Here is a 121,100-nt window from a genome sequence, read left to right on the forward strand (position 1 = left end):
AGCTGCTTGATTTAATCGGGTATGGAAATTAAAAGTAGGTGCACAGCTGCTTGTCATACTGTAATTCCCCAGGTCAATGAACTGTCTCTGTCTCTTTACTGGACTGTCTGTGGGTGGGTGTATGCACAAAGAAGTCCCTACTAGTTTGTTTATATGCTGAATCAGAGCATTTGCTTAAATAGCTCAACTTTCACAAGGAAAGAATTGATGAAGAGTTAAGCTGGGATGTGGTTGGTACAAAAAAACTCCATCATTTTCCAAAAGGCACAATGAATGGCTTAATTGTTACTGCTAATGATTGTTAGGTGTTATATTTGCTATACACAAAGTATAAGCCAACTCAGAGAAATACAGTGACAGAAGAGTATCTTTTACCACATCTTGTCCACCAGGAGTTCCTGAAGGCCCTTTCTGGCACAATCTTGTATTTAAATTTCAGTGCAGTTCTAACATCTCTAGAGGACTTCACAGAATATCAGTGTTTTTCTTTTTTGGATTGAAGTTCTTACCTGAATGGGATTTCTGTTTTATATGTTAACATGCTATCAATCTCCTCTTCCTATCTGGATGACTATTCTGCCTAACTTAAATATAATTGCATCAATCCAAACAATTACTTAATTTTAGCAATCATCAGTGACTCTTAATGTGAGGTCTCTTTCTGTTTGAGTTGGTAAGCCACTAAGTGCAAACAATAATCAATTCAAAGCACGACTCATCCTTTAAATACGCCACATGGCTGATCTTGACAAACATGCAGAAAAGCACAAGTAAATATGGAAAAATTCTCAACGGCCTGCTGTTCGTCAAGACTAGGCAATATTGCCTCAGTACAGATTTTGTTCCTTGCATGCAAATAGACTGCAGTGTGCAAGCTATAATCTAATCCATGTCATAGACAGAGACAACATGAAGGTCCTGGCGGACTGCTGGTCTGCAGTCAGCTCTAACAGCTGACTAACAGCTTTAAGAGGAATCAGGGAGTCCATGTTCAAGGAATTAAACAGAACATTCATTACTTGTAGAACAAGGTGACCAAATATTGAAAGAAGTACTTTTTTTTTTTTTTCTTTTAATAGTGGTAGTTAAAATAGAACTAAAAGCAGATTGAGGTCAAAGTGATTTTGTATTACTATAAAATTATAATGATGCTGGATCTCTGTTATAGAGATGTCAGTTTTTTCTCACTCTGCATATCTTCAGAAACCCTTTACTAACTTTGATAGCATTGGTATTGCTTTTGCATGAACATTTTTCTTTATTTAGTTGCTAAAGATAGAACACACAGTATCCCCAACCTACTTTGCTGGTCAGCTAATATTTAAAAATACTTAAAAATACTCTATGTTCCCTTCCCCAAACATTAGCAAGAAATCTATGTAGGTATACCTGTTTGCAAATAAAAAGCTATTTAGTTTATTTTAGAATCATGCTGAATAAAAAGTTAATTATCATCATGTTTAATTCTCAGTCATGTTCTTTTTACTTCCATATTAATTACAAGTATGTTCCTATGTGGATTTTTCCCTCTAACTTACAGTTACTCTATCTAGATGCATTCTCATACAACCATTTTCTTATGGACAGCATTTTAAATTCTCACAGAACTCTAACAAAATATGTATTTCTAGAACATTATATCATTCTATGCATTTCACTTCTTGTGAAATCAGTGAGACTATATGAAACAGAACTATGTTCTTTCAGTATGCATTATTTCAGTAGTTTTGGTTGAATTTTTCAACTATATAGGAATTTTTTATAGCATTGGTGCTTTTTGTTCCGCAGTTATCCATTTTTCTATAAACTTTTTTTTGTTATGCTTGTCTTTAATAAGAACCTTTGTGTACTCAGTCTGCTAATATTGTCTGTTATCCATTTTCACCACGGTTCTTACATGTCTGATTGACAGAACTCTCTGGGAGAATTCTGACATCCACTTCTTTCTTATTAGGCTACTGTATAATTAATACAGTATAATTAAATCCAGATGTACAGTTTCATCATGATTGCATGAACACGTTAGCCATATGCTACTTGGATCAGGGACTTCTATGTTTTAATTGAATTCTCCTGCATGGCTGAAGTATAGAATGTCTCCTGATATTAAGCTCTTCCACGCTCCTGCTTTCAAACCCCTTATAACAGAGGTTTGCTTGCAAACTAGTGTGGCTCTGTTTTTATAAGGAACAGGTTAATTACAAGGAGTTTGACTTGAAAACACCTGGAAGTCATCAAAAATTCCCTCTTATGTATCCAGTTATATGAGGATGCTGTTGTGTTTGCTTAGTCTTCTGTAAGTGTAAACCACCACCTTTGAAAGCTATCTTTAAAAGCATTTGTTCATTCATATGGATGATTCTGACTTTTGTTGTGCCTCTGCAGGTCTATTTCAAGTACTTAATTATTTAAGTGTTTCCACATGCTACGTAACTAACAAATTCTCTAGGTTTGCTAGGTAGAAAAGTAATGCAGATGTAAACTGGGTATGGTATTTTCTAGGTATCCCCCTCACTCTAATTTGGCACCTAGACAGCTTGTATAAAACAGATGGGTAGTGCCATTCAAGGGGAGGTAAACTGATATGGTGATATGAAGTCATACTGCTGATGAGGAGGACAGGTCACATCCGCACTGTGAGGTGCAGACCACTCTGGCCATTATTTAGAGTGTGCATGCGTGTGTGAGGGGAGTTAATTCCTTTTAGTTCCTGGCTAATTCCCTTACTGACCTCATTGACGTGAGAGTAGAATCAGCAGGAGTTCTTATATGCTTGAAAGGAAGGCACATATTAAAGTGCTTCCTTTGAAACAAGGTCACTGTATTGCTAATTGAGCATTTTTCCTGTAATGGGCAAGTACCTCCTTTTCTCTGCACGTCCTTTGGTCTTTTTTGCAAAGGTTTGGTCCTGTGCCAAACAAGTAAGTGGGATATTTATGGCTAAGTTTACGATGAATAGGGTTTATAATAGAAGCAAGAGACACTGCTATCTTGAAAGGAGTCTTATAATTTTTCATATTTTTTAATGTTTTTTACTAGCAAAGTCTTCACAAAGAGTGCTTTTGAATATTTTTCCCTGAGTTTTACTGTGCAAGCAGGGACATCTCTACCCAGAAAAGTGTGAGGATAAAGTTCACATTACAGAGGCCTTACCTAGTGAGGGAAATGGTATGTTTTTCCATATCACTTTTTCTGTTCCAAAGATACTGCTTGAAATGTTTATCCTGTTATCTGGAAAAGCATTCCTTGGAGATGAATTTTCTTGTGTCATTTTTAAAAATCCCATTAGAAGTAGATGTATTACCCCTGGACAAGAGTGGAATTTTAATGTTGTCCCTAGATTAATTCAGAGAATTTAACAGAGAAATGGCTGTAGTGTAGTACAGTATGGCTCAAAGGAGTTTATAGCCAGCTGGGATATAGGTTCATTTAGGGCAGCATGGTCTCTGGCACAGGCTAATTTGCTTTGCATGTATAGTGTCATCAATAGCAGACAGCTATTTTAGAACTCGTTTTGGTATTTCTTGCTATTCTTGTCACAGTGCAGTATAGACATGCCTTGAGGCTAAAAAACTCACTACCAGGTGAGGTGGGAACCAGAGGACCATATCCTGCAAGTAGGATAGAGCACATCGGAATGGCAAATGGAAGGCCGGCACAAAGAGTAGTTTGTATTCAAAATGCCTTCTCCAGCTCTGTGAACCAAATCTTGAACTCAATGAAAACAGGGAGAGAACTTGAAGATTTACTGTGCTCTGTGACCCCAAAGTTAATCATTATCCTCAGTGCATGTATTTTTGGAGGCACCTCTCCTTTTATTTGTGTTATGATTGGAATGAGTGACCTTTAGAACTGCCAGGAAAGTTGAAACTAAACTTACAGAAAAAATGCATCAATCAAACTGGATAGAGAAAAAAATCCTGGTTTACTCTCTCGTTTTCTTTCTCTGCACTTTGATGTTACACAACAGTATTTACTTGGCACTCCAATCAATCAGAGTCCACCTTAAAAGTCTTAAATCACCCAGCCAACTCCTTCTGGAAATAAAACCTTGCCAATGTAGTTGCCTGTGTTTAGCAGCTCTGCAAGATGACTTTCCTAAATCAATAATGGAAACAATAACAGTTTGTATGTCCAAAATACCTTAATGAGAGTTTCAAAGCACTGTAAATGTATCTACAAAGTAGTTTCACAAAATAGGTAAGACGTAATATTGCCACTTTACATAGGGGTATAAAAATTAGATCACTAGTCCACATCTTGCTAGAACACTGGTGATAGACAAACAGGATAGAAGTGATCTGCCAGCTGTTGGACTTGTTTCTCTCCACACAGCTTGTTATTGTAGTTTTTTAACATTATAATTTTACAGTACTATGCTGCATTTTTGCTACTGTAATGGAGATAAGCAAGGCTCTGTGTGCAATGTGCCACTGTTTCCACTATTAAGTTCCACTTGGTTATCTCTAATTTGATCTGATCCTTGGTGTAGCATTACAGATGAGCTTGGAGGATGTATCACAAGTCTTGAAGAGATACAGACTCTGAATGGGGAGCTGGCAGAAGACGGGACATCCCAGCAACAATTTGGTAGTGTAGGAAGAAGTAGTTACAAGTCTGATCTTTCTGGGTAGGGAGTCATGAAGAGAGAAGAGCTGACAGCAGTTGTTTCATCAAACCATTTACAGCACAGGGATATGTACAGGGATTCTGTAGTCAAATGCTGCCTCGAGGGGCTGGACAGATCCTGAGCATCCTTTCTGGTATTTGCTTGACTTCACAAGGCACCACAAAAGGGTTAAATAGCTCCACAGTTTGTCCCTTGCTCTCTGATTAGAAAATGGTCCAAGAGCTCAAAGTTCAAAATGCACACTGTTTGTGTTGGGACTAAACCCAAGTTCCCATTGATTGCAACCTTGTGTGTTAGTATGCTGCATTTGCACACAATCTCTTCCCCTTGCAATTTCTACAATTTCTTTTCCTTTTTTTAAAGAAAAATGGAACAGTTCAGGTACAGTTTCACTTCTGTCACTATCTAAAGTCATCTGTTGCTTGAGCTTGTGTGCTTTCTGAGAATAGCTTGTTGACCCACTTTATAATTGAAACCAGGCCAGTAAAACATGACAAAAATCTCTCTCTGCTCTGTAGTGTCTGTGGCTACAGCTGGGTAAACTGGAGAGGTCTGTTCCTGGAGGAGGCATACAAACGAGCAAGGCTGAGCCTCAGAGGATCTGAAGTTCCTGGCTCCCAGGTGGTGAAAGGGACAGGCAAAATGATGTCCAGCTGGGACGGTGTTTGGAGAAGAAAGGATGGAGAGTGAGACTAGGTTGTGGCCGCAAACAGAGAGAGTGAAATAAAAGTTTTATCAAGCAAAGAATACATGGTAGAAGCCAGATGCAAGCATAGCAGGAGGGAAGGTGACAAAATCAAAATGTTACTCCACAGAAGCTTGTAACACAAGGAGTGCGCAAAGTTTGGTTCTGATGATTCATAATCCAAATGATTTGCTTTCAAATGCAGAAAACCTAAATGTTTTCCCTTTTTTGCCTATCAAAAGCTATCCATTTCTTTTCCTAGAAAATCAAATTTGTTTTGTATGTTTTCAGAAACTTGCATTTAATTAAAATAGAATTTCTATTTGAAAACATTTTATTAAAAGATTTGAGTGCTTGATAGAGGACAAGCAGGGATTCTCAAGCTTTGGAATCTTGTGTTTAAGAGTGCCATGATTTTGGGGCTTCTAGTTTTAGGTCCCACCCCAAAGTGTTGGGTGGTTTCTGGGGATGATAGCCAGGTTTCTGCTAATAGAAAATGGAGACTCCATCTCCAGCTCTTTACCTCTCCTGCTTCCAGCTACACAATCATTTCTTTCATTTGCTGGATCTTGTGCTGTTTGATGAGGCAGGGAGATGAGTCAGATCACTAACCTGTCAGAAAAATATATCCAGCAAGCAGAATTGGTTCTGTGAGCTGTCACACCACTCCTGGACAAGTGTGTGAGGGAGGGGAAAGGCCTGTGCAGCTGGGAATTGTGATGGGGAGAGGGGCAGGATGACCTCTTTGGTAAAAGCAAGCTATTAAATGGGCTTGGCTGCCTCCAGAAGCCTCAGTCTTAGCTGGCACTTAGGTTTGCACCCTTGGCAGTGCTGGTAACAATTTTCCTGTGTCATACAAGGCTTAAGGACAAAAAGGCAGCTTCGTCCTTGGCATAATTATATGAGTGGATTGACAGGAGTTATACCCAGAGTGACTTTGTTTAAAGTGTGCCTTTTCAACAAAGTCCACTAAATCAGCTCATTCTTGTTGTCTCTTGTTTCTTTATTTGTGGCTACACTGAATTAGCATCTTAAATAAATTGCCATGGGAATCAGAGATGCAATAGCTAGCTTTCTTTCTCTTGTGCATCTACAAACAGCCTTTCATAGTGGTCTTTTCACAATCTCGTGTACTCTGTTTGAGCTCTTGATCTATATACATCAAGGACTTTTGGTACTCATTCTCTCCATTAAAAATCAAGTAGCAAAAGATATGTAAAATACGCCATAGACTTGACTGAAAATTTCTAGCACCTATAATTTACATGTACTGATGGAACATCTTTCTGAAGTGACATGTAAAATATTTATTGCTCCTGAAAGTCATTCTGAAACATATTTCTATGTTCTGTGACTGTGGATTGTAGAAAAGAAAGGGGAACAGATACCTTGGTCTGACCAAGCAAGACGTTCTCTGCACAGAAGACAAGGTTAAAAAAAAAAAGAAAACTTTGTAGGAAGGGAAAAGGTTGAAAAGGCAGGGCTTGTGATGAAGGAACCAGTGGGAGTGGGTCAGTAAGAAAGGAGAAATACTGAAAAGGCCTTAAAGCTCTGGACAAGAAAGCCTTTCTTTCATGGAGTTGTAGGCAGTGTGGCTGGGGTGTGAAACAAAAGATGACCTCAGATGTTGAATATTCTAGGGACAACAGTGCAGGTGCACTGGGAACTAGATCCCATCCCAGTAAACAACTAAAGTAATTGAGCATTGTGATCGCTCATTGGATCTGGGCAGAGATTTATGTACTAAAAATGTTAGAATAAAAGAGCTCTAGTAAAATAATACTGTCAGTGTGGATAGCTTAGGTTTAACCTAGCAGTGGATCTGGCTAAAAGTATAGGCACTGTAGATTACATGCATGTGTGAGAGCTGATGGAGCCATGCACTAGAATCTCAGATACCATCGAGGAACAGGCCTCACTGTGAAAAACTTGCAAATGTGTCCCAAGCATGTTGTGATGTGGCAGAACTCACCATGGCCTGTCAGCAGGAGCCTGAGAGCTGCAATATGTCTGCCCATCCAAACAAGGTGCTAACTTCAGCATCTGCTTTTGCATGGGCTCAGCTCCTTGACCAAATTAAAGGGGGGAGGGAAATTACTATAAAGACAGAAAGGAACATAAAAGCCTGAGTTAATTTGCTCCCTGAAAAGAAAATTAAAATTAGGAGCTGTTAAGGTTTTTATTACAGAATACACAGAGTAAAGACCAGATAGAAGCAGAAAGTTGAAAAACAGAATTGCACGCTTAACAATGGCTGTTATAAAAGTGAATGGGAGCCTGCACAGGTAAATGGTAAAAGCTCGATAAAAAAATAACAAGTAGTAGCCTGCCTTGAGAGCGTGAGAGAGGAATTAGTCAGAAAGGTCAGAGAGAAAACAGTGAAAGCCAAGAAAGTGACATGTTATTTAAGAAGGATTTTAATTATTTTCACAGCAGGAAAACTGCCCAAAGGGACCATGGCTGAAACGCAAAGCATGATATTTATCCAGGGAGCTATTACAAGAGAGCTGATGAGACTGATTTTAGTGGCAAACAAGACTCACAGCCAAATTACAGGCATAAGAAAGTAGGACAGGGCAGGGATGAAACAAGATCAGCAGCTGTAAGCAGGGTATTCAATTAAATAGGAACAATTCAAGCAACAAAGGAGATAGGAGCTGGGAGAGACAGGTGGCTTCATAAATGGCTGTGGGAAGATCAGAAGGAGGTTATGTTTCAGAGTGCTTGCTTCATGCAGTAGCTCTTCTGTCTAAGTTCACTAAACTGACACAGAAAAAACTGCTTTTGTGCTGCCTTACCTTCCTTGAAATGACAGTGGGAGCATGAAGAAAAAGGAGACAGTAAGTTGCTAGATCAGCTTAATTGTTTCACAGAACTGCATGCTAAGGTGCTGAGACTGTGACTGTAGGCAGAACAGGACTGAAGACCCAGCAGGTAAGATGGAGAGGAGAAGAGCAATCACAGGCGACATCGGCAAGGGCTGGGAGGTGAGATCAAGAGGGTCAGAGTAAGACACTTGTGACAAACAATTGAAAAAATGACAGCATCAGTAAACTGTGTGTGTAGGAAGGGGTAAGAATATGAAAAGGATGGAAAAATGAAAAATCGAGGACTTTGCAAGTTAAATTTCTCTATAGTGAATGTGGGTTGGACTTAATTCACAAGGTGTGTTTGCTTGATTGATCTAAAAGAAACAATGCATGGGGGATCCTTGTGGATTACTTATAGACAGTTGTATAAATACACAGCAAATACGTGTTTTCCCTGAAATTCTTTTTCCTTCTGCCTTAAGAATTTGATTGCCTGGCAGTAAGCTGTCAAGCACTAATCCTTCCTAGCAGCCCCTTTTGCTCCTCTGCTTATGAATGAAACACAGTATCTTGAACGCCCAGAGTGTGAAGAAGCTAATCGTTGGCTCGCATTGCGGCCGGCAGGGCAGGCCCGCCTCTTTGGCTTGTGCTGACAAGCTGTTTATGTTTGTGCAAGGCCACCCTTCAACACAGCTGCCCCATGGCTGCAATGGGACCGGCCGTCTGAATGCTGCAGGGAGCTAAATCTTCTGATCAGAGCAGGGTGCATTTCAGCCTCCTCTGCTCCTGTCAGGGCTCTATGGACCTGCAGTAAGTAGCCTTCTGACTCACTGAGGCTTTTCTCATAGGATTTTCTCAGAGGACAGATGTTTTAGCAAGGCAGGTAGGTACTGTCATGCACAGAGACAGCTATTAAAATATTTTCTCCTGTCTGAAGAATAACTGCTTTGTATGCAGTGTCTTGACTACAAGGGCTACACTATTATCAATCTCAAAGGAGACATTCCTGGGAGGCAAGAGGGAAAGTCAATAAGGATACAAACAATTCAAACTTGACAGTTTTATATATACTGTATAAAGTATATATATACTTGATTTTTTTATCAACTTGTTCTTCTTTTTAGCAGTGTTTCTAGTACTTAATTATCCACCTTTGTCTCAAAGAGTAGCAGTTTTTGCGAGGTCATAACTGACACTGTAAGAAGGGTCTAGATATGAGATACAGTAAAATGAACATTGTCTATAATGATGATAGGTGCTGTCGTATTCTAAGATATATGCCTTACTGTAGAAAAAGCAAAGTCCCATTCAGAGATTTCAGTCCACTTCATTGGTTGCTATAATGAAAAGACCACAGGTCTATAGAGCATAAGACTGCAGGGGAGGAATGAGCTTGACTTTTCTGTCTTTAGTGCCATTTTTGATGTTCAAAATCTTACATATAATAATCTGTTTGGATAGTATGCTTCAACTTAATCCTGCATATCAAATACTGATATGTGTATATATACTGTGATGTTTCAGACTTTCTCATCCTTTCCACCTGCAAAGAAAATAATGTCTTTATCAGAGCTGGGTACCACACAAAATCTCAGACCTTCTCTGCTCCTTTGATCAGTCTGTATAAATTTCATGTGTTAGCTGCAGAGCTCATCTTTAAATCTCCTTTTATTAATGAAGACAATTGAAATGTGACAGATTAAGTGACTTCGTTATGACAATAGAGCATAGTAAATGTCATCACTCAGCAGTTTGAGGCTGCTGGACTACGTTGTTTCTCTTCATTTATTTTACAAAATCCTTCTGGACAGTGCTAATGGTAATTTCTAGGGATGTCTCTATGTACCTCCTGGCATTCAGATTGGCTAAGAGAAATGAATACCTTGTGTTTTGGCTACTTATCCGAACTGCTCTGAGCTTGAAACTGAGTGGGAAATCATCAAACAGACCAGGTTGTAACAATATTGTTGGTCATTCTTCCTTTTTCTGGCATTGCCTGGAAATGCCCCATATGGCACAATAGCAACTCAATATTGCCTCCTTTCTTGAGGACTGTCTTAGCAATTGAATTGCTATTGTGGTCTATTTCTTTAGCTCCCTCCTGAACTAGAGGTGCTGAAATCTGTTGTGGTCAGGCTTTGTGTTCGAGATACTGAAGGGAAGAAAAAAGAAGCTGTCACTGTGTGTTCACTACACCTGTTTTTAAAGTCAAAGAAAAAATCTAAATTTCAATCAGATTCTGCTTAGGCTTGGGTTATGACCAAAAAATACCAAAGCAAGCAAAAACCGAGGAGAGGTATGATGCCACATTCTTTCTACCTTGTCTACATTGCCTTCTGTGGATGGGACTCAAAAGAAGGATTCCCTAAGAGCTGTCTATGTCCTGCTGCTCAATCTTGGGGCTGTGCGCTATGTCTGACAGCACAAATACAGTTGTAGACCCTTGGATCAACTCTCATACTCTCCACGATGCTTCTAAGGACTGCTTCATTTAGTGAGTCCTGAATCACAGAGGGCCAGTCAAACAATTTTATCTGCATGAAATCTGTAAATAAAACTGGCCAAGCTATGGTCAGCTATTGTACTTAGTACATTTTAACTAGAAGGGTTTTGATACTCACTGAAATTGTTTTATTGTTAAAACACTAAAAAGAATGGTTCAACTCTGAGATTAGGACCCCTCTAACACAGTGTGTGAACAAAATCTAACTACAGAAATGAGCAGCTTCTGTACAAGATTGTGAATAGAGGCTGGAGGTTTTCAGTCACTCTCACTAAGCAGCAGATAGATTCTAAGATTCAAGTACGAAAAACGAAAATGAAATTGCTTTTTATCTAGAGATTAAGAAACCCAGATCTCAGTACTTAAATAAAAAGGAAAGCAATTAGATAAATGTCAGGCATAAATGTACACCTAAGAGATTTTGCTGTGCTTTCACAGTACATGGGAATAATCAATATGCTTGCCACATTGTCTTTTGACTAGAGGAAGAACTCCCTTGTGCATCACAAGCTCATCACAACACTGCTTGCTCTGTAGAGACAGACTGTGCCTGTTTGATTTACATTGGAGTAAACAGGCAGCAGATTAAAATTGATTTGTCTTCTTTTTCAAAATGTATTCACAGGAGTTGATAAAAGAGGACATTAAATCAACATCCTTTCTGAAAAACCAGACTACTGTGAACAGTGTATACAATAATTGTGCTTTCTGAATCTAAGGTGGTAGGCAGTTTGTGAAAACAAAATGATTTATTAATACTTATTAACTCAGCTTCAGATAGCCTGGGAAGCGGATTAGCATATCATCCTCAATTTACAAAAGAGTGAAATGAAGTCTGCAGGAAAGCTGGAAGTAGAACTAAGATTTGCTTCCCAGGACTGCATTTTTACTGCAATTCCTTTTCTTCCTCTGTTTTTTTTTTAAGTGTGCTGCATGCATGTTGACTGTAGGATCCCTTACCAACATTGCCCTGAGGCATAGACTTCATTTTATAGTGACATTTACAATATAGCTGAAGTCGTGTTGTCATTCAGCAATACAGCAGCTGATGGAGGCTATTAATTTGGGGTTGACCAAAACCCTGACCTCTTACTAATAATTGACAAATGTACTTTTGGTTACCAGGTTACAAAGCCCACAGAGTTGAATATGGTCTTCTGGATTTCCCCGTCTTTGCCCTTGACAATGTCAGCTGAGCTTCTGAAACTGATGAATCTCCTGGGAAAGAGCAGCTACCTAGATTAAAAGAAGTTTTGAGTTGTGATTTATGACACTGAGCATTCATGTTCTTAGTGAAAACAGGAGGCTTTAAGGGTGTTTTTCCTCTGAGGGATTCAGCTTATTAACAGTGGATCCTATATGCTTGATGTTTATCAGTTAAAGTTAGAATAAGAGACAGTCATCAGCAGTTTGAGTCTGAACAGAAAACTAAACTGTCAGGTGAGAGAAAAAAGCAGTGACAGCCTTCTGCAGGTATGGGTAGATTACCTAGTGAAATCCCTCACCATCAGTACTTGGGTATCTCTATCCAATGGAATAGAGGCAGAGATTTGCAAACAGTCCCTTTTCAGCTTCCGTGAATAGGCTGTCCTCTCTCTTAAATCTGAACCCTCTGACTAATATTCTCCATGTTAACACGGAGGATATTAGCAGCCCTGAGGAGGTGGGGGTGTGGATTGGGGAAAGACTCAACATTGAGCTGGCAAAGTCGGCTTGCAGTTCAGAAGGCCAACTACATCCTGGGCTGAATCAAGAGGATTGTGACCAGCAGGTTAAGGGAAGTGATTCTGCCCCTCTCCTCTGCTCCTGTGAGACCCCACCTGGAGTGCTGCATCCAATTCTGGGGCCCCCAACACAAGATGGACACAGATATGTGGGAGTGGGTCCAGAGGAGGGCCACAAGATGATGAGAGGGCTAGAGCACCTCCCCTACAAGTACAGACTGAGAGAGCTGGGCCTCTTTGGCCTAGAGAAGAAAAGGTTCTTGGGGGGACCTCATAGCGGTCTTTTAGTACCTGAAGGGGGGCCTACAGGAAAGCTGGGGAGGGACTTTTTACAAAGGCATGTAGCAATGTGATAAAGGGAAATGGCTTTGAACTGGAAGAGGGTAGATTCAGACTATATATTAGGAAGAAATTCTTCACTGTGAGGGTGATGAGACACTGGAACAGGCAGCCCAGCAAGATTGTGGATGCCCCTCCCTGGAAGCATTCAAGGCCAGTCTGGATGGGGCAACGTGGTCTAGAGAGAGGTGTCCCTACCTATAGCAGGGGGCTTGGAACTAGGTGATCTTGAAAAGGTCTCTTCCAACCCATATGATTCTACGATTCCATGAATATTCGAAACCTTCACCCACACCTGCAAAAGCTTTTAACATCTTTAATTGTAATTTTTTTTTTCAAGTATGTTTTCCTAGGTATTGGATTCACTTCTAGATAAGGAATATTGTTGCTGCTAAAGTGCACTTTGTTATATGAAATGAGAACTATGGCAGACATGCAGGCTTTTATATTTAAAATAAGAAAAAATAGAACAATTGTTATAGTCAGATCTCCCTTAAACATCACAAGAAGAGGAGGTCCTGCTGGCAGAGATTTTTTTGTTGTTTTAGGTTGTTTTTGGTTTTTTTTGGTGGCGTTACTCAAATAAAGCACTGCATTTAGGACAGAAAACAATTGTGAGGCAGGTTTTAGGTTCAAAATTCACCCCAAAGGAAGAGCAGATGTTTTTCACCCAGGAAGTTTCTACAAGGCCAGTCCTGTAGCGTGGCCTGCCTAAAATATAGTGGGAATTACAGGTTAAGCCAAAAAGAAAAGGGACCATTGTCTACCTTCCTTGTATGTGGCAGAGGGAGTTATGATGGCTAAGCAGTCTTCAGGCCTACACTACTTTAAATCTGGGTTTAACGGGGTCTACTGGTCTCTCTGACTTCTCTTCCTATATAGAAGTGGTATAAAATGAATCACAGCCACCGGATGGCCCACCCAGATTCCTCTCTTTAGTTTACCTCTCTCAAACTTAGAAAACTGACTGCGTCTCAGTATGTGCTCCAGTAGGCAGGAAATAATGTAGATGCCACTGCACCTTCATCAACAAAGGAACTTTTAAATAATTCAGTTTCCTTCCTTTTTGCCCATGTAGTTGGGTCACAGGTTTGAGAAAGCAGCAATTTGAGCTTGTAGAATAAGAAGACCTCAATTGAGTGGGCAGCATGCTGCATTCTGTCCTGGTTGCTGCTGTCTAAAAGAAAGTATCATGACTGTTGTCAGCCTTTCCCTTTTATCACTGGTTGTTCACAGCATGTGAATCTGAGTAGCATAGTACCCATTAAGCTGCAAGGCTGGCACTGCAGTTTCCCTCATCAGTTCCTACTGGGGCTTACTTTCTTCCTGATCTCATTCTCCTTGCACAGTGTCTTCAGTAGACAATTTACCTAATGCTCCCTAAGATACAGTATATCCTAATCTATAGTAGATTAGATTATAGTAGTAGTCTATAGTATGCCTTAATCTACTCTAATTCACATGCTAATATTTGCTGTAGCCATATCATGGCATGGAATTCTTCAGGTCTTACTCTGGCAAAACTCCTGCTAATTTTATGATTCTGCAATGGCAGCAGTTGGCTTAGTTACCTAAGGGCTGAAAATGGACTGTGAGAATTACAGTATTTTTTGGTGTGTGTGGTTTCATTTCTGCTTTTAATTGGGGTACTTAGTACTCCAGCAATACCTTTGGCCTTCTTTTCAATTAGTTTTTGAATGCATAAAAGCAAGTTGATAGCTATTTGATATGGTTAATATTAATTCCAGCATTGCAGTGTCTGAACTTCCAGTATACAATAGTTTTTAGACATTATGATCTTGAGACTTGGTGTCTAAAGAAATTTTCTTCCTGATTCCCTCTCTTAGTCTCTTTGAAACCTATGGTTGACTCTCATAAACATTTTGGGATCCAGGGCTACACAAGAACAAGTGTCAGGTCCTCCATTTTCGTCATGGCAACCCTACAGGCTTGGGGAGGACTGGCTGAAAAGCTGCCTGATTAAAGGTACCTTAGTGTGCTGATGAACAGTAGGCTGAATATGAGCCAGCAGTGTGCCCAGGTGGCCAAGAAGAACAATGGCATCCTGGCTTGTGTCAGGAATTGTGTGGTAAACAGGACTAGCAAGTAATCCTGCTCATGTGGTAAGCCATGGTAAGGCCCACCTCAATTACTGTGTACAGTTTTGAGCACCTCAATACAGTACGGACACTGAGGTGCTGCAGCAGGTCCAAAGAAGGGCAACAAGACTTGTGAAGGGCCTGGAGAATATGCTCTATGAGGAGTGATTGAAGGAACTGGGGCTGTTTAGTCTGGGGAAGAGGAGGCTGAGGGGAGACCTTACTGCTCTCTTCAAATACCTGAAAGGTAATTGCAGTGAAAGCGGGGTTGGTCTCTTCTCACTGGTGACAGGACACGGGGAAATAGCATCAAGTTGTGCCAGGGGAGGTTTAGATTTGATATAAGGAAAACCTTTTTTTACAGAAAGGGTTGTTAAGCACTGGAATAGGCTCCCCAGGGAGGTGGTTGAGTCACCATCCCTGAATGTGTTCAAAATCCATATGGATGTGGTGCTCGGGAATATGTTTTAGCAGTGGGTTGTTAGAGTTAGGGTAGTATGGTTTGGTTGTGGTTGGACTTGATGGTCGTGAAGGTCTTTTCCAACCTGAACAATTCTATGATTCTATTTTCTTGGTTCCCAATAGCTATAGAAAATGTAATGCTTTTATATTCCAATACCTGGTGTAGGGAACCTACTTTGGCAGGGGGGTTGGACTCAATGATCTCTTGAGGTCCCTTCCAACCCCTATGATTCTATGAATACACAGGTTGGAGTATGTGAGCCAGAATTACTGCGGCTCTGGCAGTAAGAGTAGGAAGACTTGACTGTGTGGGTAGGAAGATCCGGGAAACATTCTCAAATACATGCTCAAGTAAATAAGTACCTCATTTAGGCTATCCACAGCTGAGATTCCTTCTATTTACACCTGTTTCAAAGCCCTTAACTCCCTGCAGGGCTTTCGCTTTTGACTTTAGTGTTTCCTAGCCTAAGTCCCCTCACTGTTTGCCCCAGTTTCCAGCTCATTCCAGTACAAAGCAGCTAGATCCTTGCTTTCCTCAGCCCATGCCCCCTTACATCAACCACATAGTTCACAATCTCTCCAGCTTTTTGCCACAGCTCCCCTCTTCCCACTAAAGAGACCAATTCCCACCAGTTTTTCCTAGGCATCCCAGATCCTTTCCTCCTGCCTCTCTTCACTCCATGCCAGCTGAAATTTTGCTTGCCTCACAGCCCTTGAAAGCTCCTCCGAAGCCTTTTGCTCCCTAATGTAGTCTCCTGTCCGCAGTCTTTCCCACTACATTCCGGTGCTGCTGGAGAAACAGGAGGCTGTTTCTTCTCCCCTAGAGTTACAAGTTTCTCAGTGCAGGGATCTTAGCATACTTCCCTTTTCATCTTTCTCCTTGTACTTGAAGGCAGAAAAGCAGGGTAAGTTAGGCATATACTAACTTTTTGTATGCTGTAAGAATGGATGGCTCCAGGCAAGGTTTGGAGGGAGGCTAAGCCAAGAAATACTTAAGCACGGTATGTTTTTTAGCAAATGTAGCCCTTTTTATTTCTCTTGACAAATAAGCTGTCCAGTATTCAACACATATCTTGTGAAGCAACTTCAGCCCCCCAGGGGCTTTTAAACTGTTTGGTGTGGTTCTCCATGTGCTCATTTCTTTGTACCACTGGTCACATGTTAATGATTCTAATTCTTGGATGAACAGTGTTTTCAAACAAAAAGGATTTTGGCGCATTACTTTTGGTTCAAAACTTTTTATGAATGCAGCCATATGAAAAAAAGTATTACATGAGTGTTTCCTAGACACTTGGTTTTGAAAGAAAGCTTACTTATGTAAATGAAAGCTTGTGAAAAACAGTAATACTGAGAGGACATGGTTCAGTAGGAGCCTGAACTGATGATGTGCCCTGGGCAGACCCAGATCCCTGCAGTAACATGCTTGTGAGAGTCGATGTGAAGAAGTGGCTTAGTGCTGTGCTTCTACTCTCTTTTCCCTGGGGACAGCCAGGGGCTGCTGCAGCCTGTAGTGAAAATATCACCAGCCTTGGGGATTCTCTGACTATGACATTCAAGTTGTAATGTATTATTTTTGTCTGAGCTGTTTATTTGCTTGATGTGGAACAGAAGTGATACTGCATTTAAAGCAAAATACCAACAGCACTGAAGCAGCCTACTCCTGATCTATCACTAGGAGCAGGCTGTAAAGGATTACCATAGCATATTCTCTTTTCAGATTATCAACTTACAATTTGGTGCCTTTCTAGAGGGGATCAGGCTTTTGCCGAACTCAAGTCTCTGGGCAGCAAGCAGAAATGCTAAAATGAAATACACTTTAAGTGAGGTCATTATAAATAAATACCAACTCAGCACCTGAACCTGGATACAAGATATTTCATGTGCTGGTTTTAAAATGCTGGTGGTAATACAATTTACAATATAACATATAAGTCTTCTTTGGTTATTGACAGTGTCAAAATCTACATTATTATAGTTCATCAACAGTAAGTGAATTGAAGCTCCACCTTAAACTTTTCCAAGGGTGGCTCTGTTTCAGTTTTGCTGACTTAGGGCTTTTCTGTCTGTACAAAGCATGCCAGCTTGTTTGTGTCAGAAGACTCATCTAGAACTTTAACTCTGACTGATTTGAAGTCTATGTAAAGTGCTACACCAAGTAGTCTACAGTTAAAATGAAAGGTCAGCACACAGCTGTGGTGCATCCCTGGCTTGTTAATCTGCCATCCTGAGTTCCCATCATGTTGACAGTTGCATAGATTAAAATTTCATGTAAGGTGCTTCCTCCACTGAACCTAGACCTTTTGTGTATCACTTTTTTTGGTATTTAAAGTTCAAAACAACGAGATATAGAATAAATTGCTTTCATCTATGCCCTTACAATACATAAATTCCAGCACAGCCTCACTGTGGACTCTATGGGAGCAGAATCCAAGCTGAGAAACATTTCTCTACCCTGGTAATGCATCATAACCTGTCTCTGACTGAGGAGGGTCAGTTTTCCTTGCTTTAAGAAGCATACAGTGCAGTTTAAAAAAAAATCTTTCAAAACTTTAAACACAGAGCTGCCTCACATCAATTATCAGTTTACTCAAAATCTAATCTGCATCCTTCTTATTTTGAGAAAGCAGGTATATTGAAGGGTACCCACGAGGAGTGTAAATTGTCTTTATTCCTTTGGAAAAGAAAATGCTGTTTGCACCAGCAGCACAAACTGACATCCAGTCCACCTGGATAACATCAAGTCCTTTGATTTCATGGAAAATGTCAGTCCTGATAAAAACAAGTAGTTGGTTCACTTCACTTGATTACTAGGTGAGAGAAAAATAGCTCATCTGTTAACAAACGCCATTTACTGATTTATCAAAAAAGATACCTTTGCTTTAGCTGATGTCTCTGCATTTCAAGTGTTTCACTGCTAGCAGTGGGGGAGCAGAATAACAAAAAACAAACAAACAAAAAATGCTAGAATGCAGGCCAAAGATGTTGTGGTAGCATTTGAGTAGGACACATGAAATCTGTTCTCATGTACTTTTTGTGTGTCTAATATGACTGAGCTCATGTGTAGCCTTTTACACTGGATCACAAGATTGTACTTCACTGATCTTGGAGGGCTGCCTGTTTTCACAAAAGCTGTGGGAACATAATATCTTTGAGAGCTCTGGCCCTCTGAGATTTGATTGAAACTATTCAATGACGTCTACAGCTATTGAGAAGAATTGTGACAGCACAAGCAAAATACATGTAAAGAAAATTATTCATAGTTTTCTCCTATTAATAGTTATTTTTTTAAGTATCAACCCAAGCTAGTCACATCAATACTGGATCCAGGCAAAGATGAGAAATGGAGCAAGTGACAAGACTCGAGATTTTGAGGCAGATTGTTTACAATGGTGTTTTTATTCTGTTAATTTCTCACTGTCCTGATTCATGCTTTAATAAAAGCTGCCTCTCTTAGAGATTCTCACTGTTTAACTGAGATTATTCCCAGTATAAAAGCTTGCAAAACTCTGGTGAAACTAAAGACTAAATAAAAAAAGTGTATGAACCCTCAAGTCTCTGGCACTTGAATTTAATCAGGGCAGTGGAATAGCTGAAAATAGGGTGTGAAAGTGGCTTTAGGAGCTTCAAGTCACCAGCTTTCCCCTGGTGCTTTTAGAGATTTTGTTTGTGACGCTTTTGATTAAAATGCTAGTTGTTATAATGAACAGAGCTTTCCATCAGGCTGAGATTTACCTGAGAGGAAAATACAGCAACAAACCAAGAAACCAGCAGTATATTTACTTCCCACCTGGTAAAGCATGTGAGTCAGCATTCTGTTTGCTGTTAACAAAACCCAGGTTGTTCTACACGACTTGCTGAACTGTTTTAAGCAATGCATCATTTATCTGTCTCTTTTTATTCGATGGTTTTTTGTTTGGTTGGTTGGTTTTTTTTTTTTTTTTTTTTTTTTTTTTTTTTTTTTGGGGGGGGGGGAGTGTTATTTATTTATTTATTATGTATGTCTTTTAAATTTCCTTTCTGGAAAGGCTGTTCGTGCTGGGAGGAAAGCTGCAGGCACGCTTTGTTTCGCTGGAGGCGTGCGCTGCCCCGACACCTCCCACGGCAGTGTGCTGCTGGGGGTTGGTGGGGGCTGGTTAGCCAACCGCCTCCGTGCAAGAGAGCGGACCGGTGTGGAGCTGACTGTTTTATTTTCAAAGCCTTTGTACGTCAGGTTACTTGTAAGGCTGGTGCCTGGGGAGCTGTGCTAAAACCGGGCTGCGTACGTTCCCTGCTTTGCTTGTAATTTGCAATTTATGAAAACCAGATGGATGAGTCTGTGCTCTGCAAGTTAGTGCAGGGATGGGAGCTTCTGACATAAGAGCAGCTTTTTACAGAAAACACTGAGTTAAGAAGATTCAGGCTCAAGCTAGATTGCTTCTTCCCTTCCCCCCCCCCCCCCCCCCCCCTTTGTCTATTTTTACTGCATCATTGGTACGTGTCCAAGGAGAGTCGGCCATATCACTCGGAAATACGTGGGGATAAACTTTTGGCTGTTGGATTTCTTCAGACTGAGCGACTCCAGAGTAAATGAACAGAGAGAGAATTAAAAAGAGAGATTCCTTTAGGTGTTTTTGACTGTCTTCTCTGCTAACATCAGTGTAAAATACTGAAGAAACCACAGCGGTCCTTTCCCAGTGTTTCTCAGAACGATGTAAGTTACCCTTTCGCACTGTTCGGAGTAGCGAGTGCTTTGTCTTCTCTTCCTGCACGCGGGGTAACAGCGGTGGAGGCTGAGTGCCTTGACACCTTTCCTTGGCAGTCGTACTAGCTCGACTTGCGGTGGCTGTCAGAACCTTTAAACCTTTTCAGAGCGCTTGCAGAAATTCGTTTGTGGTTGACAAATGCAATAGCAAATGTTTTGATTGAACTGTGTGTTGAGCTTGCTAGAAGTGCCAGCGTTTCAAAGGGGGCTGTGTGATGCTGTGTAAGGAGGACGGGATGTGACAGGGGAAAACAAATGTTTCCTGCTCTTTAATATTTAGAAGAAATAATTGAAACAAAACCAAGCAGCTTGCCTAGGAAATAAATAGTGATGTTTATTCGAAGCAAAATAATGACTCTATTAAGCGGAGAGGATAGTGTCGAGCTATAATTAGGAGGGAGAGTTTTACTTCTCATAGGTGTTGGGTTTTATGAAGTTGGCAGCTGACTTTAAAGCTGCCATACTGGGCATTTGTGAAGAACAAGTTAAGCTATTACCCGATGCTTAACTCCCCTGCTAAGCATCCCTCCCCTCCCTCCCCATGCCACTTTTATTTTACTATTTTCAAAATGCATTCTGGGCAGGCTGTCAGGAAGATTGATGGGCTTAAGTAAGAGCAAAAAATTACAATTCACCAACACACGTTAATGTACAAAGAATAAGGCAATAATCACCCTGAAGTCAAATATTCGTCAGGGCAAAGCAATTACATCAATGTTCATTTGCATGTGTGTAACAAAACTATGGCAAAAGCACGGTGACTAAGTATGCATTCATTAAGGACATGGTATGAGAGAAGCTGCCTCCTGTCGTACCCTGAGACCGTTTGCCTTAGAGGGTGATGGATTTATTACCTGGATAACAGTTCTGTGGCCAACTATTCTGATGTACTCATCAGAAGTCCTTTCCTTAAAATTCTGCACTTCTGCTCATGCAGGAGCTGACCAGTGATGGCAATGAGAGCTTTGGGACATATATCACATACACATTATGTTTAATACCTTTATTGTGTCAGGTGTGTGGGTTGGGACTTAACTCTTTGTCATCTTTTTGGAAGTTATTTCCTAATAGGAGTTCAGTGGAATCTTGTTTTTGAGGCAAGGTATGAGGCAAGCAATGTCCATGGCATGACAGCATGCATGAACACTGAATTCTGCTATGTCCAGCAGTATGCACAGTGTTTGGGAAGTTAGGTCTTACTTGAACAAAGGTGGCAGTGCAGCTGGGGGATTTCCCAAAGTCATGGTAGTAGTCTTTTTTCTATCAATCTCACCTTGAAGGTCAGGTTGTTTCCTGGAAAATCACAGATAATCGGTGCTTGAAGCCATCTCAAAAACATGTTGGGTCTGTCTTTGCCTGATAGAAATTCATTAATTCATAACAGAACTAGGATTTGGACACCTTACATAAATGCAGTGATCCTCCTGATTCCTTCAAGGAAAATGAGAGAATTAAATGAAGTGGAAAGATCTGGGTGTTCTTATTCAGAGAACAAGGTGTTGCACATTACTGTAGTAAAGCTGAAATTAAATTGTCTGCATAAAATATTGAATATGTGGTTTTAGAGAAATGTAATACCATGTCTAGACACATCAATTTATACAAAAACAAAGGCACGATGTATGGTATACTGGGAGGGGTCCTAGAGCCAAATGTGAAAAAATTGGATTTGATCAGCTGGCAAGCATATCGTCTCATTAAAATTAAATGTGCCTCAGGATACAAGTACAGCTGAACTACCTGTTTAGCAGCAAACACATCTTTACTCCAAACAGTAAATTCCAGCTCTTAATGATAAATACAATTGTGCTGTAGAAAAGAAGAATTCTTAACATTTATTGTTTTAAGGACACTGCAGTGTTCTGTGTTATAAAATCCATTAATTCTGAATCTACAAACTCTTGAGGTTGTTTTTTTTTGTTTGTTTTTTGTTTTTCTCCATAGCCCTAAAACCCTAAAAACTTTCTTCTGGACATCTAGCCACCCATAATTTGCATGATAGCATATATGAACTTGCTTTTTTAGTCGGGTTTCAGTGACTATGTTGAAGAAATCCCATGACTGTTAGAATAGAATGCACAGTCACTGAGGCTATGTTTAGCTGACACCTTCAACCAGAATTAGGTATGCTATTTCTGGAGATTGTAGGTTGTAGTTTAAGGAAAAAAAAATAAAAAATAAAAAACAGCTGATCATGTATCACGAACAAAACAAAAGTCTCTAAAACAAGTAAATAGTAATTATTTATTAAAGTATCTAATTATTGGCAGGAGAAGAACAGGGCCTATCATTCATATAAATAAGTTTCCATCTCTTTGTGTCTCCATGTTTGATAGCTTATTATTTTAAGATGTGCTACTTCTGTTTGGGCCTGCTCTTGTGTTTAAATGACCCAGTGAGAGTGGACTGCTGATGTGCTGTAAGGTGACTGGTGTCTACAGTAGTAGGAGCTGCTTGGCTGCAAATGTCAGTCAAATGCAAATTGGAAGGATTCTTGTTTAGTGAGAAATGGAGTCCCTTGTTTTTTGAACAACTCAAATGAAGTCCAGCTCACACAGAGCAGAATTCACGTTGACATTTGGAGAAATGCAAATGGCATTTATCAACCTTTCTGAACCATTTTATTGCTATGAGAACCAGGTTTCATTTATGTGATTTAAATAACTAAATATTTCTACTCTAAAGTATAATACTAAAGTGACTTGTCTACAACTTTCTACCATTTTTTCTAATGTTTTCTCCATCCTTGGGGATTTTCAAGAAAAGGGTAGGCTGCACACTGAGTGACATGGGTTAGCAGGGATAGTGGTGATAGGCTGACAGTTGTAGTAGATGATCTTAGTGATTTCTTCCAAACTTAATGATTCTGTGATTCTGTGATAAAGTTTGTGAACCTTTTCTGTCACAGAATCTGTAGACATATTCCGACATTGCATGTCACTTCTCTTAACAGTTTTGTTTTTTTGTTTTGTTTTTGCTCTGTTTGGATTAGGAGTTGCTTATTTTAAAAAATGGAAGTAGAAATTTAGTTTGTAACTGGAACAGTGTGAAATGAAATAAGTGACATAGCATGCCATTCTAATGGGGAAAGCAGGGGATTGAATCAGCTGAGAGGTCTGCTGGCCACCAGGCAGCCTTCCTGCTTACCAGCTAGGCTTTGAGGCACAAATTCAAAGGCGAATCATGTTCAAAAGGAGGAATTGAAATAACAATTGGGATATACTTCTTGAGGCTGTGAACAGCTAGTGTGGCAGGTAGATGTTAGCTGACTGCATCTGCCTTGCTGCTAGTTAGCTATGGTGAGGCTAAAAACAGTGTGGCTAAATTAAGAAGGTTGCTAATCATGGATATGTGCAAAATGTTTACAGCATGTGTTCTGGCACCTCTTATGTTACATGGAAATCTGGTTGACATAAAAAAATATTCTATATATACTACTGCTGCAGTAGTTTACAAACTGCTGCAGAAATGGCTATGTTGCTTTACTCTTAGGTGTTAAATCCAAGCTTTAAGACTATGCCTTGCACCCTGGAGAGGGCAAAGGATACAAAAATGTGTTTTAATTATCTACAGCCTAAAAGGATCCCTGGAAGTACTTTGACAACTCTGCTTTTTCTGGACAGCACTTCTGTTCAGATGTAACAGTGTTACTTATTCTCTTTCACTTCAATAGTGCTGAATGTTTTCAGTCTGGGATGCAGGTTGGTAGTCGTTAATTAGATGCATCTAAGGGCTTCACGTCAGGAGGAATGCTTTCTGCAAAAGAGACGCCAAGATTGGAGTAGATGCAATTTCAATTTTAAACCATTCTAAATGCTTTAAATGCATGAGATGAAATGTTCAGCAATATGCCTGATCCTAATCCAGTATAGATTTATTTGTTTTAGTGCTACTAGTCTGCCTAAACATGTGTATGATTGGTTTATTTCTGGATGACTTTCCATATTTTGTCATGTAAAGCTACTCTGACTGTTTGGGTTTTTTTCTTTCCATTATTTTCCATTCCCCTATTTTATTTATTTATTTTTTAATAAGTGTTGAATGCTAGCTGTCCCTTCATTTAACTTGTCATGTGAAAAGTTATAATGTGGAGTGATGGCTTAAAGGAAAAATGTAGACTTCAGTCTCTGTGAAAGTTTATTCTGTACCTGCCTCAACCAATGTCAAAGTTTAGTTGATTTGGAATATTTTGAGCTTGGAGGTATGTGCTATCTACCAGTAAGTTTTGTGAAGTGCTTAGAGTTTATTTAACATGGAAAGAGCCATGGTTGGGTTATCCTGAACTGCGTAACTCCTGCTAATAGGAAGGTGCTCCTGCCACTTCTGCAGAAGAATAAACCCTCAAAAAAAGTGGTAGAATGTTAAAGAAAAAAATGCACTTGATGCTGTTACTTACAGACCCGTTCCAGGTGGAAAATTCAATAAAATAAAAAAGATTGCATTTGGAAGATTTTGCTGAACTTGGAAATACTCTTGCAAAGATTCCAACAATTATGACTTTGTGTGCCTCCAAATGCCTTAAATTCTACAGTGGTCCTTGGAGAAACCTAGTATGTGTACCATGTTTGACCCATGGTCTCTATTATTGGAGAATTTGCCTTCTCTTTAAGAAGCACAGTTTCCAAAAGAAAAGATGTTCTTTTTTCTCTAGTTCTTTGGAGAACAGTTTTATGTTGTACTTACTGTAAAAAGATGCTTAGAAGTTCCTCAGGAACTAAAATGACTGCTAGGGATAAGATTATGCCTTTGCAGTGCACACAAACTGGAGGAAAAGAAAAAAGAGAAATAGTGAACACAGTTTGTGTGTATTTACACCATGGGTTTTTTTTTTTTCCTCTCTTCCAATGGAGAAACAGTATTCATGAAATACCCTGTTAAACTTTCTCTTCTCTAATACCCATGTTTGTAGAAGTGATAGTATAAACATTCAGGGATTAACACTCACAAGTGTCTGTAGGTGTTTCTTGTTATATTTAGAGCTTAAGTAATTGGAGTCTGTAAGAGCTGGAAAACCTAGGACCCAAGAAATCAGGTAGGACCACAATCTAATTTCATGCCATCTGGGTTCTTTTGTCCTGAGTGTTACTGAGACAATACTATGATATGAGTTAGCATGTGATCTTCCCAATGTATTTGGATGGGAAAAAAGAAAAAAGGAAAAAAAATATTTTTACAAATAATTTCCTGTGTTTGTTTTCATAAGAAGATGTGTGTTGTACAGTCTTTATTCCAGGTAAGAATAGTAGGAAGGCTTCTTCCCATATTGAGCTTCTGGGATGCACATCTGAGTTGTTGAATGGTTGCCTTCACCCTATGAGCAACTATCATTGTTTTACCCTGGTATGTGTACTTGTAGAAGGCATGCCCGGAGGGTGTTACCCTCTGGAGGGGACTTATGTTGGGAGAAGTGGTCAGCTTTGAAATGAGAATCAGGGCAGCAATAAAGGCCTAATTTCCTCAAGCTCAATTGTGTTGTATTTAGAATAATCATAGAACCACAACAAGATAGTTCAGTCCAACCATCCACCAATTCCCATTGCTACCACAAGCTACTAAACCATATCTTGTAGCTCCTCATCCAAATGCCTGTTGAACACTGGCCAGGGATGGTGACTCCATGTCCAGGCCATTCCAGTGCCTGACCGCTCTCTGAGAAAGTTTTTCCTTGTGTCCAGTCTAAACCTTCTCTGGTACAACTTGTGGCCATTTCCTTGGGTCCTGTTTATTGCCTGGAAGAAGAGGTCAATTCCCCTCCTCATCACAGCTTCCCTTCACGACGTTGTAGAGTACAGTGAGGTCTCCCCTGAGCCTCCTCCAGACTGAACAGTCCCAGCTCCCTCAGTTGCTCCTCATAAGACTTGTGCTCCAGACCCCTCACCAGTTTTGTTGCCCTTCTCTGGACACGTTCCAGGGCCTCAATGTCCTTCTTGTAGTGAGGGGCCCAAAACTGAATGCAGTACTCGAAGCATGGCCTCACTAGTGCTGAGTACAGGGGGATGATTACCTCCTTTCTCCTGTTGGCCACGCTATTTCTGATGCAGGCCAGGATGCCATTCATCCTCTTGGCCACCTGAGCACAGTGTCAGCTCATGTTCAGCCGAGCATCAACCAGCACCCCTTTCCTCTTCAGTCATCCCCAAGCCTATAGCGCTGCATGGGGTTATTGCGGCCAAAGTGCAGGACCTGTTGCTTGACCTTGCTGAACCTCAGCTCAGTGATCCAGCTTGTCCAGATCCCTCTGGAGGGCCTCCCTATCCTCAGGCAGATTGATTCCACCTCCCAACTTTCTGTCATCTGCAAACTTACCGAGGGTACACTCAGTGCCCTCATCCAGGTCATCAGTAAAGATATTAAACAAGATGGGCCCCAATACCGACCCCCTGAGGGACACCACCACTTGTAATGGGTCACCAGCTGGGCTTAACTCCATTAACCACTCCCACTGGGCATGGCTCTCTAGCCAGTTCCTTACTCAAAGAAGGGTATACCTGTCCAGGCCGCAGGCAGCCAGTTTCTGCAGTAGAATACTGTGAGAGACAGTGTCAAAGGCTTTGCTGAAGTCAGGGTAGACTACATCAACAGCCTTTCCCTCATCTACCAGACTGGTCACCCAGTTGTAGGAGATAAGGTTGGTCAAGCATGGCCTGCCTTTCACGAACCCATGCTAGCTGGGCCTGATCCCTCAGATATCACACATGTGCCGTGTGATCTCACCCAAGACGATTTGCTCAATTACTTTCCCTGGTACCGAAGTCAGGCTGATAGGCCTGTAGTTCCCCGGATCCTCCTTACAGTGCTTCTTGTGGATGGGAGTCACATTGGCATAATAATAATAATAGAGTACTTGTGCAAGAAAGTGGAACAAATGTCAAGAAATACCATTCAGGAAATACCATTCAAGGTTTTTGTCTCTTTATTTTTCTTAAGGATGAACTGTTTTTGAAAAGAAAGGATGAGGCGAGGAGAAATGCTGGGTTATAAAAATTTATAAAATGTATTTACTATAAATATTTTCTGTCTTTGTGGTGATGGCCAGTCAATCTCTATTGTTGTGTGTCTTGTTCATATGATTTAGAACCTTGCTACAGATGCGCTGTGACCTTCAGTGACATTCTTCATACAGAAGTAGTATATTAAGGCAGCTGTCCAATGGATTTGTTTTCACCTGATATGAAATGGCAGGGCTCTGCTAAGCAATAACAGCCCTGTAGCCGCTATTATTATTCGTAAGCTCTGGCAAAAGGGAGTGGCTGCTATGGCAGCTCCTATGATGTCTACACCAAGTATTTTGAAGCTATGACTGGGTCAAATCAGACATAAATTTAGCTCAGCCTTGTAATTTGAATGGTGGCTGATGGTAGATGACTGCAGAAGAGCATAAGAACAAATAATGGTAGTCCTCAGAGTGTTCTTTCATATTCAGTGATTTGTGCTTCCAGCTCTGCTTCTGGTAGAGGTGGTTTCTCTATAGTTAAAGATCTTTAATCCCAGAATGAGTGCAATATATTCAAAGCTGTATCATTCTGCTACAGTAAGTTTCGTAGATCACAGGATGGAGTATCCAGCACCTTACTGGTAGCCTTAAAGGAGCTTCTCTTCTATGGCCAGTGAGAAAAAAAGAAAAACGTGCAACAGATATTGATTGCGAATAAGAAATAAATTGTGAATAAAATGTAACTCAGCATTCCAAGAATATTCATTTGAAATGTATCATATAGCCTGCTTACTGTGGTACTTGAGCTGGAAAAGAAGTTGAGCACCTGAAATAGTGCAGTTTGTATGCTGTATTTGTATCTGGTTTCCCACAAGGATTTTTTTCTATTACTTCTGATAGCAGTGCCTACAACTGGTTACTTCACATACTCCTCTAAGGATGCCAGTGTTTTGATGATACTGGGTATCAGCTGTATATATGAATTCATATATGCTTCATGTATATACTGTGCATCCTGCTTCAGCTTGAGAGTCTTAAAAGCAATGTCATATGACTGGTTCCACTTTCCTCATATTTTGCTATTACTTTGTAAATAAGGATGCCACTCTTAAGAGACTGTTATTAATGCAGGAAGGTGTGTATGAGGGTCTCCTGAGAAGGCAATTTTTGCAGAAGGCTGGCTGAGAATTTCCTTTTGTTCAGCCTTCCAGTGCCCCTGTGGGAGCCTTGGACATGGTAACATCTTACTGTGGCTGTAGTGAAATTGCCATGGTAATGCACACTGGGAAGTGGTGCATTTCTGCAGATAAGGCACAAGATCTGAGGAATGCCTCATCTTTGCTGTAGAAAAAGTTCCAGCTTTTCCCCATAACAGCAGGTCTTTAAATAGGAGCACAGAAGTGGTGTCAGCAAACCAGTGTCCTTGCTGCAGACTGGAAAGGCGTGCTCACTTGGTGAAGTTTAGCCATTGGGTGTTCCCAAGTCTTGAAGTGCTGGAGCTTACTAAGGCTAAGTCATGTGGAGTAACCTGTGAGTGTGGAAGAGGAGACAGCAGCTGACGGGCTTGGATTCTGCATGCTTGGAGCTCTCCGGGGCAGCCATCAATTGCTTTCTGTTACTGTAGTTTGGTTGGTTTCACTTCTGTGCCTGCAGCCGTTATAACCATGGAGCTTCTCTTCCCAAGGTTATTCTGACACTGCTGCACTGTAACCGGTGCTGCCAGAATGGCTGGTGTGTGCAACAGTGTGTTTACCTAGTGCTGGGAAAGTTCAGTTGTGTTATTACCGGCATAAGGAGCCTGCCTGGGTAAACCTCTGCCTGCCCCTTAACTCTTGACTGAGGGCTTCTCTGAACCCATGCACAGTACGTATGCTTAGACATACCTCTGTGTTTGAAAGACGTTTTGGTTCAGAAGACTTAGACATAGAAGGTAACATCTCTGTTGGGCTCTGAACAAGAAAATGAGGTGGACATTGTGCAAAAGCTCAGGTAAATACGAAGATGCAGGCTGCAATATTTTATCACTTAAACAGTGTGAGTACTGGAGGGTATGTGAACCTTAATTCAGCCTGTGTAGGGACTGGAGAGGGGCTCTCCCCCCCCCCTCCAATCCTTCCTAGTCCCTCTCCTGTACTTGCTTTTGGCAGAAACACTATCTGCTCAGGCACCTTATTTACCCAGACTGTGCTATGGAGATTCCTGTGCTTTCTGCCTGTTGTTTGCTTTTTGAATGTTTATATTCCATTTGCTGTTTCTTGCTGTGAAGCATCTAATTTTTCTCTGAGTTTATTTTCCACACACTATTTCTGCTGAGCTGTGGTGTTTTGAAGGTTGCAAAAGAAAAACAACATTAAAAAAAAAAAGAAAGAAAAACATGGAACAAAAGGGCTGTCAGTCTCTGTGTTAATTTGGTGTAGAAGTTGTGTGGCACACGGTGAGAGCTGGGTGTTGTCCTGACCCTTGCTGACTTGAACTTTGTGCTAATTCACAAGAATCCAACAAAGGTAAATGGAAATGGAAGCAGAGGAGATGTCAGCAGGGAATATGTGACTGAACTCGGGTATCTGTTGTGTGTCATCTCTCTTGGATGAGAGAAGCTCACAACTGTGCTATTAAGGAGAGATGCAACATGGGGTAGGTCCAGAGCAGTGCTTTAGGAGAGATTGGAGGGGGTGGTCTCTGAGGAGTTCAGCCTTCATTGCTCAGGTACCAAAGGGATCAAGAATTTGCAGCTACCTTTTACTTTTCTGGACATTACTCAGCAGCTCTGAAGAAAATGCTTATTTTTCAGTGTATGTTATATCTAACAGCATGTAGAAAAGGCCAAGGATTTCTTCCCAAAGAGATCCCAGCTCTGCCTCTTACTTCTTGTTTGTACTGCCTGATGTCCTGTGCCTGGAGGGGTTAACAGTGATTAATATAGAGACTTCATACAACAATTTTATTTCAAGTAGTGTTTCAGAACAGATGTTTATAGAAGCTGCAGTGATTTTGAGAAATAGTTTTTTGTCTCAGCTCAGCTTTTTTTTTTTTTTTGTTTTGTTTTGGATTTTTTTTGAGCTTGCATATCTATAAAGGCTCAACACAGCTCTGTCTGTGAAATAGGTAAAAAATGTAAAAAAATGTACAATTGTATGAGCCACATTAATGGCACTTAGAAAATTAATCAGGGTAGAAATTGTGTTGGCATAGATGCTCTGACTATCTGCTCTGGGTTCCAAGAGTAGAATTTAAAATCTTTTTACTTACACCATCAGAACATTTAGCTCCTAAAATAATTACTTCAAGCTGTTTCCCTGTGGATTTTTATTTTTAAAAATAGCTCACCTGAGAATATGTTGTTTTAAAACCCTTACTATGTTTAGTAAACAAAATATCTGAGGTTGATATTTGATCTGATATATTATAGTATAATCCTGTTGTGTTCCTTGGGTTGCATTTTTTTCCCTTCATTTCTTGTCTCTTCTCTCTCAAATCTTCTTTGGAATAACTGGTCATTTAGTTCAGGACTCCTGGACTTACACTCCGTGCACTCAGATTGTCCTTGCAGGCATAGTAAACCCTGGTGAACTCCAGTGCTGTTGGAATAATTGTGCTAGGCCCTATCCCCAATGAGGTCCAGAAAACCTCTGTCAAATGGCCTTGAAGTAAGTACCAAATCTCAGCTGTGTGATTATCATGTGATGATGTGACTCTTAAGTTGCCAGTCTTGTTCCTTGACATGTGCAGAGCAGCCACCAGAAAGTCTCCTCTTAGGTCATCTGAGTTTGGGGTAGTGGGAACCCAGGGTCTGTAGGGATTGAAGCAGAACCACCAAAGAGTTAAGAGGTATTGCAGAAGGAGGCAGAGGTTCTGCGGAGGGGGAGACAAAAGGAAAGGGGTTTTTTAATGCCAGCTGTTACTCTTTCCTCTTCTACACAGCAGGATATAGAGCATTAGTATGTTGGAGTCATAGGAGGCCTACTCAGTTATTTCAGGCATGCACCCTATTACAGGCTTTGATTACAAACTCAGGAAAGTAAGGAGGAAAAAGCATTAGAAAAGTAAAACTGTTAAGCTTTAATTTACAGCCATGGCTTCTATTCTCATTATTCTGGTCTTTAGCAGCTCTGAGCTTTTTTTTTTTTTTTTTTAAAGAAATTTAATTAATGGCATGGACTTGTGATGGTAGTACCGAAGGTAAACCCATTGCCGTGCCTGGCCCTGCCATCTCAATGGCAAATACCCAGAAGGGGAAAGAGAATAACACAAAGCAGAGAAAAGCAGTTTGTGCTTAGTGCAGCTTTTCTTGTGACATCAATGCCAGAAACAGGCAGGGAGTGCTGTTGTGTGAGTCAAGCTAGCATTGGCAGAGAAGGGAAGCCACTGCTCTGAGCTGTCTGCAAGCCTTGGCAAGCTGAGCTGTGTGTGAGCAGAAGGAAACAGAATAAGGTGGCAGAGGCAGTGGAAGACATACACTGGGGACTGTGAGGTCTGTGAATGTCTCCAGTAACCCAGCATTACATCCCTGGCAAACCTTTCAAGTTCTTTTCCTCCCCATTTGTGACAAGCCACGTGCTGGGTCACAAGCTTTGAGGAAGAGCATCTGGTGGGCTGGATCACAGACTGGACTGGTGGAGCATGTGAGTTCAGGCTGCAGGCTGTGCTTGCTCTGTGGGAACTGCTGGGTCTGTGTGGATGCACAGCTTCAAGAAAGGTGAAGGTTGATTGCACTGCCACTGCCCCATCAAGGTGACTAAGGCCCTGTGATTCCTGGTGTGGGCACAATCCCACAATGACAGAGCTTGGTTGTTTCACCCCACCTGCTTTCCTGGCGCCAGGGTCAAATCAACAGTGCGGAGCCAGGTGATGGTTGGAGCAGCCCACCCTTTCCTACATTTGTGTTCCCAAGCTATGCCCTGTTCCTAGTGGATGACCTTGTGTAATTGATTTCTGGTCTGTCCCACCTCATATTTTCCAGTCAGCCTTACTTCATAGAACTGTATCATTTTGCCATTTAGTCTGGGCTAACCCAATAATTTTTCTTTTTTTTTCTGCTGACCTTAAAATCTGTACAACAGATTGACTGCTCTTCCCTCAGTAAATAAAGTAGAGACTACAGTTCAGACCATTAATCTTACCCTAAAATGTTTGGATTACTTATTTAATATTAGGGGGAGCATACAGCAATCTATAGCTGTGGTCTGAAAATTGCTGTGTTGGATTTGGTGTTGTTTTTTTTTTCTCTCCTTCTCCCTCTCTCTCCCTCCTTTCCTCCCTTCCTCTCATTTCTCTCCCTCTCTCTTTTACCCCTCCCTTTTCTCTCTTTCAAAATAAATAAATAAATAAATAAAATAATAGTGACCCCCCAATCCCTTCCCCCACCTCAAAACACACATACAATAAACCTGTTTGAAACAGGCTGATGATAACTGTTGTGGGGTAAAGTGCAAGATTGTTCACTGAGCCACAAATCCATTTCCTCTTCACAAGGGAGAAGAAATCCACATGTCAACATTAAACATGCAAGAATAAAAATCTCGAGGGAAATGAGATCTTGTTTTTCATTTTTTGGTTGTCTCATTTTCCCTGCCACAGTCCCATGGTTTTGTTTTGTTGAAGAAGCAGAATAATTTCCAGAATATAAGATCAGTGTCAGCAGGCAGCTTCCTTGGAGATAATTATATAAGAATTGCACTTTGAAGCAATCTGTCATTTGGAGCTGTATCTCCCCGTGAGAGTGGCTGTAGCTCTGTCTCCTGCAGTCTTCTTTGGCCATGAGGTGCACTATGGGATCGGCTCTGATTTGACAGGTATGTAGTCCTTGACTGTAAAGAGAAATAGTAGTTTGAGCTTTAGTGTTTGTAAATGGAATGATAGAAATAGCAAGGAAAAGCAAGCAGCAGAGTGATGTTGATAACGCTTCTAAGAGTCTTCCACCTCAGGTCTGGGAGTTGCAAATTGTTCTCGATTTTTGTTTAAAATGTGGCGTTGTTCAGATGGCAGGAACAAAAGACCTTGGATCTCTGGGCTGTGGAAGTTTAAAAAAAAAATCTTGTTCTTTGGACTGGGATTCTCTAGACAGTTTAAAAGGGAAAACAAAACAAAACAAAACAACAAAACAACAACAGCAACAACAACAACAACAACAACAAACACAGAAAGAAACGACAGTAAAACCCCATGCCCTCCTCTCAAAAGATGTGCCTGAAATCCTCTGGCCTTTTTATAAACTGTGAATCCTGCTGTGCTGATTCCCGCTTCTTTCAGTCTGCTTAACATGGAGCTAAAATGAAGCACTCTGCATTCTCGATGACAGAGTTCAGCACTTGTCAGAGGAATGAGAGGAGCAGTATTTTGGCACAAGTCCCCCAAATCCTAGCACACACATGCGTGCTGCCTGGTGTTTCATTTCAGGTTATAAACTGGATTACAGCATGCTTTTGCTTTGTGGGCATTACTCAGGGAAACCAGGCCGGATCTGTGTGATGTATGAACTGATCTGGTGAAAGGACTGCCCAATGGGAAATGAGTGATGTGTAGGGATTCTGTATTTTTAACGAGTAGTTTAAATTTCATTTGTGATAAATGACTACCAGTACTATTTACCTCGGCAGTCAGTCAGTCCAAGAAAGCAGGAAGTACGTTCAAGAACTTGCATTTTTGGAGTGTTGAACAACATTTTTAACTGTGATTTTTAAAATAACTATATCTGTTCTAAGAGTAACACAGACCAACGTTAAAACCAGCGTTTGTTTATTCCTGATGCAAATGGACTTTTGTGCCCTTTTATTTGTGGGAAGCTTTGTTGGTCTTACAGAGCTGAAATACTTGCATATGATTTGTGTTTTTTTGTTTTTCAAAAGAAAAGATTCACTGTATTTAGAGATGCAAATAGTACCTTGTCTGCAAAACCCACCAGCTGTAATACTGGAGGACAAAGCTAATTCTATGTTGCTTAGCTTCTGTATTGTCTGTGTGTTCAAGATTGCATAGCTGAGAATAAGCACTGACACAAGGATCTGTTTATTTCCTTCGGTAACAATCTGGTAAAATCTGAATCGATCTCTGATTTCTTTATTACACTCAGTGAATAGAGGAAAGGAATGCAGCTCTGCATTAACACTCGTAGGAGCGCTCAGCAGGTGGCTGGCTTGGTGCCTCTCGATCCTTCAGTATGAGCTCACCGGTTGTGCCATGAAGTCTTGAGTCGGGCCAGGTCAATTAAACAATTAGATGTGAAGCACTGCTGCTGGTTTGTGTGTCAGGAGCACGGCTTTCTGCGCGGCTTCCTCGGCTCTGCTTGAAACGTGCAGGGACAAAGGTGGGGTCTGTTGCTGCTGCTGGAAGTTGCAGCTGGGAAGCGCTGTGAATCCTGGAAAAATCAGAAGGCGCTCATTAAGTGCTGGGCTTTATCCGCCTCTCTCAGTGAAAGTGCTTTCGTTTGTCTGTGGTCGCCGTTCCCGTAGCGCGGCTGTGTAAGAGCCGCTCTCCCCGTGGGAGTTAAATCCCTCTTCCGATTTGAGAGTAATATTTGTGCGCGTATTTCTCAGCTGCATTGCCATGCCAGATGCACAGTGGTGGCTGTCTCTGCTGGCTAATCCTGTAACAACATTCTGGTGACTGAATTCAGTGGCTCTGCACAGAGCCTCGGAACAGCTGATTGCTGAGTAGGGAGGGAAAAAAAATCACCCAGCGAATCTCGTTGCAGCTCTCTGCTGCATCCCTATCCCACAATCCCTTGCACGATTTGCTGCAGTCTTTCCACACGGGCCGAGTGAGAAAAAGATGTGCTAAATAAAGATTGATTGGTTTGAATCCTGAAGGGGTCTCTCACTTGTAAATGACCCGGGGGAAAAAAAAATTCATGACGGCTTCACTGGGCTTCCTCTCATTCTTCCATTTTCCTTTCCACCTGTCCTCTTCGTGGGATGGAGCGTCGTTCCTCAGGGCACAAAATACGCTGTGCCTCTCGTACTGACTGTGCTGTGATAGGGATCCTTTACCGGTTTTACGCGTGACCCTTGAAATATTGACAGATGATGTTGTATTCGTTTGGACTACTGCGGAACTGCAGCTCCATCCCTTCAAGGATTTTGTCCTCAGCACTGCATTGATTGAGCAGTTTTTCTACAAAGATGGGTAGGTTTAAAATGCTCAGGTTTGCTCAGTGTTGTTCCTGGTGGCTGCTTCTGGGTTGCTCCTTCTGTTTTGGCTCCGGTCGTTCATTATGTTTCTGCATGCTGTAACAGTGAAGAGGGTTATTGTGTTTTAAACAAGGCACCGAACTGATGGCAAGAGTGGGAGAGAAACGAATGCAAATGCAGTTTATCAAGCCACAGTGGGCTGTGCACCGATTCTGATTATTAATTTACATGGTGTGTTCTGTATCGGCTGATTTTGGGGTGCTGCTATAAATCCTCAGATCTGTCCTTTATTCCACAAAAGTGTGGGCAGGCGTTGTGTCTGTTTTTAAGGAGTTTTAAATCCCAGCACCCCCAGCGTTTGAAGAGAGATTGTTGAGGTTCCCCACCCTTTCTTACAGCTCCCAGGCCTAACTGTTCCTTTGCAAGCGTTGCCATTGGAAACCTATTCATTCATAATACATGAATAGACCCTCTGGGTTGTGAATGCCATTGATAAGAGGAGGATGAACAGGCTGCAAGCAGTTTGTTCTCCTCAGGCTAGGTTTTCAGGCTTGTTGCAGTTCTGGCTGGGTGGAGTTCAGTGATAGCAGTGTATCAGCAACAGAGGGTTCTGCTCTTTTAGAAATAAATCCTGGGAAATGGTCAGTTACAAGTTTTCCAGTTGTCTCTTTGCTGGACCACGAAAACTGGTAGAAAATTCGGTAACGGTTGCAGAATTGTAGAGCTAATTTAAAGAGAGTTGTAGGTGAGGGGCACTTCTGTTACATGACTCGATTAATCTGAAGCAGCTCTTCTGGAACTGTGGCTGTACCGAACATTTCTTCCCCTTTTCTCGTATTATAGTGGAACTTCTTTCACAAATGCCTGGGGCCACACCCTGGCTGGCTCCTGAAGGCATGCATGCGTTAGCAGGGCCGGGATTTATGCTAGCTTAGAGAGCCATTGTTTCCTCCTTTCTTTGCTGTATAGTTTATTTTGAATGGAAATTAACAGTGAAGGGAAAAAGAATAATGTCAATTTTGAAGTGGCTGGAAAGATAACGATCCTAGAGCCTCAACCCAGTGTCAGAGGGTACGCTTTTCCCAACCCCTTTTTGCACTAGATTTGGCAAACCTGTTGTGGGTTTCCAGTGCGTGCTTCTTATAGATAAATGGGTGGGGTTTTATGTCTTGTGTGGTGCAAGGTTTCAAAACCCTTTAGCTTTCCATTTTAAATTCTGAAGTGCAAATATACAGAAAAGTGATTCTCAGAGTTAATTTCAAGAGTCGTGTTTTGGCTGCTATTTATTAGATGTGAGGCAAATGAACCTCTGAAAAATCAGCTGTGGCAAGTTCCAAGTCCAGAATATGCTACTAAAGAAGTATAATGTTTTTCCTCTTAAAAGAGCAGTCATGTTTGACAAAATTTCCCACTGTCAATACATCTGAGACTTAGTTCTATTTTTGAGGCACTGCACTTAATTAGAATAAATGCTGCCTTTGTCTAAATTCAAGTGGATTGTATGAAACGTGTAACATTTCCTCCAAGAGTCTTTGGTTATACAATAGTTTTCACTGAATTGTATAGTCCAGAACTGCATCACATTTAGCAAAACTGCATCAAAGGTGAAGTTGGCTCAGGGAGGCTCCAGCATCAGATGTTCAATCTTGGCAATAACATACTTGAGAAACTTAGTGTAAAAAGTTATTGTACCATATAAAGGCCACAGCTTGAAATGTGCTGGTGAAATTCTGTTTTGAGGTGCATGACTGAAGCCTTGTTCATGTGAGCACAGGGGGAAAATGACAATCATGGCCTGCTGTGATCCAGACAAAATAACAAATAATAAAAACACTTATTTCTGAACTTTCACTAATGCTCTCACACTAGAAGTGTGAACATCTGAAAATAAAAGTGACTGGGATAAGGCTTATGGATAAAATGCCAAGAGTCACCTGCAGTGAGATTGGGGGAATTTAGAAAATGAGGATGAAGATCAGATTGAATGGGCATGAAATTTTTCAAGCAACAGTGAGTTTTCCTTGTATAAATATTGTTTCCTGGGGTAGCTGTACTTGACGGCTGAAAAATGAATGACATTATTCATAATAGAGAACTTATATTAAATGACAGGCAGCTATATGGAAGACCTTTCGTATCTTAGGTACATTTTTTTAGTAGTCTGTGGTTAATGTATAACAAGGAAAAAGTTGTGCTGTTCGTTACTTACAGCTGTTCAGTTTGGAAACTGTGCTTTTGATAAGAAGTCCTCCTGATTCTGATTATCTTGCCTGTACTGTTAGTGTTCTCACCCCCCTCCCTCTTGGTAGGGAATGTAGAGGCAAATGCAGCTGTGCTGATAGTAAAAATGTTTGTATTTAGAAACACATTGCTGAAGAGCTGCATGTGATACAGCTGAATGCAGTAATGCATATTGAATAGTGTCCTTCCTACTCCCATACGTGAAGTTGAGCATTTTCGTTTCTCCTCTTGTAAAGCTTTTTTTAACTCTAGCTTTTAAAAAGTAATGTGGGTTAGTAACTGACACCTCAAGGTTTAGCATGTCTGATTTATGGCATTTAGATAGCAAAATTAGTTTATGTTTATATAATATTCACGTTGTTATCTTACTGTGGGAAAAGAAATGGAAGAAAGGGAAACAAAGGATTTATTCTGAAATAGCATGTTTTTGGGTCATGAACAAACATTGCATTGCACGAATATTGTAGCATTTGTTAGCCTTACAGTTTCCCCTTTTCCAGGGAAAAAAAAAAAAATGGAAACAAAAGGACCTCCCATCAGTTTTGTGCACGGAGTACACACAGTTACTGCTCTGTGGCTGTGATTAACTTTGTGCTGCTAGCAGAGAGGTAGATCTCCAGGGCTCTGTTGCCAGGAGGTCAGTTCAGTCTCTTCCTTGGTCACTGCTGTAATCCTAGAAATAGCCACTGGTGCGCTGCAATAAGTAAGCCATACCTGCATGACTCAATACACAGCTCAGGGAGAGCAGCTTAGCCCTGGCAGAGCAGCATGTTGTGTATTCAGCACAGGAAGATCACGTGTCACTGCTGATAAATGTCATGGGCTGCAGAAACCTATGCAGAATCAAGTGACCTTTAAATGAGCGTGATCAGCACCTGCAGCAGAGGGCTTGTCACTTCTGTCTTGGAAAGCCTGAGCTGCCTAGAGGCCAAGGATTGACTTGATCCTCCTTGAATCCAAACCTGTCCTATCTTTGGCACAACAAGCTCTGATGAGGTGGAAAAGTGTTAGGTGAACCATTTTTAAACTATCTGTGATGCAGCCATTTGGCTGGTGCAGTTCCAGTTAAAGCATTTAGCCAGAAGTACTGTAGATGTAAGATCCAGTGTTATTCAGCACTGGCTTTGCCTTCTGGCACAAAAACATTTTTGTCATGAGTTGTCTTAAAAACCAGACAGTTCTGTAACTCTCACAGTTCAGAGGTAACATGTGCTCCCAGAATGCCTGCTAAGACAGAGGTGTTATGTATGGTGGTATAGGCTGTTTCCCAGGCTCTCATGAGCAATAAGATATTTTAGAAGTTTAATTCTAATTTGTCTTATATGAAAATATGAAAATAAGGATGAAATATGGGTGGATTTGTTGTTGATTACCTTATTTCATGGAGAATATAAGACATCTTTCTTCTTTTCTTCTCCTGCTGCCAACTCCAGCAGTGTGCAGGGTAGAAGGGAACAGGACCCATATGTCAGTGGTCTAGGATGGCCAGTGAAGGCTCCAGCATCCCAAGTCCTGTGGTCCGTCAGATTGACAAGCAGTTTCTGATTTGTAGCATATGCTTGGACCGTTACAAGAACCCCAAAGTACTGCCCTGTCTGCACACTTTTTGTGAGAGGTAAGTCCCTTCTTCATGCTTCTAAATAGACATTTGTCTTGCAGGGGGGACAGTGACTTTTTACTTTTAAACACGTTGTCAAGGGAATATAAAGTCTGGAGAGGCTGGAGAAGCAGGGATGTAGAAACTGATATTTGCATTGGGCAGGACAAAGAGGCAGCAATAATATTGGATTATATTCCCTTTATACTAGAGTAAATAGAAAGTAAATGTCATGAAAGTTGCACCAGTAGGTGTGAGGTGGTGGTGGTCAGAATTTGGATCTCAAATTAATTTATACTGCTTAATACTTAATTAGAAACAATAAAAGCCTTTCTTTGTTGATTTATAAGTAGAGAAAAAACTATCCCATGCTTTAATGTCCAAGGGTTCGACACGATATATACATTATTAATAACTGGTGATTAAGTGTCCTCATTACTCTGCAAGCTTGGTTGACTGAAGTGGAAAACCTCTCTGAAAAGTGATGGGGGAGAAACTGTAGTCTGTTTTCTACTGTATTCTGCTGAATGACATGAACATGTCTGGTGATATTTTAATATCCATTCAAACTGTGGAGAGAATATAAGCATCTGCAAGAATTGTTGATTAGAGGTCTTGATCTGATGGTGGGATGCAGCTGTTTGGGTTATATGTTGAATGGTAGGAAAATTATAGTAAATAATGCTTTGTGTAACCACTTAGAATACCTCTTTCTTATAATCACAGTGGGCATATGGAATTTTATAGGATGCAAGAACAATTGTGAGTTTCTGAGTGTGTAAGACAAGACGGTCTTTTGTAGAAGGAGACTGATTATAAAATGGAACTATAATGGAAGTCAGCAGTGAAACTCTTGCTGAAGTCAGGATTTTTCACCATCATGTCTTAAGTTTCTTGGCTTCAGTTCATGTGTAAATCCTAAGGTCAGCTTCTGGTTTTCACTATAATCCTCTTATGCTGACCTGGTTATGGAGAGAGTTTGGAAGAACTCCTCCAGTATACAGCTGATCCACAAAGCCTAAGCTCTCCTTTCACAGAGTCCTCCCTGAGAGGTTAGAAGAAGGGCTGCCAAGGGAGGGTGAAGAGTGGTGCAAGCAAAGCCCTTGGAAGTGGATGAGAGTCACACAGCTCTGCAAGGCTGTGCTTTATTGGTTGGCATCTTGTGAAGAATGTGGTGTAGTGCTGCTTGCCTTTCAGACTGCCCAAGTACTGCTTTCAGAAAGCTTCCTATCCTCACAAGACTATTGAACTGCCAGTTGCAGTCAAATGCTGCATGATGCACAGTTGTTTTCCCATCCAAGAGTAGCAGAAACTGCCACATTTTGTGGCTTGCAGAATTTTTGTGTCAAGTTTCTATTCTGTAAAAATCAGTCTTCCCAAAATGAAGAGGACAATTAAAAAAACAAACCCAAAAATTCTCTCAAACTTCCCTTAACATGAACTGTGATAACTTAAGGCGTGCTTCTCTATGTAGTAAAGAACAAAGCAGAATGAGGTCTGTTGATGCTGGCTAACTGCCAAATGACATTCCCAATTGAAACAAATGGAAAATTTTCCATTGGCTTCATTGGGACCAGGTTTTAAGTCTGAAACACTAAACCCACGGATAAAAGCTAATGAAGGAGATTCTATTGGGAAGACAAAGGTCAGCCATCGGTTGATGCAATAACTTCTTGTCTGTCAAATTTTATCGTTTAGTTTATCATTTTTACTATCTTAAGAGTAGGAAGCAGCACACATCTCTAAGAACGGATCCACTCAGCATGAATGTCTCAGAGAAAGCACACAACTCTTACAGTGATCTCGGCTTATTGAACCTTTTTATGTGGCAGAGAAAAAAGATTTAAAGGTTAAAAAAAATCCCTGTAATACTAAAGTATTCTGAAGCCAAGAACTCTATTTCTTTTATAAGTAGAGGCAGTGCTTTTCAAATCATTTCTTAAATGAAGGGAGGGTGTTTTCCTCTTTGATGACTGCTTCCCTCTCTCTTTCTCCCCTTCCACCTCTCTTCCCCATAGGTGCTTACAGAATTACATTCCAGCCCATAGCTTAACCCTTTCTTGCCCAGTGTGCCGCCAGACTTCCATTCTGCCAGAGAAAGGGGTTTCTGCACTCCAGAACAACTTCTTTATCACCAACCTGATGGATGTCCTCCAGCGAACACCGGAGAACAGCATTGAAGAGTCCTCCATCTTGGAGACTGTCACTGCTGTTGCTGCAGGCAAACCGCTCTCCTGCCCCAATCATGATGGAAATGTAAGTGAGACAAACTCCTGTGAGATGCACAGGTACTGATGTGTACTGACTGGTCCAGTTTGCCATAGGTGTTTTATTTTAAATTAGAGGTAGGGGGAGAAGATTGAAATGAAGTGAGTTCTTTGACATTTACAGTATTTCAGTAAAGACGGGTGGCTTCTTAAAATTAGCAGGACTCGGATACATTTAGTGGAGCATCTTAAAGAAGTCAGGATATTATTTTTTTTTATCATTCATCTTGGATGAATCTGTCTTCTAGCACATTTGGTCAAAATGGCTTCCCTACAAGCACCGAGCCTTGTGCTTTTGCATCTTTGGAGTGGGTTTCCATAGCTCTCTGACTTGCAGACTCAGATATTGCTGTGGGAACCTGTGGGTTTGTTTTGGCAGTATGAAGCAAGCACCTTATAAGCAAAACTGATCTGCATATTGGCCCAGGAAGGTCTGGGACAGTCCTAAAAAGGTATGCGAGTGTGTTAACACAGCACAAAGTAAAAGGGCACTCCAGCTTAGGATGCTCTAGGTCAGCAGACTCAAAACAAAATGCTTCTGTTTCACTGCAGTGCTTTACGCATCTCATGTATCGGTCCTGCTTTGCTTTGTTTCTTTCCTCCACCTTTGTTATTTGCCTAGCATCCCCTCACATACACCATCAAGCAGTATCTATTTCATTGGCAAGAACCCCCAAATAGAGTAAGTGCTCCCATATTGTAGTAGCAAGAACAGTTCCAACTCTGCAGCTTACATCAGCATTTTCAACATTAACCTGTATGGCTTCATGGTAAGCATATCAGCTCCTGTCTCACAGCCAGGCTTATGCAAGTGTGTAAGTAGACCACGCTACAAGGCTGAGCCATGCTGTGTTTCAAACTGCTGTGCAAGCAAAAAAAACGTATGCCAGTATTTGAAGACAGCTTCCTCAGAATTGTTTCACTTGAAACTCAGTTTAGGCCTATAGATCATATAGGAATAATTCAGTTGTTAGTATTGGTTGCTCTCACAGGAACAGCTTGTTTCCCTCTCCTTTGCTAACCTGCTGCAATTAGGTTGACTTATAGAACAGATACACCGTACAACCTGATTTGTGTGTAAGTAGTGTAACTTTTTTAATGTGTGGTTTCTCATTAATACATTTCTAGTTTTCATTTGTATTTTCTAAATTGCCTTTAAGGGCAATGATCATTGATGAATCACAGTTCTTTACTGATGTTGTGGTTGTAATAGGAGCCATTTGATCATTTGATTGTGAAATGCATGAAAACATCAGAACAAAGATCCTGCTTGTTTTGCATTTTGCATTATCAGCTGGTAATTCTTTGGCTGTACTTAGAAAATAAAAAAGCTTGTCTGCAATGAAAATTGGGCCACCTTATACCTCTCTGAAATCTCCTTTCTAGGAAACATTTGTAAGTTTCTAAGTCCTCTTAAGTCAGTTTACTGTGCTTGCCTTGAAACATAGCATGCCTCTTCCAATGCTAGTGTGATGGGAGTATCTTCTCGCTCCAGTATTTGGGAGGGAGCTGAGGGGAGTCTGAAGACAACTCCAGTTAAAAGCCTTTGCTAGGCGATTGAGAGCTAACTTGCCTACATTCCTCCTTGTGATAGGAGGAGCTGAGATATATTTGTAGAACTGATAGAGTTTGGGGACCCTCATCATGACTGAGGCCATAGACTTTTGCTGGCTTTCTAGATACATAGCATGAGGCCACTGTGTGACAAAGAGCAGATGCCTGGCTGCTAGCAACTTTGCAGGGGGCCTTGGAGGTTGAATGAAGGAAACTTAGATGGTAGCTGGATGAGAATGCCTGCAAAGAAGAGACAGCCATTCTGCACTGACACCTCTCGTCATTCATTTTTTTCAAATTGTTTTGGGTATAATTATACTTGGGGTCAGATCCATTGTTATTTCTACTACCAAGGGAAAATTTTGCAACTGTATTTTATTTAAATACTGCCAGATTTTCTTTGCATTAGTTTAGAAATAAGTTTGTGTTTAAACAAGCTTTTTTGGTATCTCCAGCCATGCTGGCTCTGTGATTAAAATCATATGGGAACTGATGCTCAGTTATTTTCATGTTGACTTTCCTGTCTTTTTCTATCGTGGTCTTGCTCAGGCCCTGTAGATTAGGTACTTTCCTTTCCATCTGGTCTCCTTGACACTGCTGTTTTCCATACTTGTGTGCATATCCTAGTCGTTTTGCACACATCCACTCACCCTCTGTTGTGTCATCTTTGCATATGTGCTTTTGACAAATGAAACTCAGCTTGTACTACCTTAACATAATAGATTCACTCTGCTTGAACTATCAACTACTATTTCCTCCTTCACCCAGCAAAGAGCACAAAAGCATGTCTTTGTGAAATTGGGATAGTAGGGCACATGCACAATGGAACTTCTGAACCTAAGAGAAGATTCTTACCTTCTGTCTACACATGGAAGTAATATTGGCTTTATTCTCAGTTGCTAAACACCTATAGCTGCCGTTGTTTGTTTGTTTTTTATTTTTCCTTCTCTTACCCTAATTTGTAGTGAAAGACAGCTTAGATCCTAAGATCTACACTTTTACGAATGCAGTTTATTTTCTGTCTGTAGACTACAACAAGAGAGCATATCCAATACTGTTAAATACCTTCTAACAAAAGTCTCTCATCTCTTGACTAGCTTTTTTTCTTGAAATATCTTATAATAGCTTGATGTATTGACATAATTTTGTTGCTTACTACCTGTGTACTACTGCTAGAAAAGTAAGGAATCACCTATCCTTCATATTCTGAAGTCATTTCAGAAGATACCTTTTAAACCTTTTTTTTCCCTTGCTTCTATACTTCTTAATATCTCACTTACTTGTGACATTCAGGTGTAGTGTATTTATTTATTTATTTATTTTGTACTCTGCAAACAATATTCAGTGTGTCTTTGGGGTTAAATGAAAGGTCAGAATGTCAAAGCTTACCTTTATTGAGCATTAATGCTGGCAAAATATTGTTCTCCCTTAATAGAAACACATATCACAGTTAGGAAGCAGTAGTGTGACTGATATAATCATATTTGATTAAATTGAGAAGTTGTGCAAGGGATTTGGGGTGATTTACTTGAATGTAAACATGTTACTTAAGTCATGACAGTTTTGCAGAACTTTTATTTTAAACCTGCTTAAAGCTTTCAGTTTACTAACCAGGTAGGCAAAAGTGAAGACTTAGAACCTGGGCTTCTGATCCTCTAAATTTTACCAGATAGGAGTATAAAAGCCCAAACATAACATACAAATTTAACATACATACTAGCCCTGGGAGATCAGAACTGAGCGTAGGTGAGAGATGAGGAAGAAGGCTGACAAAGAGCAAATGTCTCCTTTTCCTCTGCTACTATTTTAATTTCAAACAAATCCAAAGCAGTAGGTGAACAATGTGATTATTCAAACGTGATTTTGGATAAGTGAGGCTTAGGATTGCTGAGAGTCTTTTTCTTGAAACCTGAACTTTGAAGGGCTGGAATTAATATGCTTTGGCTTTGTGAAATCCATTTTGGAAGTATATGCAACCTTGATTATGCAAATGAAAATAAAATCTATAAATTCAGTTAAATTACAGTGGTGAAGACATGCATGGGTCTCTAATTAGATCTTTTTGCTAAAATATCCTGGTCTGGTTTAACATGTAGTCAAGTGGATGGGATTTCAGAACACAGTGGGTATTAACTTGTGTTTCATTACATCTAGTGGGAGCATTTTCATTGACAGATTTTGTGACTCCAGTGGAAATACACTGTAAACTAGTGTTGAACACCATGCCTACCCTAGAGCTCCCATCCACTTGGACAAGAGGAGTTCAGGCAAATGTTTTTCTTTTCTGAGCTGTTCCGTGAAACAAATCTGTTACCATGAAAAACTTGCTGGGAATGTCGCAAAATAGGAGGCTCATGTTGGGCATGGAGGGAATGGGAGAGAAAAAAAGTCAGTAGTACGTGTCTGTCTGTACTTAGGAATTATGAAAAAAGAATCTTTGTTGATTAAGAAATATCAATATCATAGGGAATCAACTTATCCAACAATGTCAAGCCCAAATCATATTAATAATAGCTTTTCTTTCTCCTTCAGCTATGGCACAACCCAAAGACTTTCGTGGGAAATGAGAGCTATTTCACTCAAACCATTCTGAATGTGACTGAGGCAAAGAGACAATTTTTCTGCAGGCACATATCTTAACTCTTTATGGTCTGCTTGCTTGCTATTACCATTTTGTCTTCTGTTTCTCTGGCACTTGAATAGATGTAAATGTAATTATGTTTGTTATGAAATATTTAATAGGAAACAGAAATACTGCATTATTCTTTCATTGAATCCAAAGATAACAAATATTGAAATAGTAAGGAACTTGTCCTGAATATGAGTATTAAATTATGAAGAAGTAGAAGGATGAACTTACGACACAGGTTCAAAATAAATGAACATCTATGGCCATCTAAAAATGCTTAGCTTCCTAATGTTTTATTTTGCAAATTTTTGAAGCCTTTATAAAGAATTTAAATCATAAACTCCAGCTGACTTCCTCTGTGCACTGTGATTCACATTTTAAACCCTACCTAAGTAACTGCCAGGCCTCAGAAGATCTGCTGCTGTAAGGCTGCTAAGTTCAGACTAGTTGGAGTCCTGTTGATAGGAGCTGTTGTTGTTCAGGTCTACGTGTTCTTTCCCTGCTGATACATTCTATCATATCCAGTCTTTTTGGGGCAGATTTTACTTTGTTTCTAAAGTGGCTGACACAAGTGGCAGTCAAATAACTAACACATCACTGCATGTGCATCTCCTGTCTTGTGAACTGTGATAAGAAGAAAGAATGGGCATTTGAAGGAGAGGAGCTTATCAGAGAAAAATCCCTGTTATTGCTAATAAGCCATATGCAAATCGTGGTTCTTACTTCTCTCTCCTAATTCTCAAGACTAGGAACAGCCATCTACTTTGCACAGAGCTGTTAAAGGTCCCTCTGCTCACCTGAAAACAGCTGGTTCTACTCTACCCGTGTAACCACCTAATGTCAAACAACATCTCCAGCATACCCCTCAGTCTGAGGTCTGAGTGCCAAAAACACTAACCAAGTTATGCTGTGTCTGAATGCAAGAGAATGCCAATGGTTTTCTTTATAGCAAATACTGTGAGTTTCCTTATACACTCTGAAATAAGACTAAAATACTTTGTGTTCAGGAAGTTTCTAGTTGTAAAAGAATGTATCATTCTGAATTTGCACATTTCGACTAGCATATTATTTTGGGCACAGCACTTTTCTGTCTCTTTCCTTTCATGAATATACTCACATTTCAGGGCATTTGTTGCATACAAATACTTTTAGTTTTTATTCTCCAGGCAGTGTTTAACTGGGTACATAGCAGGTTGAAACAATCTTCCCTTTCAAGTGTAGATCAGCGCTCTTATTATAATCTTAGATGAAGGGTTTTGATGATTTTAAGGGACTGGTAATAGGATATAGCTCTTTTCCCCTACAGCACATTGGTTCATTGATGAAGCTTTTCTGTAGCAAATAAGCGTGGTGTTTGGTGATCTCACTTGTATTGGTGTTGCACACGTTGCCCTGTTAGGAAAAAAACAGCTGAAGCTTACCCTTTCTGTGGCAGCCCCTTAGTAGAGATTGAGGATTGATTTCATGAGGGGACCTGAGTGTCCTGATTTTCTATTTTTATTTTTTTTCTTTGAATTATTTCATGGAGTAGTAGAGACCAAAGCTTACTACTGTATAGAGACAATGTTAGAGCTAGCCTTGAGTGTTCCATTTTCCTGGGTTACTGTTGTGATGTTTCCCAGTAGAATAAAATGCATTTTAAAGAGTGTTTTATTAGGGAATACGTAAGAATAACAGATTCCTTTTAAAGTCTTTGATTACTGACATCAAACAGAGCAGAATCTTTGTTTCTTTTTGAACTGTAATCTAAGAGCTTAGATTCTAACATGAATTCAAGACCCAGAAAAATGTGCTCTGAACTGATGCTACTGCTGCTGCCCTGTTTTAATCTGGAACTGTGCACTTTTTCAGGTGATGGAGTTTTACTGCCAGTCCTGTGAGACAGCCATGTGCAGGGAGTGTACAGAGGGAGAACATGCAGAGCATCCCACAGTACCACTCAAGGATGTGGTAGAGCAACACAAAACTTCCCTCCAAGTTCAGTTGGATTCTGTCAACAAACGGTATGGAGTCTGCACTGATAGTTTTTCTGTTTTCATTTTTGCTACTAGCTTCCTCTCTTATTCTGGGTAGGTGTTTTAATGTGCTTGTGCCACGAACTTTTTCTTAAAGAACAGTGGTAGTGCAGACAGTGGAAAGAAAGAAAATATATCCATTGAGTACGATGCACTGAGGGATTAGAGAAAACGTGTAAAGGTTCCCATCAGTCTTTTGCAAAACAAAAGACATTAGAAATTCAAGTGTTCTCCAAAGAGGAAGAATAAAATGTTAGGGGAAAAGAACTAGCTAGTCATTAATTTCATAATAAAGTAGTAATACTGTATGCTTAGAATACAGCACAAACTTTACTCTGAAAGTAAAGATTAAAAAAAAAAAAGTTGTAGATCTGTTTCTTCATTATTTGTAAATACATCTGCATAAAGAAGAGAGAATCCAAGGCCTCCCTGTTGGTACCACCTAAAGACTAATGGATTTCCACATGTGAGGGCCTAGCTTAGCCTTATTTTATCAGGCTAAAACCACTGTGCAGTTATAAAAGGAATGAACTTCTAGGAAGTGACAAAGTTTAAAGACAGACTGGTGATAAGATTGTTTGCATCAAAAATTTCAGGACGAGGGCCAATGTTTAATTACTTTTGAAACATCAGTCTTTGTAATTTAATCCCTCCCTCAGGCTTCCAGAGATCGACTCAGCACTTCATTTTATATCTGAAATCATACACCAGTTAACCAATCAAAAGGCTAGCATTGTAGACGACATTCATTCCACTTTTGATGAACTCCAGAAGACTTTAAATGTGCGAAAGAGTGTGCTGCTTATGGAACTGGAAGTGAATTATGGCCTTAAACACAAAGTAAGATGCATGTTTTGTTTCAATGAAAAACAATTTAATCAGCCAGTTTTCACAAATGATGTAGGACTCCAGTTTGACAAGTTGTGTCTGGGATCTTGAGGGGAGTTTTGTCTTCTTGAAATCTAATGCTGTACAGCCTTGCTTGTAGGTGTCTGGTCTCCAAAATGGAATTCAAATTGTATGGGCAGCAGACCCTGTGTGTATGGTATGTGAGAATCTAAAATAGCCAGTACACTATGCAGGAGTCTGCTTAAAGCCCTCGTGTTTGAGGTACAGATGCCAATAAGGGAACACCAGAGTCAAATCTAAAACCATTGGGTTGCAGTCCCATAAAGTCCCACATACCCTCTCCCATGAATATATAGGAAGGAACCAGGCAAGGCTTACTGTTTGTTTTAAAGCATTGTTTTTCTCTCAAGTGCTTGGTAAGAAATTTTACCCTAGAATTCAGAGGTTGAAACGCAGAGAGATTGCAGAGGCATCTCATTTTCTAAGTGAAATGCAGAGAGCAACAGATTCCAGAGTTGTATTCTTCAACTTCCTATCTGGATGACTGAATATTGCATTTTTCCCCCATCTTGTGGACTAAGCTTCAGAAGAAGAAAACAGAAATTTGCCCCTTTTTCAGAGAGAATCCTGTACCCTGATGGAAAGGGCTTTTATAGAGGGATAAGTCTGAAACATGCACATTAAAGACTTTGGTTTCTGTCTTCCAGGGCATCAGTCAGCTATTTTATATAAAAGGAAGATATCTCTCCTTAGAAAAGAGTATCCTTTCTAAGAAAGTAGTATGAGCAACTGGAGTTTCAGGGGTGCGTTGACAGTAATAACATCTTTGAATGTTCTCTGTGATTACTAGCAGCTTGAACATCTCCAGATGTTCAAAGCTGAGGAGAGCTGTATTTCAGGATCTGGAACAGGCTAGGTTGTTAGCATGGGCTGGGCTAGTGAAAATTGGGGAATTCTAATATATACACAACAGGTGTGCTTTCAGGTATGCAGGGTGTTCAGAATCCTTGGGGCATAGTATTTAGTCATCACTGGAACTAAGGAGATACCAAGGAGGTTTTAGCATCAAAAAATTTGAACTTAGAATCTAAGTTCATCCAAACAAACCTCAGATGTCCCAAAACCTTATTCTCTCAGCAAGAAAATATGCTCACTGTGTATACAGAATTTACACAAGATGGTATAGAATGTAAAATGATCATATGGTTGTTTAAAGGTGCATTTGACTATTTCATTTAGAGAAACAAAGTTTTGTGAAGTTGTACGTAGGCAGTAGAAGAGGTATTTCCTGTTAGTATAAAAAGAGTGATTAGAATAAAATTTTGTTTTTGAGTAAGAGCCTGCAAAATGTTTTAAACCCAAATATTTTCCACTCAGCTTTAGTTTTCAAATGAACTGAGAGAGGGCTCATGTAAAAAGCTGTAAACACATCTTAACTATTACTTACGGGAGAACTGAATATTTTCTGTGTCTGTAATGAAAGAAGGCAATACTGTGAGTGCAGTAGTTTTTAAATGTAGCTGCAAATCATCTTCCTCCATGGTCTGTGGTTTACCCAAGTGTATGGACTTTTATCATCCTGGGACTTCAGTAGTCATGCTACCTGTTCAACTGTTTATGTTCTGGAACAAAGACAAGGCAGACTGGAAATGTCTTGATACCTACTTTATGGTGATGGTCAACAAAATAACTTCTCTGATTAGCGATAATGTTTGTGCCCTAGTTCTCTGTAGGAAAAACATACCATACGTGTGACTGGGTACGTTGTCTTCAGAGAATGTGGGGAACAAATTGAATGTTTTGAGCTTTCCAGACTTCCATGAACTTCTCTGTTAGGCTGTTATAATTCAAGGATTTTTTGTTCCAAATTCATTGCAAAACTAGTTTAAAAAAATGTTAGTCTTGTTCCCAGTCCACACCTCACAATTTTGAGGTCAGTACTGCTCTAGGGATTTCAGACTGAGGGCCAGAACTGAACCTATAATGAAAGCTCCTTTTCAGTCTTAAATATAGAGTAGCTACTTGCTGACCACCAAAATTTCAGACTACTCAGCCCGGCTCTTTCCAGTGTCCCCAGCACAGTACTTTCATGTTCTTCCTGAAAGAGTAACCTAGTTTTCCCTGGCCCTGAAGAAATAATTTTGAGATACTTCTTGCAGCCTCTGTTACTGATGGGCCTGATGACTCAAAATCTCTGCAGATACACGCAGCTTGCTTCCCAATGACTATCTCATTAACTGTGACTGAGAGCTAGATGGAAAGGTGCTTAAAATTCTGTTTGTTTGCAAATTTTAAAAAAAAAAGGAAAGGAAGAAAGGGAAAAGAAAGTGAGGAAATAATTCATCCTAGTAAGGCAGTGAATCTCTGAAGCCCTGGTGACCAAAAAGGGGTGCATTTTTTTGTGTTGCAGTGTGATATGACCAGGGTTTGTAGAGAGACGGTATGGTATGTTTTCTACAATGAAACTTAAAAACGTCAACACAAAACCCTACCAACGTATAATGAAGTTCTATAAATAGTATTTCTGCTAAGGCCTTCAGGTGTGAAGCAAGCTAAACGTTGTTAGCATAAGTCCTGCTATATGATGCTGATATGCTGTTTGGTAATATATGCAGGTTCTCCAAACCCAGCTGGATACCTTACTTGAAGGACAAGAGAGCATTAAAAGTTGTAGCAACTTTACAGCCCAAGCCCTCAACCACGGCACTGAAACTGAAGTGCTGCTGGTCAAGAAGCAGATGAGTGACAAGCTGAGTGAACTGGCTGAGCAGGACTTCCCCTTGCAGCCCCGTGAGAATGATCAGTTGGACTTCATAGTGGAAACAGAAGGCCTGAAAAAGTCCATTCACAATTTGGGCACTATTTTAACCACCAACGCTGTTGCTTCTGAGACAGTTGCCACCGGTGAGGGACTGCGTCAGACTGTGATCGGACAGCCCATGTCTGTTACCATCACCACCAAGGACAAAGATGGGGAGCTGTGTAAGTCTGGGAATGCTTACCTCACTGCTGAACTGAGCACACCTGATGGGAGTGTAGCAGACGGAGAAATACTTGACAATAAAAATGGCACTTACGAATTTTTGTACACTGTTCAGAAAGAAGGGGATTTCACTTTGTCACTGAGACTTTATGACCAGCACATCAAAGGCAGCCCATTTAAACTGAAAGTGGTCAGGTCAGCGGACGTATCCCCTACCACTGAGGGGGTTAAGAGACGTGTTAAATCACCTGGCAGTGGTCACGTGAAGCAGAAAGCTGTGAAAAGGCCTGCGAGCATGTACAGCACTGGAAAAAGAAAAGAGAATCCCATCGAAGATGATTTGATCTTCAGAGTAGGTAGGTGATTTCTCTGCTAACTACTGCCATGAGCGAAAACAGTTCAGGGAAACCGGGTGAAAATTTCCCGATATTAAATGATTTTAAAATTAAAGCTCTAAGTAGAGCAACCTGCAATACCTTTAGACCTCTTTAACTGTTTCATATATATGTTTTTAAAGTGTATGTTTCAGAAGTTCTATTGGCAAATATTTAGTTAGAATTTGGGTTGAGAAATGCATACATCTGATTAATCATAAAATACTTTTTGTGGCAGTATAACAAGATCAGTGCTGCAGGTTTATATTGAACTACTTCTTTAAGAAATTGCATGGCAAGAGACAAAGTAGGAGGATTCCCTCTCTAAAATGATTGCCCTAGAGGTTAATCTTAATTAACAGGGATCTACACGTGTTAAAACTTATGGTCAAACATAGTTACTTCATTTCAGAAGAAATGAAGAAATGTTATTTCTTTGTGTCTTCATGTAACGTCAGCATAGGACAAAATTATGATTTCCTTTATTTGTTGTTTGTTTCTTTAAATGCGTTTTTTTTTTTTCCCACTATCTAAATATTTTTCATCCTTCATATAATGTAATGCTATCTCTAAGTTTGCGGGTTTCTAAAGGTTTGTAAAAATATAGATGTCATTTATTCTGATTTTCTTTCAGCTCTTTTGAGGGAATCTGTTTTTTATCTATCTAAGAATTCATAATTTCTACATCTGCTTTTATAATTAACAACTTTTCACTTTGTACAACTAAAGAAAAAAATATTGACTATTAATATGTACAAGTCTGCATTCCACATTTGAGCACTAATCACAAAGTAGCTTTCTCTCTTGTAGCAGAGGATGGACAGTGTTTTTTTCTTGAGTGGTTTTCAGTTGAAAACTCATTGAGACACCACATGTCTGTTGATTAGCCCTTCCTATCAGACTTCTTGTCTGCCAGGATTTCTTTAGGAATCCTTACTGTGGTAGACAATCTATGCAATAGCCCAATTATATCAGAAAATGCATTCATCACACATGATTTGCTCACTTGTAAGTCAGTACAATGCAAGCCTTGGATATAACTGCTCATAAAATGTCAAGCCTTTCCCAGATGGCCAGTGCACTTCATTGTAATATAACAGCTCTTAAATATAGCATCTCAAAGCCTTTTCTACAGAGTCAGTAATATTCTTTTTCACTGTCACTAAGGCTATGTTTTCTGATGATTCCTGGGTCAAAAGTTAGGAATAAGATGTAGAACAGTTCATACTGAAGTTGAGCCTAGCCTCAACAACAACTGCACTTGGCTGTCCAAAGCTGATAGGTGCCTTTTGTTAAATTAATACCCAAACACTGTTCTGCCTCTGACAGGGAGAGTGTTCTGGTTGCAAAAGTTATTGCTGTGTTGTTAAAGAAGAAAAGCCTTGCATGGAAGCAGAATAATCAGTTCTGGACTACTGCATGAATGGAAATGGACCTGTGGCTCTTCCCAAATTTGATTTCACTGCTAGTGCTGGTTAAGAGCACCAGAGAGTATGTATAGATGTTTCCTAGATTTTCTGGGTGCCTTGTTTTGAGACAAGGTTAAACAAGAGTTTGGGATGATGCCTGAACCCTTCCTGAAAGAAAACATTTCTTTGATCTCTTCTGGGAGTGGTTGTGACACATCATGTGGTAGGCAGAGCATATGCTAGGTTGGGTGGACAGATTCAAAGTCCTGAAATAATTTTAGAACTGTTAACATTCTTATTATAAAGCTTTCAGTATGGCCTAACATGATTTCAGGTTGTAATTTCTGCTTCTGTATCCCTTGCTTCTAGTGAGCAGCTTCCAATGTACCTGCCAAATAGTGCCCTGGTTATAGTTCATTGCTGTTGTTTCAGTGATTCTCACTGCTACACCTGTTCTAATACTGCATGAACTCTAATACATTCTTCAATATTTTCTGAAAAGCATAGTGCCTTTTAATTGTGATGCAGTCATGAATGTGAGCTTAATTTTGGAGCTTTTTCTCCTTCCCTTTTCCTGTCTTCCTCACTGTGTCCTCCCCTCCTCCTAGCATTTCTTAATATTCTTGTGTGAATATTAAGAAATAGCATTAACACAGCATTAGTGCAGGTAAATGTTTTCATTCGTGGAGAACTGGGCATTGCATTATTTGCCAGTTCCATGATACTCATTGCTTTTAAAATGGCATATGGTTCTGTCCAGACATTTTTAAGGTCAGACTATTGACTGCAGTAATATATTAATACAGTCAAGTAATGCATTATTGAAAACAACAGAGTATTTCTTGCTTCCTCTTTCAGGAATTTACATCTTCAACAAAAAGTGGGCATGATCTTTAAGAGTGTGGCAACAGTTTATGGGCTGGATCAGCCCAGACTAATGGGACTCATGGGCCCATGTGCTGGGGAAGGGGGAAAAAGGAAAAGGGTAGGGAGGAGGGCCTAAAAACAGAACAGTAGCAATGATCTGAGGAGGAAAACTGATTTACTAGATAAGATATCAGATTGCAAAATAACACAATATAATACAATGTAATTGGAATTGAAGCTAATAAACCAAATAAAGTGTGAGTGTCTGAAACCTAAGGCTTTACACTAAAGCTGACAAGGCAGCTAGGGAACCTGCACTGCAGAGATGACCAGCAAAAGAGAGAAGTCTCAGGACTTGCATGTGGTTTTATCTTTCCCTCTGAGTGTAAAACAGGAATGCAAAGTCCTCTGGAGTATGTAGTTTTCTTCTGAGAACCAGGTACCTGGAAATTCAGCAGTCCATGGAACTGGAACATTAATTCTTTAAGTCCCAGTGCACTGCATGATGTTATGATGTGGAATACTGATAACAAAAACCAGAAAACCAAGACAGAGTGTGTCCATGCAGTTCTCATGTTTTAAATGTTTCAGCCTGCTGAACTTAGTACAGGAATGAAAGCACATAATCCTAGAAAGGCTTGGATTGGAAGGGGCTGTCAAAATCATCTACATCCAGCTCACAAGCAAAAAAATCTATGTGGCATGTGCAAATGAAAATGAAACTTGTTATTTCCAGAAAATAATTGTTGCATATGGTGTTTGCTACTGCTGCAAGGTGTAGGAAGCACTGAAGTGAGAGGAACAACTCTTCTGTTCCCTGCTCTTGTGTCTTAGATCCATGTTGAGTAGAAGGGAGGGATGTTTGGTATTAGCACTTCCATCCTCTCTGGTAAGTCTCTCCCATGTTCTCCAAAGAAGAGTTAAGAGCCATGGTTGGCTACTCCTCTGTTGATGGCCCCATCTGGTGTTCTGGATCTGCCATGCCTTGGTATTTTTTTTCTGACACTTTTCATGACTGGATTCTTTGACAGTACTTAGAAGCAGTGGTGCCATTTCCCACTTCAACTGCATTTTCTCTTTATGCCTGGAATTGGCATCAGATACAGCCAAATAGAGAACTGACTCTCTGCTGGAAAGTTCAATTTTCATTTTCCTCAGAGTGTGTTTAGTTATCTCTTCAGCCATGTAACTGAGCATCTAAATTTAGCCGGTAAGTTTAATGTGTGTAACTCACTCTAATTTTAAGGGAAAAAAAAAAGCCTTTAACAGTACCTTCTGTCAGCTTCCTTACTAGGTGTGAATGTCATCATCTGGGCTGTTATCCATGCTGAAAGTGAATAGGAGGCTGACTGTGAATTTACTCCACGTGAGAACTCGTGAACAAGGCCTGTGTAGTAATAGCTGTCATATATTTGTGCCTGATTAAGTCTGCACATTCAAAGCAGACTTAGGGGGAGCAGAGGGGCTAGATTTAAATTTGACAAATAATTAATGGTGAGCTGTGAGTGGGTTTTAGGGAAATGTTTAAACTTTCTAGGGCCCATATTTATTATTAAATTTTATTTGAAGGCCTCTTGCTGACACACTGTTGTGGTTTGTCCTGTCTGAAAGGGATAGGGCTGACTATGGATGCATACCTTTTAAGCAACTACAAAAACATAAGTAGGTTCTGTGTGTAAACATCTTGAAAAAAAAAGTGAATTTTTCTAACTGCAATTAACCCCCTGCTGTGCATGGTCCAGAGGAATTCTAGCTGCTCTGTAGGAAACAGCATCTGCTCCTTCCATTCCTCTTGTTCCTTCTTTATCTTCCCAGAGAGGTCCTGCCCAAGCCACATTACAGCCTGGCTAAGGGCACTGGAGAAAGAATGGATGTTTAAGTATAGCTGATTGACGTTCTGAGAAAAAAATGAAGCCAGGAAACAAGAAAACTACTCCTTCATACCTGTCTGTGCAGCTTATATGTCGATCTTTCCATACTCTCCAGTTCTGTCTTTCTTCAGTATAGCACAGAGAGCAGCCCCAGAAGAGGTATTCGATAATGGAAGTAGGAAAGAAATGGTAGTTACACAGTATGCTATAGGTACTGCATCCTCTCAAGTCTCCCATTAATCTCTAATCTTTCTGCAGTGTTTTTGTCTTTGTCACTGAAGATGACCCCTTTCTGCTGAGTGGGCTGGTATGCTGCTTCAGTTTTAGGAAGTTGGTAAATCTAGGTTAGTAAGCAGGGAGATTAAATTTTGCTGATGTGACTAATAGAAAGCAAAACCACTTCTATTACTACAAATATAAAAATTGTACATTGTTCAACGTGTTCATCCAGATGGCCTGCACTTACAAAGCAGACTTAGTTTTTAACGTCTCCTATGATTTTAGTAGGTTTTTTGATTTATTTTCTTCTTGATGAGATTCAGTCTGGTCTGTACTGTGCAAGACTGAAACTATGAAGCATTCCAGTTGTGCTGCGTTGTCTTGAGCTGAAAATGGCTGCTCTTTTGTTGAAATCATATCTTCAAAGCTAAATTAATCGGTTTGTGCAGGGTAAGCTGAATGATACCCAAAGGAATTAGATAGGGCTAAATCTAATCTGCTTGTTTATTTAGAGAGCTATATACAAATACAGTATAAAAGGAGCTATTCCACAGCTTCTGAACTGCTCTGTTTGCCCTGATCTTTTGAAAACCCCCCTCTCCCAGTCCCATACAACTTGCTGCAGGAGTTGGAGTAAAATGTCTTTTCTTCTTCTGTTGTTCCCCACAGTAGCTCAGAACAAGAGAGAGACAGGTACAAAAGATTTCGGCTTTCATCACCATGCCAGGCATATTGGGAAACCCTGCAACACCAGGACCCTAATTAGATCTGCAAATCATCCTCTGTCCCCAGCCCTGTGCATACGAAATGTTGATGTCTCACCAGGCTAAGGAGGGATGGGTGACTGTTTAGAGAACAGAGGACAAAGCACTGGTTGCCTTGTTACAGAAGGGAAGTATCTTGCAGTAAAAGTCTCTCTCAGGAAGGTGTGTTTAAAAGGAGAGAATCTTTGCTTATGAGGGGAGGAGCTGTCATCCTTTGTTCTTACAGACAAGGTTGCAGGATCCTGCTTTTCCGGAGTGCTGAGATACATTGCCACAAGATTTCCTCTCACACAAGCTACTGGTGTAGTGAGTTACTCAAATCAGAAAGTTCAAAGTTACCTGTGTTTTCTTCCTGAACTTAACTTAGAACATCAGATGTGTTTCACTGATCTCAACTTTCTTCAGAGAAAGGACTGTATAAAGGCTTTTGTGCAGATTAGGACCTGTCATGGGTTTAATAACTTCAGAACGCTGTTCACAAGAATGTTGTGCATGGAGCTCATTGTCATCTGCGTGCTGTTAATAAAGTACTGTTCCAAAACTTACTGTGAGTTGTGACTATGTCATTCCTGGGTAATTTCATCTTTTTTTTTTTTTCCTTTGATGTATATTTGTAAAGTCTCAGTGAAGAAAACTCTGAGCAACTCTTTATATAGTTCAGTCTTATCATTAAAAAGGAATATTTTTCTAAGAGGAAAGAGCATACATTCCATAATGGTTGTGCTAGTTGGTTCCAGATGCTCCTCTTTTCTAACAAATGCTTTTCTTTTTCTCTCAGTAGTAAAAGGAATGCTTCTCACTTTTCATCCCTTCTCTTTTGGCTAGAAGGCAAAAAGAAAATTCACCATTAGCATATGGTGGAAAAAAAAAAAAACTGCATGTATCCCTTGGGCACTGCTCAATAAAGGAATACACAGAAATTGGTCAAGTATGGGCATCATAAGCAAACAGTGAGTTACACACTAATTAACATGTAGTTTCTCCTTGGACTACAAAACTGAGAAGTGTTTGTTTTGCTGAGAAAGAGGTAAGCGTGCAGAGTTCAGGAAAATAAGTCTTGAAACAAAGAAAAGTTCTCAACACCAAGTGCCAAGGAGTTAAATGTTGCTTCTTAGCCAATGACAGGAAATATGTGTCTCACATCCATCACCGTATCAGAAAGAAGGGTTTTTCAGAGCATGTGCATCCTTAATGAAAGTTAAGTACAAACTAGAGCTAATGCATTGGGGATCACAGTCAGAGCAGTTTTAATAATGGAACTCCAGGATATTTGGATTGACCAAAATAATGTACAAGCTTTTCAGTTTAAACCATCTGTTGAAACTAATTATTGAATGCTTGTAAAAATACTTAACCAGGGAAAAATAGCTCTGCATGCAAGTCTCAGAGTGAACTGCTTATAGGGTTGTTTTTTTTAATTTTTAAAATTCATTCATTATGAATTCTGGTTCAAGTTCATAATTGCAATCTTGTCTAAAGACCCCTGAGTCTTCTTTATGAACACAGCAAGAATTTGAATACTGTTACTGTGCTCCAGGTGCAGTTTGGACCAGGCACTTCAGTGTTGACCTTTTAAACACATCAGTTTGCTTTATGACTCTCCTCAGAATGTTCCAGAACGAACATCTAAGTAATAAGGCACTTAAGGAACTTTTGTGAAAACCTGACTTTTGTAGTTCCTTATCCCATTAGTCCCCTTGGCTCTATGCTAATCTTTATTGCATTTGTCTTGGGTAAAAGTGAGACCTGTGTGTATGTATTGCTTCATAAGAACAATCAAAGGTCTCTGTGGAAAGATTCAGTCATCAGATATTGGTCTTCATTGGCATCAAGTCCTAGTTGTTCAAAAACAGTTTTTCATCATAGTTTTCTAAGACAACATTTACAGACTGAGTGGAAACTGTATGAATGAATGGCAGGCCCGTCTGTCTTGAAAAGGCCTTAACCAAAGCAATCACTAACATTTTTTTCTTCAATTTCTTGACTTCATGGAAGAGATTTAGAAATTGTGCTACATCATCCAGGTCATCCATCCAGGTTCCTGGCTTAGTCTCTGTATGTGTGCTCCCTTAGTACTGACCCTTTAATTGCCTTTTCACCTGAAACAAAAATCCATATTTTAAAAATAGTGATGAAAACATACTCCTAACCTCCAGCAAGAAGCAAATTGTGAAGGCACTTTGTTTTGTGAAGGCCAAGGTAATTCCTCTGTTGGGAGTTAGATGGCATATGTGTGTAACTAAGAGCAATCTTTTGTACTTAGAACTGGGATCTGTTACTGAGATGGTTCTGTACCAGTGATAAGAACTCTTGGAAATAGGTATTCACAGATCAAGGATGTAATAAATATATCTACTGGCTTTTAGGTTGTAACTTATCTATATACTACCTAGCCTGATTTATGTGCTTTGTGTTCAATTTTAGGGACCAAAGGAAGAAACAAAGGGGAATTTACAAATCTTCAAGGTGTAGCTGCATCTACAAATGGAAAAATATTAATAGCAGACAGTAACAACCAGTGTGTGCAGGTATGAGGTTATGCCACTGTCAAGTATTTGTTTCTTTCCCATACTTTTGGCTTATTCATATTCAGATTTTGTACAACACAAGGCCAGAATGCACAGCCTACTTATCGACTATTATCATTCCATCCTCTTGACTTGCTCTCTTCTTCAGACCTACATTGTATCTAACGTGTATGACAGAGTTTATTTTCATTCCTTACTATGCTTGGCAGTAAATGATGCAAGCAAACAGTGCAATAACCTGGAAAAATGCCTTTTTATAAATATTACTTGACACTGTAAATTCATCAGTCAGCATTTCAAAATAAATATAGGACAAGATGTCACAAATATAATTTTTTAAGTGAATACAAGTAAAAAAAATAAACAGATACTACCTTCAAATGACTTCTAGTCTATGAAATGGATTTTCCTGTGTGATAGCATGATAAAATCTTTTCCATGATGGGATCCCAAACACCCATGATTTCTTGGCTTCTTTAACCTGTGTGAAAATCTAGCTGTGTTTTCTACTGCCCATCATGCATTTATTCATGTTGATTTTTTTTTTTTTTTTACAATTAACAGTTTGTCATCACTTTTTAGGCTGCCTATGTGGTAGCAATGAACAAGGCAGTAGTGTGTGATGTGTGACTTGTTCTTCAGTATGTCAGAACCAGAAAGCCACATGCAGTAAGAGCTCATTACCAAGCCTTTTCAAAGAGATAAGAGCCGAATATTCATCAGTACCCTCATAGTTTGTAATTTGCATCCTGTTCAGAAGAACTTCAGTGTCTTAATTACCTGTCTCAGGGATGCAAGTAGTTGGCTGATTTTTGAGTAGCTGAAGCATCTGTCAGGAAGTGGCCCAGTACTTATTCCTAAGTCAAATGATTACATTTTAACTTGCTCTTTTAGTTTCTTGTCCTTTCTTTTCAAAAGACTTAGTTTTTAACTGTGGCCAAGGCAGTGATTCAGTTTCCTCAATTCTCACACAGGAATAACACTACTTCCTTACAACTATGTAAGTAAGAGGGATATCATGAAGCATAATACACTAATGCTTGTAAATTACTTTGAAATCATTCAAGAAACAGTGCAATGTAAGTGCTGAGAACTTCATTATGAAATCAGGATACAGGTGAAGTCCTCTTAAGTTGTGCATATCGCTTTGAAATATGGACTGTGTAAAAGTAGTAAACATTCCTGTCTCTCTTCCTGACTACAGTGCTCATTAGTGAATTCTGAATTGTAAGCTCCAAAAAATAGATTATGCTATTACGCCAACCTAGTTTTAAAACTTATGTTTCATGTTACAGATATTTTCCAATGATGGCCAGTTCAAAAGTCGCTTTGGCATAAGAGGTCGGTCTCCTGGCCAGTTGCAGCGGCCAACAGGAGTGGCTGTGCATCCCAGTGGTGACATCATTATTGCAGATTATGACAACAAATGGGTTAGCATATTCTCATCGGATGGAAAATTTAAGGTATGATTTACCATGTAAACTCTCCTGAGATTTCTCTGTCTTGAAAAGGAATGCAAAATACCATTGTAGGGATTTTTTTGTGTGTGTCAAGGAGTGGCATAGTTTCTTTGTTACTTAGTCCAGTTCTGTTGTTGTGATATATAAATGCATGACGCAGCCATTTAATGTATGTTGTATAATAAAAAGGAAGATATCTCAATTGCACTGCCAGTGTAATATCAAGTAAAGAGTATATGTTCCATTCCATGTTGTCCTGAGCACTCGGTACTTGGCTGCTTTTCTGCTGCTTACAGTTGAGAGTAGCTAATGTAATCAAATGTAGATGGACTAGATTAACAAACTCATATAATTAGTAGTTTGATTATATATAAAACTGTGTGTGTGTATACATATATACACACAAGACAAACATAAAAACTTTTGAGAAGTCTTCAGTGACATATAGAAGGGAAATGTAAGGCACCAGACTGACGGCGATGTCCTCTATTTTCTCTAGGAAAAGGATGGCTTATTTTCAGAAAACAATTTCTGAGTAGCGTGTGCTTATTTTCCTATGAGCCTAGATGCTTTTTATGGCAGAAAAATAAAACAACAGCTACTGTTCTACATTATCGCTTGTAAACCTGCAGTATTTACCATGTTGGGAAGTCGGATACGGTTCCAGAGAGAATTAAAGGTCACCTCCATTTGGTGCTGTTGCCTGAATGCACATTACCAAGTTGGGTGATGCATGCTAGACATAGCTCTCTCTAGCAGAGAGTAGCATCGCTCTGGTGAGAAAAAAAAATCCTCCAGAGATATTAACAGTTAACATAGTTCTAGACACCTGTTTTGGAGAGAAATCACCTGTTTGGCATTTGCTGGCAGCCTAATGACAAAAAGCTCAGGTCTTGACCTGCTCATGTGGCCATCAACATTTGGCCTTTCTTTATCAGTTTTCACAAAGTGACAAATGCTGTGTCAGATAGCAGGTTTTGCTTGCAGAGTTCTCCATTTGAGAATGACAGTTGTACACTTTTAAAAGTATTCAGATGCTACGTAGACTCAAAGCTAAAATAAAACAATACTAATACGTAATGCAACTGTTAAAAAAAAATTATTTGCATTTGTCCTTGTTGGGTAGTTTTAAAGACGTACAGCTACACAGGAGAATCTTGTCTTTGGCTGAAGACACAAAAACAAAAAGAAAGAAAGATGTAGTTATTTAAGAATCCAAATGCTCTGAGTAGTCCAAGTGCGATATAAACAGTTATAAACATGTTTAATGTGAGCTGCCTTGGTCTGCACACGGAGGAAGGAAGGCTCATTTTCCTTCCTTCTCCATCTAGGCATTGCAGATGGTATCAGCTCTGGAGGAAACAGCTCTGGAGGAGCCAGCTCCCTGTGTCCACCTGGGAGACAAGTATTGGGAAAAAAAAAAAAAAAAAAAGAATTAAGGTAGTTCCTCTGTCATGGAGCCTAGCTTTGTTTTTAGTTAATTTTTTTTGTTAGACTGTATGGACTTCCAAAGTCAGCAATGTTTGTGTGGGTAATGCAAGTTAATGCATTGGACTAGATATTTAATTAGTCTAGTTCCAAGAACTAAGAGATGAAGAAGCTTAATGCTTCAATGACGATAGATGATAGAAAATATTACTTCTAGATTTCATGCACAAGATAATTATAATGAGAAAAAAATATGAGATATTTGTATACTCATAGTTGAAGCATAGGACATACCTAACAAGTTTAGCCTGTGGAAATCTGGGGAAAATGACATTCAGTGGCTCTGTCTGATTAAACTAGGCAACGTTTGCTGGAGTGAACAGTTAACACAGGGATAACAGTGTTTCACGTTAAAGGATAGTGCCCACAAGATACTGTATATTATTTGAGATACTGATAGTCTGCTAGTTGTTAACTAAGCATTGTCAGGGGTCTTTTTTGAACTTATTCTGATTGTTGTCTCCTTCTTTCTTCATTTACACTCCTTTAGCTTCACAGCTTTTTAATACTTGTGTGAGCCAGAAAGCAAATTTCTCCCGGAGCCAAGCCTAGGCATCTCCCTAATAACAGAACTGGACTGACTCACCCCAGCAGCCTGTGCCAGGCAGGAAAGTGCCACCTTCCTCAGTTGCTGGTAGCAACAGAGGCTGAGCTCTGTTTTCTCAAGGCTATGAAGCTGGTATAATGCAGAGCTTGGCAAACCCTAAGCTAAGGTTGCACCAAAACATGAATTTCTTAAAATGAAACGCTGTGCTATTGTCTGCACAGTTAAGCATCAGGCAGGATCTTAGAACTGGAGCTTCTGTTTCTGGTTTATGCCATGGGTCTCAGAGGTAACTACTGATCTTTCATTTCATTTCCCAGTGCTTTTTATTCCTCGTCTTTAAAACGCTGGATAACAGTGCTGGCTTCCTCTGAAAATTACTTTCAAATCACCTGAGAAAACTATTACAGAAGATGTATTAATTGCTAGGCTACAAAGAGAACATGTGTTGAAGCAGCGGTATCAATCTCTGTGCCAGTGATGTTCAAACCTAGTGGAGGAAGTGGAGACGAGGGACACAGGAGCAATTTGTGGTCCTTTGAGGAGAGGATTATTTTCTTTCAGGACTTCGGACTTTCTTAGGCAACACCTAAGACAGCCTATTTTTAGCCAGAGTTGTGAGTTAAGAGATCAAATTATGATAGTTGGGAAAAGATGGAAGAAAATATTTTATCTATCGAAGTTTCATTATCTTGTCTTACTAGAAGGGCTAAGAAGGGATCTGCTTGAAGCTGACTGCATGTTCAGATAGAAATAGTTCTGTGGAGTGTGATAAGTGGTCACAGTTCAATTAAGACAAATCATACAAATGATAAGGCCATTTATTGTGTGACACTACAATGAGTGATGATGCTTCTATCTCCATGTTAGGGAAGTTCTGAAACGGGAAAAGAAGTTATATTTTAAGTCTGTAAGTTAGTTTCTGACAATTATGTACCTTTCGGACAGCAACAAGATTGGTGGAGTTGAACTTAAAGCCCTAACACACTTGCTATTACAGAGGAAGAAGTCTGTATAATTAGGCTTTTTTTTTTATTTAACTCCAGGAATATCTCACAAGAGAATATTTTCCATTCTAGTAGTGTGGTTTTATAAACATATATTTGAAAACCAATCTAAATTAATAAAAGCGTATAAAATAAGGAACATAAATTCCTTGTCTGAATTGAATTATTTGTATTAAAAATTCAGATGATTCATTCTACTTTTTCCATTTCTAATGGCAGAAAAGTCTGAAAATACTTCCATTCATATACTTAACAGCAGTCACTGGGTTTTCATAATGTTATGTTTTAAATTCTAAGAAACCTTCTGAAATAAAAAATATACAAAGCATATGTTCAGCCAGACCGAGTGATGTGTCATCAGCATATTTTTATCTAAACTGGAAACAGAGATTCTTAGTAAAAAGAAGAACTTCAGACTCTAGCTGGGTTATTGCTAACTTCAAGTTATATTGTGAATCCTGTCCCAAGAATAGTAATTTTTATTACTCTCCTCAGCACCAAGTGTCCATTAATGCAGTGCATGATTTATTCATTTTTTTTCCCCCCAAGTGTACTTATATGGTCAGAAAGACACTGTACTCACGAATCTGAGTCATTTTTCCCTGAGAATCTTAGAACGATGTTAAGGAGATGGTGCAGTGTACAAGCAGACAAACATCCGGGCATCCCTGAGGAAAGAAGGGAATATTTTAATCACTCCAAAGGAAATAAATGTACTTATTTGCATTTGATTTATGTTGTTGCTGCTTTGTTGTTATGCAAACCTGAATGTATTTTGTAGATTTGCTCACATCTTTCCCTTGGTGATCACAAAGTCATTTTTAATTCTTTTTTTCCTGGGGTTATTTTAGTGTGATTTAATTAGGTGTTCATTGTCTAAATATTGAGCAATTTAAGAGAGCACATGCATCTGCACATAAAACAGACATATGATCATTGCACTTCCTCTATGCATAGTATTGAAGCTGCAAGATTTACTCCCTGGAGTTTACTTTGAGACTGGAAGAGACTGTGTAATAGTGCTGTTGACTTCATACTAGACAGCCTCAGGTTATCTCCATTTCTTTATTTTGAGATAGCTTCTGCTTTTATCAATCCACCCCTCTGAGAACACACCATGATATGGGAGCATGGAGTTTCCTAAGGATAGCTGAGCTCCTTTAGATACTCATGTGGTTGTTTGCTTTATGAACATTTGGAAACTGAACAAAATGAGTTAGGTAATGAATCTTCACCATGCATGTCCTACCTTGATAGTCAGGGACTAAAACTGCTTCAGTCACTCACATAGACTCATAGACTGCTTAAGGATGGAAGAGCCCATTGGGTCCATCAGGCCCAGCTCTGGCGGCAGCATGGCCACCCAGAGCAACTGCCTCGGCCTGTGTTTGGGTGGCTTTAGGAAATTCCAAGGAGGAGATTGCACAGCCTCTCTGGGCAGCCTGTGCCAGTCTTCTGGCACCTGCTTGGCACAGAAGTGCTGCCTGACATTCAGAGTGAACCTCATGTTCTGGTTATTGCCCATTGCTTCTTGTCCTGGGACTGGAAACCACTGAAAAAAGCCTGATGCTCTCCTCTTTGAAATAGAGTACAGCAAGTGTGACCTCACCAATATTGAATAGAGGGGAAAATTCTTCACTGCCTGCATCAGATAAGGGAGAGGGGCAGAGAAGACATTGATGTGTCTTACCCTGTAAAGGCAATGCAGTGAAAAATGTTTTTTTTTCAAAAGAAGATGAATAACTTAGTATGTATTTCATTAAAATTCAATTGGAAACGAAATGTCATCCACTGAAAAGATGAATACAAGTTTGTAGGATATCACTGAAAAATTACTGCAGGATTTGGAAGCTCTGGGATGCACGATTTCAACACAGTGTATTCAGTGGACTGTCTGTCCAGACCAGTAAAAAAGCTTGCAGGAGGCCTGACTTCTGGAACCAGTTGGGTAACTGTTTCCTCATCTGCCCATCATTTTAAGCTGTTCCCAGTGTGTGCTTCTCTGGAAGGAGAGGTGCTGGCTGTGGCTTCTTTTGGCTTTTCCTGTGCTCAGAAGAGTCACCTAACATTCACCAGTTCTGCTGTAGCTACAGCTTTTCAGTCAGATGCCATCTGCAGATTGAGGGAAATCATCCGATTACCTTCTCCATCCTGCACTTTTATACCACACAGCACAGCATTAACTGAGAGACTTCATGTAATGTATTGATTTCTGTGAATCATGTCTGTTACAAGCCCATTTTCCTAATGTAGTGAGTGAAAGGGGACAAGAGGTCTTCTGTGTGTGTCAGCCTACCCTCCCGGTGTGCTAGTTTTGACTACATAGCCATTTTTTTGGACTCATATGGCTATATGTTTGGATTCAGTTGACGAGGTGGCGAATCTTGTAGAAAGGATATATAGAAAACAATCAGCTGAATATGAAACAAGAAACTGTGCTGATAAAATCATCACTTACCCCTCTGATGACAAAAACTTCTCTTCATGCTACTCTATGCCTGTAACACCGGGCAACTTTGAACTGTACTAACTTATTTCTGTCATGCTAATGTGTTTCTTCATTCTTTCGTCTTCCATTTTAGGCCAAAATTGGATCTGGAAAACTCATGGGCCCAAAAGGCGTCTCTGTGGATCGGAATGGACACATAATTGTAGTGGATAATAAAGCTTGCTGTGTGTTCATTTTCCAGCCAAATGGGAAAATAGTCACCAGATTTGGTAGTCGAGGGAACGGCGACAAGCAGTTTGCAGGTACACTTGATGGTAATATGTAGATCCCCTCTTGCCTCTTCTGCTCACATTTGCATGATGTTTGAGCATGTTGAAGATGCTATACTTTACTCTTTTTTTTTTCTTTTTCTTTTTTTTTTTCTGAGGGGAAAGTCGTACTGAACATACAGCTTGTCTTCGCTTTGCCATTTGTTTAATGGCCAGGAAGTCTGGAACATCTGTTCTGCAATTATTTTACCTACCTTTCTGTGCCTGGAAGCATTCCAGATCAGTGGTTCAAGAAAGACTGACCTTAACTAGCACTTTAAAAATGCTTTGTAATGCCCACACTAAGCTGTTAATGATAATCAACTCAGACATCATGCTTTGTATCTCCAGTGATCAGATACACATTAACTCATGGCCCAGTAGTATCTTCCCCTTACAAAATGGGCCTATTGGGACAGTGTTAGGACTGAGTTATGCAAATGGAAAAAGCCACTCTGCAGAAGCTGCCACTTATACATTCAACTGTGTAGAGGCTACACAGAACAAGTGAATTGTCGTGACTTGAATGTTTTCAGAGTAAAGGACTTCATCCTGTTTATACTCTGTACTGATGAACTGAGAAAATTGAAATTGAGTTTTTACTTGCTTAATAACTTAAAATGGCACCACCAAATATTTTTACTCAAGTGCTTTCCTGTTTTCAGGTTTGTTTCTTGTTCGAGTACACAGTTCAACACACAGAACAAATAAGCACATTTTTTTCCCTAACAATATTTTTCTGGATAGCTTTTGCATTTATCCTAAGCTTGTTTGCTACTATGCTTGTAGTAAGTGATCAAGTAAAGCATAGAAGATTTGAAATTGATTGCCCCTTTTTGACTCTATTGTCAGAAAATAAACATAGGTATTTTGATTTAGTGGCATTATTATTTTTATTATGATTCTTTCTTTTTCTGTATTGCAGGTCCTCATTTTGCAGCTGTAAACAGCAACAATGAAATCATTGTTACAGATTTTCATAACCATTCTGTCAAGGTACTGTTAATTAATGGCAATTTGGGAAGCTTTTTATTTTATTTTTATTTCCTGGGGAGAATAAAGTATTGTTAAAAACATAGAGACCGTGCTTTCTAATTGTGAGGCCCAATTAAAAGACTCATATCAGAGACCTTTGTTTAATAGAGATGTAATCAGTTGCTTTTGGTTTCACTATTGTGGTCTATAATTCAGTTGCTTGAATATACATTTGTTGTGCCTGAGATAAAGAATATTATCTTAGTTATTTTTAATTAGCCATCTGAAAAATCTGTTATTTATCAGTTTTTCGATATTTTAGATAACTGATGACTGCTTTTGAATTTCACATTAAAATCTTCCCATGATTCTAGCTGAATATGAGTATAGCAAAGTGAAGATACCTGACAGACTTAATTCCATATTTATAAGCTTTATTATTACTGGATCCTTTTATGACTTGATAGTCTTAACTGTGTAAGACAGACTGTAAGTTTTCATTGAGTATATCCTGCACAGGGCAGAACTGTCCACTGGCCATTAGACAAATGGGAAATTCTGACTCATTGCCTATTAAACAGTTGTAAATTTGTTTGTCCCAATAATAAACCAGAGCAAGGATGTATGTTGAGATGTGCTGGAATGATGATGGTATGATGTTACGTGCTGGAAAACGTGAATTGAGGAGTTGCAGGCCATTTTAGAAATTAGTCACCTGTTTATTTTCAGGCCATGCACTCCCTTTCAGCCCTTTCCATACTCCTTTTCCCTCCCTTGCCATGCAGCAGCACAGGAGCAGCAGAATTTCACCTAATGACCTCCTGTTCTAATTGAACACACAGATATACCCTTGCTTCAGTTAACCAGTGTTGTAACTAAAATGATAAATCTTACATGTTTACCTGAAATACAGAATTTCTGTCTGCATACTGGGGAGCATAGACAACATGATGTCCTTAGTGGTGCTGAATTATCTGGCTTTTAAGTAGGGAGCTTGTTTTGGTATGCTTTTGAAATTAGAGAGGAAATGGCAACTCATGTGTTTCAGATTACTGCAGAAATACCAAGGCTGCTGCAGGAGCCCTGAAGCAGGCTGTTTACATGGTTTAGCTGCAGGAGGTCTACAACTCCATAAATTACCTCTCCACCAGCAAAGCTTATTGCAGTAACAAGAATGCCTGGAGAGAGTTAACAAGGGCCAGCTAAAAGGAACAAAAGCAAGTGAAGAACTGTATGAAGTGTGACATCTTAGTGAATTAATGAGTTACATCGCTAATGAGAACAGAGCGTCCTGTCTGCGTGTGGTGTGATGCAATGGAATAAAAATGTTATTTGTTGCAATTTGGTAATAACTGGAAAAGATTCTTATTTTTGTAGCATTCTGTAAATCTGTGCAGGTAACTGTTGACACTTTGGAGAATTCTTTATAAACTAGGTGAATCTTTGGTCAGATGGTAAGGAAAAGACTGGACAGTAAACTTTCTTTCAAATAGTAAATACATGTATAACTAAATAATTTTCACTCTTACCGCTCTCAACTTCTTTCTGCCACCAGTGTCTTGAGTTATATACATCTAAATTCTGCAAAACATTCTTGTCCCTTTGCCGTTAACCTTCAAGCATTTTCTTCACTTAAGGCATCCTGCACAAAATCTGACTCCGTATATAGGCTCCTCTCCTTTTGTCACTCCCCATCCCCATTTTAACCCAGGAAAAGAGCAAGATACCTTTGCCTGTGTTTTTTGTTTGTTTGTTTGTTTTTGTTTTTTTTTCCTAATTAGTTGACCTTCCCTGCTATTTTTTATCATCTGAGCTAACACTGATTTCCATTTCAGAATGCTTTCTGTCTCTCCACTGTGGGTGCTAGAGAATAGGATGATTTCCTCACCTCTCTCATCTTCCTAGCACTTGTCAAGTCTTCGTATTCTCCTCCTCAGGCCACAGCTGGTCCTTAAAACACTGTTATACCCTGTTGCAGAGCTAGGCCTGGATCCAGGACAGACCTACTTAAATGGAGATGGCTATGATGCCATGCAAATGAGACAACTTGTGTCTCACTTAGTCCTGCTGGCAGAATAGCCATCGATCCCCTCAGTTTTTCTACTGTCTAAAATCGTTATTTGCCATTGCAGGTAATACAGTTACTGAGCTGTCTGTACAGAAGGCAGTGTCCTGTGATTCTTAATGCTTCTTAGGCTATGAAAGTCAAAGACCAGTGCATCTGTTCTGTCAGGACTCACTGCCAATGCCATATCAGCACTTTGCTTTTAACTCAGGATGCACAAGCTGAGGAGAGGGCCCTGGGGCCTAAGTGCTGCATGGTGTAGTGAAGCAGGAGGGAAAGACAGTCACCTGCAGTCCCATCTTCATTCTGAGGACTTTACTATAGGGAAAGTATAAGACTGGAGACCAATTCTTGCATTTCTCTTTTCCAAATATTTTGCTTTTTATAATTATATGAATGCTGCTAATTTTGATGAACTTGTTTTTAGACGTAGGCTGGTGCTGGTATTGTCAGTGAGCTCTTTGTTCTTTTTTTCATTGTCAGATTTCACTTTGTATTCAAAACTCAACATTAAGTTTCAATCATGCCAACACACTGAAATGCAAACTTGACAGCTATTTGAAAATTCATATCTAAATGACCTTTGCTACAAACATTTTTGCCATTCCTTTCAATGTAAACGTATAATTCTCCTAAGTATTTCTAAAACTAGAAAGGTAAAAATGAGAACTATAAAACACCATGGTGAGAAAGGGCAGGGAGGGGAAGAGGGAGGTGCCAGGTGCAGGGGAATGTTACTGGTAGTTCTCCAGTTCCCAGTTTTGTTAATAGGTGAACTGGTAGTAACAGATTAGTAATATTTGATGTGATGCCATACTCAAGCTTTTGTTTTAACTCCTACAGGTATTTAACCAGGAGGGAGAATTCATATTGAAGTTTGGATCAAATGGAGAAGGAAATGGACAGTTTAATGCACCAACTGGTGTTGCTGTAGACTCTAACGGAAATATTATTGTAGCAGATTGGGGAAACAGCCGAATACAGGTAGAGATTTGTGTACTTCAAAGGTGCTTGATTAGAAAAAGTAACGGATTGCTAACTGGTTGTTCACTAAAGCCTTCCCAAGAAGGATAGCTGCGCTAGAAGTGATGTGGAAAATTTGAAAAAGCAAGTGAACTGTACAGCCCTTGAGGCAAATGTGGCAGACTTTTAGCATCTTTTTTGAATGTTGCAAAAGTATTCTACTTCTCTACTGAGAACTGCACTCTTTTGATCTTTTGAGTGCTAATCACACTCCTTTTTTATTTGGAAAGCAAAAAAATAATTATAAATAACTGAGTATATGCATTAGTTTCACTGAGTATAAAAATGAGGGAGCTGCTCGTGAGTTGTTCTCAGGAAGCACTGACAACAATGCAAACAAATTCCTGATTTTCTCTGTGTGGGAACTTAAGAGTCGTGCTAGCCACAACAATAAAATTTGTTAGGAAAACAAGGTACTAGTCAAGTTCCCAATTGAGTTTGATTTATTGAAAGTGTTTTTTTTGGTTTTGTTTTTAACCTCACTGCACATCAAATTCTTGCCAAAGATCCTGGTAGCCCTGATAAAGTCTTTTTAGTAAGAAAATATATGTGTATAAAAGCTTGCATATTATGAGAATAACAGATCAGATTCTGCCCATGCTTGTTGCAATGTATGTCAACAGTTTCAGAAATAAGAGTAACCGTAGAACTGAAAGTAGACATTTGTCAACTAGATTTTTTTTTTATTCATAACATTTCTTATGTGCTTTCTCATCCCTAAAGGTTTTTGATGGAAGCGGATCATTCTTATCCTACATTAACACCTCTGCTGACCCACTTTATGGCCCCCAAGGTTTGGCCCTTACTTCAGATGGCCATGTTGTAGTTGCAGACTCTGGAAATCATTGCTTCAAGGTCTATCGATACTTACAGTAACTGTGAGCTCTGGAGCTGGATAATTGTCCATCTTTAAGCCAAGACTGGTCCCAGAGATCCAACACAGGATATCTCCTACTTTGAGTTCATTTTTAACAATGAAAGAGTCTATTATGGACTTCTCTTGTTAATTTCCAGACTTAACCTTGTTTACATAGAACTTTGACCTCTTACGTTCCTCACTGAACTTTTTGTTGTAAGGGTTAATACACAGAATCCTCTTTAACTGAATTCATAAAGACAACATGATATTAAAAAACAAACAAAAAACCACCACCAACAACAAAAAACACTGCAACTTACAGAACTGCAGATAACTGGTTAGACAAAAATGAGAAAAATCTGGGGAAAAAGCCCCAAAGCTTTTTGAAGACTGCAAAGGGTAGCTCCCATTCAGAGCTTCCAAATTTGAACAAGAGTCACTGTTATGCATTGTTTCACCCTAAGGTGATCCTGGGAATCTTCTAGATCTTGTTTTCATGGTATGTATTACACTTATAACATTCTTCAGTCTTATTATCTATAACAAGTAGGTCCTTTTAATATAAAGTTAAGTCACACAAAATCGGTCTAGTTCAAACTGTCAGATATAACTCAGCTCAACATTTAGCGCTATTAGAATCAATGCAAATTCCCTACTCATGTGGGATTAATGAAGGATTGTTTCATGTGCTTGTTCTTCACTCTTTCTCTTAATCAATGTGCTGAAAGGACTTTGCAGAAACCTGACAATTCTGAAGCTCTGGAAAAGTTTAACTGTAGTTAGTGAGAGCTGAATTTCTGTACAACGGCAGACCTTTTGACACCAAACTAGTTCATAAGGATCAGGGGTAATGCAATGTCAACTTAATTAACTTCATGTGTGCCACTCTTTCATATGTGTTCATTGCCATGTTTCCTTAAGGCAACTCATTGTATTAACAAATAAGAAAATGCAGCATCACACAGGACAGAAAGCCAGAGAGGTACCCCTATGGAGGACCTACTTTATACAACCAAAGGAACTGTGGTATACAGAGGTTGTGTAGGAAAGCCAAGGGTTACCAAAGCTATTACTTTATACATGAGAAAAAAAAACAAAAACAACAAAAAAACCCCATTACAAATAAGAATGAATTTGAACCAATTCCTGAAGTCCTTCATCAAAGGGAATTTTGTTAGAGGATAAAGTAAGGACTGCAAGATTTGTTCTGATTTGTTTGTTTGTATGTATGTATGTATGTATGACTGACGCAAAAATTTTAAGAAGTAACTGTGGGTTATGAAATAAACTGGAGCAAACTGGAACATACGTATGCCATTTGACAATGGTAGTACTCTGAAAAACGTCCCTCTTCCTTTCTGCTGGATCTCTTTACTGTGTTCTTTATTGAACTATTAATTTAATGAGAAATGCTTACTATCATATGACTTAGTTCTGTTCATAATGTTATTTTTAAGGCTGTACTTGTCTTTTTTTAAAGTAGCATTGGCTTTATTCTTAATTCTAAATCCAGTGGTCAAAAGATGAATTGCCATCGTAGCTTAATGTAGATAGAGTGGTGCTCACTCATAAACCTCATTTGAGGAGCTGGTGAGTGTGCTGTCAATGCCTAAAATAGTTTGGGAAATGTAGTGTCTTTTCTAATTTTTAAAGCCTTGAAACAAAAGGGCATTGGGTCAGTAACAGGGGAGTGTTTTAAGCATATGCGCAAAAATGAAATAAATCGTTGTTAAATTACTTGTTATGAATATCTGACTTACTTCTAAAAAGGTTATTGTTTCAACAAATTTAAGAAAAAAATTTTTGTTAAGATGCATTTGACTTATAAAAATGCAGATCCCTAAATTCTTAAAAGTGGTGTTTGTGTGCTTTTGAATCCGTGTTTCATCTCAGTTTTCTTTTCCTTACAGTTTACAAACTCTCACACAAAAATCCCTTTCCTTAATATAAATATTTTGTGTATAAGGCTTGAGGTTTGAACTAATACATAATGCAGCTAAGAAACTGGTGGTAACATTTTTGAAATGTTAAAAATTAAGTTTGTTCTCACCGAAAGAAAAATAATAACCTTTGCTTGAACTGAGTTTGTCCTAAAATGCAGTAGATGAGTTACCTCAGATATTATACAGTAAGCTGTCCTATTAAAATTAACAAAGTTGTAAATCAGATTTTATGACATTCAGTTAATTTTATTCTAAGTGTCCTTATAAACAATCTGACAATTTCTATCATTGGAATGCCCTTCAATGGTGAATTTATCTATGAATGAAAATATGTAGCATTTTAAGTGTATTCTTTAACAAAAAAAAAAAAAAAGAGAGATGGCACTGGTTCTTTGAGATAAAAATGTAAATGAAAAGTTTACTAGTGCTGTCAGTTGCGATAATACTAACAAGATTTAGTTGAAAAATTGATTTTTTCTAGTAACACTTTACTAAACTCACATGGTTTCCACTGAAGGAACATTGTCAAATCCTCCATTGCTAGGTACTCTGAGAATCGCAAAGGTCAGACTCTAACCTATATATCAAATTATACACCTAAGACTATACTAATCTATGAATCAGTTTTTCTTCAAATGATTTTCTGTTCATTCAGCTCAGAACTGTTCAAGATTTTATGTAATCTGTGTCAACCCATTGTGTATCTGTATGAAACATGGAATTCTGCATGCAGCCCCCTTGCTACCACACTAACAGATATTTGGGGGGGTTGATATGGATCTTTTCTTAAGATTAAATAGTCTTTTTTGGGTTTCAGGCATCACCAGAGCAACACATAAGTCACCTGAAAAATAACACTCATTTGGATTTCCTTCTGATAGATAGCAAATGCTGCCAATTTGTGGCATGGGGTATTTTCATTCCCAAAGGCTGACCTTATCTTCCTGGCACAGGAAACTGAGAAACATATTGCTTTGGCAGCGTGCTTTTGAAGTCAGCTCTGCTAAAATGCTTGGCTTACCAATCTTATGAAGAATAAACAAAGCAGAAATTCTGTTCTAAAAAAAAACCTGGCAGATTCTTTTCTCATTCGGTTAAGTGGACGTCGGAACTGCACTGCTTGATATACTGAGTTGTTAGCATTTATTAAAGGCCTATAGGCATTCTGCTGCCAGATTTCAAGGATAACCAGAAACGTTCCCTTGACTTCCCTGGAATGCTATTTGACTAGTGGCACAACATGAATGACAAATGTATGTGCTTCATTTAACTATTCTTCAACTCAAAAGTAATCTCAAAAAATGTAGCGGATCTTGTGTAACCAGCAGTATTTTAGGACAAACTAGCCAACTGCATTTTTGTTATTTTATGACTAGAATAAAGGGATCTGTTCAAATAAATACACTCCAAATACGGGATTTTTACATTAGTTAAAATAGCAGCAATGTAGCTGTGTAAGAAAAGGAAAATGGCTTGAGGCAAAGCATTTGCCTAATGTAGATGGAGAGTTATTTATTGATAAATGCTCTTCTGGTTCTGTAAAAGCTAGTGGTTTTTCAATTTTATGTCAATATTTTTTACAATTAAGGATCTAGTGTTGCCATAATGAGAACTATAAGTGCCCAATATGTTGTGCGAAATGTTATGAAGAAATGACTTCCAGCTGTGGGTGACAGCTAGTTATGAAATCATGATGTACATTGACAATTTTCTTGAAGAACTGTGAGCAGTGATTGTTTTGGACTGTTAGTGGAGAGTTTGAGAAAGGTGTATGTGCTACCTGGTATGAAGTTCCTCACTGGTTGTATTCTTTCTGATGAATGTACAGCACTTCGGTTGATGTTTGTGAGCAACACGGCCTTAACCCTGACACTTTTTGCTTTGGCTTTATGACATGGGAATGTTCCCTAAGCTGCACAGCGTATGGCAGTATCCCCACGTTAGAAATCACTATCAGTTGATACGCTGCAGCTTTCCGGTTCCGAGACTCTTATCTTTCCTCTTCATTTTTTTGAAGCTTTTTGTACATTCCACCTTTTCGAGTCAGTTTCATATGTTTTGTGTACGTGTATGTCTTACACTCTCTTGAAACTAATGATATATTATTCTCACTTGTTTTTGTTTCGTTGTTCTTACTTTCTTTTTAAATCCCTATGAGGCTAAATACAAACTTGTCTCCTTAAGATCAAGTATGAAAGGTACGCATCAAAGTGTTTGTGTGTGTGTAGTTTTAGCTTCCTGTGTGCCACAGTATTCTTGATGCTTTAGCCGATGATAAAAATAAAAAGAAGTACTCCGTCTTGGAAACGTAGGAAAATCAGTCAAATGTGTACCTTTACCACGCACAAAAATTTCGAATAATAAAAATAAAGCTTGTTTCCTCTGTTATTGTTGAGAATTTATTTCTCATGTGTTTCATGCTCACCTGTCTCTAAAAATATTTCCACAATGCAGCAAGATGGTTAATTGTTTGGAAAACAAACTCGTCCAGCATAGGTCACAAGCTAAGAAAACTGCACTTGCTTCATGGGTAGTTAGCTTCTATGTAAAAAGGGAGGAGGGAAAGAGGAACCTGTTCCTTCCTGGGAAGAAGGTGCAGAGATGGTCTTCCTTGACCTCCATGTTCCTTTTGAAGTCCAGTAATCAAAATTAACATTTTAATTGATGATGTTAAGATTATGCTGCTGGCCAAGCCTTGGTGGCACCACTCTGCTTCTGATGTGCCCTGAGGGGAGGGGGTCCTTTTAGGGAAGGGGTGGGCTAACTCTTGTACCATCCATCCCAAAACAGTCCATGAGTAGTAATCTCTTCCACTTTTATCGTGGAAATATATAGTGCCTTTCAGCTGGGCAGAGCTACGATGTTTCCAGGCTCTGCTTCCGAAAACTAAGCATCGGTTCTTGTAGAATAGAAAACAGGACTTACTTCACTCTTGACTCTTTTCCTGAAAAAGTAAGATTTGAACTCATGCTAACTTCCTTTATAGATAGGACACGTAACTTTGTCACTGGTGGACTCTCCAAACCTGAATCCTTTGAGAAATAAAAGTGAGTTCTCACCGACTGACTAGAAATGTCTTCTGTCCCCTGCATCCTTACAGCAGAGGTTCTCTGTCACAAGGCAAAATCAGACATGTAGGCAAGCAAGATGCTGAGAGTAGGGAATGCTGCTCTTTACCAGGGAACTTATGCAGCAAATGGCTAACTTCCTCTTTGGCCTTCCTGTGATGCTGCAATTCCCAAATGAGAAACAGTGTCAGGAAGAGTAAGGCTGAAATGGTTAAGGACACATGTATTTTATGAGCTTGTCTCGAGATAGCCAGCATCTCCCTCTTTAGATTTCTAACCACTTACGTCTAGTTTCAAAAGCATTTCATTGTTCCTTAGGCTAAAGTTCTCTTTCACATTCAGCTGCACTGCTCTGTGTTTAACTGCCTCCATAGTTTTGCTGACAGTTATGAGAACGCTCCCTAACTCGCAGCAGACAAAAAATATCTCAGAATAGAAATGGTCAATGTAATTTCTGAATACAGAGGTTCTCCGCAGGCTGGTAGAAGAGATATCCACTGCTTTCTGCTCATTGCAACCTTTAGTTGAAGTTGCCTGACCCTCAGGTGTGCCAGATGAGCCACGCAAATGAATTCTCCCTTTTTCTCTTTGTGAAATGCCTCACTACTAAAAAAACTAGCATTTAAGCTACTCCTTTCAGTCAGTACTTACTTCATTAGGCCATATTAATGCTATGGGAGCATTACTGTGTTTTGGAGCAGGGCCAGCTAGCGTTTTGCCCTGGGTTAGATCTTTGGAGGGAGAGGGCCTGCTTACAAGCTGAAGCTCAAGCATGAAATGAGGCAGCAGATGTGCAGGGATTCCGCTTTGCGGGTCACTCCTGGATTGCACTGCTCGCTGATGCTCAGCCGTGTCCCACTGCAGCCTGCGGCACATCAGGCTGACATGGTCCCCTGTGGGTGAGCGGCTCTAAGAGCTCCCTTTGTCCTCCAGCCTCGAGCTCCACCGCAGCACTATTCTGCCGTTAGTCCTGTGGGTGTTGGGAAAGCTCACAGGGCTCAAATGGCATGCTTGATGAAAGCAGATCGGTGCAGCCAGGCGGCGCTGGAGCCGCGCAGGCGGCCTTTCCCCTCCCGGCGGCGCGGAAATCAAACCCGGAGGCCGCCATGGTAAGCGGGGCGGCGGCGGGGCCGGGGGCCGCGCGGGGGAAGGCCCGGGGCCGCGGAGCACGGTGCTGCTCCGCTTCTGCTTTCCTGAGGAAGCGAGCGCGCTCAGCGTCATTAGCTGCAGAAAGCTGTGGCTGGAAACGTGCTTGAGAGTCTTTCCCGGTAGTGTCTCTAGGAGACGACATTAAAGAGCGATTGGGATTGCTGTTGTTGAGAATAGGGATCCGGACGCGCCTGTAACCCAGTGAAGCAAACCAGGCATCTGGATGTGGCAGGAAATGGTGGCAGCGCAGCTGGGTTAGGTGCCGTGGGGGGGCCCGGCTGGGAGCTCAGGGCCCTGCTGTGGGCTGTAGGGGTACAGCCAGCCCTCGTGGGAGCCGGGCTAAGCAGCAAGGCTCCATAAGGGGGCACGGCTAACTTAGTGCGAATGGCATAGGAATTCTCAGCAAACGTTAAATTCTGCAAATGGTAGAGTATGTGCTCTTTTTTTTTTTTTTCTCTTGTTCTAGTCCAAGAAAAAAGGACTGAGCTTTGAGGAGAAGAGAGCTCGCATGATGGAGATCTTTTTTGAGACAGTAAGTGTCGTGCTGAGAATTGTGTCTTCCCACCGGGCATAAACAGGCCCTATGAGGGCACTGTTGTAGAGGCACTGTGTGGGTCCAGCTGTGCTTCTCCCCAGTGCCCTGGCTCGCCACTGTATAAATTACAGTGCTGGATCCACAGAACCTCAGCTCAGATGGCTCCTTGGTGAAGCTGCTTATGTGCTCCTTCTTCTTGGTGCCACACCTTCACGTGCCGAGTCTGTTACCATGAGAAATCATGAAGTTTGAGAGGTGGGAGAATTCCAGGATTAAAAAGGATTAGAACTGATGAGGGGAATAAACCTAGAGATCCTAAAATGGAGCTACAGATATACTGGTGACATGCATAAAGTGCAAAGTCTCACCTATTAAAACATTTATTGTGACCTTTGAGTATTTGAGCAAAGCAGTACATCCAGCACCGATGACCTGATCTCGGCTCAATGTACCTAGAAGAGTTTTCACGCTAACTTCAGACAAAATTCTGTGATGTTATAGTCAAAAGCCCCACTCTTTTCTTTGGTTTTCTAAAGACAATAGTCCTTTTCCTCATGTTTCAGAATGTTCTGATTCTATTGAGGGATATTTCCCTGCAAAATATAATCATGCAGAGTGTTTCCTACTTGCTTTTGTTGGCATTGCTGTAGTTTGAAAGCCACACAGGCTGAGCAGATGCTGTCATTTGGAGCTGAAGTGTCTTTTGTTTCACACAGAAAGATGTGTTCCAGTTGAAGGATATAGAGAAGATTGCTTCAAAAGACAAAGGGATTAGTAAGTGTTTGCACTAATTATTTATCTTGAATCACTAATAATTTTTGGACCAGTCAAACAGTGTAAGTTTTCCAGCTGATTTTAAGGTTGTGATTGTAATAGTAAGGGGAAATAACCAATAGCAGGGCCACAGTGTAAAAAGTAACATCAGCAAAATATTCCTATTGCTATTTGTTCATCATTGTCGCTCAAATATGATGGCAGTGCCAAGGTAACCACTAAAACTCGGGACGGGATTTTGCACAGATTCTGAGGTGCTTGCCTTCTGGGGGCTCTTACTCTGTGAAATCACCGTGTGTACTCAGAGAACAGAGCATGCAGTTATCTGTAGTGTCATGCTGTGGGGTAAATAACTCCCAAGGATGGTACTTCACAACAAAATAGTATAGATGATAGTATATTTTGAGTAGTTCTATATAGATGGGATACAAATAATACAAAAGAGAAGATGGCTCACCTTCAGGATGTCAAGGCTCGCAGGGGATTCCACGTAGGAGGGATCTCCAACAAGAGATCCTTCCCTGGTGGTGGTCAGCCCTTAAATGGGGTTTGGGAGAGGTGGAGCCAGGCTCCACCCCTTCCAATCACACAGATATATCACCTCCACCTGTGCCCCCATGGCTGACTTGGTGCTCACCTCAGGTGACCAATCAGTGGTTCAGGTCGTGATTCAGCAGTTCCTATACACATGCATATCTTAAAATGACGTTGTTCTGTTGAATTCTCCCTCCTCCCCTCCAAAAAAAACTTTAAAAAAAAGGCTAGGTAGCAGTAAAGGAGAAAGGTGAAAAATAAAAAATCATTGTTTTTGGATAAGATCCAAGATGATTTATCTTAACACTATTGAGTTCCTTTGTGTGTCCCTCATTCTGCTTTCCTTGTGTTCAGTGATAAAGGTGGGCGGAAGTGCAGTATTTATCTGACTGTCCTTGACGAGCGTGTCCTTGTGGCACTGCGAGAGTAAGGGATACATGTTTGTGGGGAGAACCATGGGCACGCTGAAGAATGGTGCTTTGCTAGATTCACATTACATCAGCAGCCAGCAGAGGTGCTCACTGGCATCTCCAGAACTGTGATGCTGTCTTGATTGGTTTGTCAAAATACCTCCTGCATATGTTTAGTTGCAATTTGCAGGAAGAAAACACAAAACAGTGTAAGCAAAGGAATTTCATGTTTTAAAAGATAAGAGTTTCTAAAACCGTTTGTACCTTCAGAGAGTCCAGATTTGTCCTCCTTGTGAACGTGGAGGCATTTAGCCACTCCAGTTGAGTCTGGTTTCTTCTGGAAAGAAAAGCTTGGTTTATGGAAGTGCCCCTATCCTAAGCCTATAGCTTCCAGAAGATGGAGTGTTTCTGGTCAGGGATATCCTTTAGGCTTGAAATTGGATGTCAGACACTGAGATCTCTTAGTTTGAAGGTATTCAGATTTATAGTGCTTGTGGATGGTAATAACTAATACTTTGCTTGTTGAACTGGTGTAATTTTTAAAATATTGGATTGTACCCCATGTTTGGTGGAAAATGGATAAACAGTTATTGCACATATCTACATATCTAACGTTACAAGTGACTTTCTATATTGGAACTGAATATAACCAAATGTCAAATCTACCCCTTGTGAGACCATAAACACGTTGCCTTAATGCCTCTGCTGCTTTAGTAAGTGCTGCAAAGCAAAATGCAATTACATGCCTAATTAAGCAATTGTTTGTTAATGGGTATTATAATTAAGATTGCAGGTCAACTTTTCAAGTGCCCTGTCATGCATTTGTTATAGCATTGTGCTGTAATACATGTGTACACTTTATGCTGATTAGTGAGTGGCTTACAAACATCTGGTAGCAGACTGCACCAAAGAGCAGCAGCCTTTATGTTGGAGCCACTAATTTCAAAGGGATTTGTGCTTTGAAGTGGAGCATCAAGCACAACGTCCTCCTGAAATCTTGCAGCTAGCTGACACTGCTGTAAAATATTCAGACAGATGATTGTTGATGATGTCTTAGATAGAACCACAGAGATTTATTAATATAAGATTATACTTTTGCTTCTATCAGCTTCCATGTCGGTGAAAGAGGTTCTGCAAAGCTTAGTTGATGATGGCATGGTGGACACTGACAGAATTGGAACATCCAATTACTTCTGGGCTTTCCCAAGTAAAGCTCTTCATGCCAGGAAGCGTAAATTAGAAGAATTGCAGACTCAGGTAAATCTCCTTTAATAAAGTGTTTGTTTCCTAAATGGGCTTGTTTAATTTTTATACCCTGTTATCACTCCTGCTCATATCATTTGCTCTTATGCATGCATATGTGCACGTGCATATATATAGGTGCACAGTTTACTGTAGGAAGCATTTGACAGAAAGGATGGGACGTTCTTTCTCATTATCTTGGTAGCACCTCAGAAGAGTTTTGGAAATCAAACTGGGGACTGAGGAAACGTTTTTGCCAGTTGCTGCTGTGAAAGTGCTATTCATTATGCATAACATCCTTTAAGGACTTCCTCTAAATATTTAAGCACCATATGCTTTTATGTGTCTTATGTAGTGCAGACAATCATATGGTAGTGATCTAAAAGCCATGAGAGGTCTGAAATGGATATCCCAAATAAATGTGGCTACTAAATCCCAAATAAATGTTCTACTTATGGCTGTTGTTTTTTCACGTCTGTTCTTATTGATAGCTTAATTAGTGAACATTTTTGCAATCCATTATTGCACTTTTATTAGGAGAGAAGAACAAATTGCTCATGATTTTCTGCAAAAGGGCAAGATGTCTTCTGTTGCTGCACTGCTGTTGTTTTTATCTGCTTCTTTACTAGCTTCTCAGAAGTCTCTTCACCGGAGTGGGAAAACGTCTATTCATCAGTTTGACTGGAACTGGAGTGAATTATAAGTTCCATAAACTAGCTTTATGGTCCTTATTGTCTGCACAGCAGCCCTGACAGCTTTTTCCATGATTGTTTAGTGTTACGTTTATTCATCAAAGAATCAGCTGAATTACTGGAAAATTATTTGTAGCTTCTGGGATAATGAAGGGGCTGAAGTTCATTGTTCGTGCATTGCGTGTAAGTGTGAACAGCCAAGAGTTCACCTCGTCAGTTATTCCTGGCTGTGCTGTCACTATTTGTAAATGTCTTTCATTATTAAACTGAAAGAGTGCATCTTTCATCAGCTGGTGATTCTTTCAGGGTGAGAGTAGAGAGTAAGTGTTGCTGAAGGCCATGCTTCTGGTTGTTGCTAGCTGGGTCTGTGTGCTGGCAGCCTTTCAAGCAGCTGCTCTGGATGAGTGCTGCTGAGATAGCTGCTGTGGTGCTCCAACATTATTGAGTCCATAACTTTAGGCTCTGCCCCTGACTCCCTCTATTTTGATTAACTGTCCCAACTTCTCATATGATCTGTTAGTATCTCAGATATAAACTGTACCTTGTACGTACGGAAACTTGGTTAATATAGTTGTCCCATGGCCAGTTTTGTCTGCTCCTTTTCTCCCTTTGTTTTCAGAACTCAGATGAGTCTAGATGTGAAACATTTCCTCTGTTCACCTAGGTAAGATCATATCATTTTCAGGCGTAGAGGAAGAACCAGAATGACTATGCTTGGATTCATTGTTATTGACTGATATTACTCATGCACTCATTCCTACTCCTGTGAAGTTTTGTTTTTCTGATGCAGAAGGTCAAATTCTGTTGACTTGGTATTGAGTTGCCAGTATAAACAGTTTTGTCAAACTGAAACACAAGTTTTGGTACCAGATCCTATTGCAAACCAAACCTTACACCTGACATATGACCTTATGAGTTCTCTTTAAACCATTCTGTGAATCCTTAAAAATACTTTTATTCATTAAATTACTTTGCTGATGAGAATGGAAAAGTTTCAGTGCTTTGGAGGAAAAGATTCCCAGTTGCTGAACTTGTCTTAAAAATGACTCAGCAAAAGTGGCATTTTCAAACGAATAGTGCTCTGAACAGTTTTACAAGGTGATAAAAGGTTGCATCCGTGAGTCTAACTCATCTGTATTAAAGTTATTTCTTTTGGCATAGCTTTTTTTTTTTCCCCTTCCTTTTCAACTTGCTTTGATGTGGGAAGTGTTTGAAGAGAGGCACAACCCCCTGAACTGATGCACGTGGCAAGTCCTGTGCTGATTGACTGGGATCATGAACTTAGTGCTGCTCTGAAACCCAAGTGTTGGGTTTTCCTGTTTTTCTGGAAAGCAGTTTGCTTCACGTGACTACTGCTGCATTTTTTGTCTTCCATAGCTCAAGAAGTCAAAATTGCTAGTAGGTCCACTGATGAGGAGTACAGTCTACACAGTGTAAGCAGGAAGATCATCTCCTATGGGTGATTCTGCTGCCTGACAGTGGTACTGTCTGGCTTAGATAAGGTGAATTAATGCCTGTTTGAATTTTTTCTTCAGCAGAGATTTTTTGTTGTCTGTAACTGTTAGCAGTTCTGCAAGTACTGTAATTCAGTAGCTTGGGGAAGCAAGCAGTTTACTGTCTTTCCTCAGGCTGGTTTTGTGACAGTTCATTTAGCTTGTCAGCTCAGAACAGTTCATTTCACTGATTTATTGCCAGTTGTTGCAGTTTACCTTGTGTCTCATGATACTGCTTTCTTGTGGGTTCTTTCTTTGTGTTGCTAGGCTTTGTGAGGCCAGGTTTAACAGCATGCTTCTGCTGAAGCTGGGACTGAGTTGGTGTCACCTTTTACTGCAGCAAAGATTTTGGTTAATCTTTCCAGAGGAGGATAAGGGATGGACTTTTTACACTGTTTTGTGGCCTTGCTTCAAGATATGCATGATCAACAGAGATGAAGGGGCGAATTTCTGGCCACTTTATTTTTTCCACTCAGCACTGTGTTGGGCAAGTGTTAGCTGAGATAGAAGAGGTTAGCTGAAGTTTTTTTCCATAAATTCCTGCCCTGGGGTTGGCAGGAGGAGGAATTTTCACTTCCCATGGCTCATGTATTGAGCCAGAGGAAGAACTGAGAAATTAATACACCCTTAACTCACTTTTGGCAGTTAGCTTTCTTTAACAAAAAAAAAATAAAATAAATGAACTTGTTGAAAGAGAGTGACTTGACATTTACCAAATTGTTTGTACTTAGGAACACTAAAATATAAAAAGAGAAAGAATTTACTTAATTTACAATGTCAATTAAAAAAAAAAAGGACTTGGGAATGCTTTATTAGAAGGAGCTATTGTTAGGAATGCACACTGCTTGAAAATAGTTAATGGAAACAATAATCTTATTGGTGAGTAACATGGCTCAAGGCCTCCCGGATTATGTTTGACTACAGCTAAAAGGGGAGAACCTTATTTGTTCAGAATGCACACAGAAAAAAAGAGTTCTAATCACCAGATATTTTTTCAAGATACAGATGAATTTACTTCTATACTTTTTAGACAGACGTAAGTCTCCTCCTCAAATATTGTGCCTTACTCCACAGAAGGCTGTTGGGCAGCAACTGCTTGAGGCTGGCTGCCCACTGAAGCCATAGAAACTTCTGAAAGCGTTTCAGAGAGGCTGTGGATTCTCTGTTCCTGGAGGTATTCAAGACCAGGTTGTATGGGGCTCTGGGCAGCCTGGTCTAGTACCAGATCTGGAGGTTGGTGGCCCATATGCCTGTGACAGGGGGTTGGAACTTGATGACCCTTGGGATCCTTTCCAACCCAAGCCATTCTGTGATTCTATGATTTGTTCAGCCTGAGCAGCCTCCTCCTTGCCCTGATGAGTTGTCTGTGTGCCTCCTCCCAGCTATGAGATGGATTACTGGCTTCATGAGGTATGAGTGCTCAGAGCTGGCTGGTTTGGAGGCCTCGGTGCTGAGCTGAGGTTCACCAGAGATTTGCTTTGGTACTTCTGTGACTAATACATGTGACTTATGTTAGGAATTATTTATCTAGACATTTTTCTGTAATATGTGTGCTTACAATTTTGTTTTATTAGGTTGCAGAATGTGTAGTATTTATCTCTTTTCAGGAAAAATAAGTCAGTTGTTGAAGAGTTCTCTCTTTAATGCAGGTTCCCAATGTGCTGACTAAGCAGTTATAGCAGTCCTTCCATATGCACGCTGAGTTTTCTTTTCTCCTTGTATTTCAGGGTATCTAGTTTCGTTTTCTACTTATTTATCTTTTTATCCTTCCTTGCACTGGCCTGGGCATTGTGACAGTCAGCAGTCCCAGCTCCTCTGGATGACTGCGCTCCCTTCTGGCTTGCATTGTTGTTTTTAATTCTTTTTTCTTAGTAATAATGACTCTCCCAACAGAGGCAATTAGAATGACTTCCCCCTGTTTTCAGCCTGCAGGCTTTCACAGACCTTTGTGCTTTCTTTGAAATAAAGGACTAGACACATAAAGAAGCATCCAGCTGTGGAGCTCGTATAGTGTGTCTAGCTTACCTCTTCATAGCATCCAGTGGGAGCTGTAGCAGCAAAGAAGTATCCAAAAAGCAAATGGCTGAGAATTAGCATCATTTAAACAGAGAATATGTTGGCTGTGGCTACATTCATTCATTTGCTGATCCTGAAACACCGTTTCCCTGAATTGATCTTTTGAAAGATGCTAATAAATTTTTATTTGAAGCAGTTCAGATTTTTTGCTGTTTGCATCTTGCAAATATGTTAATATTTAAATATGTTTATATCTTGAAATGATTCTGAATTTACTAAGTCTTAAAATGTCTAGCAGAGAATACTCTTCTAATTCTGTAACTCATTAAAGCCTTCTGGATTTTGTTTAATGGTGTGCAACGAAGCCCTGGAGGGTATGCTTAGTTACTGCTGTCATGGCAGACTTCTAAAATTATGGTGCTCTGGAGGCTTCTTTTAGACTTAAGCAACCTCATAATTTGGTACTCATTAGCAGAATTTCATGCTTTTCCTTTTACTAGCTGTTAATATGTAGCTAGATTGTTGGCAACTCTGAAGTGTAGGTTTTCCCTTCCTGCCCCCTTGTTGAGTTTAAGGTAAAGCTAAGACCAGCATGATTTAAGACTTTATTTTTTTATTTAAAGCTGGCTCTGTTCTAACTGTAAGGATTATAAAATAACATGGGAGGAAGAATGTCACCATATTAAAAAGAATATGTTGTTACTATGCCCTTGTGTGTGTATATGTACATATTTATATGTATGAAGCATATATATATAGGTCTTATATATTCATTCTGGTATAATGCTGGAAAAAATACTGCTTTAATGAATTTTTTTTTCTGGTATAATGCTGGAAAAAATACTGCTTTAATGAATTTTTTTTTTTAGATAATGTCATCCGACCATTTACCTTTCCTTTTTGAAGAGGCTTGTGTGCTGGCTGCTGATGTGCAGTCCTGATCCTGTTACTTCAGTGAACCTGTTGATCTGAACTACAAGGAAATTGGGAGTAAATGTGGAGCACCCTTTCCAAATCTGGCAGAGGTGCTGCCCTTTGCCTGCATATCCAGCCAAGCCCCACAGTGGCCACAACAACCAGGGTGAGAGGCAGTTCAGTACACTGGCACAAAGCCTGCATCCTGGGAAAGTTTAGAGTTCCTTGCTGTTCCTTCCAGAACTCTGGAATTTGTTGACATATTTTAATGGTAATATGTCAAAGTAGAATTTGGGCCCTTTAAAAGTTTACAGAGTCACGTTTTGAATTGCTTTTTGTAATCTTTAGGCAGGTCTTGAGCTCGGAGAATATCAGATGAATATTGTGTTTTGACTTGGACTGTGTGTAGTCCCTGCAGGCCTTGTATATGGCTGAGCTCATTGAAGTAGCAAGGTTTAAAAGCTCTTTGAGGAAAAATGAGAACATTTTTTCTTTCTTACCCTTTCTTTCCAAGGGAAAATAAATGTTCTTTCTGCTTTGAACAGGCCTACTATCACTTTGGTCTTTGAAGGCTTACAGTAAATACACTTATGAACAGTTACAAGCATCCTTCATGTTTACATTTTTATGTGTTTTTTTCTAGTTCTGTCAGTTGTGCATAGATGTTTTATTCTGTTGCATTACTGGTACTTACCAAATGGCACTGCAAATTAATAACGCAAAAACCAGAAGCTCAAGGCAAGACGTCTTTTTCTGAGCAAGTGTTAACTAACAATTAAGGCAAATCTAGATAGATTTTTTTCATCCAAATGGAAACATAACTGAATTGAAAGAGTACAGTGATTTACTCTACAAGAGTGATCTTTAAAAGAGCTGCAGTTATCAATATAAGATTTATACATAGATGAGTGAAGGTTCCAATGGAAGGAAAACGTCTCACTTGTGTCTTCCACGTGGAAGTGGGACTCGTACAGCAAACGCAGGAAGGACGCCTCTCATACTCAGTGGGACCTTCTAAGAACAGAGCCATACCTGACTTGCCATGGGATGTTTCAATCTCATGTGTAAGTCAGGATTATAGGCCTACATTTAATCTTGAACCACAGAATGGATTGTTTGTTGGAGTGATGAGCATACCAGTTTTACTCACATGAACACCAGTGAAAAACATGTAAACATTGCTTATGAGAACACAGACGCAACTTTAGAATTATTATTTTTTTAACCATTGTAGTGCTTCATCAGCCAGTAGTATGGAGAGCTGAAGCTTTGTTTGGTTAGATCTCAAAAAAAAATAATCCTCACTTAGCTTGAGCTTCTCATACTCTTTTTGGTCACTGACACAAGTTACAATCCAAAATTAAAAAAAAAAAAACAACAAAACTCACTCATTATAACTTACAAACATAATATCATGATATTTTAGAAAAAGTGTTCTTCACCCAAAAGTACGTGTGCATGAGCCTTTCATTTAGAATACCATATATTTTAAGAAAGAATGTGAATGTATGGAAATTAATGATGGTGATGAGCTTATGGGTCAGAATAGAAGTGAAGGCCAATTAGACTGATAGTATCGTGGGAGTCTGCTACAGGCCACCCAGCCAGGATGAAGAGGTGGACAAGGCACTCTATAGACAGTTGGGTGAGGTCTGGGGTCTCTCCCCCTTGTTCTTGTGGGGGACTTCGTCTTGACATCTTCTGCATTTATAATACAGCAGATAGGGAACAGTCCCAGAGGTTCCTAGAGAGTGTCAGAGATAACTTCCTGACACAGCTGGTGAAGGAGCCAATGAGGGGAAGCAAAATCCTGAACCTGCTGTTTGTTAACAGAGAAGGTCCTACGGAGGATGTAAAGGTTGGAGGCTGTCTGGGGCATAGTGATCATGAGGTGCTGGATTTCTTGATCCTTGTTGAACCACAGAGTGTAGTCAGTAGAACTGCCACCTTGGACTTACGGAGGGCAGACTTTAACCTCTTTAGGACCATGGTTGAGAGGGTCCCTTGGGGGGTAGTTCTGGAGAGTGTGGGAGCCACGAAGGCTGGAAATACTTTAAGGAAGTTATTTTAAAGGTGCAGGAGCTGACCACCCCCAAGTCACGGAAGATGAGCTGATGGTCATGGAGGCCAGACTGGCTGAACAGAGACTTTTGGCTGGAACTTAAGAACAAAAGGAAAGTTTATGGTCTCTGGAAGAGTGGGCAAGCTACTTATGATGATTACAGATATGTAGTGAAGCTGTGCAGAGAGAAAATTAAAAAAGCCAAAGCCCAGCTAGAACTGAACTTGGCCGCTAATGTAAGTGAAAACAGTAAATATTTCTATAAATACATCAACAGCAAGAGGAGGACTACAGAGAATCTCCATCCCTTGTTGGATGCTGAGGGCAACTTGGTGACTAAGGATCAGGATAAGACTGAGGTGCTTAATGCCTTCTTTGCCTCAGTCTTTAATAGTAAGACTTGTTACTCCTTGGGCACACAGCTCCCTGTGCTGATAGATAGGGATGGGGAACAGAACAGGCCCTGCATGATCCATGATGAGATAGTTTTGGACCTGCTCCAAAAGCTGGATGCTCACAAGTCCATGGGGCTGGATGGACTGCACCCTAGATTGCTGAGGGAATTGGCGGATGTGACTGTCAAGTCACTCTCCATCATTCCTCGGCAGCCCTGGCTGAGGATGTCCCAGTGGATTGGAGACTGGCAAATGTGACACCCATCTTCAAAAAGAGCTGGAAAGATGATCTGGGTAGCTACAGTCCTATCAGTCTCACCTTGGTGCCTGGGAATGGTATAGAACAGATAATCTCAGGAGCCAGCATGGACCAGTTAAAGATCAGCCAGGGGATCAGGCCCAGTCAACGTGGGTTTGCGAGTGGTAGATCCTGTCTGACAAACCTGATTTCATTCTATGACAAGTTGACTCACTTAGTGGATGAAGGTAAGGCTGTATATGTGGTCTTCATTAAAGCCTTTGACACTGTCCCCCACAGCATTCTTGTGGAGAAGCTGGCTGCCCATGGTCTGCAAGGGTGTTTGCTCCGTTGGGTGAAACACCGTCTGGATGGCTGTGCCCAAAGAGTTGTGGTTGTTGGAGTTAAACCCAGTTGGCAGCCAGTCACTAGTGGTGTCCCCCAGGGCTCGGTACTGGGGCCACTTCTATTTAACATCTTTGATAATCTTGGTGAGGGGATTGAGTGCATGCTTAGTAAGTTTGCAGATGACACCATGTTGAGAAGGAGTGTTGATCTGCCTGAGGGGAGAAGGGCATTACAGAGGGACGTGGATAGACTGGATCAATGGGCCAAAGTTAACTGTATGAGTTTCAATAGGGCCAAATGTCAGATAAGTTTTTTGTGAGTGCTCTGCTGTGCCACGAGTGTGCTGCTGGTGCTGAATGTTTACTTCTGTGTGTTTGGAGGCCCTGGCAAATAAGTATGTAAAAAGCAACTGCATGTTTACTTTGTGCAATATTTTAGGAAATAATTCTGCACATCAGTGTGCCTGTTTATTCTTAAGCCTCATTGTTTTAGTCAACAGAAATTGCCAAGTGGTTTCCTTTAATGGATCTCTGTGCCTTTCTTTTAACACAGCAGGTCTGTTTTCAATATGTTAACACTGTTTTTTCGCTGTTAATCTTGTCATTTTTACTCTCTCTCTATTATCTGTCTTTATCATTTTTTTAGAACTTTCTTTATAATTGAGAGGAATGCTTTGAAGTGCCTTCTCTCCATGCCTTCTGTCAATTCCACTTAATTTTTTCAGTGGCAAGATGGATTTAACATAGGAAAGAAATATACCCCTTGACTACAGATGTCACCCTAAAACTCTTGAACTGCTTTTCTTAAAGCTAAAAGCACACAGTGCTTGCCTCTGGCCTGTGAAACAAAACGTAGAGAACTTTAAACCTCAAGTAAATAATTTTGGAAAGTTATGAACAATTCGAAAATGAATGTCTTGAATTCCTCTGTACTGCCACGGTTATGTGGGGTGCACAAAAGCAATAGTTTTTCATACAATTTTTGATGGAGCATTCTCTCCGCAAGAAAATAGAGCATATGATATTGCTCTGTAAGACCATAATAGCAGTGTAAGACCATAACAGCAGCTGTGAATGTTTGTGGATAGCATGCTAGACCTCAGTTTTATCCTCATCCAGTACAAGGGCCTGTCTTTGCATGGCCATCACCAGGTTGGAGATGCTTTAGAATTCTGGGAAGACAAGCTACACTTTGGATAGGGTGCTGGTGGGTGGAGTGGTTGAGAATGGGGAACCAGAAGGAATATGGCCAACAGAAACGTTTGCTGGAGAATAAAGCGAGTGTTGAGCTAGAGCAATATCAGGCAGATTTTGGAGAGGAAGCAAATTGAAACCTGCTGTATCCTCTTCCAATTGTATGTCGCTGAGTTGTCACAGTGGAATCCTGACATGTGTGCGCAAGGCGTTACAAATTACCTATGTACATCCAATCTCTATTTCTTTATTCCTTGACACAAACCAGACGCCAGGCCAGGGGTGGAAGGGATGGTTATTGTCAGTATGTAGTGCACAAACTGCTGCACAAATGTACAGCTGAACATGTCAGGATGTGCAAAGTCAGTATGAGCATCCCTCTGGGGACTTGGGAATGAATTAGTGGCCAGGCCAGGCCAGTCAACTGACCACAGTGGTCTGTGAAATGAACAGGATGGTTTCCTACCTAGCTCTTCTGCTTCACAGATGTTAGCTTGTTGCAAGTTGCCACTATGTTTGGCGAACAGTGTAAATACTTTTGTGGAGGTGTTTTTTTCTTGACTAATACAGTGTTGTTTGCCCTCATCCTTTGTTTACACAGCTTTTTTGGCAAGTGGGATTTTTCCTGCTTTCTTGTACTTTGCTTTATCATGTGCTGGTTCTGAGGAGGTCTGTGTGAACAGGCAGGCTGGAGATGTTAAGACTTTCCAGTACAGCCGAATAGATCTTTGTGTACTCTTTTTCACATCTGATCCATTATGCTTGTGGCAGAAGTTTGTTCATGTGTCAGACCAGACACCTCTTTTTAAGAAACATAGTGGGGAGGCAGTAAGTAGCTTTTCCTCCATGTCAATCCCACAGCTATTGGCAGAAGTCAGATTTCTCTCAGGGTGGTTAATGTTCCTTGAAATTATTTGTCAGTTCCCTTGAAAAATGTTCCAGGATTGCTCCAAGGATTGAAATCTTCCATCTGCTACTGTGTTCCTATGCAATCAGGCCTTTCTAGAGCTGGTGAGTGGGAAGGTGAGTCACTGTCTTTGGCCAGATGTGCTCCTTTGCTATCATACATATGCAGCATTTACAAATTGGTGGGGGATTTTTTTTTTTGGTCTTGTGTTTGGGTTTTTGTTTGTTTGTTTGTTTTTCTTTTAATGCACTATAACCTATCACCTGCCATTTGCCCTTATGTCTCTGTTAAGTATTATATAATCTGTCTTCATCCTTCCTCCAACTGACTCCTTTATCCTCTCTTTCCTTCTTTCACATACAGTTATTTTCAGCACCGTTTTTGCCTTGTTATCCAAGCCTTCCTGTTTCTCCTATCCTCACAGATTTCTTGGGTGAACCCTGGCCATCTGTTCTTTGCCCTTTACATTCTCATCCTGTTTGTTTGCTTTTTCAATCTCTGTTCTCTCTCTGCAATTTTTTCCCTTATCCTTATCTTTTGTTGTCATAGGAATACCCACTTTGACACACAGAGAGTATTTTATTTTCTAAAAAGAATTCTGAAATTCTTGATTGTGAACACAAAGAATAAAGATCAAATCCATACAAGAAGAAAGAAAATATCTTCAGTAAAGTTTTATAGAAGTTATCCTTGGTTTTAGTCAGAATGAGACCTTCTAACCTTGTGGCACGGAAACCTTATACACTATGTAGGTCAGAATCTAGAGTTGGCAAGTTTTTGTAGATCTCAGTGTTTATCATTACTGTCTCTTTCATGATTAAATGCCCGAGAATATAGAGAACCAAAAGCTGGTAGCCAGTTTTTGGTATTTAATTGCATCTATCTGAACGATTCTGTGCTTCTATCTTAGAGAATGCAGAAATGTTCCTAAAGAACTTTATGAATATGGAAAACAGGGAAACGAACAATTTTATTTTCTCCCTGTTCCAGAAGGTATTGTCTTACTCTTTGTGTGTGCAGTATTTATATTTATATAAGCTCTTTGCCATCTCTTCTTTCTAAGTGAGTTTAGTTTCAACAAAATTAATTCTTCAGAGATACTGAATGATGTGTGCTCTGGTATTTTTTTCCTTGGGCTTCTTAAATGGCAAACTTCACCTAACTACTTATCCTCTTCTGAACTCTGTGCTGCAATCTAGTAAGGCATAACATGGGGACTAACACACTTATTTTTACATGAGTTTTGTGGAAAACCCAGAAGGAGCGCTGTTGTTGAACTCTTCACCAAAATTGAGATGTTGGTATACTTCAAGCCACATACTGAATCCCACGCTGCCTCTGTGGTCACTTTCATTGAGAGCAGTGAGTAAACAGTGGGTCATATTTTTCCCCAAATCATACGTATCCATTACCATTAAAGTAATTTCTATATAGAGTGAAGTCAAAGTAAAACATCCCTGTTGAAAGCAGACCTTATCTGTGTGTATACGCACACATGCAGGAAGATATGGTTATGGGGGTTGGACTAGATGATCTGTGGAGGTCCCTTCTAACCCCTACAATTCTGTGATTCTGTGATCCAGGAGGAGGAAGCTGTTCGAAGAGAGGAACCTCCCCCCAAAACCAAGTGAAGTGAAGTTGGGCTGGGACATAATCCTTAGAAAGCACCAGTATGGAGCTTTATTTACCTTTATGTCCAGCAACTTAAAACTTGGCAATAAGCTCTGCCCTGTATTTTTTCATGCATTTACAGATGTATTTCTGAAAATACACACTGAACATGAGTTTAAGTGGACTTGAGTATAAGAAATTGACTGTAGCTCCAAACCAGTTCCCATTTGCACTGTATGAACAGGTTGAATTCTTGCAAGCAAGATATGTAGTCTGCCTGGAGAGGAACACACTGCAGAAATGATTTTTCATGTAAAGACCAATGTGGTCTTGTCAGTTCAGTTGCACAAGAATATAAATATGGTTAAATTATCAAGGGTAAGGGTTGCAAGTAATGTCTAGGAATGTTCTCCCATTCAGTGGGATCATTAGTGAAAAGGAGAATGGAGAAGCAAAGATGTTGAGTGACAGTTTCTGGGGGGGGGGGTGCCAGTGGTAGGAGTTTGGTTTCTTTTGAAAAATGAAATGAGGGCTTTGACAGCCACTTCCATCATGCTGGTGATTAATCTGATGTTTCTATCTGACTGATACACGGAGCATCTTTAAGTTTATAACAGAGTTTGTATTAAAAAGAATGCTACCTTTTTTTCTTTTCTTTTTTTTCCCTTGGTATTGGTTTCAAATGGAATAGCTAATTTCCAAAGAAATTATTATTATATAGTTTATTAGAATTTTTTTTTTTGCATTCTTATACATCTTGTTTAGCATTTCAAGAAGCTGTGGTTAGCACTGAGTGCTGTCCCTGAGGAGTAAGGGCTGCATCATACTCTTTATGCATAAAGGCTCAGCTTTAAGGGATACCAAAGTGTCCCTGGAAGACTTCCAACTACAGTGGTTGGCAGCGGGCTAATGGGGAGAGATCTGTCTTGATAGATAATTCCTCTGGAGTGACAGGGCAATGCAGGCAGTGTTTGTGCCAGCCCTGTGAGACGTGGCTTCCTCTGAAAGATACCTCTGCCTCAGACCTAAGTCTAGCCTTGTGAGTGCAGCACAGGAGGAGCCATGGCTTTGCATGCCTTTGAGCCACAGGTAATTCTATACATCGGTATACTAAAAGGACTGGGGCAGTGCCAGTGGCATACCAAGGCTTGGGAAGGCTGGTATCAGCAGCTTAGCAAGTGGAGCTGCTGCAGCTATTGCCTCTGCTTCCAGTCTGTAAGGGAGTGGCTATGGGAGAGATTAAAGAGTTGGAAAAGGGTGAAAAGAAAGAAGTCATCTAGTCCAAAGCCTCCCTGTCATGGGCATCTTTGTGTAGAGATGCCAGGTTATGGGACTAAAATCCTGTTTCATACCATGCTAAATATGCAGCATGCAACACAATTATATGGCAAGGAAGTAAAACGTGTGCTTCTTGTAATTCTTTTCTGTGGGTCAGAGCCCCAAACTTATGTTTGGGTGTTTTTGTATTTATTTTGAGTTTATTTTTATTACACAAGTTATAAATATATATATACTTAGAAGTGTATATATTGCTTAATTATTTTCTATATGTATGGACTTTTATAAGTGTCCATGTATGTGTTTTATATGTTAAATGTATATGTTACTGAAATAGGTTGATTTTCTTTTTTGTTTCCTTCATCAGTTTGCAGAAACGAGTCAGAAAAAAGAGGCTTTACAAAAAAGCATCGAAAAATCGAAAATTGGACGTGAAGACACTGTAAGCTGGTTTGCAGGGGGAGGCTTTTCTACTGGGGAAAAAGGATCCAAGTATTCACAGTTTGCAAGTATTAATGAGTCATTGGAAATCCATTAAGATTTCTAAGTGCTGGTGGTGAGGAAGAAGGAGAAACAAATCAGATGCTCCTAAATGCTAGTCTTCCTTTAGGTCATGCACTAATGAGGAAAATAGTGATAAGTAGATGCTCCAAGGCAGAGAAAATGTATGCCTGCTTGGAATCTAATTGTCTAGCCTTTTTCATATTTAAAGATACTGTTAAACTTGAACTGCTCCAAGGTACCTGCCAGATTTTCCAGTGGATCCTGAACTGCCAAATCTAGTAACTGAACTTAGGTGTTGGGAGATCTTGTTTTTTGGCTTATTACTATTCTGAGGAGTCAGTTAATATTGGTGCTCTTATCATGCTGAAGCTAAAGTACACTGCAAAATTGTATTTAGGCTTCACATTTAATGAACATGTGAAGTAGTACTTTCAAAAAATTTCACAGGGTGTCCTGATTTTGAGGTGCTCAGCATAAACTGGTTTGAACATCCAGTAAAAAAAAGTTTGTTGGAATTCTGTGGGAAGGTGCCATATCTTAGAATCTAAAATGTCAGACAGGTTTTGCATACAGCTCTGCCTGTCAGGTTTCCAGATGGACTGATAGAGGTTTCGCTTGGCCTTCTCCACCACATGGCCTGCCCTAGTTGCAAGAATCTATTGATCTTGGAAATCCTGTTCTGCTCATGCTTCCAACACTTTGTTTCCAGCTTAAACATCAGGAAAAAGTCCTGAGAAATCTGTGTCATGATGTTGGTCTTAGAGCTGATGGTCTCCATAACTCCCCAGCATCTGAAAGTCTTTGATTTCCATTCCACTTTTGCAGGATGGGCTGAATCCAGGCTGTTGGCAGGAGAATGTGAAAGTTAGAAAATACCTGCAAGCTGTTAGGCTCCTGTGGGCATTGTAAATTGACAGGTTTTTAGCTGGTGTTGCCTGGCTGTTTGAGGCTACTCGGTGCCCTAGCAGGATTTCTTTGGATATCCTGGTTATTAGCCAGGTGCAGAGGCTGGCTGTAAGAACTCTCTGAAATAGAAATTTGTGCTGAGTTGGCTGCGGGAGTGCTCATGTGGAGTCTAGTGTCTGCAAATTCTTATTGAGAAGTAGAAAATTTGAGGAAAGAAGTACATACTCTCACAATGTAAGTAATTGAATGGTTCTTTGAGACCACTGCTCTTAAATGGCATGGAAGAAACAAGGAGAAAAATACACAATGACAGCAATCATGCGTGGTCAGTATTCAGATATGTAGAAGTGCAGATGGCAAGTTTTTCTGTAATGCTGTCTTTAATGATGAGGTTAGTGCTTCTGCATGTCCTTTAACTGTTACACACAAGAGCAAAGAGTTCAAAGGTTGCAGGAAATTGTTCTTTTGATTTTCCATTTTGACCTTAATTGTCTTCATTCCAATTTTTATTCAGAATCATTGAGTGTTGCTGGGAGTTGTGTGTGTGCACAGAATACTCAATTGGTTCACTGATGGAAAGCTTTTAAATTTATATATTTTTTGTCTTTTGAAACATGCTTTATGCAATTATTTGATTGTATTGTTTATATTTTTAATGTTTCTTCCAACATGCTTTGACTCCTCAGGCAGAACGTGCAGCTCTGATGAAGGAACTTGCTGCCCTCCGGCAGAAAAAAGAGCAGCTAAAAGGAGAAGTAGAAAAATACAGGGAATGTGATCCAGACGTTGTTGAAGAAATGCGTAAGTTGTATATTGTTGAAAGTGAACTTTTCCTTGGGAAAAGTCTGTGCTTTTTTATCTTAAAATCTGGTGTGCAGAGATCAGACAATCTGTAGCTGATTTTTTTTTAAGCTATAAGTGGTGTAATACAAGCACCCTAACCATTTCTTTTCATGTTCTGCCATATTATATAAGGGGAGAGTTTCTTTAATTGATATTTAGTCTCCAACAGCAACCCTAATACTGAAATATTCTGGTTCATTAGAAGTAATATCAGGACCATTGTATCTGAAACAACATTAATTCTGGCACTGGAACCCTACCATGCAGGAAGAGCGTTCACTGGATTCCGTTTGCCTTTGGTCCCATACTGGCTCAATAAGATATTACTCTCCTTCCTTTGTTTTGTCCATTTAACACATACCATTTCATTAGAAACATTTAATTTTTATTTAGTCAGTGGTGTAATAACATGTATTAATGTTTGTGCTGACTGAAATACTTCTGGTCGAAGTTTCTACTTCTAATGGAATACAAGGAATAATCAGAAAATTACTTAATGCGTAACTGAGCACTGAACTGTACTTAATATTCTAATACTAAGCATGAAAAATGAAAAGTATGCATGACTTTTTTTTGCATTTTCTCTTCTTCAAGAGTAATGTTTTTTTTATTAGGCTCTTAGATTGCTACCCAAACACTACTGCATATTCAGTTGCTGTAATATTCAATGCCAAAATGTAATTGCAGAGCGATAAGGAACAGGGACAGACCCTTTTTTTGGAAAGATATTTGACTGAATCTGAACCTTTCTCTTTCCTTATTCATTGTGCAGAGTCTGCAGATTTAGAAATGTGCTGAGGGAAAGCCAGGAACGTAAACACAATTGGCAGCACACCCAAGAATTGGACAGATTCTCTTTCTTTAGTGGGACCATGACATTTTTTGTCAGCTACATTATCTTTCCCTAAGGATGTAATGGTATGCAAGGGAATATGCAAACTGGAAACCTGAGGTTGCTGTGCTGTAAATCCTCTGCTGTGTACTCTCCTAAGGACAAATAACAGACACACTCCAGGTGTAAAAATGAATACATTCAGGCAGATACTGACAGCAGAGGCATTTGTAGTGCCAGGTATTTAAAGTGCTGAGATAGTCTTCTTGTAGTTAAGCACTGCCCTGGAGATGTTGAAGAGCCCCTCTTTTGAAGCAGTTGCTGTGAGCTTGTTTGTAAGTATTAGGCACAGGGGAACAAATTACAGCTTGAGTGGTAGGACGTACTGCACTGGATGGCAATGTGTGGAGTAATAACTAGAAAAGAGAGAAACAATTATAATCATTAATTGCTCTAGGGATGGCCTCCTCTTCTTTAGAGTATGAGGAAGTTCCACATGAGCTTCTGCAATGGAGAGGTGAGCATTTAAGGGAACTGGTGACGTGTGCCTTGCTGGGCTACCCGTAGACTTCCCAAGGGATTGTACAGCCCTGTTCTGAAATAATTTGTTGCTGACCTTCAGTTAAGAAGTTGATGCTTGGTGAAACATACAACAAGTCATTGTTGCACTGTCTGAACTTGCTGGCAGCATAAAAATGATTAAATGGAAATGTCACTTTCAGGGAGTTAATGTCCTTGTCAAAGCTGAATGGAATTTCACAAGATATGGAAAAAGAAAAGAAAACCAAACAGGGAGAGAGGTGGGGCTGGAGAAGAGACTTCTCTTGTTTTGGAGTGTGGGGGAATGCAAAGGCCAAAAAACAAACAAACAAAAAAAAAAGATGCAGGGAATTGTAGTTTTTTATTGTAAGAAGATATGAAGAATCTCATTCAATATAAGATGTTCATCTAGACATAAATGTTAGCACTGTTGTTTCCCAGAATAACCTTATAAAACAAGTTGTTTGCTCAGAGATTTTTAAATCCTTTTCACATTGCGTGAGTGATACATGATTTACCACAACCTATACAATTTCAGTAACATAATCCTTGTGATTATTTTCAGTTGGATTAATGTGGGGATTACCAAATCTAAATTAATTTATTCTCATTTTTAGTCAGAAAGTAGAGATGGCTGTTACGTTACATAAATGTATTTTTAAAAGCTGGATTGTTCAATATAATATGTTCTGTAGTGGGCAGTTGTCATTTTCTGCAGTTGAATTTTCTGTTTCCTTCCATAAATTATTTCAACCCATAAGGGAAGCTCTCTGATACTCAGTATAAAATGTCATACTATTAATTGCCCATCTCATATTTTTGTATGCCTTGATATTGCTGTGATGTCTTAGAGGTGTGTCAAATTGCCTTCTGATTTCAACAACATCCCCATTTGGTGATGTGACTCCTTAGTTACTCTTCCCCCCCCAAAAAGTCTTGCAGAAACAAACCTAGTGGTGTTTGTTAGGTTTACATCCTGCAGTGATAAGCCTTATTAAAAGACACATTAATGCTTATTAATTTCAGTGTCAAAATGAAATTTGAATGGTCCGTAGTGATTACCTGAAGAAAATGAAAGCTGAACATCTGTTTTGTTTCCTGAGTCTTAAGATGGGAAAGTCATGCTTGACCGTGTAAATATACTAGAATGAATATTTACAAGGGGGCAAACTGAGGTACTAAATACTGACTCTGTTTTCTGCTGACTTTTCAGCTTGTCCTTTTAATATTAGTAACAACTGTTCTGCCTTAATTTTCTTGGCTTTTGTATTAGAGAGCTAAACTACAAACTCTAACGCCTTCCCACATTTACAGCATTTGAACACAGAAATTCAGCATTTGTATATAAATAATTAACTACAGTAAATGACAGCAGAAACATGATTTGGGGATTGGCCACTAGAGGAAGCTACATAGTAATTTGGTTTTCTGGACAGTTTTGCAGGTAGGATATTGTGGAAATATGTCCATGTTTGCAAAATGTAAGGTTTTTTTTCATAACCAGTAGCTTAGTGCTAGAAGCTTGTTGTTTGCTACTTGGAAATGCTGTTTAAGCCAAGTAGTGTGATTTAGCATTGAGTTATAGGCTCTTCCACAGTACTGCAGTCTTTGGTAGTAAAAACAGACCTGTTATTTTATGCTTCTTTGTTGAGCTTGTAATTGTGCTTCAGTTGGTGCAAGGCTGAGCTCTTGTTTCTCAACTTAGACACAGAATTTTGAAGGCTAAGAGGGTATTCTCATGGGGAAACAGGCATTGCAGAGAAGGAAGTCCCTGTTTATCCTGAAGAAGGGCTGCCTGACATAACACGTATGTATGCCTGCAGAGCTGGATACATGTGAGGCTCGTAGATTCCCTAAAACTGAGAGAACAGAACCACAGAGAACACGAAGCTTTTGTAAGTTTTTTATTCACTCCAATTTTTACATGACTGACAATGAAAGCTCCATGTAACTTCAGGTTTAACCTGCACAAGTTTAACTCTTTCTGCCCACTAGAGAGAAGTGAAGGAGCTGAAACAAAATCTGGTATTTTATAGAGAGGTTTGTCTGGCAGCCTAGGTATTTAAATATACTGATCTTGCTTTCAGTCGCTGCCAGTTTAAAACCAGAAATAGCTAAACACTTCTGGAATTTAAAACTCCTACTTTTCATTAATGAAAGGAACGTTCAATTTATAATGAAAGGAACATTAATTTATGTTCTGTGAAAACACAGTTGGGTCTAAAGTTAGCTATATTTTTCTTAGTAATTTTTCTTAGTTATGTACTTCGTTATTTTTTTTTCTCAGTAGCTGTGCCTTCATTTATTTGTGTATTTGGACAGAATGGTGATCTCAGAAATGTCATATATTGACTGCAGTTCATCTGCTTGGTGGGGTGTGAGTGCTATTATTCATGGTGCTGGCTTTTTGAAGAAATGTTGGGAAAATACCTAGAGTTCAATGAATACCATAAAAGCATAATGCTCTTTGTTGTAGGTACTTGAAAGTGCCTTTTTTTTCTCTTGTTGAAAACAAACTTTATAGATGATTAAAAAAAGTCTGATTAAGGTTTGTTTAAACATGAAAAAATCCAGGTTAACAAACTCCTGTGAAAAAATATCTAAAGGATTCGCATGCAGAATGAGAAAATAGGTATGGGTTATAACAGTTCCCTTATTCATCTTAATATCTTGAGTCTGAATGCTGAAAATGTAATGTTGAATGCTGAAAATGTTGATTCACATTCTGGATTTTGTGGGGAGTTGGTTGGTTTGTTTTGCATTGTCTTTATTGATGCACCTAGGTATTATATTTTAACTTGCATTCAGATTGGTTTGAAAACATGTTATGACTGCAGATCTATGTATAAGATACATTTGGTTTTACAAAAAACATCAGGTGCTGGATTATCTGGGGAGTTTCTCTTACTAAGATCCCTGCTCCCAGAGGGGTTGCAGTAGTGAAGAAAATGATGAATAGACTATCCTTGCTAATAGAGAGCCTTTAAAGTGAGTTGCATTGGTCTTGCTGAAAATTCTCCAAGGCAATAATTATTTAATAATATATTTCATTAGAATTTCTGCTAAATTTTGTAGTAAAGTCTGTCTGTTATTCAGAAAACTTATCAGAAAGCTTATTTAAACTGAAGATTATCAGTGCTTTTGGTTTAAGAACTATTATGTAGCTGTTTTTGTAAAAAGCAATGACTCGCTTAAAAAAAAATGAATATCTGCTCCTTCATCTTCATCCCTTTGACTTTTCTTTTACTCTTGAAATTCAAGGGGGGCTTATCTATTGTTCAGTTAACTGAAGACATTTGCTGTTGCTTGGACAGGGCAACCAGTTGCTCAGTAGAATCCGATTGTCCCTCTGTGTTACACAGAGTATCTCTGGAAACACCGTGTTTAGCCTAAAGTTTGGGTTCCAGCAAAGGTTACTCTACAGTGAAAAAAAGTTGCACAGGCACGTGGATATTTATGTTTTTATGCCTCAAATATATTCTAGCAGGATCATTACTCTTGCAGAGCTTGGACTTACGCTGACTTGCTTTAAAACGGTTAAGCCAAAAAAAACAACCAATCCCCCCCAAAAAACAAACAGAACATTTTTTTTAAAATAATTTCTGTTTCGCCAGTGGAGTTTTACTTAGAGACTTAGAAAAGGAGCATTTGGAAGATCAAATCTTTAGCGAGCATGTGCAACACCCTGTATAAATAAACTAGTTACTCTGGCAAGTTCCCAGTTCTAGAAATTAAATTAGAAAGCTCATAAGGTTTATTTTTGTTCTGGCTTTTTTTTCCCCCCCTCTCTATTTATTTGTTTATTTGCTTATTTATTTATTTATTTAATAATGGAGTTGCAGGAAAGAGGCATGCTGCATGAGGGGCAGATGGGTGAAATGTGTGGAAATTATTTTAATGTCTAAGCTACCAAATCCTTTATGGTGAAAGTCATTGAGCTGCTTAAAAACGGGATACACTTGATAAATTTTGTGACGTGGCAAATGGCTGCTTCTGACTGCATTTATGATCTGATTTAATTTAGAAATGAATCAGCAGCAATCCATTAGACCCTGTTTTTAAACCATGAAGACAACTTCTAATGGAAGTGAGCTATAGATCATTTTATTGAAGACAAAAAGGCTTTTATGGGGTGATTATTTTGATTGTCTTTTGCAGTGTTAGACATACTTGGTTCATTATATATGGTACAGTTCATTTAGACTTTTTTTTTTAATAAATGTAACAGTATTATTTAAATGATTAAAAAAAATACTGATATATACTTTTTCAAGGCTTCCATGTGCAAAATTATGTCAGGCAAGGTATTGCAGGTTTTTAATGTGTTATTTTCTGTGTGAAACTGAAGCTCTGTCAGAGTATTCCCTGGCCTTGCTGAGAGAAAAAAAAGAAAACGTTTCCAATCTTGCATATGTTATTGTATAGTAGGGTGTGTTTTCATTATGGGCTTATCTCAATTAGGACGATATATTACCAATCAATTTTCTTCTTGTAGATACCTCATTCAGTGGTATTTAACTGCAGATGTCTTGCAAGGCACGTGGTATCACTGCGAAAACTAATCATGATACTGGTGTTGTATCTGAGAGCACTCCTGTTGTTTGTTTCACTTCTCCTCACTTGAGCATCTTGTAAGCTAGTTTCGTTGTAAAGAATGGGATACTTGAGGGAAAAAAATACTGGAAAAGAAAACAATTTGGAAATACATAGAAGAACACAGATTTTATCCTTACCAATGTAAAAGACCTTTGTAGAATGGCACAAGTATTTCCTTTGTGTTTTGGTTCTGCTTTGCACTATCCTGTTACAAGGAAAGAAGGGAAACCCAGTCTTGATGAAACTGCAATATGTGAATCTCAGGCTACTCTGTAGTTGTGCTTAATGTATATTTGTTATAAATCAGCATCAGAAAGGACGGTTGAATCAAAATGCTTCTTAATAAGGTCTGTCCTGCCTGTGTGTCTGCTCAGTACTTATAGCAGCAAGCTAGGTAATAAAACAGAAACTATACTTTTGTTACATTTGCGGATGATGTGACAGCCTGCAGGGACAGAGGACAAGGTGAGGTCTCTAAATGAACGTAACAAATTGCAAAGATTATCTGAGAAATAAATAAATAATTAAATGAAATAATGTAATTTTTAATTAAATTATATCAATTTAATTTAAATAAATACATGTTATCAATATCTGATGAAGTTCGGTAGTGATTAAGTGCAAGGACATATGTGCATTCAAGGGTGTTGTGTTACACAAGTCATCTGGAGTAGCTGGCTGAGCGTGGAGGGCTGGGAAAAGATGTCATGTTTGTGGAAGTTTCCAGGTTCAGTGTAAGACATTTGTGTTGTGAAGCACAATTGCTTGATCAGAGTACAGAAATGGAAGAATAATCAGCAATAAGAGATACAGTTTTTTTCTACTCAAGTTGGCATTAGCGAATCTTCAGCTGGGAATGCTGTTCAGTTTTGAATATCATAGTTTAAGATGTGTAACTAAGAGGAGAGAATTCAGAGTGGAGCAAAAAGACTGGAGGTGTAGCAGCCACATTATAGGAAGAAAAAACAGGGCTTGAGAGAAGATTGCTTCCAATGAGACTGACATACATCTGCTTCAAGAAAGGAAAGGAATAGTTTGTTGCTTGGTTCATGGAGAACTCAGCGACAAGTAATTTGTTTTGAATTGCAGGAAAGAAAAAAAAAGAGATAAAAAACGATTCTAATAGTAGCAATAATTAAACACAGCTAGATTGCTTGGGGATGTTAAAAACTCTGTAACACTGGAAACCTTTGAAACAGGCTACAGAGAAACACCTTGGCAGTGGCATAGGTAAGCATGGACATGTGTTGAGTCCTGTGCAGAGGGCACAGGACCTTCTGAGATGCCTTGCAGGCATTTATCTGCAGCACAAGGTCTTAAAAGAAAAAAAAATCTTATTGATCTTTATTGCTCTGTGATGGACCATTGTGAGAAACATATTTCAGCAGCACAGCTGAACTTGTACTGGCAAAGTGGGGAGGGAGGGTTGGTCCACTAAGAGAAAGGGAAAAAAACAAATGAAAACAAGGGTGCTGGGATGGAGCCCTGAGTCAGAAGGTTGGTGTGCTTGTTTTCTTGTGTAAGAACATTACTTCCCTCCGTTCTGTTAAGAATAGATGTATTTTAGTTATACAACTATGATTTCAGTGTGGGCTTTCAGGTAGCATACAGAAAAGGTAAGTAGTCTTTTTCTGTGGGTATGTGAGTACAGTAAATTTCAGTACAAGAGCATCTTATTTTGCATAGAGGAATCGTTTGGTAGTGATTCTGACAAATTCTGTTGGACGTTTTTCAAAGAGACACTGTGTACATCCTGATGAAATTTGACAGTGTGACCTTTTCATATGGGGCAGAGGCAGCTTTTACTGACTAGACTTGACACTTTTTTCAAACAAAGATTGCAGAGCCTTTAAAAGCATATTTCAGAGATGTGGATCAGCTTAGTGGTGGCTTTTCTATGCACTGCTGCATCTCAGCAAATACTAAATGCGTGGCACTATCGTATGCATGTGCTCAGGTTTATTTTCCAACATATAAAAGTATGTGCACACAGCTCTCAAGACAGAAATGCTCATTTAACTTATTCATACATTAAGATTCCTCTAATGTTTTTCTGTTGTGAAAGACTTACCATACTGTGTTTCATGCTTTCCAAAATAGTTCCAGATCCTCAGGTAATGAACGTTTTTTTTGTTTTTTTTTTCCAGTAGCTCTGAAAGCATTTTTGCAAAGTCTAAATGTAAAATAAATAAATAAAAGGAGGTGGTACTATTTACTTTTTAGCAACATGTCAGTATATTTCTCTTGAATGTGTGATGTTGTTGAAATGAGAAATGAGTATTTGCATGGATTTGAATACAGTTGTTATGAATTCAGAAGCATTATGACTTGTTGATTAATATCAGGGGTATAAGTGTTACGTGATGTGCTGGTGTATGTTCGTGAGACATAGGACAAGGGGAAATGGCCACCAACTGAAGCATAGGAAGTTCAGCACAAATGTGCATGGGAACTTCTTCACAGTGCAGTGACGGAGCACTGGCACAGCTGCACAGAGAGGTGGTGGAGTCTCCTTCTCTGGAGATGTTCAGGACTCGCCTGGACACCTACCTGTGCAACCTGGGCTAGGGAGCTGCTTTGGCAGGGGGTTGGACTCCATGATCTCTAGAGGTCCCTTCCAACCCTTAGAATTCTGTGATTCTGTGACCCACATTTTCCCTGGTCTTCCTTTTACTGTTGACATACTTAAAAAGACCTTTCTTATTATTCTATATCTCCTTTGCCAGGTCCAATTCCAGGTTACCTTTGGCCTTCCTCATCACATCCCTGCAGGTTCTGACAACATTCCTATATTCTTCCCAAGTGATCAAACCCTTTTTCCACTTTTCATGGGCCTTTCTCTTCCCTTTGAATTTATGCATGAGCTCCTTGCTTATCCACAGGTTCCTGCCAGCCATGCCCTATTTCTTACTCACAGGGATGCACTGCTCCCGTGAACCTAGAATGTGGCACCTTTACAGCCTGATTCTTGAATGTTATTCAATGACTGCTTCCATGGTGTTCCTTTACATGCAGGAACTTTAGAAATAACCTGAAAGAAGGTTTGGCAAATGCTTGTGGGGTGCTTGTGGTTATTACTGCATTTGTATTACAACCATGGAAGTATCAGAAATCTGATAGGAGGAGTAACCCAGTCTCCTGGAGCATTTATAGTGTGTTGATGAGGCACATAGTGTTTTTCTGCCCATAGTAATACTTGATATTTTAAAGGAACCTTAAGTGGCCATTCTACTTTGGAACACAAGTAGGACTGTTAACTTCCACCACCACATTCAAGAGAAAAGCTGTAAATCTGGGAGAAGGAGCAGATGAAAGAGCCAGCTGTGGTTCAGCAGAATGCTGAGATTGGCTTGGGGCTTCCAGAGCTGAATCAGAAGTAGCATGACCTGACTGTGCTGACTCTGAGCCAACATATACTGCCCACTCAGATCTGTCAGAGATATTGCTGCCTTGGTGTTCTGTGCTGCCAGACATCACTCCTGGCCATTTGCCCTAGGTGTTTTTTTGCTTCTGTTGCACACACACTTTTCTTGGGTTGGCCTCTTTGGACTGCTCCTTAATTCATCCCTGTCTGGATGTCACTTCCCTGCAATAAAGAACATATTTCTTTACTTTCTCTTCAGACATTCAGCACTTCTGGGTATTTCTTTCCATAACTGTTTTTTTCCTTTATCCCTGTGGCAAGACAGTTGCTTAGAAAAATGGTTTCATTCCCAAAATCTAAGCTTCCCAAGTTCTCTGCAACTCTCCTAGTTACCTGGGTTTGAGGGAGGAAGACTTTTAGGAGTGCTCAAAATGTTTTGGCCCTTAGCCTTTCACTCTTTATGGCGTATTTCTAGGTGTGTTTTTCTGACATAGCAGTCTAGTGCTGCATGAGTCATCGAATCATTTAAATTAAAAAGCCATGCAGGACATGCTGCTCCTGGGCCCTGCACTGCTGTATGTGATGTGGTTGCTTTCATATTGCTCAGGAGAGAATGTGCTTCCATTTACCTGCTTAGAAAATGCCAAGTTTGCCTGGAACTGATCAGCCTAGGACACAAGAGTGCACCTCAGCCAAGTGAATGACTTGTATCCTGAAGGAAAAGGAGCAAGGAAGTCTACTGTTATGTTGTCACATGAATGGAAATAATATGTGCTTCACGCTACTGTGTGGGAGGCTAGTGGCTGTATGATCTGGTGGAGAACAGGCAGTCATAACCAGCATAGGTTTGAAGTACATCGGTATTCGAGGGATGTCTGTTCTGCTACTCTTTGTGCACACACATGACACAGCTACTGAAAGTCCCAACAAGCAACTAGAAAAGGTTTCCCTAATGTGGTCCAAGTGCAGATTCCTTCATACCTCTCAGTTCTTATGATGGAGTGGGGGACCTCTGGAAGATGCTGGCCATAAGGCAGGTATGTGACTGATGTCTTCAGGTGATGCATGTCCATATGTGCCAGTAGCTACTATTTCTCTTTCCTCTTTCAGGTGTGGTATGTTGGATGCAGCAGGCAGGCGAGATTCTGCAGTGGAATTGTAGGCAAGAATTGAGACAGACCCCAGGGCATTTTCATCTTGCCTTCCGATAGTCAAATGCTCAGAGGCTGTAGGCATTGGGAATTATATTTTCTGAGGATGGATGACGTGATTTATTGACCTGATATTAAAAAATAGTGATGGAAAAATATGAGTGAAGATTTTACCAAAAGTGAAGGAATTAGTGGTTAGGCAGGCTGTTGTGCCATCCTGCAGCAGTGGCAGTGACAGTCTTGCTCTATGACAAGAGGTAGTGCAAGCTGTCTTGTATGCATCAGCTTGGTCAGAATGGACATGAGGAGAACATAGGTGCCTGGCAACTTGCCAGAATAGCTGCTGTTGCTGTTGATATAATATGCCTGATGGTTTAAGCAGCTCTGCACATGGCAAAATAAATGCACACCTGTACACTATGGCACTGTCACATGCCAGCCAGGGTAAAATGGGAAACTGCAAGCAGTAAAACCTTGCCCCAGCCTCTTGTGAATGCGTTTCCTGGAGATGTCATGTGACTGTGGCGTTAGAGTGGCTCTTGTTTCCCCAACCCTGAGCCTGCTGTCAGCAGTCGTGGGGGTATGTGTGCTTCTGGGGACCTAGGACAGCCTTTCCTTTGACATCTGACCAGATTGTTTGAATGTTATTTTCCCTGTCCTGAAGTTCTGCCTCCACTCACTGTCTTTCCACACTTAGCCCGTGGCATTTCTTTGCCAATCTGTGATTAATAATCAAGATAAATAACCAAGTGGTGCATGGAAGGATTGGTGTTATTAAAATCTTCCACTGTTTTGTTTCAATACTGACACTCTCGGCTCTTTTTTGGTGTTTTGTTTTGTTTTTGTTATTTCTGTTATTTTAATCACTTGAAGGTTCTGCCCACTGTGGGTTTTCCCCATACAACCTCCTGCCCTTTCTACCGTGATTTCATTTCTAGACACAGCTCTGTTATCAACAGCCACTGCCACTCTAATCACTCAACAGAGTGAGTCCAACCTGCATCTGCTGGCCTCCTCTGCCTTTTCTTTAACAGAGGTACAAGTGGCATTTCCAAAACACATGACTGCATGCATTAAGTCATGTGTGCTGAGTGCAGTATCGCTGCTCACACGCTCATGGTCTTGACCAACAAAGACCCTTACTCTGCAAACATGATCTGTGCAGCGTTAGGTGACATAGTATTCAAAATGCCCTTGGCTGCCAGTGTGTTGTCAGTACTGCCATCTATGGAACTAGAAAAGAGGAGGTGGAAACATGAAGTCAGCAAAGGAAATAAGGAAGCAAGGAATAGTTTGCATTTCTAATATGTGCAAATGTATAAAAATTCCTTCTTCCCACCCACTCCCTTTTTTGCCCATCTTTTTTACTTTGTGAAATGTCCAAGTTTTCTAATTGTTGACCATCTCTAGGAACTGCGCTGTTTTTGAAACTATATTCTGTTAGCATTTAAACATTATTCATATCACCAGAGCATACTGAAGGGTAGAATAAAGAGCACTTTCTAAGTGCTAGCGGATAATTTTTCAAGCTAATTCAACTTTGACTGAAGTATAAGCTTTGTGACAGTGGATATCTGATCATTTATTCACTTCTTCATTACTTATGCATATAAATCTTATGCTGACCATTCCAGTGAATATTATCACACAAGTACTAACAGGACTGACTGGGAATAACTAAGTTATGTGTAGGTGTGAGAACCATAATTATTCTGATGAATTCCCACATTACAAACCAACCTGTTAGATTTGATTCAGTACTTATTTTAATGGGAGGAAAGTGATCTAAGAGGATTCATTTTCTTGATACTGTTTTGCCTCATGGAAGCTCTGTAAATTGCTTTTACTACAAATAGCTACAAATAGAGGTGGTAACTGAGGGAAGCCCAGTATAATGGGCAGGAGCATTGTCTTAACGTCATTGAAGGGGCTCTCAAAGCTATATGATATGTTTGCAGATTCTAGGGATTGGCTGTTCCTCTCACTGTTTTCCTTATCTGTATAGTCATATGTACTGATGTGATAGACAGCTTATGTATAGAGAGGATTACAAAATATTTTCAGTCTCATGTTCCTCTAGTATCTTCAGGCTATGTATCTAGATCTTATCTGAGTACAGACAATTAAGTCTTCAGGTAAACCAAACCAAACATCTCCACATCTTGAAACTGTTGTTATGATTTGATTCTGACTTCTTTTTTTTATTTTTTCCCTCTCTTTCAGGCCAAACAATCAAAATAGCCAAGGAGGCAGCCAACAGATGGACTGGTGTGTATGCACTTATTTTGCTGAGGACAGCTTCACACAGGAGCAATTTGAGTAAAAGACCTAGTTATTGTTGGGAATTCAAAATGTTATTGAAGATACGATGCAGGATAGACCTCACTTACAAAAAAACATCCAGAAACTTTGTAGAACCTTACTGTTGCCATCATATGATGGATACTAATATAAAGTAGGTAATTCTTAATAATCAACTTTGACATTCAGGAAAAGTGCTGCACGGTTTTGAAGAAGCTTATTGCAGTAACATTTGTATGGAAGTTTAATTCAATTTTCTCTTGTTGCTTAGCTTGGCTATGTTGCTTTATCTTTCCATTTTCCATTTTGCAGAACAAGCAATATGTATGTCCTTAGGTTTTTTTCTTCAGTTATTTAGAATTTTATTTGTAAGATTTTATTTAGAATTGATCTGCTAATGTATTCAAGACTACAAATCATGCTTTGCTAAACATTTAAAACCGAATGTTTTCCATTCTGTTTACAGATAACATCTTTGCAATAAAGTCCTGGGCCAAGCGTAAATTTGGATTTGAAGAGAGCAGAATTGACAAAAGTTTTGGAATCCCAGATGATTTTGATTACATTGATTAGCTGTTCGGCAGTTGACCTCTGACAGTTGTACATAATTTGTTGCTTAACTGCCAGCTGAGCAGTATTTGTGTGGCTGAATCCTCACCAAATGACTACCCTTTATTTTACAATTTTTGTTGAAGTTAATAAAATTCTAATAATGTTCAAATTTCAGTCTTTTCTTCCTACTCTTTGAGCAATAAATTATTTCATTAATTGCATGAGACAGACTAAGAATAAACAGAGGTTACAAAGTCCTGAAATTGGACTTCAGCCTTCTGTCGCTTAACTGGAAATAGTACTAAGACCTAGAAGCTCCAGGATTTATGTTCAAATAGGTTGAAATTGAGTGGAAATAACACTGGGCAATGTACAGTAAAGTGAATTCTTCTCTCATCTGGATAACAAAATATGTAAGAGATATAATTTGTAATGGGAAGCAGTGATACAATAAGGATGTGAATGGAAAGGCCTAAGTTTGACTTCAAGTTGTTCTCTCTGCTAAGAGCTGCTTGAGAGTTTGGTGACATACTAGGGCTATTTGGATTTATGTACATTTTTTTAATTTCAAACTGGAAATGCAGCCCACCAAAATGCAGTTTTATAATGTCTCAGTCTTGTTTGCTGAACTTTAACAAAGTACTTCACTTCTTATTTGCTCCTATTTTCTAGCTCTGATCAGCACATGGCTACAATAAGTGGGGTGGAAGGTACCGCTCTTGTACATATTGCTCTTGTACCTCAAAGCTATGGATGGTGAGGCCATGTTTCTGCTGTACAGCTCAAGGATATAAGCTATATCTTCTAGAAGGCAGATGCACCTTCTGCAGGGTGGAAGCATGTGTCACTAGAAGGTGTCTGACTTTATGTAACCACTGATGGGAGTTTTGCTGGGTATATGCTCAGAAGCCTGTCTCCTGTAATTTTTCCAGTTAAAAGAGTTTCCTAGTAGTTCAGTGTATGTTTAAATCCAAGAATTTCAGGTCTGCTCCTGGCTGCTGTCATTTCAATTCTCTGAAGACAGTGAAGTTATTGGGAAGTGAATAGGTAGAAAAATGTACTTGTGTAGCATTACAGCAGTAAGGTATCTGTTGCCTAGGGAAAATGCATGTAATGCCTGGCACATAGTAAAATGTCACCATGCTTACAGCATTATTGAAATGGAAACATTTTCTTCTCTGCACTTGGAAAGATTGACACTGATGTTTTAGGAATAAAATCAAATATATATTATTAACTGAAGTGGTAAAAGCTTAATACGAATGGGTAATACAGAGATGAATGTAGTGATTATTACCAGATATGTTTTTTACTCCAGAAATGGAGTGCAATCCATCAAAGGTAAGTGATGGCATCAACACGAAGTACTGACACACATGTAGTTTGTGTGTCTCTTCTTACTCCTGGAATTTGTCCTGTAAATAGTGAAGTGAGCTTTTTTGTTATGTTCTGTCGTTTCTGGACCATGTCTCTTACATAATTTTTTTATTGGCTATATGTTTTTGTTTTTTAATTTTAACCTATTCTGTACCACCTGCAGGTGAGAGAAGCTCCTTGGCACACTTTCACTTGAGAGTATAGATTTGCTGCACACAAGGTGATGACGACCCAAAAGACTTGTTCCTGTTAAGGAATGCCAAGTGCTTGAGTTTATTGATGGAGCTCACCTTGTAGAATCACATCTATATGGAGGAGCCTCTGTTCATCAAGAATGCTCAGGTAATTTATAGTCTGGAGGTGCTGGTGCACAAAGACTTCCTGTGGTACCTGGAACAGCTGCCTCACATTGCAGGGAAAAGTTTATCTTATGGATTTTTGATGTTTTCTCTGCTTTCCAAATTCAAGAGGGAAATGAAGGTGACCAGCTGTGTAAGTTAGCTGCTTTCTGTAGGGTGAAAGCTTGGTGGACTTCAATAAAGTTACTGAATGTGATAAATAACAATGAAATAAATGCACTTAATGGGAGAATAGCTTAGAAGTGCTGCAGCCAGCCAGCATGAACAAGACTTTCAAAACGTCTAATGCAATTCTCGTGCTTTGGACACAAAACTTCTGATGCTAGTTAGTGGACCTGCCAGGAGAATGTGTAGATCTTTAAGGATCTCATTATGAGACAATCAGAACAGAAATTTCTCAAGACAATGAAGAAGAGATGCCTTACCAAAAATTGATGCTTATTTCCCAAGTGGAACTGATTTATCTTGTAATACCTTTCTTATTTCTACATTTTTCATTCAGGTGACATTCAATGGGAACACCAAATGCAGATCCTTTCTGAGACAAACAGACAATCTGTATCTCTAATATATTCCAAGATGATTTCATTTTACTGCATCTGCTCACTTTTAGAAGCTATTCATAGCAAAAATTTTCTTCTAAATCCCATAGCGTGAAACTTTGTATGATTAGGTAATTTGGAAATTGTTTGGATTTCTTTTTAGAGAAGCAGAGATTTGCTTTCTGCTGAGTTAAAAGCTACCAACAGTTAAAGTGATTTTCCTTTTCCTGAGATGTTATTTGCTATTAGCTTATAACAAAAAAAAAAAAAAAAAGGAAACAATTAATCCAATCTTATGTCCCAATTTGAACCTTAGTGGGATTTTTTTGTTTGTTTGTTTGTTTTTCTTCCCCTGAGATAGAATCTGGAATATTTCTAAAGAGTTTAAATGAAAGTGGTGGTTTTACAGTGCTGACATGTGCTGTCACTCTTGTGGTTACGTCAGTGCTATATTATATGAATGTCTTCCTCTTTTTTTCTTTCTACCCTGTAGCTTTTTTGCCCATGTAAGGTAAATTTTTTCAGCTGTTACAGCTGAGACAGTAGGTCAGGCCTTTACTACAATCCAGGATTATAAATGAAACAGCTACTAGCTCAAAGTGTGCAGTTCAAAGATGACTGTTCTTAGCAGTCCACAGCTCTTACAGGAGCAGTGTCAGGTCCAACTTTTCAAAGTAATACCATTATGAGTTTATAGATAGAACACCAGCCTGAGGTGTTGGATAAGTTTGGTACAGGTATTGATTAGGTGAAGCAAACCTAAACTCAGGATGAAATATCTGATTGCACTCACTTAAAAGTTTTTCCTGTGTAAAGCTCACTGAGTGTACCTGCTCTAAACAATCTGTCCTTGTTCAACTGTTCTTTTAGCTGGCCACATGCACGTACTTCACATCACCACATGTGAACCCTAGAGCTCCCTTTGTGGGGCTTACACAGCATGGAGATGCCAGCAGTCAAAAGGCTCTGGACTCTGATGTAATTCAGCTGCTAACTCTTTCATTAATGCACCCTCTGAAATGTCATTGCTTTTGCTTTCTTAAGCTTGGAGTGTAGTGACCTACATCTTTAGAAGGGAAAAAACAGACTATGAAGCAAATGGCACAGTGATACCCCTACTCAGCAATGGAGCTGAAAATGAAGAGTGATTAGGAAATAAACCTAACCTGTCATGGCGACTGAGATGCTGGATGCAAGAGCTCCTTAAAGCAGTGTTCCTTTCACCCAGCACGTTCTTAGCAGTCAGATGATATGGCTGGTTCTTGTCTTTATCTCGTTTCTTGCAGAGGTGGGGTTTGTATGATTAAGTCTGCCATCAAAGTGTAGTCAGAGAGACTGCAGTGCAAGCTCACAGTTAAATAAAAAAGCTCACTGATAAATAAAGTCTTTCCCTTTCCCACCTACTAGTTTAGGGACTTGAAGGGACAGAGTGTGCTGGGGATGGTAGAAGGAACAAGAAAGGTCAATAATAGCTCTAAAAGACCCAGAAGCATTTGCAGCCTTTCTCTTCAGCTTCCTCTTCTCCGTGTTGCTTTTGCTTATTCCTCTTCTATTCCTCTGCTGTCATTTCCCTTCTCTAAGTGTGCTTACAGATATGACAAGCAAGGCTGTGCAGTATGTGCAGATGGCTGTCTTACCCGTCTCTCTAACACACACGTCAGCACACGCCTCCCCTTTTGCAGCCACATAGGACAGCAGGCATCTACAAATTAGACTTGCTTCTTGGAAGGTGTATTTGTAGAAAGCTGTAACGTCAAGAAGAGTAGAGAGCAAAAATGTCCAAACACTACCAGAAGTACTTGTGAATCACTGAGGGTCATTTTAGAAGCTTTGTAGTGCCCCACGAATACATAAATAGTCTTCACCTGTGAATAACCATGTGATCTGGTCATTACTTCACCCAACCTATCAGAAGTATTTTGCTTTTGAAAAAAAACTCATCCTCAGTCAGGAGTTCATAACCAGCAGCTGGTTAATTTTCTTCTGTTTTGTTGTTATTTTCTTTTGTTTTTCTGAAAACCCACGTAATTCTGAGCAGATTTTTTGCATGAAAATCTTCATTTAAGATAAATCCAGCCTTTTGTTTCAAAAAGTCTCACTCAAGTATTGACAACCACCTCTAAAGCAAATCCTCTTAATAGTCTGAGGAGTGCCTTTGTCACAAGATAAAAACTGGACTGTGCCAGTGCTGATGCTCAAAAGGGGAGCTGTTAAGAATGACAGCCCTGAAGGAAACCAGAATAGGAAGGAGGTTTGTTGGGAGTGAAGGTGGTCTGAGCTACTTCCCCTTGCACCTGCCTTTGGGCTGAATGCTTGCAGGGCTCTGAAGGTGAGTTTTTTTACACTGAGGGGCAGAAACTGATTTATCTCATTTCTACAGCCTACAGTGAGAAAAAGGATTTTTTTTCTTTTTTTTTTTCTTTTTTGTCTGTTTGAGAAAAATAAAATGGGGGATGGGGGGGCAGGGAAAAAAGAAGTCCACCACATTACATTTGTTGCATAACCATTGCTAGCCATGCAAAATAATACCGCCAGCTAATTCTAGTGATCTGGAGGGTTGTTTTCAATTTTACAGGAAAAATACGTGGCTACTGAGTCACTGTGGTTTTGTTTGGGTTCTCCTGTTAGGTACAAAGATGATCCCAGTGATATAAATGCTTTTTGAATTTTATTACTGTCACGGTGTTATCCGTGACAGTGACCCAAGGGAAAACCGAGAAGGGAGAGGGGAGAGAAAAAGAAACTGCGTCAGTGGCCGCGCGGCCGCCCGAGCAGAGCCGCGCTCCGGGAGGGGGAGGGGGAAACGGCGGGAAGAGATGGGTCTACAAGAAAACAACGGCACGATCTGAGAAGGAACGGTAACTTTACTAAATCTAATAAAATTGAACAATTGAAAGAGAGATAAAAATTTCCAAACCAAAAGCTATGAGCTTACGTTAAGGAGGACCCGCAGGGGAAGCACACGTGCTGAACCTCCACGGCAGCCCGGAGCAACGCGCCCAGACCGAGCGCCGCCTGCATCCGGTGCGGAGCTCCGCCCCTCCCCTCTGCTCCCACAGCATTAACTCCTTAACTGCTGCATGATGCTCTGATGTGGAATACCGGCATCAAAACCACAAAACCACAACAATTACTATTATTATTTTGCAATTACCTCAATTAACTGTAATAAACAGAATTCTTCCATAGGTCTGTTTTCCTCATAAAATACTTCCTAATGAATACCGATTTTAGTGCTCTTAAAAAGTCAATTCCTGAGATCAGTGATTAAAAAATAAAGACAAAAAAAAGTCAAGGCTTTGTTGCAGGCCTGTTTCTTATTCCCTGATCTTTAATATCGTATCTGAGGGAAAAAAATATATAAGAAACAGTACAGAATAAAGTGATAACCAGGAACTTCAAAACAGCAGTCCCATCTGGTGAAAGCAGATGAGTTGCTATGCAGTGATTTCAGTAGGGTATATGTCCTTAGCTTGGTTATTAAATCTGAAATCCTTGGTTATTAAAGCTGAAAAAAAACCAGATTACCTTCTCAGCCTTGAGCCCGGTGAGCAGGTACTGTCTGATCCCTGTCCTGTCCTGAGTTCCAAATTAGAAAATTGTAACTGAAAAGCGCCAATTCCTGACTTGTCATGCGTGTTTCCTACATGAACCCTCCAAGCAGCAACTTTCAGCTTGGCAGCTAAATAACTGTACTCTGGTGTTAATGCTTTTGTTCCATAAACCAGCTTATAGTGACAGAAACAAAGTTTTAAAAGAAAATAAAAATCAGGGGGATCATCCCATGTATGCTACGAAGTTACCAAAAGAGCTCCTAGAAAGGTCCTTTTTTATCTTTACCTCACGCTTGCATCCCAGATCAGTGCAAAACAGACTTCTTCCTCACAGAGGATGGGTGTTATCACTTGCAGCTCCATGTGGCTACTCCCAGGACAGAAAGTCACTTTCATTTGCTTTCATTTCCATGCAATTACAGTGAAAGTTTTAGATGCTAGCAGCTCCATGCCTGTCATGGCTGTCATACAGGGCATGCAGTGTGCCACATGGCTGCCCTTGGACTTTTCTCATCCCTGTGACAGTAATGGGAAGAAGTGAAACAAAAACATGGCTGAAAGCCCAATATTAACTAGGAGGAGGCTATCTATCTGGCTACATCCAGCCATGCATGCCTTTTCATTTGGCCACAGTCAATTCTCAGTCATAGTAGAACTGTTTTTTCTCACAGATAGGAGAAAAATGGCGCAAATACCCATCAAGTTGCTTCATCCCCTCCATCTGACCTCTTGGCTACAAGCTGCTTAGGCTGTGACTTGAAGTGAAAGGACTGGCTTGATCATATGTTCCCATAAGCATCACAGGAAGTACTGTGTGTTTCTTTTCTTTGTTTAAACTGATTACTGCTTCTCTCCTGGCAGGTCACCGAGTGTACTCAGCATCTGATGTCCCCAGTGCTGCAGCACAGACCTGCTCGAGCCATGCAACACACTGGTGACCCTGCCTGCCTGCAGGTCTCTTGCAATCACTCCCAGCCTGGTGATCTTTCTGCATTTGTCTCATGTGTCTATGCCTCATCCCTGAAGTGCTGAGATGAATTCAAATAAACAAGAGGCTTGGCAATTTTTTTCTTCACCTTGGCTTTCTGTTGTCAAAGGCAGGAGATTAAATCATCCTTACTGCAGGAGCAATTGAGTCTGGTTCTGAGTACAGGAGGAGTACACAGTCCAGAAGAAAGTCATTTTGCTTACTGCATATTTGCAGAGCCCAAGTCCTTTCTGTAGCAGCAGGTATCTTATCAAGCCAGGCAGAAGAGCAGATATCCTTTCAGAAAAAGTGTTCTTGGAATTGACCAGAATCTCAACCTTTTTCAGTTCTGAATTCGTCTTTTTCAGCTTTCAGTGCTCTTGATTGGCAGGTGCACTGCCTTCAACTGTTCAACTACTTAAAAAAGAAACTGAAACAAACCAGGTTTCAAGGCTTTTTTTACAATGTTGATATTTACCATAAGTCAGAGAGTTAGTTAGTTAGTTCCTGCTCTTTTCCCCTGAGCAAGTTGCATCAAGCATCTTCTGATACCTTTCCACATGTTGCTTGTTTTAAATGGAAAAACTCTGATTTTCTTTCTAAATACTGAAGTGCTTACATTTTTATAAAGCAAAGAAAGATGACCTTGCTGTAGCTCTTTTGCTGAGGATTCCTGAGCTGGCATAAAACCTAGATTAAACCTAAGTAACCTTAACAATTAGCATACATGCAAGCCAACTTTCTACCTCTGACTTCTAGGACTATGGATCACGGAATATATGTTTCCAATGTTTTCATTACCATTTAGAAATATCAACTTCTCCTCCTTGCAATTAAAAATCATATTAGAATGTAAGTATAATGTCAATACAGTTTTGGAGCATTTTCTCCTATGACTCTTTTGACTTTCTGTTTCCATTGCGTATTCCATTGGTGAGGTCATTACTTAACATATATGTGTAATAGTTTTTGATTGTCCACAACTGCCATAGAGGAATCTGCAGAGGTGTAATGAGGCACCAGTTGATGCTGAGCAGCGATGTTCTTTGTTGTATGCTCTGTTAAGAGAAAAAGTATTATGCCAACAGACAATATAATCCTTTTAAAGCACTCTTCCCTAGCTTCAGTTGTAATGTGTTGTCGCATCCATGTGATTTACTGTTCCTTTCCCTCTAGTTCATACTCTTCACACATGGCAATTTCTAAGTCACAAATGTATTTTCAGGCTGAGGCTTTTTTGCTGTAAGAAGAGCAGTTACAATGCCACTTTTTGCATTCCAGGGAACTATGATGGTAATAAATCACCTCTCAAGATTTCTGTGTTGACTGCATCTAGCACATCTGTAAGAGAATACTATTAGCATCAAGTTCATGGACTTAATGATTCTGTGTGTTTAATGTGTTGTAAACAAAATAAAAAGGGAAAAATCGGTAAGGCTTTTCTTCTTAGACTGATGACTACAGTCTGAATCTGTTCCAGGACCCAGAGGATTTGTAGGCTGACTGAGAGCTGAGTTAGCAGTGGTTCCCATGTGTGCAACCTTCTCCTGTGCAAAATTTGTTCAAATTCAGAAGGCAGCTCCTGTGAGAGGTCAGCCAAATCTGACTGTGCTGATTTCTGTATTCCCACAGGATTTAGATGAAACTGCTGAACCTCTGTGGCAGCTAAAGAACAGACAGATGGAAGCTCATTGACCCACCAAGCTTTGCACACAGCTTCAGCAAACCTGTATCGTATTTCTGCTGTTTTTTGTTTTTATGTTTTTCATTTCCCTTGAACTTGCTGCTCAATTGTAACAACCAAAGGGACCTCAGAGCTTCTCCAGGAGCAGGCCTGTTCCAAGCTGACCCTGTGCCTGCTGGCACAGCCCAGTCCCTCAGCAGCCTCTGGCACTGGCATGTGCCCTGGGGGTATGCAGTCGCCCTCTACCTTTGCTGTTATTTTTTCAGCAGTCTTCAACTGACCTCCTCCAAAATTAACTTCTTGAAAAAAAAAAAAAATGCTGTAGCCTTAAGGGATATGCTATAAATTTCCTTCCTTAAAAACGAGCTGGTGCTCTGGTGACTTGCAGGGATTGTAACTCAGATGGGGTGAAACAGGGTGTGTGTTGTCTGTGCTTTTATACCTGGGAGTAAGCTCGTGGCTTGTAAACAGCACCTAGTGAGGAGGAGAAGAAAAGTGGCATTAAACCCAGCTCCCACCGGGAGAAAACTGAATGGAAAATATGCATTTTTAATATGCCACTGGGTAAGTGTATAAGAGCAGAACAACATTTGCTGTAACCTGATATCCCTCAGGAATGAGGGAAAAGCTGACTGCTTGCTCCACTGAGCCAAAAAATAAGGAAACATGTAAGTGCAAGTGTGCATGAGGAGTAATGCTTCAGAAAGCCACATGCAAAACTCCAGCACTGAGTGCTAGAAGGTGAACATTTTTACACTGAAATGCAGCCTATTATTGTTTGTATGATGGCTTCAGTACCCTGAAGAGAGCCCTGATCCTTCTGCACAACCTACAAATGGCTATTTTGGCAGGCCTTGAGGAAATACTGTACCTTACTGATCTTCTATTTGCTGGAACCTAAACAAATTTTGGATGTAAACACATATGTCCTTAGAGCAGCCTCCACTGGGGTGAACATGTTGATAGCACAGGGTGCACTGTTTGGGGAAGCTGTTCAGTGGGCAGTGGCACAGAGCAGGGCGTGTTCCCAGCACAATGTGTGCAGTGTGAAGCAGCCTCAGGTTTTCATGCAACGCTTCTCTGTGTAGCTTCTGAAAGGTGATGAAGATGTCTCAAGTACCTAGACTACTGCAGGAATACATGAAAAAGTTGCTATTTTTGGGTGGTTCAGACCTCCCTGCTGTGCTGAGGGGCCACAAGCAGAAACTCCAATGGAAAGGAACCAATGTGGGATGCAGTTTCAGGCCTGGGACACAGTGCTGCTTCTCATGGCTCTCTCCAGTCTGCATGCTGGGGGCTGTGCTGTGCCCGTGCTGCTGTCTGATCAAGGGCTGCAGCTTTGTGTCACGCCACTCACTTGATGCTGTCAGTGTGAGGAAATAACTGTGTCCGCCTCTTCTGGGCAGCACATCTGGGAGCCATCAGTGTGGCATAATGGCTCGTGTGGCCAGCTGGGGCAAATCCCACTCAGCAAATCCCTCGTGCTCATGTGGGATTGCAGACATGCTGCACCATTATTGCTGTGAGAGCACCACCTCAGGATTTCAGAAAGAGCTTCAGCAGTATTTTGCTGTGTCAGAGCGGGCTTTTAACAGCAGCATTCCCACTCTGGATGCATTTTGAAGCCATTCATAGCTTTGTGCTTTGTTATTCCCACACAATCCATGTATCTGAATGCACAACTGCTGGCTCCCCACACAGCCAGGCTTCCTGTGGCATTAACTGCTTCCAGTTGCTCTATGCCTTTATCTGGATTTAACCCTTTGGGTTCTCACTTTCCATGCTCTTTATCTTTCCCCAGCAGATTTATTCTATTCATTCTTGGCTGCAGTGGAACACAGTCCAGCTGGACTGACATTAAGTAGAAATGTACTGTGTCTGTACAAAAACCTGTTAGGGTTGAAGATGAAACCACGTGGCAGCTCCTCCATCTCCAAGCATCCCTCCTGCAGCTGGACCCTGACAAAGGACAGAGAGCACAGGGCCAGCAGCAGGGCTGGCTGTGCACAGAGCAGCTTTCATCTGTTTATCCATAAGGACACACATCAGTGGCTTGGAAATCACTACAGACGTAGTCATCTCAAGGGTAGGAGGAATTCAGAATGCAGGACGCTTCCCTCATTCCCATGCATGACCTGCAGACATACAAACACAGCACCAGCCCAAACACTACGTGGTACTGTAGGCCCATCCCAGTGCTGTGCTTTCTGTGTGATGCTATCCCTCCAGAACACGTCCTGCACCACAAGCATGGTGACACTGCCTCTGAAGCCTGCAAAGCTTCGCTTTAGTTTTAAATGCCTCTTTAAGCACAGACAATGCTCCAATAGGCTCTCTGAAACCACACGGAGCTTATAAAGCTTTGAATGCTATTGTAACGTGGTGGGTCCCTCAGGAGGCTGCAAATCCTGCTGCATGCAAGGATCCACCGTGCTTTCAAGTGGATGCGCTGTACATGCTGAAAAATGTGGGCAGAGCAGGACCGTGCACGTCGGCATATTTTTTGGATTACCTCGTATTTGGTGGCACAGCACTAACACCACTTTGTAACATAAAAAGGTTAGCTGTCCTCGCTTCTTCTTAGGTCATACGCAGGGAAATTGTGGCTAGGCCCATGTGCGACGTCAGAGCAAGGGCTCCTTCCAGTGCACACGGCCTGACCAGAAGGGGCAACGCGCTCTTGTTTTTTGCAGTTTCCCCTAGGCTGTGCTATGAAAGCAGTCCAACGTTGTCCTACACCGATCCAGCCCGCAGCATGGCCCTACAGAGACAGCCAGGCACCCTGCCCACGTCGGGATTTCGGAGCAGCTCCCTAAAGCCTTAGGCT

General features: G+C 40.0%; 2 protein-coding genes across 5 annotated transcripts; both read left to right on the top strand.

The window, feature by feature from the left end:
- The first annotated feature begins 19,747 nt into the window (after positions 1–19,747).
- TRIM2 (tripartite motif containing 2) lies at positions 19,748–72,641 on the top strand. 4 transcript variants are annotated; one of them, XM_065736265.1, is made up of 12 exons: positions 19,748–19,942; positions 38,728–38,909; positions 40,910–41,147; positions 47,193–47,344; positions 48,016–48,196; positions 50,821–51,544; positions 59,117–59,220; positions 60,516–60,683; positions 66,302–66,482; positions 67,402–67,472; positions 70,360–70,500; positions 71,263–72,641. In XM_065736265.1, the coding sequence occupies exons 2-12, from the start codon at positions 38,776–38,778 to the stop codon at positions 71,413–71,415; spliced, it is 2,247 nt and encodes a 748-aa protein (XP_065592337.1). In that variant the 5' UTR covers positions 19,748–19,942; positions 38,728–38,775; the 3' UTR covers positions 71,416–72,641. The 4 variants fall into 4 exon arrangements, with proteins under 4 accessions (XP_065592337.1, XP_065592336.1, XP_065592335.1 ...); XM_065736264.1 differs by lacking the exon at positions 19,748–19,942 and adding an exon at positions 31,078–31,106; XM_065736263.1 differs by lacking the exon at positions 19,748–19,942 and adding an exon at positions 34,685–35,048.
- Positions 72,642–77,458: 4,817 nt separating this feature from the next.
- Positions 77,459–110,232, top strand: MND1 (meiotic nuclear divisions 1). The gene is made up of 8 exons (XM_065736311.1): positions 77,459–77,518; positions 78,025–78,090; positions 78,810–78,867; positions 80,920–81,068; positions 94,569–94,643; positions 96,298–96,412; positions 109,161–109,205; positions 109,705–110,232. The coding sequence occupies exons 1-8, from the start codon at positions 77,516–77,518 to the stop codon at positions 109,809–109,811; spliced, it is 618 nt and encodes a 205-aa protein (XP_065592383.1). The 5' UTR covers positions 77,459–77,515; the 3' UTR covers positions 109,812–110,232.
- Positions 110,233–121,100: the final 10,868 nt, after the last annotated feature.

This window comes from Cyrtonyx montezumae, unplaced genomic scaffold (assembly GCF_038088225.1).
Source record: "Cyrtonyx montezumae isolate F1298 unplaced genomic scaffold, pur_monq_1.0 scaffold_2, whole genome shotgun sequence".
NCBI lineage: Eukaryota > Metazoa > Chordata > Aves > Galliformes > Odontophoridae > Cyrtonyx > Cyrtonyx montezumae.

Coding starts and splice junctions, on each gene's coding strand:
- TRIM2 (XM_065736265.1), top strand. CDS start 38,776: ATGGCCAGTGAAGGCTCCAGCATCCCAAGTCCTGTGGTCCGTCAGATT. Junction 66,483..67,401: donor GTTTGCAGGTACACTTGATG/GTAATATGTAGA, acceptor TCTGTATTGCAG/GTCCTCATTTTGCAGCTGTA. Junction 67,473..70,359: donor TTCATAACCATTCTGTCAAG/GTACTGTTAATT, acceptor TAACTCCTACAG/GTATTTAACCAGGAGGGAGA.
- MND1 (XM_065736311.1), top strand. Junction 78,091..78,809: donor TGGAGATCTTTTTTGAGACA/GTAAGTGTCGTG, acceptor TGTTTCACACAG/AAAGATGTGTTCCAGTTGAA. Junction 109,206..109,704: donor GGCAGCCAACAGATGGACTG/GTGTGTATGCAC, acceptor TTCTGTTTACAG/ATAACATCTTTGCAATAAAG.